This window comes from Triturus cristatus, chromosome 2_2 (assembly GCF_964204655.1).
Source record: "Triturus cristatus chromosome 2_2, aTriCri1.1, whole genome shotgun sequence".
NCBI classification, from domain to species: Eukaryota; Metazoa; Chordata; class Amphibia; order Caudata; family Salamandridae; genus Triturus; species Triturus cristatus.
The window spans coordinates 1,188,221,094-1,188,365,272 of NC_140582.1; positions in this window are offsets into that span (position 1 = coordinate 1,188,221,094).

A 144,179-nucleotide genomic window follows, 5' to 3' on the forward strand; every position below is an offset into this window, starting at 1 on the left:
GTGTCCAATCCGGGCACCTACACTGCAGCACTCGACATCCTTCGTGGGACAGCTTGAATACAGCTCCTGGTCATTCTCGACACCTCCTGGTCCTCGTGGCTGAAGAGTCAAGCTTCACCTTCTTCACCTGAAATCACACGACATCGGTGGGCATTCTTCTATTGTGCCCCTGGTCACTGGCTAGTGACCTAGACTCTGTCCCCTCTGCTTTCAGGTTCTTCTCATCTTCGATCCAGGCTTGGATCTCTTCGGACACTTCGCAACTTCCCGGCAGTAGCACTTCTTCGCCAGCTTCCATAGAAAACGACGACACGACCCGCCACCATTTGACACCTATGCACCCGGCTTCCCTGGGTGAGGTAACTCGAGTACTCCGGTGCTCCCGTGGGTGTTGACCCTAGAACTTCCTAAGTCCAAAAGGGTTTGGTCCTAGTCCATTCCTAAGTGTTCCTAATCTTTAAAAATCTAGCCGCGACTTCGCCCATAGAAGCTGTTCTCACACTGCACACGGCCCCCGTGGGTCCCCTGTGTCACTACCTTGGGTGGTTCCTTGGGGTCCCAGCGATTCTACAGGCTCTAGGCCTTGTGTCTAGTTCAGTCATGGTTCTTATACCACTATTTAATATATGAGTTGGCTCGCCCCTAGGGCCTTATGTGTATTTGTGCTATTTTACTGTAATATTTGAAGTGTAACTTATGTGTTTTTGACCTCTAACATCATAAAGAGACTAGTAGGGTGTGTTTAGTAATAAATACATATATTTTATATATATACCTGGTGTGGTTGCCTTTCATTTAGCCATTCAAGAGATTATAGACTGGTAAAACAAGCTGCTTTGCATTCCTTCAAGACTTAGCCGGAAGGCTGCTCTCCATAGCTACCACTAGGATAGCTTTCAATAAAGGTTGTCTTTAACCTATCATCAATAAGGGGTTGTTTGGACTGGTGCAAGGTGCCCACTATAACTAGTGGACAGCATATACCAGGCCAACTTCTCACAGTTGGCCCTAACAAAACCACAGAAATATCAGCTGAGTTATTTCCCTTTTGGAAAATCTCTAGTGAACTTATTATCGAAGGAGATCTACTTTTCAGAAAAGGGAAATGCATTCGACCTCTGTCCCTTCGTGATCATATTTTATCTGTAGCTCACGAGAGTCATTTGGGAATGTCGTCCATAAAGAGATTAATCAGGTCTGTGTTCTGGTGGCCTGGTTTAGACAGATTTGTTGATAGGATTGTGAGGGAGAATGCCCTGAGTGTGTGAACAATGAGAAAATGCTTAGTGTGATCCTGCTCCCCTCATTCTTGTTGAATGGCCGGAATTCCCATGGGGAAAGTTGGTTTTGACATTGCTGTTCCTTTTCATTTCTTGCCTCAAGACTGTAGATTTGCCATGGTGATGGTCGATTATCACTCCAAATGGCCCGAGGTCAAGCTTGTACCACATGACAATTACAAGAGTGTCATTATGTTCTTTGAGGAAGTATTTGCCCGCGAAGGTTACCCAGAAGTCCTTATGGATAACGGTGTACAAATGAAGTCTCATGAGATGGCCTACTTCCTCCAGTTGTTTAATGTTTGCCATGTCACCACAGCCTTGTACGAACCTCAAAGAAATGGCAAAGTAGAGAGATACAACAGAGTTCTTAAACAAGATATTCTGTGGGCACGTAATTTTGGGACTCAGTGGAAAGACAGGTTGAGGGAAAAGTTATGGTTATACCGTATAACTCCCCATTCCACTACCTAGGTCTCTCCTTTTCAATTACTAAAAGGGAGGGAAACCATCTCCAAATTGTGCCCTTGGTGGTTTACAAAAGATGTAAATACCCATAGTTCAGTGGTCAACAAAGAAGATGTGGCCCTTAAAGTCAAAGAAAAGCAACAACAATGTAAACGTTATTATGATCTTCGCATGAAAGTGAAACAGCTGCAGTTTGTGGTAGGTTGTTGTGTCAGGATACGCAAACCAGGTATTTTACTTAAAGGTGAAATGAAATTTGGTAGACCCATCAAAACTATCAAGGTCAATCGCAACAGTGTTGTTACCCAAGATGGTAAAGTATGGAATGTAAAAAGGGTGGCTAAATGTGTAAATCTTCCTTCTTGATTTTCCTAAGGGGGGAAATGTGTTACATTACATGTATTTTCCTTATCTCTTTTTGTGTCTTCCCCTCTAATTGCCTGGTATACTTTTGACTCTGGCACCTGCCATGCAGTAAGTTGTGATTCCACTTAAAATTAGAATCCACTTCATTCTGCTCTTGCCTTTACACTGAGCAGTACTGTGCCTTGTGGATTAAACATCTTGAAACTTCATCTGGATTTCCTGCCTCTTTCTTTTTGGTATTGGATTTGTCTTTGTTTTTGTAATTTGGATTTGTCACATGATACCAAACTTATGAGTGAAACAAAAAAAATTATTTGTGTGGAAACTCGACATAACTATAACAACACAGTGATGACTGCCACTATGTAATGGATATAGATAGATAGGTGTAGGCAGATGGATATTGTTTTTGTTATACCTTTGTTTTTATGGTTGGGATGTTAAAAGTGTGCATTATGTCTACAGAGTTGGAATAGTAATTCTGACTCAACACAGTCTAAGAGTTTCTCCAATGTAGCTAAGTTTAAGAGTAGAAGTAGCAAATATGACTCCCCAGATTCTAATATTTCCCCCCATTTGGAGTGATAATAATAAATCAGAACCTTTAGAGTCCACTATTTTTCCCAGTGTGGGTAAGTTCAGAGTGGCAATACTAATTTGTTCCGATGTGAAGTTAAACACTTTCCCCAGTGTAGCAAAGATTGCAGTGGTAATAGTAAATGTGTCCACCTCCCCCCACCTTGAGTCCAACACTTTCACAATGTGTCTAAGCTTAGAGTAACAATAGTAACTCTAACCCCTCTTCCAACTCCCCCCGCCGCCCAAGAATTCAGTACTTTCCCCAATGTGAATACGTTTGGAGTGGGAATAGTACATTTGACCCACCCAGAGTCCAACACATTCTCCAATGTGGCTTTGATTGAAGTGGAAATAGTTAGCCTGATCTCCATGATTCCAACACTTTCCTCAATGTAGCTAAGTATGGAATAGGAAATGATCCTTTCAGAGTTTAATAGTTTTACATACTTGTTTAACTTTTTCTTTTGAGTATTTAGTCATTTTTATATTGCAGTATTTTATATAATAAACAACATTTTACTTTGTATTTGTTAAATACATTTTGAAATACATTTTAAACAGTTTGAATTTGTACATATTTATATGTTATATTTAAAAATACAGTTTTAACCTTTTTATATTTTAAAATTATATTTTATTATCTAAACACTTTGTATCTTTTATGTAAATGTAAAAATCATTTTCTTTATTTTGTGTTCTTGATTTTATTATTTTGTTTCCTTTTCTGAATGTTTGTTTTGGAATTTTTCAGTCTTGGAATCGCATTTTGGAGATATAAATGTGAAAATTATGCCTGGGGTATTTAATACATTTTAGTATAATTTAAAAAAGTTTGGTTATTTTTATGTGCTAATGTTTGGTATATACTTACTTTCGAGATGTTGATGTCTTTTCTCTTTTGTTTGTTGCAGTCCTTTTCTATCAATGTGTTCCTAATATAAAATGGAACCAAAGCACTCAAACAGTATGAAAATAAGTATATGGTCCAAACGATAAGGACTTGTTTATACAAGAATCGTACAGTTTATTATTTTGTATGAGACATTTGTATAATCCTCTGTGCAATCAAAAGGTTTCAGTTTCTTTCTTCAGAAAACAGCCAACATGTGTTTCAGCACACAGTGCCTTTTTCAAGGCTGTGAATGTTTCACTAAACAAAAATAGAGTGATGTTATAATATATTGTTACTTAGAAAAAGTAAATAGAATAGATACAAATTGGGAATTGAAAACTAAAAGTGAAGAAAAAAGGAGAAAAGAAGAAGAAAAAGGGACCAGCAAGAATGGTCAAAATAATTCCGTCACCAATTTCAGAGTGTCCAAAGGTCTCTTATTGTTGTATAAACAAGTCCTTAACGTTTGGACCGCATACTTATTCTCATACTGCTTAAGTGCTTTGATTCCATTTTATAATATTTACATTCATTCTTGCTCCTAGGATCCAGTTTGTAATATCACACCTTTGGTAGTAAGGGGTATTTAACCTACTAGCACTATTCTGTCTCACAAGTAATTGTGGTAACCACACGATACCCACTATAAATGCGGGTATCATGACGAAGTGCAAATTAGTTTGTTTTGTTTAGAATGTGTTCCTGTTTGCTGTTATTGTATTGAATTTAATATGTGAAATGTTTCATTAAGTTTGTGTTTTTGTATGTATATTTTATCCATATTTATAAATATTTGTCATATCTTTGTTCAGATGGTGTTTTGAATGTTTTGTAATGTTGTCACTATTGTTTTATTTTATTTTTTTGCTGTTGATGTGCTAAGTTTCACTATATTTTCTACAGTGATATTTTTGTATTAATACGTAGAAAGTCGATATTAGTGATCTCAATAATTTTGCAACAATATTTTTGTTTCCTGATATTTTGGTGTTCAGTATTTTGTCATAGAAGTTGAGAATGAGAATGAGGTTGTGAATGTTGTTCCATTTCAGAGGGAGGTGGACAGCCACATCTGAGTTGCTGGTTGAGTGGAGAAGAGCATTGGATCTAACATTTCTTGTGTCCAATCATCATCTGGATGTAATAGCCAACCATTCTGTGTGACATCTTTAAAGTCCATTTGTGGCACTTTCTGATGTGAAAAACTGTTAAGTTAATGTAGGAGAAGATGTTCTAGTGAAGTAGCACAGCTCAGGCTGGCCCATGATTTGTCCGAGAGGCAATGAGAAATGCAAACTACTTGGACAAAAGAAGAGCATATGGGCAGACCTGCAGAGGTGTTGTGGTCACCCATTACAGTCAAGACACAAAAACAAGTTTGTACACAATTCACTGTTGGCGTATCATCATGGATGTTGTTGAAATAGTAAATGTTCCCTTGCTCAAAGAAAAGGCAATGATCTTCGACTGCCCCCGTCACATGAGCACCTGCAGTCCCTGAAATAGCCTCGATCTCGAGAAGGCAAGAGCCATTTCTTGTGCCCCTTTCCTATGATCTTGCAGGTGTCAGTCTTCTTTCTGTCTTCTTTTATTTCACCTTAGACTCTCCCCTATTCGGTAATTACTAGACCACAGAGATGGAACCGGCCACAAAGAGAAATTAGTCACTGGACAGCCATGCTAGAACCTTTCACTTATTTGGACCCACCTTCATCTTTCCTACTGAGTGATGGTCAATCTAGCATGACAGACCACTTGTTCTGCATGTTTCACTTTCTTGTTTTCCCTAATTTCCCATTGAACACAGCTGTTAAATACTCGCTCCTTCATGATTGGGAGACTCAGAGACTGCTTCCATGGCTCACCAATCCCCCATGGCCAAGAGTTACTCTGACTGACAAAGCAGTGATGGCCAACCTGTAAGACCAAAGGTGGCTTCCAAAGTTGTCATGATCAAGGTTGACGGAAAGGTGGAATCACCCATGAAGGGATCCTATTGGGACCTGAGCCTAAATTGTATCACATTTAACTGGGCCTGGTTTTCTTTTGTTTTTTAGACTTTCTGGTGAAGACTACCAGAGATCATTTGAGCTTGTGTCATTTCCTGGAACCTCTGTTCCTGTATCGGAACGTAAAAGAAATTATATATGGATGGGTGGCTTTTATGAACTGTTGGACCAAAGACCTTGTACAGCGTGAAGCAGTCAACTATTATCCAGGCCATTTTTGATTGATTAAATTTCGTTCCACAGAACTAGAGTCTGCAGAGTATCCCTCAGGCTGTCTGTTCTATACCTCATAATGATCCTATAGTAGGACATTTTGGTCGTGAATCTTCCTGCACACTGTCAGACCCCGGACTTGCGGCCTCAATTTTCCGCATTTGGAGTTCATTATTTTCATCCTGAAAAATCCCATTCTACATAGAGACATAGTAGAACTATGTTGGCTTTTTCCTGAAGAAGGCATTCTTATGCCGAAACGCGCGTAGAAAATTACAATTTTCTACTGAAATTACCATCTTTCCCATATAGCTTCATTAGCCAATATATACATTATCTTCTTTTTGCTATCATGGATTTTGACGGAAACATTGTTTTATACCAATAACGTCTATTTTATGTCATAATTATAGTTTTTCACTGAAATTACCATTTATTTCCTTGTGCTCCATAAGCCAATTCATGCATCGCTATTTGTTTGTCACCATACCGTTTGTTATAAACTTTGTTTTGTGCTAGTTTTGTCTACTGCATGTCGTTACTATTTTCATGGCTATTTCATTGTTTATCTGCACATATCATCTGATATTTTATTCAATATAAATAAAATGATCTAAAATTATTTGTACTGTAGTGTGAGTACACTGTTTCATTCAATTAGAATTGTAACATTGTTCCATAATCTTAATAATTGGGTTTACTGCCTAGATATGTTATTTTGTTCTTGGACCAAAGAGTTAAGCCATATGTCTATGACCTTATTGGTTTTTGCCCTCTTTTAAGGAGGTCGTATAAGAGTTCCACCATGGTATGTGGTTCTACGTCACAACATGGTAAATTAAAAATGCAGTATTGAGAATTTCTTCATGACCAATCATTTTTGATGAAATTATGTACAAATAATAATCACTTCCGATGTTTACAATAGTAGTCCTGTAAATATTACAGCAATTTTTCCATACCGTCATTAATAATCACTATATAATAATGTATACAGTTTATGCACAATATATTAATTTACTACTAATGCGTCTTTGACTTCAAAGATGGTTACTTAGAAGGTGCTTAATAATGCTAAAGTAACGTTTAATAAGGAGAAGGTAAAAAATGTTGCATTGTTTCTGATGTAGTCTTAAATTACATCATGAAACTATAATTCTAAATGTAGTGGAAAACAATATAGAACCCACACAATAATGACTGACAATGTAGGTGATGCCGGTGTAGGAGCTTGCAACCAGCAGCATTACTCTGTGTGATGACGGCGGATCTAGATGCAATATTCCATTTCAGCCCTTCAGAACTCTAGACTACTCCTGCCAGGATGCCTGGTTGATGTCTGGCAGGTGATGAGGGCTCTCCGACTCAATCCCAGAATGCACTGCTCGAACAAAGAGGGCATTGCAGGCAGAACTTAATACTGGAGGGAAAGAGGAATGGGTTACAGAGACCAAGAGAATCAAGTAGCCCACCAATGTCTTCTGTGGCCCGACTCTCTCTCGTATCATCATGTCTTTTGTCACAGCAAGAGTATTGACTAATATTCTCTGGTAAGGGATTTTGAAAGGAGAGAGCATGTAAGACTTTAGCAACAGTACTTAACATCCTTAGCATAAGGAACTTGCTATGATGATAGAATGCCGCAGTAACTTGTTGCTGCTTCAAGATGGCAGGCCACAGTGTGTGCTGGAGGAAGCCGCTAAGACAGCTGTCGAGCAGGCCAGGGAACCACTGCAAGTGAAAGAGGACAGAGCAAATGGAGACACTGCAAGACAACAAAGTCAAACCAAAGTCCAAGAGCCAAGTCAGGAAAGCAGGTAAAGGTCACAAATATCGAGGGAACCGAACTGGAGGCAAACAATATAGGCGAGGGACCAGATGGTGAACAAACTCAATGGCAAATGCAAAGTGGATACAACACAGAAAGTGCCATGACCTGCCTAGAAGTACTGCCCCTTCAGCTTTAGTGTTTCTGTCTGACATGACACTCCAGGCTCCAAAGACAAGTCCACCACAGTCTTAAAGGAGAAGGACTCCATGACCCTTCAATGACAGGTCGACATCTCACCATCCCTTATTGAGTCCTAACAGCGCATTCTTGGTGCTGCCTACTCCGAAAGCATTTCATGGAAAGAGTCCACTAACCTGGGAGCATCAACAAACAAAGCTGGCCCCCAAGAACCTTTATTAATATCTTCAGTGGAGACAGAGATCATTCCAGTTGAAGACCTTCATTCTGTTGTAGGCACCAACCTTGGAAAGCAGCCTCGCCCTTCTGTTTCCCCACTCCAAGTGTCCCCCTTAGAATGCTTTTACATGTTACCACTCCAAGATGACATATGATGGTTAGAATGCAGAGAAGAAAACATTTAGCATAAAATGAACAGCGTTTCAAATAAAAAAGAACTGAAATTATGAAAGAACAAACATTATACAGCACAAACTAAAATTGAAAACAGGAAAAAGTTATGTTGTAAGACTTTTCCATGAGAAAGGTGGCAGGTGAGTCCACCAAGCATGTAGGAATGCTCATCTAATTCAATAACTTAGGACTAGTAAAGATTCTCTGCATGAACACTATAACACACCTCTGCACAGTTTAATGGAAAACAGAATACACATTGTAAATGTTAGCCCGTGCCTGCTAATGGTACCACATAATCAAGCGCCACTTGGGTTTTACGTGACCTCTTCCAGTGCGTCGAAGTGTTGAACCAGAAGCCTTACTATCCGAATGATCACCCTGTACCAAACTGCAGCCAGAGATGTTCTCATCAATTTTTGACTCTTCCAATGACTCGAGAGAATGAGATTTCACCAACCGAGATGTGCTCCACACATCCCCATTATTAAGCTTAAGAACATTTTCCATTACCCTTTCAATTAAAAAGAACCCATGTAGCTGGATTCACCTTGAGTCACCTTTTCTCACAAATCCAGTTTTTTTTTACCAGAACTTCCTCCTCAACTTCCCACCACTTAACCGTAGTGCGCTTTTTCTGATTGCAAAGAGGAAAACATAATCGATAAATACCCGGATACAGCAAATGTGTATAGCAGATATAAATAAGCATTAAAGCAGTTGCACATTACATAGTAGATAAGGTAGGGCAGGGTTGTAAGGCCATTTCAGATAGTTTGGATGGCTACAGGACTATTGTCACATGTAACTATTCAGGAGCAAAACTTTGACTTCTTTTTAGAATGCTGAGGTCGAGGGGTTCGTTCTGATTTCTGGTGAGAACGTTTCATATGAACAAGTTACTTATCTTCAGTAACAATATATCTCTAAGAGACATAGATTAGTTATAGATTCCTTACCTTAGAATTACCCCCTGGCGTCAGACTGGATCTGGAAAGTTTATTTGTCAGCAGTACCCCTGCACGCCGAAAGGTCGGCTCCGTGTTAATCGTTGGCGTCGCGGTCGCCGGTATGACGTTGCGGTAGCCACTTAATGCCGCCCTCGCAAGCTGATGTCTGTTCTGGACTCTACTTTCCACACCAGAAGCGCAGACCCATGCAAGACACTGACCACTGGTCCACAAAACTAGGGCCCTGAAAGGAAGTCCTTAACCCTAGAAATCAGTTCGCAGGACGGGGAGGATGGGTGAGGTGGTACGGAATCTATAACTAATCTATGTCTCTTACAGATATATCGTTACTGAAGATAAGTAACTTGTTCATCTGAAAGAGACAATTAGTTATAGATTCCTTACCTTAGGATAGATACACCAGCAATACCAATCCTGGAGGTAGGTCTGCGAACCAAGTTCACACCAGAAAGGCCTGGAGAACAGAATGGCCAAGGAAGCTGTTTCTCTGGATTGGGCTATCCAGGCAGTAGTGTTTTGTGAACGTGTGCAGCGATGCCCACGTAGCTGCCTGACAGATGTCATTAAAGCGGACTCCACGTCCCAAAGCAGCGGTAGCTGCCATCGTACTGGTAGAATGGGTGCGTAACCCCACTGGAGGCTCCTTCTTTGCCAAGGAATAGCAATCTTTGATGCACAAAACGACCCATCTATAAATGGTCCGTTTGTGCACAGCCCAACCTTTTTTGGCACCCACGTAGCCAACAAAGAGCTGGTTATCCACCCGGATTTGCTTTGTGCGGTCTAAATAAAATGAAAGCGCAAGTTTTGTAGCCAGACTGTGGAGCCTTTCTTCCTCTTTGGAAGTATGCGGAGGCAGAAAGAATGTGGGCAAAGTGATGGTCTGTCCAATGTGGAAAGAAGTAACCACTTTAGGAAGGACGAGTTTGAAGGACAACCTTGTCTGGATGAACAGCCAGAAACTGAGGTTTAGAAGAAAGTGCTTGGCGCTCACTCACCCTGCGGGCAGAGGTAATAGCCACCAGAAAGACAGTTTTTAAAGTAAGAAGCCTGAGAGGACAGTTATGTAGCGGTTCAAAGGGAGCGCACATAAGATATGTAAAAACCAAGTTTAAGTCCCACTGAGGCATTACAAAGGGAACGAGAGGAAAAAGGTGAGTAATGCCCTTAAGGAAGCAATTTACAACAGGGGACTTGAAAAGAGAAGACTGATCAGGAAGCCTAAGAAAGGCTGAAATGGCTGAAATATAGCCATTAAGAGTGCCCAGAAAAGAGCCCTGCTGGGCCAAAGAAAGGAGGAACAAGAGAACCTCAGAAAGAGGGGCAGAAAGGAGATCCACAGCCTTTGCTGAGCACCATGCCACAAATTTGTTCCATCTGCAGGCGTATACCATCTTAGTGGAGGGACGCCTGGCTGCCAAGATAACATCACAGACTTTGCGGAGGAAGGTCAAAGGCTGTCAACTCACACAAGGAGGTAGAGGCTGGACATGTTCGGGTGGAGGACCGTCCCATGCTACTGTGACAGAAGATCCTCCCAAAGAGGCAGTCGGATCAGAGGATCGATGGCCATGTGTAACAGCTCGGGATACCAGACCCTTCATGCCCAATCCAGAGCCACCAGGATGACTTGGGCCTGGTCGCGCATGATCTTCTTCAGCACTCTGGGCAAAAGTTGTATAGGCGGAAAAGCGTATAGAAGACTGCAACTCCACTCGCGATGAAAAGCATCGCCTAGCGAGTGCCACCTTGGAAATTCCAATGCGTAGAACTGCTGACATTGCACGTTCTCTTCGGTGGCGAATAGATCTAACCAAGGCTCTCCCCACTGCTGAAAGAGACCTTGCGCCACCTCCGAGTGAAGATGCTATTCATGATCCATTATGCACCTGCAGCTGAGTTCGTACGCCATGGCATTCAGTGAACCTGCCAGGTGTTGAACCACAGGTATATGCCCTGGTGTTCCAGCCATGTCCAGAGGCGGAGGGCTTCTTAACATAGGGTACACGACCCCACCCCGCCCTGTTTATTGCAGTACCACATGGCAGTGGTGTTCTCCGTGAACACCTGCACTACTCTTCCCCAGACAGAGGGAAGAAATGCTTTGAGTGCAAGATGAATCGCCTGGAACTCCAGCAGGTTGATGTGAAGCTCGGACTATGCCGGAGACCAGAGGCCTCTGATCTCTGCCTCTCTCATGTGGCCACCGCACCCTAGAAGTGATGCATCCGTCACCACTGTGTACTCCAGTTGGGGAGGGGAGTGAGATCTGCCGTTGACCCAATCCTGGTTCATTAGCCACCACTGCAAGTGATGTGCAGTGCCCTGTGAGATCTGAACGCAATCAGACAGATTCCCCTGATGTTGTTCCCACTGGAACTTCAGGTCCCACTGCAAAGCCTGCATATGTCACCTGGCATGATCCACCAGCAGAATGCAGGAGCCCATGAGGCCAGCATCCTCAGGGTCATTCTGACCAAAACCCGTGATAGAGGCTGAAAGATCAGAATCATAGCCAGAATATCCCGGACTCGCTGCTCGGGAGGATAAGCCCGAAACTGCGTCATGTCCAGATCCGCTCCGATGAAAAGGAGCGTCTGAGAGGGAATCAGGTGTGACTGCGGCACGTTTATGGTGAACCCCAGGGAATGCAGAAGGTCTGCCGTAGTCTGGAGGTGGGAGACAACTGCCTGGGGCAAGCCCGCCTTCAACAGCCATTCGTCGAGATAGGGGAAGACTGGAACCTCTGATCTGCGCAGATGAGCTGCGACCACCGCCATCATTTTTGTGAACAACCGAGGGGCGCTGGTAAGGCCAAAGGGGATTACAGTAAACTGAAAGTGCTCGTGGCCTACCGTGAACCGCAGGTTATGCCAGTGGGCCGGCAGGGCGGGGATGTGAAAGTAAGCGTCCTGCAAGTCCAACGCTACCATCCAATCTCCAGGGTCGAGGACAGACAGGGCCTAAGCTAGCGTTAACATTTTGAACTTCTTCTGGAGGATGCGGTTGGCGTTCCAGAGATCCAAGATGTGACGCAGACCTTTGTCCTTCTTGGGGAAGAAAGTAGTGGGAATAGTAACCATGACCTACTTCTGGGGCAGGAACTTGCTCGATGGCTCCCTTGGCCAAGAGTGCCGAAACTTCCTGTTGGAGAAGGGCCAGATGATCCTCCGACATGCGATGGTACTGAGGTGGCATGGAGGGAGGGGTAGTCTCGAAGGGGAGAGAGTAGCCCCTTCGGACTATCTGCAAAACCCACCTGTCCGTCATGATGGTGCGCCAGTGGGGGAGGTGATGGCTAATCCTGCCGCCCACTGGCGATTGGTGGCCCTAAAAAGTCGGACTAGGAGGGTTTGGAGGCTGCTGAAGAAGGGGGCTTTGGTGGACTGGCCCGCCCGCTGGCCCCCAGAACCCCAGCGGTGGTTCCCATGTCCCCAGCCACGCAAGGGCTGGACCGCTTGCGCTGACCTGTGGCTCTGGGCGGGACGTGGCAGGGCACCTCTTCGGTAGTCACGAAAGGGGCGAAAAGCAGACTGCGCAGGGCGGGTGGTGGAGAGGCCCAAGGACTTAGCAGTTGCTCGAGAGTCCTTAAAACGCTCTAGCTAATTGTCTGCTTTATTCCTGAACAGGCGATGGCCATCAAAGGGCATGCCCATAAGAGTGGATTGGACATCCCCTGAAAAACCAGTCGACCTCAGCCAGGTGTAGCGTTGAAGGGCTACCGAAGTGGAAATCAGCTTGCCTAGGAAGTCGGCGGTATCCAGTCCACAGCGAATGGTAAACTTTGCTGCGTCTCTCCCCTCAGTAACTGCATGGGAGAGTACAGCCCGAGCCTCTTCTGGGCACTGGGGCAGCACTTGCGCCACTGTATCCCGCACGGAGTGGGTGTAACGGTCCAACAGACATGCAGTGTTTACCGACCATAGTCCCAAGCTGGAGGAAGAAAACAGGTTCTTCCCAAGATGGTCCAGCTTTTTGGATTCCCTATCAGGTGGTGCGTTAGGGAATGCTCCTTTGGATGTGGAGGCTAGGACCACCAAGCTCTCAGGGGTGGGGTGTTGGGAGAGGAAAGTGGGGTCATCCAGGGCCGGGCGATGGCATCTAGCAACCATCCTATCCACAGGAGCCCCTGTGTTGGGCCTGGACCAGGTGCCCAAAAGGATGTCAGTAAGGGCTTCATTAAACGGTAGCAAGGGCTCAGAAGAGCTCGCTGCCAGTTGAAGCACCTCTGTCAGGAGGTTAGTCCTGACAGCCACCATAGGTAGCTCACGGTTGAGAGCCTCGGTCGCCCTAGGCAACACCAGGAGACAATATGCCAAGGTCTGGTGAGGTATCCAGACCACTGGCTTCCCCCAGTTCCTCTCTCCAGTCCGGTTTGTAACCCAGCTGGTCAGTCAAAGGGTCTCAAGACCCCTCCCAGTCCTCCTCACTCTCCTCTGGCTGGCAATCTGGTTTAAAAGAGCCAGGGTAGAACAGGGGCACAAAAGTACCCATTGGCGCCCGATCCGGCGTCGGTCAACGCTGGTCTGGCTCCGTGTCTACGTTGTGGTGGAGGCCGGGGTCGACGCGGGCTGGGGACACAACCTGCGTCGGCTGCAGACGTGGTGCCAGTGAAATTGGCGCCGGGGGAAGTGTAATCAGGTCGACCGGCGCCGATCCGGATCCAGGCCTGGATCCAAGAGGACCCTGTTGTACCAGGCCAGAGCTGCGGGCGTCAAAGACCCAGGGCCCCCAGCCGAGTCTGCGGGGTCCAAAGGCGCTCCAGCGGAGTCGGGCTGCCCAAAGATGGCATGCATCGCTTCTTAAAAGGTGCAAAGCTGGGCAGGGGTCGTGCCGGGTCCCGGGAAGGGAGGGAAACTCGGAGTCGACCCTTGGGGCTCCGCACGCGGAGCTGCGGGAGGGCCACCACCAGCATCCCTCATAGCGTCGGCCAACCGACGGGGAGAAGTTGAAGAGCAACGGTACTTCTTCGACTTCTTCTTGTGCTTCGACTTACCAGAGGAGTGCAAAGACTTTGAAGAAGCCTGGTGGTGATGGCTCAGCAACTGGTCCTTCGACCTCCCATGTGACCGGGACCTCGAACGGCATGGAGCTGACTGCGGGGCGTCGAGAAGCTTTTGGGACTGTTCCGGCAAAGACTTCGGATTCATGGTCCGGCAGTCAGAACACGACTTGCGGTCGTAGTCGCGCTCCAGGCAAAACAGGCACATGCGGTGCTAATCCGTTACCAGGCTGCAGGAGCCGCAAGCCCTGAAACCGAGCATCCCTGACGTGCACCAGGAGTCGAAGACTCAAAAGCTAAGTTGACAAATATCAGCAAAAAGTCAGTATAAAGTGACTGGAGGTACCGCTCTCTCCGGATCTGCGCTGGCTGGCACGGAAAAACAAAGAACTGACGTCAGCGCATGAGGGCGGCATCTAAGTAGTTACCGCGACGTCATCCCGGCGATCACGATGGCAATGACGAATGTGATGCTGACTGACACCACCTTTCGATGCGCATGGGTACTGCTGTCGAAAAAACTTTCCGGATCCAGGGGGTAATTCTAAGGTAAGGAATCTCTATGCTGTTGTAGGTTCTTCTTTGGTTTCAGCACTAGTGTGTTTCAATATCTTAGGGCGCAATTCCCACATGATAGCTTAAGTTTATTTGCCAGGTACCTGTTCTGATGCAGTGCTTTGTACATGATCCTTGCATTGAGGGAAAGCCCGTTGAGTTTAATTAGATCTGCCATGATGTGGTCATGTTTTCTTGAGCCTGTGATGAGTCTGGCAGCAGAATTCAAAGTAGCCTTAATGGCCCCAAATTAGCTTTGGGTAGTCCGGACAGGGTCACAATTCCCTGCTCTAAATATGAGAAACTAGGGATTGAACAGCTAGTTGCAGGTCAGCAGGCGGGAGGAACGGTTTGATTTTGCTTAATGTGCAGAGTTGGCGATTGGCTCCTCTTGTTGTCTCACTGATGTGTTCATGCATAGTCAGGCATTTATCCTGAATTAGGCCTAGTGATCTAGTGGAGCTACCAACATGTGGAGTGCAGATGAGGGCTCTTAGGGGCAGATTTACAAGAAACTGACGCATCTGTACAGACGCGTCAGTTTCCCTGCGCCTGCGTTAAAAACCCTTGCACCACCATAGATGCGCCGTATTTACAATATGGTGCACTATGGCACAAGGATTGAAATTCTGGCGCATCTGTTGGCGGAAAAGCCACGCATTGGCATCTCCAGCAATGCGTGTTGCGACCTATTCCCATTACACTGCGTCACTCCCTACGCCTGCTTCATCAGTGGTGTCCCAAAAGTCACGCAGTGAAATCTTGTAGATTTTACGCCATCATTTTTATAAGGCTTTCCTGCGTGGGAACGCCTACCCTGCATAAATTATACCTGACGCAGGTATAATGTCACGCAGGGCTTTACAACGTGACACATCTCCCTAGATTCATCACATTGTAAATTTGCCGCATTTTTTACGCCGCTGTTGCATCACAAAAGCCAGTCCCGAATGGGGCCATTATGATTCTGGGAGGCAAGCTAGAGGATTTCAGTCTTGAGTGTATTTAGCATAAGGTGCTTGTGGGATTACCACTGTTAAGTTTTCAAAAGAGCAGAGTTAAGAGTAGTTATGTTGTCCGGTGAAGACATTTTCAAGTACAATTGAGTATCATCAGCGTACATGTGATAGTCAGATGTTAGACCGTTTCACAATTTCTGTGAGAGGTTCCAAATTTAGGTTGAAAAGAGTGGGTGAGAGTGCGGATCCTTGTGGAACTCCAATTGAGACCGGCTTACTGTTGGAAAGGTTGTGGTTGACCTTTATTCTTTGCGTTCTATTATAAAGGAACAAGTCAAACCAATTTAAGACTGGACCTGATAAACCCATCCTTTTTTCAAGAAGGTCAATTAATTTGTCATGTTTGACCATGTCAAATGTCGTGGAAAGATGAAGCAGTATAAGTAAGCAAGGTTCGTTCTGGTCAAGTAGATTTAGGGCATCGTCAACAATGTGTGTTAAAGCGGTTTTGGTACTGAGATCTGAAGCCATATTAGTATTGGTCAAAGAGTTGAAACTGTTCAATGTAATTACAGAGTTGTGTATGTGATGCAGCGTGGAATTTTTAATCCTCCCTTCGTCACAGACCAAATATCATACTAGCATATTCACTCAATACATTCATTGGTGGGGCCCATAACACCAACACTCACACTTCATTGATCCGTTCTTACGGGAGAGATACATTTTCCAAACGCTGACATGAAAGGAATACCTTTTCACCTAAAGAACTTAATTTACATGAACATACATTGAATACCTTTATTAAACTCAGAACCTCGAGATATTCCCCTCATTTTGTCGATGGATCAGTTAGTTGAATTTGGATACTTGGTAACTCAATTCTTTTAATCTACATTTAATCTTAATCTAATCTCTTCAAATAAATCACCCAACACATTTGTTTGTTAAAATAATAATTTTGTTTATCTAATTAATTGCAAATTTAATAAATCATAAACCAAACCATGGAACATCATATTTACCTAATTTGGCTATTAGTCGTCCTCTAAGTCAATCAAGTCGTGAAAAGTTTTAATTCATCAAAAGTCAGGCAGCAATTCAGTCTGTCAAAGATTCAGGGAAATAGCTGTCCAGCAGTGTCACCGTCCTCTCCGTCAGCATAACGTCAGGAATCAGGAAAAGATCTGGCTCTTATTCGCTTAGTCTACGAACTTTTATAATGAAATTAACATCAAAATGTAACAAAAATCAGTTTTAGGCAGTCCTGATTGGTGGGTTTGGGGTCGTTCGGAGAAGTTCTCACATAGTCTATTTGGTTAGGTCATCACACTTGCTGGTTCCGGTTTTTAAGACAGTCTTTTGTTTAATAGTCTTGGCAACTCTCCCAGTGTGACCTTGCTGGGTACATCTTGCATGGAGTCAGGACGAGGCCACTTGTTGCTGGCTGTGGCGCAGGCGCACTTCACCCGAAACCTCGTGGAACGGTGACTAGGGCCATCAAGTCAAAGTCAGCCATCTTTACGAAGGCCCAATCGGTCAACTTAAGCAAAACAAACACAAAACGTCATTAAAACATTGAAATAGCTAATACAATGTTAAATCCTTAATAATTCCCTTATGTGTATGTAATTATCTAGCATAATAGCAAAATTCAAAGCGTTTATATTCACCCAACGATGTCATCTGGTGCAACTGACAGTTACATCACAAAAGCAACATATATCATGCAATATTCTAATTTTTCTAACATTAATATGTGTACATATATTAGTATACCAATTAGTTCAGCCTTGCAAATTCAAATCCCACGTGTAATTCTTTCATTAATACAGTTGATTCGATATCACTGCAATCAGATCAATAATTTTACAATTAATAGATTATTTGGATTAATATAAACATGCAGAAATGGGGGGTATACAAAATGTTGTACTACCCGCTCCATCATTTCCCCGTTTGGTGATTATATCACCACACCATCAAAATTTTGTATCTCTTTTACGGAATTTCAAAGTGATTTCTTGCTTTTATTCATAATTCAGTTTCCCCTGCCTCTTCTCCTTTTGCTGATTTGTACATACTCTCCTTAACTTCCTCTAATTCTCTCTCATCAAATTCTCTCTCTTGTTTCATGTCCTTTCTCCTTAAATTTTCTCTTTTTAACTTTTTCTGGTTTTTATTCTTTTTACGACAGATACACCCTAATCTTGTTATTAATACTATGAAAATCACACATGTTAATGGAAATAATATCTTACCTAAAAACGTACTACCTAAATTTACTAAGAAATCTTTAATAGCTGATATTTTCTTTCCAATCTTTTCTCAAACACCTTCAACCTCCAGTGGTGCAATTTCCTCATGCAATTCTGTAAAATTTTTTATATAAATTTTCAAATCTTTACTTTCATCAGGAATGTAAGTACAACAATGTTGAACTTTCAGCATTCCGCAGACTCCACCCTCTTGTGCCAATAATATATCAAGGGCAAGTCGATTTTGCATTACCATGGCACGCATGGCAACCATTTCAGTGTTTACCAATAAAAATCCTCCAGCGGTGCTTGTTGACAAGCAATCCACTACTGTTGAAAGTCTTCTAATTCTGTTTGCATTCAGAGATATTCCCACGGCTGGTATCAGTGCTCCAAAGATGTCACCCACAATTTCTGTCCAAGATTCTCTCTTACTACATGCTAAATGACTACCTAAACTATGTACCCCATCTTCTCCTCTATCCATGTGAAAAATCTTCGGAAAGACCAGGCCTACATAACATGTGCCATACCAATGGTCCGGCAAACGATAATATGCCTTGTTCCCACAAATGAAATATAACCCAGGAAAAACTGGATCTTTTCCACCTTTAAATCCCCATTCACCCATGATTCAGTATGTATCATGGCACTCGCTATTCCCTACAAAATAGTTATCATATGCAGTTTGATTCCTTCTAATATACAATTTTCCTTTCTGAGGCCAATCTAAAGCCATAGTTGGACTAATTTCCCCTTTCAAGTGTTTTTCCATTTCTATATCCCAGACTGTTTTCTCCACCTTTCCTTCAGATGCCTTTCTTTGCATTTTCAGTCTCCTTTCTTCAACGATATCTAAAAATATCTTTTCCTCTTTCTTTAAACTGCAAGTCAAATTGTTTTCAAATATGTATTCTAATGTTAGTTCTTTAGTCTCTAAGAAAAATTCGCCTAATACCTTTGCAGGTTTTACCTTGTTTAGCTTGTTAATTGACGGTACTTGTGAAAATATAGTATCTACATCTGAAAAATAATATTCTAATTTCCCTGTTTGATAAAATAGACTAGCTATTACACTACATGTTATTCCATAAGTTACTGGAAGGTGGTGATAAGTCACTCCCTCCGATACAGTGGCAGGTAACTGCATACAGACATAGCAGTCCCTTACATTTATTGTCTTTACATATTCATACAACAATTTCGAAAACACATTATTAGTAAAATTGGTTATAGAGCTGTCTTTATGTAAATAGTTTTTATCTATTCTAGTCGGAACTACCTTTTGAATCTTTCCTATATTAGTTATGTTTTCACTATGTCCTTCTATTGTATCTATAGTAACTTTAAATGAAATCAGGAGAGCAAGTACACTCCATAGAAGCATTAATAATCCTGTACAACAACAACACATTTTACACCATCTCTTCAAAAATGTACATTTACCTTTTCTACTATCTATATTTGCCATCTTTGCTAAAATGCACTGTGTCTTTTGACTTAGCCTCTTCTACTTCACAACTAGTTTTCTAACCCAAGGCTCTAAGCACCTACTTGGTTCTACCAGTTTTTGTCTTTTTCCGTATTTTATTGTCTTTCCATCAGTAGTTTTCTTATCTCATTCAGTTTGGCATTTCATCATCTTTCACTTTTCCTTCGTGATCTGTATACAGAATATCCTGAACATCCGCTTCTTCTCCAATATCGGACAAGATAACTCTCAGGATTTCCAATTCTTCGTCTTCCTCAACCACTTCTGGTACAATCACCTCTGGATTTCCTTGGCTTTCCGCCTCTTCTTTTACTTCAGGCAGGGCCACATACGTCCATTCTGGTGATTTATACTTCTGGTTAGGTGTTCTTGTTCTTTTGCTCTCCTTAATTACAATGGTTTCTTCATCTTTTGATTTCTCCTGACTCGTCACTTCATTCATCTGTTCAGCCCTTGGTGAATTAACTCGTGTCAGTCGATATCTCAATTTCTTTATTTTATTCGGCCAAACGTCATCCTTTGCTGCTCTTTTCAATTTACTTCCTTTATCATTCTTTTCAGCTCTCCAAGCTCTCTTTCTTAGAACTCGACCTTCAGGTATTTCATCTTCGCTTTCCTCTGATTCTGTTTCAACTTGTCTTTTACTCTCAACAGCTTCTTTTTCCACCATTTCTCTTGTTTTCCCTACTTCTGTCCCTCCTCGAATCTCCGACACGCAATCTTCCTGCTGACTACTTGTCCCTGCTTCTAACTGAATGTTGGAGTTCCCTACACCTCCTCCGGGGTCTTCCGCAATAAGCTTTCCCTCTCTCTCTCTGTATCTGGTACCTGTCCATCTAAATATGTTGTTTCAGGTGGAATTTCTCTCACTCTTTTATCTGGCACTTCCTTTTCATGAATTTCTTTTATTGTCTCTTCACTGTCCTTTTCTTTGGTTTTCCCTTGTTTTTCCCTAAAACACTGCGCTCCTTGTTCAGTCTCTGAGTCTGAACTGGTATCAGAGATCTGCAACCTTCTTCTCAGGGAAATTATTCTCGGAACAAATGTTAGACTTTGTTCTGTATCCCCCCTTTCAGGATTTTCTTTTGTTTTTGGCTCTCCGTCATCCGACTCAGTACTGGATTCTGATTCATCAAAATACTCTTTTTCTGTGCTGTCCACTGGATTTGGAATTCTCAATTTATGGCTTGCATGGACCCAGTTTTTCAATCCAGCACACTTTACAGCTGTTGTTGTGATCAAGATGACTTGTCGTGGTTTTCCCCACCTTGGAACCAAACAGTTTCTTCTTCTGTTTACTTTTATTCTCACCCAGTCCCCTGGGCTTTCATCATGGGCTGGCTTCTTTTCAAGGGTGGTGGCATCCGCTCCAACCTGATAAAACACAGAATGAACTGCGTCAGCCAGGCTTTTACAGTATTCCAACACCATGTCGTCAGTTATAGTCATCAGCTTGTTGACTGGTATAAACACGTGCCGCATGGCTCGTCCCATGATGATTTCATGGGGGCTTAACCCTGTAGTTCTATCTGGATTGATCTAATAGTCATGAGTACCAGAGGCAAGACATCAGGCCATGTCATACCTGTGGCTAAACACACTTTCCCTATCCTGTTTTTGATAGTCCCATTCATCTGTTCCACCACACCAGAAGCCTCTGGTCGGTAGGGACAATGTAGTTTTTGTCGTACATTTAACGGTTCACAAATCAGTTTTATGATCTCATTATGGAAATGTCCTCCTCGGTCTGATTCAATTGTCACTGGGATCCCAAATCTAGGAATAAATTCCCTCAAAAGTAATTTTGCCACTGTCATCCCATCATTTCTTCTTGTTGGAAATGCCTCTACCCATCTGGAAAACAGACAGACCATAACTAAAACATACCTTAGTCTGTCACAGGGAGGCATCTCAATGAAATCTACTTGCATTCTGGTAAAAGGCCCTCCTTCTCGACCTATTGTTCCTAGACTCACTACTGTCTTTCTTCCCGGATTGTATTGCTGACATATTAGGCATCTCTTACAAAGACTTTCTGCTACAAGTCTGAATTTTGCATTGTACCAGGTTTGTTTAAATGACCTGACCATGGCATCTCTCCCTATGTGTCCCTGACCATGATACATCCGTGCCATGGGGGACATCATGCTATCAGGCATGACTGGTCTTCCATCCCGATAGACCCACACATGATCCTTCTCTCTTGGTGCACATCCTGCTTTTACCCACTGCTTCATTTCCTCATCTCCTGCTTCTTCCTGTAATTGTCTCACTTCTTCCCATGTTCCCACAATGTTAGTAAACATCAAGGAGCAAGAAATCACCTCCTTTTCCTTAGCCCGATTAATGGAATTCTGATTTTGTGCACAGTATTGTGCCATGTCATTTGCATATTTATTGCCAGTGGCGATATAATCACCACTTGGACTATGGGAAGCACACTTCACAACAGCCAATTGCCTAGGCAGCTGTATCTCCTCAAGCAGTTTCCAACCACTTCAGCATTCTTAATGGGAGTTCCACTTGATGTAAAAAATCCTCTCTGCAGCCATATCTGACCGAAGTCATGTACGACTCCGAATCCTTACTGGCTGGCGAGAATTATCAGGTCCGTGGAATTTTTGAGCCCAAGACCCGCCGAGGCGGGGAATTGAACCCTGGTCCCGGGCTAGACCTCTGCATCAGGGTCTGCCGCTCTAATCATTGAGCCACACTTCTCCACTCTTCTTCCTCCCTTCGGCACCGTCAATAACCCTCTTCTGAATCACTCTCATCACGTTGTAGCCAATACTGCGAAACAGCGCTAGCGCATGGCAGCTTATTTACCTGTTCTTCGTTGTAGAATCCTGTTTCGCTATTATACTTCTGGGAGTTTTTGCTGTGTGGAAAAGGCGGTTTTGGCACCTAATTCTGTTGGGTAACAACCTGCTGCTGTCGCTGCGGTTGACCACTCACCTCATTCTGCACCAGTGGATTCAATGATGCATTTTCATTGTTAGTACTTGGGGGGAATTTACACTCGGATTTCCAATGCCCTATTCTACCACAATTATGACATGGGAATTTCTTCTTAGCTTCCTCTATATTTCCTTTACCTTTCCCAGGACTGAATTTTTGTCTTGATCCTGTATTATTCGCTTGTTCCGCTAATTGAGCTTCCTGTCTCTCTGCTACCTTTACTTGTGCCCACATAGCCTTTTCTTACAATTTTCGCTGTTTAGCTACAATTTCATCACTGAAATATTTAGCATGTCTCAATACTTCGTCTATTTTCTTATTTTGCCAATCTACAGTATGTTGTTTTATCCTCTCACTAATTTCCGGACGTAGACCAAATGACTTAGATCCTTTTCACTCAGATTTTCATCTCCACTAAACTGTTTAAAGGCCAAGATCAGCCTCTCATAATATGCATGTACTGACTCTTTGCTTTCCTGATGCGTTCTGTCGATTTTCACCCAATCTGTCTCTTTAGGTGGAACCTTATTCTTCAGAAAGGCAATAACCTGTTCATATTTCTTCATTACCTCGGGGTCTGGACCCCCTGTTTTTGGATCCCTTGGGTATTCTTGTGTTGGCCAATTTATCATGAGTTTGCACTCTGTCCATAGATCCGCTTGTACTATTATATCAAATAGGCTATTCAGGTCAATCCATAATACTTTAGACAATTTCAAAAATCTGTCCACCTGCCTATACCACTCGACAGGTTTTTCGCGTAGTAGAGGAAAATCATTTGTAAAGGACAAAATATCCTGTCTTGTCCATGGGACATGCACATATCCTCCTCCTGGAATCTCTCTCATAGGGTATTCTGTTACTACCTTTTCTTTTTCTCTTAAAGGGAATGCTGCAAACGTTTTATCTGGGGCATCATCTCATTTTCGGTACCACCTGCTTCTCCATTTATCCACATCTCCCCATTTTCTTAACAAGATAATTATTTCCTTAATCTGACTTATCCGTCCTGTGGTATTCAAGTTTTCAATATCCTTTTCAGTGAAATCAATTCGATAGGGTTTTTGCAAAGCCTATACCTTTTCAATATCTATACCCATAGCACTTCCCTCTACTCTGTCCTTCTAACAAGCTTAGAGAACACCTGCTACCTTTCCAGTGATAAGCGTTATCAGAGTATCAGAGTTGTTGCCCTGTAGGTACACGTTTTCCCTGTGTACCTACAGGGCAACAACACTTCCGTTTTTCCCGAGAGCAGCACTTACCTCTGCTCTACTATGGAACTGTTACAAACTTCCGACTTCCTACATGCCAGAAGCCGTGCAGACAACATAAAACTCGACACGACTCAACATAGAGTGCTAATACATAAACCAATATCAATCAATAATCAATATCAATAAGCAATGTACAAGCAATAATCACCAAACCAAAACAATAACAACCATCATACTGCTACCAGAAAAACTGATGCAGCGTGGAATTTTAAATCCTCCCTTCGTCACAGACCAAATATCATACTAGCATATTCATTCAATACATTCATTGGTGGGGCCCATAACACCAACACTCACACTTCATTGATCCGTTCTTACGGGAGAGATACATTTTCCAAACGCTGACATGAAAGGAATACCTTTTCACCTAAAGAATTAAATTTACATGAACATACATTGAATACCTTTATTAAACTCAGAACCTCGAGATATTCCCCTCATTTTGTTGATGGATCAGTTAGTTCAGCTCTTCTCCTATAATGCCTCCAAACTCTGGAATTCCCTCCCACTCCAACTTCGCACAAATCCCAATCACATGGCCTTCCGCAAACAACTAAAGACTCTGCTATTTCCTTACTCCGCATCTGCTCTTGATCAAATCTATAGCGCTGGGACACTCCCGGGTAGCCATGCGCTCTACAAATGTCTTTTCATTCATTCAGTTGTATTTGGATATTTGGTAACTCAATTCTTTTAATCTACATTTAACCTTAATCTAATCTCTTCAAATAAATCACCCAACACATTTGTTTGTTAAAATAATAATTTTGTTTATCTAATTAATTACAAATTTAATAAATCATAAACCAAACCACGGAACATCATATTTACCTAATCTGGCTATTAGTCGTCTTCTAAGTCAATCAAGTCGTGAAAAGTTTTAATTCATCAAAAGTCAGGCAGCAATTCAGTCTGTCAAATTCAGGGAAACAGCTGTCCAGCAGTGTCACCGTCCTCTCTGTCAGCATAACGTCAGGAATCAGGAAAAGATCTGGCTCTTATTTGCTTAGTCTACCAACTTTTATAATGAAATTAACGTCAAAATGTAACAAAAAGAAGTTTTAGGCAGTCCTGATTGGTGGGTTTGGGATCGTTCGGTGAAGTTCTCACATAGTCTATTTGGTTAGGTCATCACACTTGCTGGTTCCAGTTTTAAAGACAGTCTTTTGTTTAATAGTCTTGGCAACTCTCCTAGTGTGACCTTGCTGGGTACATCTTGCATGGGGTCAGGACGAGGCCACTTGTTGCTGGCTGTGGCGCAGGTGCACTTCACCCGAAACCTCTTGGAATGGTGACAGGGCCGTCAAGTCAAAGTCAGCCATCTTTACGAAGTCCCAATCGGTCAACTTAAGCAAAACAAACACAAAACGTAATTAAAACATTGAAATAGCTAATAAGATGTTAAACCCTCACTAATTCCCTTATGTGTATGTAATTATCTAGCATAATAGCAACATTCAAAGCGTTTATATTCACCCAACGATGTAATCTGGTGCAACTGACAGTTACATCACAAAAGCAATATATATCATGCAATATTCTAATTTTTCTAACATTAATATGCGTACATATATTAGTATACAAATTAGTTCAGCCATGCAAATGCAAATCCCACGTGTAATTCTTTCATTAATACAGTTGATTAGATATCACTGCAAACAGATTAATAATTTTACAATTAATAGATTATTCGGATTAATATAAACATGCAGAAATGGGGGGGGGTATCCAAATTTTGTACTACCCGCTCCATCATATGTACTTATTTCTCAAGTAGTTTGGATTAAATCATGATATTAGAAATTGGTTGGAAGTTGTTAGGATCAGATAAGTCAGCATTAAGCTTCTTTGGAATGGGAAAGACTTGACCAATCTTGAGACAGTCTGGAATCAAGCCTTGCGTGAGAGATTCCTGTACAATTTTCAACCAGAGAGGGAAAATGAAAGAAGTAAGCTCTCTAAAGAATTTGGTAGGCAGAGGATGTGAGAAGTTGCCAGAAAAAAACAGTCAGTTATGGGGTCTCAGGGAATTTAGAGACCTGCGCGGACAAATCCCCGGATCACTCAGACATGAACAACAAATAGAGTCCACGGGTCTACACAAATCTGTCAAAGAAACAAAAGCAGCAAAACAGCACGTTCAGACATAAAGGAGTCCTCTTAAAGAGGGCCAAGTCCCATCACCCACCGAAGTGGCATGCTTCATCATCTGGGACCTCCCATAGCTACACCTGGTGTGGTTAGAGAGCTACAACTCCTTAGATTACTGTAACAAGGAGGAGCTCAGGGATGTTTTAATTAATGTAGTAGGGAGGATAATTATCTCCGGGTGAAAAAGACTGCCATAAGTGTGGTGAATCTAAATGCAGTGTGTGAACTAGAGAAGTGATTTAAAATTGATTACCATTGGAAAAATATTTTATTCAGTATCCAGTGGCGTCAAACTAAAAACAGCAGGAATTTGGAGGAAACCGTGTCCACATATGTTATAGGAACACGTCCTCATGGGTCAACATGTTTCAGCCAACCTATGTCTACCAAATGACAGTGGCTTTCGTCAGGACCATATGGTAACACTACTGCAATATGTGGATGTGTGATAGGTGAAAAGAGGAACAATACAACCTACCAATGTACCTACTTATCTGAAGATATGCGGCACCGTAGGAATATAAATTGATCACCTGTAAATAGAAACATAAATGTAATACAAGAGAATGAATGATATGTGCTGAATAATGTCAACTGGGTTCTTTGACATAATGCAAATGTGTCATAAGTAAACATTTGTCATGCGTGCAAACTGCATTGTTTTCTTACCCGTAACAAATCGGGGATGCGTCCTACACTCCTGGTTACAACTCAGGGCGTGAGGCAACGCTCTAGAAGACAAAAAGGAACAAACTAACTCCAAAGAAAACAGAGGATTGTTTGTTCATCTACGTAAGAATAAATATGCTTGACCATAAAAGCAATATACAAAATCAGGTGTGTCGAATGACTCCAAGCAGCATTGAATATGCTTCCATTCATCTGGATAACAAATCTTAGAATTCACAGATTGACCAGATCAGAATACGAACATGCAAGTCGAGTAAATGCCAATGTAATGACACATTTGCCTGAGTATCAAGAAACAAGCAACGATATCGACGCGCGTGTAAACTCAGCCATCTGTATCTAATTGCCGGATGTCTAGCATATAGTTAAGCAAAATATCCAATTCGACAGATCGTGTAACACCACCCAGAGAGCAGGCTTACCTGTCCGTCGTTACCCCGGACCTTCTTCCCGGTTGTACCGAGTGATAACCGGAACAGTGTAAGCCTGCCCCTCTTAAAGGCTATCGGTGTGTCTCAAAGGACGTTGGACGGATCCTAAACGTCACTACCGTCACGTGATAGGATGTTACCACGTCATGAGCGTCAAAACAAGCAAAGGATACTGGGGAGTGTAGTGCTAAAGGTCACGTTTCTAATGCTCGGTTAAATCTGCGCGTTTAATAAACGCATCTTCTCAAAGAAGTGTTAATACAGCGAACCCAAACAATATATATTAAAAAACTGTATTGATACGTCGTAGACGTATAAAGACGTGTGTCAAGCAGGGGATGCCGGGTAATGTAGTGTTTTAAGTAGCGTTGTTGGTATTAGATTAAATCTATGCGTATGATAACGCGTCTTCGTAAGGAGGTATTTACACAGCGAGCCCACACAATCGGTTGAACAGCTGTATTAAGCAAAAGAGGGCTATCACACTCTGATAAAATACCATGCCAACACTTTGGGCATACGTCTTGCTACGAACATCCTAATTAGGAGTCGTGTATCGAACAAGACTCAAAGAGTATGCAATGGTATGTCACAGGCTCCCAGGTTAGATCAGCGTACTGATTACGCCATGTGGATATCATGTACAAAAGAATTCTGTACGAGGCAATATGTCGAAAAAACTTCGAAGCTCTGTAATTACTGACTATGTGAAACATGAACCAGATGTTGATGTACAGCTATCGTGGCACGGAAGCGAGTGAGTACACTACCTAATGTGCGGAATAGAGTGCCCTAGAACCCATTCCTCAGATATACAGGAAAAGGATAACCAATTAGTGCAACAATGGCTCGATGAAATGCGAGAATGAGGTTCATAGCAGTATAACAAAGCGCTAGAGTAGGGGACAGGACAAAAGTCATAAGTCAGAAAAAGCCCTCTATCAAATGGAAAAAGAGACACAACGATATCACAACGAGGTCCAAGGAATTGCCTCATTCAGCCCAATTGAGTTTAAAAACCCAGCGTTGTTCCTTTCTGAACAAGAATGTGGGAATGTCAGTGACATAGGACGGAATGAAAGGTTGTTCAAGAATCGTCCACTTGATATCATCAGGTCTGTGTTTCATTTCCAAGAAGTGCCTAGTCAGGCGGGTTGCCTGTCTTTGGCATCTAATGGTACTTTTGTGTTCCATTATCCTCAGTTTGACCTTCCTGGTGGTCATCCCCACATATCTCTTATCGCAGGGGCAAGTAATCAAATAAATTACCCTCTCACTGTTGCAGTTAGCATGTTTCACCTGCCTCCAGGGTTTGTTTGTCCCAATGTCAATTTCTGTAGTATGTTGCGTGTTTGTACATACCACACAATTACCACAGGAATGATGCCCTTGGACAGGTGGCATATTCCATAAGGTATTGGTCGTTGAGACAACCGTGTTTCTTGGGCGCGTATGTACCAATGTATCTCGCAGGTTGGCACTTCTTTTGAACGAAAATAAAGGAGGACTGAGATGTACCTGTCCCAAATTAGAATACGCCAATGTTTGCGTATTATTTTCTGTAGTTGGTTAGAGTGAGTGCTGAACGTTTGAACACAAATCAATCTGTCCAAAGAAGCCTTTGGTACAGGCGGTTCTAATAAGGCTTCTCGGTTGTTGTTGCTAGCCCGCTTGTACGGTTGTCGGATCAGTTTCGAGGGGTACTGTCTCGCCTTCAAATTGTAAGAGAGGACGTCAGCATGCTCTTTGAACTTGTTCACAGTGGAACAGTTCCGCCTCAATCTAAGAAATTGCCCAAATGGTAGGCCTGATCTTAGTGACTTGGGATGGAAACTATCATATGACAAGAGAGAATTCCTTGCCATAGGTTTAGTGTATAACTCACTACCCAGACCATTGTCAGTGGGAAAGATAAGGAGGTCCAAAAATGGCAAGCTGAGCTTGCTCGCTTCCATGGTGAATTTGAGGAAGACATTATGGTCATTAAGCCACAGATGGAAGGTCTCTAGAGTGGCATAGTCACCACGCCATATGACGAAAACATCGTCAATATAACGTTTCCATATGACTATATAGTCACGAAAGGGGTTGTTGGTACATAGAACGCATTGTTGTTCGAACAGGTGTTCATACAGATTGGCCAGGCTTGGGGCAAAAACGCTGCCCATAGATGTACCTGATATTTGAAGATAATATTGGTTTTCAAACTTAAAAAAGTTCTCAGTCATGGCCAGCCTGGCACAATCCATAATGAATCCCACTGGCGAGCTCAACCCAATTGTATTGGCTTCAAGAAGCCCTCTAATGGCTTCGAGGGTCTCTGTCTGGGGAATGCAAGTATACAAAGATTCCACATCGAAACTGACGAGGAAATCCGTGTTCGTGTTGTAATCCAAACCTGGGAGCAACTGTAAGACCTCCTTTGTGTCCTGTAAGTATGTTGGCATGGTTTTTACCAAAGGCCTGAGAAACACATCCACAAATGTGGAGAGTGGTTCAAGTAACGAACCCAACCCAGAAATAATGGGCCTACCAGGGGGAGGACGTTGTGCCTTATGAATTTTTGGCAGCACGTAGAAGTAAGGAGTGACCGGGTGTTCAGTCACCAAAAATTCTGCTTCACGTGCTGAGATCCAACCCTCTAGTTTGGCCTCATTAACGAGCTCCAGAATTTCTTTTTTAATGCGGGATGTAGGATCCATATCAAGGGTTTTGTAAAATCTCTCATCACTTAGTTGTCTTAAACACTCAGTCCTGTAGTCTAGAGCATCAAGAATCACAATGGCCCCACACTTGTCGGCGGGCTTAATGATAATAGTCAAATTTTTGGAGAGAGAGGTCAGGGCCTGCTTCTCTAGATTGGGTAAATTGTGATACTGTCTGGTGGGTTCACTCATGAGTTCAGAGATGTCTTTAGTTACGGTTGTCTCGTAAACAAGAACATGAGCGGGTAAAGACTGAAAAGGTGGGTTGAATGTGGATTTATTTCTAAGACCGCTATCAATCACACCATCTTCCAGTACAGTGTCCTCGTGATTCTTATCTCTAAAGAAGAAATGCAGTCTGATTTTCCGAAAAAACTTGGCTAACTCACACTGAAGAGTGAACGGATCCCCCGTGTTGGTCGGTACAAAGCCCAGACCTCTATTGAGGACCTTCTCTTCCATCTCTGTTAAAGTGTAAGAGCTCAAATTAACCACTATCTGCTGCTGGGTCCTGCCCCTGTTGGACCCTTCGCTGAACTGCGGAGATTCCGCGGTGATGTTGGTGGTGGTGGGCTCCAATGGACCCTCGTTTGGTTTTGGGTTTGTTGGCCTCTTCTTCGTCCCCTTGAACGTACCCGGCCCTGGCCTAAAAAAGGCTGATTGTGAAAAAACTGTGGAGGGGGATTAAAAGGCATCATATTGGGAAGAAAGGGAGGATTAGGATATTGCCATGGTGAAGGCTGCCACCATTGTGGTTGTTGATTACCTCGCCAATTCCGCTATTAGATACAGATGGCTGAGTTTACACGCGCGTCGATATCGTTGCTTGTTTCTTGATACTCAGGCAAATGTGTCATTACATTGGCATTTACTCGACTTGCATGTTCGTATTCTGATCTGGTCAATCTGTGAATTCTAAGATTTGTTATCCAGATGAATGGAAGCATATTCAATGCTGCTTGGAGTCATTCGACACACCTGATTTTGTATATTGCTTTTATGGTCAAGCATATTTATGCTTACGTAGATGAACAAACAATCCTCTGTTTTCTTTGGAGTTAGTTTGTTCCTTTTTGTCTTCTAGAGCGTTGCCTCACGCCCTGAGTTGTAACCAGGAGTGTAGGACGCATCCCCGATTTGTTACGGGTAAGAAGACAATGCAGTTTGCATGCATGACAAATGTTTACTTATGACACATTTGCATTATGTCAAAGAACCCAGTTGACATTATTCAGCACATATCATTCATTCTCTTGTATTACATTTATGTTTCTATTTACAGGTGATCAATTTATATTCCTACGGTGCCGCATATCTTCAGATAAGTAGGTACATTGGTAGGTTGTATTGTTCCTCTTTTCACCTATCACACATCCACATATTGCAGTAGTGTTACCATATGGTCCTGACGAAAGCCACTGTCATTTGGTAGACATAGGTTGGCTGAAACATGTTGACCCATGAGGACGTGTTCCTATAACATATGTGGACACGGTTTCCTCCAAATTCCTGCTGTTTTTAGTTTGACGCCACTGGATACTGAATAAAATATTTTTCCAATGGTAATCAATTTTAAATCACTTCTCTAGTTCACACACTGCATTTAGATTCACCACACTTATGGCAGTCTTTTTCACCCGGAGATAATTATCCTCCCTACTACATTAATTAAAACATCCCTGAGATCCTCCTTGTTACAGTAATCTAAGGAGTTGTAGCTCTCTAACCACACCAGGTGTGGCTATGGGAGGTCCCAGATGATGAAGCATGCCACTTCGGTGGGTGATGGGACTTGGCCCTCTTTAAGAGGACTCCTTTATGTCTGAACGTGCTGTTTTGCTGCTTTTGTTTCTTTGACAGATTTGTGTAGACCCGTGGACTCTATTTGTTGTTCATGTCTGAGTGATCCGGGGATTTGTCTGCGCAGGTCTCTAAATTCCCTGAGACCCCATAACTGACTGTTTTTTTCTGGTATTTTGTGCAGCTACGGCTGCGGGTCTTTTTGTGCTGTCTTTTTGTGGTGTATTTCTTTCTTGTGTTACAGTTTTATTACAAATCAGGTGTGGTTTGTTTGACTCCTTTGTTAATATGGCTGAACTTACAGGACTGGCCTTTGATGATGAAATGGCCCGCCTCATTTTGACCACCACTCCGAGTATTCTAGAGAACACAGACAAACCGGCAGGAGGAACCGGTGATGACTGGGCGAAACTTCTCATTCTGAAGAAATCGCACACCCGCACTGGGATCCACGGTGCTATCGTGACGGAGTACTTGCGCGGTAATTGCTCACCCACTGGTCTAATTGTCACCAACACACCTCGCCTCTTCTTACAAGACAAAATCTTTCTTAAGGATTGGGCCTTGATAGCGTGCCGATGTACTCGTGATTGGCTGATCTTGATTATTAGCACTGCCAAGCGCATCGCCGATGCTATCATGATCGAGATCCAATTACTAGAGGGACAAATTAAGACGACTCTGTCCAATTCCATCTACAAGAAGAACCTCGATGATAATAATAAATCCAACAAAGATTTTAGAGATGGTATTCTCTCCTCAAAAATAGAAAAATTCAAAAAAGATCTAGCCAAATTTTCCTTTGAAAGAGTGTATCCTTACACACAAGAGAACTATGTACCACCTGAGTTCAATAGGAAAGGCAGACGATATGGCTCTAACTATTCCTCTTCTGGATCAGAGGATTGGTCAAGTGATTCTGACTCTACCACTCACGAGCCAACACGGAATAGAGGAAGAGGTAACAACTCTAGGCGGAATTGGCGAGGTAATCAACAACCACAATGGCGGCAGCCTTCACCATGGCAATATCCTAATCCTCCCTTTCTTCCCAATATGATGCCTTTTAATCCCCCCCCACAGTTGTTTCACAATCAGCCTTTTTTAGGCCAGGGCGGGGACGTTCAAGGGGACGAAGAAGAGGCCAACAAACCCAAATCCAAACGAGGGTCCATTGGAGCCCACCACCACCAACATCACTGCGGAATCTCCGCAGTTCAGCGAAGGGTCCAACAGGGGCAGGACCCAGCAGCAGATAGTGGTTAATTTGAGCTCTTACACTTTAACAGAGATGGAAGAGAAGGTCCTCAATAGAGGTCTGGGCTTTGTACCGACCAACACGGGGGATCCGTTCACTCTTCAGTGTGAGTTAGCCAAGTTTTTTCGGAAAATCAGACTGCATTTCTTCTTTAGAGATAAAAATCACGAGGACACTGTACTGGAAGATGGTGTGATTGATAGCGGTCTTAGAAATAAATCCACATTCAACCCACCTGTTCAGTCTTTACCCGCTCATGTTCTTGCTTACGAGACAGCCGTAACTAAAGACATCTCTGAACTCATGAGTGAACCCACCAGACAGTATCACAATTTACCCAATCTAGAGAAGCAGGCCCTGACCTCTCTCTCCAAGAATTCGACTATTATCATTAAGCCCGCCGACAAGGGTGGGGCCATTGTGATTCTTGACGCTCTAGACTACAGGACTGAGTGTTTAAGACAACTAAGTGATGAGAGATTTTACAAAACCCTTGATATGGATCCTACATCCCGCATTAAAAAAGAAATTCTGGAGCTCGTTAATGAGGCCAAACTAGAGGGTTGGATCTCAGCACGTGAAGCAGAATTTTTGGTGACTGAACACCCGGTCACTCCTTACTTCTATGTGCTGCCAAAAATTCATAAGGTACAACGTCCTCCCCCTGGTAGGCCCATTATTTCTGGGTTGGGTTCGTTACTTGAACCACTCTCCACATTTGTGGATGTGTTTCTCAGGCCTTTGGTAAAAACCATGCCAACATACTTACAGGACACAAAGGAGGTCTTACAGTTGCTCCCAGGTTTGGATTACAACACGAACACGGATTTCCTCGTCAGTTTCGATGTGGAATCTTTGTATACTTGCATTCCCCAGACAGAGACCCTCGAAGCCATTAGAGGGCTTCTAGAAGCCAATACAATTGGGTTGAGCTCGCCAGTGGGATTCATTATGGATTGTGCCAGGCTGGCCATGACTGAGAACTTTTTTAAGTTTGAAAACCAATATTATCTTCAAATATCAGGTACATCTATGGGCAGCGTTTTTGCCCCCAGCCTGGCCAATCTGTATGTACACCTGTTCGAACAACAATGCGTTCTATGTACCAACAACCCCTTTCGTGACTGTATAGTCATATGGAAACGTTATATTGACGATGTTTTCGTCATATGGCGTGGTGACTATGCCACTCTAGAGACCTTCCCTTCTGTGGCTTAATGACCAGAATGTCTTCCTCAAATTCACCATGGAAGCGAGCAAGCTCAGCTTGCCATTTTTGGACCTCCTTATCTTTCCCACTGACAATGGTCTGGGTAGTGAGTTATACACTAAACCTATGGCAAGGAATTCTCTCTTGTCATATGATAGTTTCCATCCCAAGTCACTAAGATCAGGCCTACCATTTGGGCAATATCTTAGATTGAGGCGGAACTGTTCCACTGTGAACAAGTTCAAAGAGCATGCTGACGTCCTCTCTTACAATTTGAAGGCGAGACAGTACCCCTCGAAACTGATCCGACAATCGTACAAGCGGGCTAGCAACAACAACCGAGAAGCCTTATTAGAACCGCCTGTACCAAAGGCTTCTTTGGACAGATTGATTTGTGTTCAAACGTTCAGCACTCACTCTAACCAGTTTCAGAAAATAATACGCAAACATTGGCGTATTCTAAATGTGGGACAGGTACATCTCAGTCCTCCTTTATTCTCGTTCAAAAGAAGTGCCAACTTGCGAGATACATTGGTACATACGCGCCCAAGAAACACGGTTGTCTCAACGACCAATACCTTATGGAATATGCCACCTGTCCAAGGGCATCATGCCTGTGGTAATTGTGTGGTATGTACAAACACGCAACATACTACAGAAATTGACATTGGGACAAACAAACCCTGGAGGCAGGTGAAACATACTAACTGCAACAGTGAGAGGGTAATTTATTTGATTACTTGCCCCTGCGATAAGAGATTTGTGGGGATGACCACCAGGAAGGTCAAACTGAGGATAATGGAACACAAAAGTACCATTAGATGCCAAAGACAGGCAACCCGCCTGACTAGGCACTTCTTGGAAATGAAACACAGACCTGATGATATCAAGTGGACGATTCTTGAACAACCTTTCATTCCGTCCCATGTCACTGACATTTCCACATTCTTGTTCAGAAAGGAACAACGCTGGGTTTTTAAACTCAAAAGCGACATAGTTGGGCTGAATGAGGCAATTCCTTGGACCTCGTTGTGATATCGTTGTGTCTCTTTTTCCATTTGATAGAGGGCTTTTTCTGACTTATGACTTTTGTCCTGTCCCCTGCTCTAGCGCTTTGTTATACTGCTATGAACCTCATTCTCGCATTTCATCGAGCCCCTGTTGCACTAATTGGTTATCCTTTTCCTGTATATCTGAGGAATGGGTCTCTAGGGCACTCTATTCGGCACATTAGGTAGTGTACTCACTAGCTTCCGTGCCACGATAGCTGTACATCAACATCTGGTTCATGTTTCCCATAGTCAGTAATTACAGAGCTTCGAAGTTTTTTCGACATATTGCCTCGTACAGAATTCTTTTGTACATGATATCCACATGGCGTAATCAGTACGCTGATCTAACCTGGGAGCCTGTGACATACCATTGCATCCTCTTTGAGTCTTGTTCGATACACGACTCCTAATTAGGATGTTCGTAGCAAGACGTATGCCCAAAGTGTTGGCATGGTATTTTATCAGAGTGTGATAGCCCTCTTTTGCTTAATACAGCTGTTCAACCGATTGTGTGGGCTCGCTGTGTAAATACCTCCTTACGGAGACGCGTTTATCATACGCATAGATTTAATCTAATACCAACAACGCTACTTAAAACACTACATTACCCGGCATCCCCTGCTTGACACACGTCTTTATACGTCTACGACGTATCAAAACAGTTTTTTAATATATATTGTTTGGGTTTGCTGTATTGACACTTCTTTGAGAAGATGCGTTTATTAAACGCGCAGATTTAACCGAGCATTAGAAACGTGACCTTTAGCACTACACTCCCCAGTATCCTTTGCTTGTTTTGACGCTCATGACGTGGTAACATCCTATCACGTGACGGTGGTGACGTTTAGGATCCGTCCAACGTCCTTCGAGACACACCGATAGCCTTTAAGAGGGGCAGGCTTACACTGTTCCGGTTACCACTCGGTACAACCGGGAAGAAGGTCCGGGGTAACGACGGACAGGTAAGCCTGCTCTCTGGGTGGTGTTACACGATCTGTCGAATTGGATATTTTGCTTAACTATATGCTAGACATCCGGCTATTAGATACAGATGGCTGAGTTTACACGCGCGTCGATATCGTTGCTTGTTTCTTGATACTCAGGCAAATGTGTCATTACATTGGCATTTACTCGACTTGCATGTTCGTATTCTGATCTGGTCAATCTGTGAATTCTAAGATTTGTTATCCAGATGAATGGAAGCATATTCAATGCTGCTTGGAGTCATTCGACACACCTGATTTTGTATATTGCTTTTATGGTCAAGCATATTAATGCTTACGTAGATGAACAAACAATCCTCTGTTTTCTTTGGAGTTAGTTTGTTCCTTTTTGTCTTCTAGAGCGTTGCCTCACGCCCTGAGTTGTAACCAGGAGTGCAGGACGCATCCCCGGTTTGTTACGGGTAAGAAGACAATGCAGTTTGCACGCATGACACATGTTTACTTATGACACATTTGCATTATGTCAAAGAGCCCAGTTGACATTATTCAGCACATATCATTCATTCTCTTGTATTACATTTATGTTTCTATTTACAGGTGATCAATTTATATTCCTACGGTGCCGCATATCTTCAGATAAGTAGGTACATTGGTAGGTTGTATTGTTCCTCTTTTCACCTATCACACATCCACATATTGCAGTAGTGTTACCATATGGTCCTGACGAAAGCCACTGTCATTTGGTAGACATAGGTTGGCTGAAACATGTTGACCCATGAGGACGTGTTCCTATAACATATGTGGACACGGTTTCCTCCAAATTCCTGCTGTTTTTAGTTTGACGCCACTGGATACTGAATAAAATATTTTTCCAATGGTAATCAATTTTAAATCACTTCTCTAGTTCACACACTGCATTTAGATTCACCACACTTATGGCAGTCTTTTTCACCCGGAGATAATTATCCTCCCTACTACATTAATTAAAACATCCCTGAGCTCCTCCTTGTTACAGTAATCTAAGGAGTTGTAGCTCTCTAACCACACCAGGTGTGGCTATGGGAGGTCCCAGATGATGAAGCATGCCACTTCGGTGGGTGATGGGACTTGGCCCTCTTTAAGAGGACTCCTTTATGTCTGAACGTGCTGTTTTGCTGCTTTTGTTTCTTTGACAGATTTGTGTAGACCCGTGGACTCTATTTGTTGTTCATGTCGATGTGAGAAGTTGGCCTGATATATGCTGTTCACTAGTTATAGTCGGCATATTGTATCAGTCCAAACAACCCCTTATTGGTTATAGGTTAAAGACAACCTTTATTTAAAGCTATCCTAGTGGTAGCTATGGAGAGCAGCCTTCAGGCTAAGTCTTGAAGGAATGTAAAGCAGCTTGTTTTAAGAGTCTATAATCTCTTGAGTCACTAAATGAAAGATATCCACACCAGGTATATATATAAAATATATGTATTTATTACTAAACACACCCTCCTAGTCTCTTTATGAGATTAGAGGTCAAAACACATAAGTTACACTTCAATAATCATAGTAAAATAGCACAAATACAGGTCAGGCCCTAGGGGCGAGCCAAACCATATACTAAATAGTGGTATAAGAACCACGACAGGCCTAGAGCCTGTAGAATCACTGGGACCCCAAGGAACCACCCAAGGTAGTGACACAGGAGACCCACAGGGGACGTGTGCAGTGTGTGAACACTGCCGCGAGCTCCCGTTAGCTTCCATGGGGAAAGTCGCGGTTAGATTTTTAAAGATTAGGGACACTTAGAAATGAGTCAGGACCAAACCCTTTTGGACTTAGGAAGTTCTAGGTCTAGCAACCACGGGAACACTGGAGTATTCGTGTTACCTCACCCAGGGAAGCAGGGTGCATAGGTGTTTTTTGGTGTCGGGTCACGTCGTCGATTTCAATAGGAACTGGCGAAGAAGTGCTGCTGCAGTGAAGATGCGAAGTGTCCGAAGAGATCCAAGCCTGGATCGAAGATGAGAAGAACCTGAAAGTAGAGGGGACAGAGTCTGGGTCACTAGACAGTGACCAGGAAGGCGATGAGCAGATACCCACCGATGCTAGGTGATTTCAGGTGAAAGAGGTGAAGCTTGACTCTTCAGCCACGAGGACCACTTGGTTGGGAGTCAGGGCACATCTGGAGCAACCAGGGAAGCCCAAGGAAATACAAAGTTACCCCCTCAGGGACCCACCAGTCAACAGACCAGTGATCGTGAAGCGACCTCGAGACAAAACACAAAATGGAGGCCCACGGGTCACTCGGAATGACCAGGCCTACAATCTCCGGTGGATCAGTGCTCGAGGTGGGGGCTACAAGTCAGCCTAAGCACGACTTCAAGAGATGACAAGAAGTCAATGCACTTGCAGAAATGCACGGTGACCAGGAGTTCCGGTTCCACACTACTCATGAGGGCTGCGGGTCTCAGCTTTGCTGGGAACTCGGGTCGTCCTCTGAGATGTCTGGAAATCCTCTTCCTGGGCTGCAAATACTTCAGAGTCGGGCAGGAGCTTCGATAATGCAGACCGGCAAATTGCTTCGTTGGTGCCTGCCAAGCAGGGGAGTCACTCCTTGGCCCCAAGGCAGATTTCTTCAGTCCTCCGGTCTTGAGCAGAGCGTCGAAGGTCCAGGATTCAGCTTCAGAGTTTCGTCCAGGGTAACCTAAAGTCCTAAGGACTGGGGTCCCATACTTATACTAAGGTAGGGGGTTGGACATACTCTGGGGACCCAACTATGGGAGGGTTTGGAAAGAGGGGTGGCTACGCCCATTTCCTTTGTCCAGTTTCGTGCCAGAGCAGGGGCTGGAAGCCCCTGAACCGGTTTGAGCTGGACTATGCACAGGGACACCAAATGTGCCCCCAGTGCAGGACTTCAAAGCACTCAGAGAGTGCTCCCACCCAGCCCCAATACACATCAGCCTGTCTGGGAGGTGATTACACCTCCCTGTGACAGGAAACCTATTGTCCAGGCCTCCCCTGCCGGAGTTTCGGTCAGCAGCAGGAGGCCAGACCCGTGTCTGTGGCTGCAGCATCCATTTTGTGATGCCAGGGCTCTATTAAGTTTCTACCGGGTATACCGGTGCTGTCATGTCTCTCCCTCTAGAAGGGTGGGATCATACTCCCACACCAGCTACTGGTGTGGGGGTATGATTCCAAGGTGTTTGACACCAAACACTACATGTTTCCGTTCAGCAAGTCCAAAGTTAGCATTTACCGTTTGGTTATAATGCACTTAAGAGTATATGGTCAGGCTGCACTACTGATAACCCCGGAGAAGGGATTCCAAAGGCTGCAGAGGGGCCAGCTCATGCCTGGGCACCCCCTCACATATAACCAAGCACCTGGCCTTCAGGATTGATAAGGTCTGCCATAGGGGAGACTGATAGGTTTGTATGTTCAGTATATGGTGAGATATAGTGAACCTATATCTCAGTAAGGGGTGCATGCACCACCTTACCCAGGCTGCAGTAGCAGACCTGTGGTGCCATTTTGGGTGGCTTTCCAGGGGTGGCATAATACATGCTTCAGCCCCTGGTAGGCCTCTGGGGTACCTATTCCCTGGGTACATAGTATACCATATGATAGGGACTTATAAGGGCACCTCAGATACAATCTGAACTGTACCTAAAGTACATGGAATCATTTTAGAGAGGAAGCACCTAGGCTGGGGCTCTGAATAGCAGGGTCCCAGCCAGACTAAAGTCGAAAAACAGTGAAACACCAGCAAAAAGTGGGGGTAAACATGTGAAGCAGATCCTACTCTCCTACAGAGGATCGTTGAAGTGATTTTAAGGTTTTAATAAAGGCAGTATGTTGAGCAGCTCAGCATATTCAGGTTGTCAGAAGGTATTCCATGACAAATCTATTTTTGAGTATAGCCAACCGATCCAAATAGAGGAGGGCTCAACCCGGCTGACTCAACTGCTCTCTGTACTCAAAATTTGACCACCCTATTCATTCGCTCCCCGAGACCATTGACCTGTGGATGATAATGGGAACTGTTAAGGTGTGCAAAGGACAGATCTCCCCAAAATTTCTGCATCTCATTGGAAGTTAGCTGAACACCATTATCAGTTATAATTTCCTGGGGAACTCCTTCACGGAAAAATTCTTCTTTCAAAATGTTGACCACAACCTTAGTGTTAATTGAGCTCACACGCTATGTCTATCCATTTAAACATATCATCTACCATAAGAATCACATAATATTCATTTTGGGGTAGAAGATGAAATGGACCAGCAACATCTAGATCAAATCAGTGGGAATCTCAACCAGTGATAAATGCGCTTTAGATATCACTTTGCTCTTATCACTCCTTGGGCACGAATCACAATCCTTAACCACACTTTCCACTTGATTATCCAATCCCGGCCACCAGTACCACTCCCTCACTCTGGACTTGGTGAGGTTTCTTCCCAAATGTGCTAAATTGACTATCTTTCCCTTACTTCCTTGGGCGGAACTATTCTGGCGCCCCTGTACAAATCACCCCTAGTCCAACTCAGCTCACGTCTCACATTCCAAAATCCTTTCATTCCTTCAGAGAATGTTTTATAATCCGACCAACCCTTGACAATGAGGCCCTCAAGCTCTCTCGCCTTTTCATCTGCCTCTCTCACAGATACCTACTCACAAATCCAACCGATCAAGTGCGTTTGATCAGCCTCTGTTGTTAACATCTCACTTCCTAATTCCTTGTCCACTGGAAGATGGGACATACAATCTGCTACTCCACTTGGAAATTGAAATTGCTCAAACCCTCTATCCACCTCTTGATACGAGGAGTAAGTTTGTCATATTTTTTGGTAGAGAACACATGAACCAATGGTCTGTGATCAGACTGACCAACAAACGGTATTCCACACATTTAAAACTTAAAATGCATGATTGCCCATATGCACGCCAGAGCTTCCCTTTCTATCACTGAGTATCTCTCTTCTGCACCCCTAAGCGCATGTGAGGCAAAAGCCTTCATCCTCTCTTCACAAACTTCTCTCTGTGAAAGCACTGCTACGAAACCTTTGAGGCTAGTGTCAGTGGTCATTATGGTTTTCTTCGATACATCAAAGTGTCCCAATGTTGGTAACACACTGATGGTTTTTTTTATTGACTCAAAGGCCCTTTCACAATTGTTTGACTATTCAAACCTTGATTTGTCTTCAATAATACTCTAATAGGCTGAGATAACTCAGAGAAATTAGGAATGAATTTAGAATACAACTCCGCTAGTCCAAGAAAATACCTTACTTGATCCTTGTCTGCAGGTGCTGGTTTTAATGATTGAACCAACCAACTCTATCTTGGGTTTGATTATCTCTGCAGATATTGAGCGACCCAAATAAGAGACTGCAGTAACTCTGTACTTGCACTTTTCTTTTTTTAGTGTCAATCCAGCTTCAGCCAACCTTCCCAACATTTTAATCAAAGTTTCATCATGCTCTTCCAAACTTTTTCCATTAATCAATATATCATCCTGAAAGAAAAGTGTATTTGTGACACCATCAAGCACCTTTTTCATAACCCTCTGAAAGCATGCCGCCGCAGATGCCAGACCGAAAGGCATGCTCATTTACCAGTAAGCTCCCAGAGGCATTACAAATTATGTCAAATGCCTGGACTCATCATGCAATTTCATCTGATAAGCAGATAAAAAGTCTGCCACACTAAAAATCTTCGCATCACCTAGCATGGTCAGAGCTTCTGAAATATTTGGAAGCGGCTGAAAATCAACTAAATTATGCTTGTTCAAGTCGCATAGGTCAACACACAAGCAGATTTGCTTACCTCCATCCTCAGGCGCTATCATCATCAGGGCAAGCCACTCAGAAGATTCAATCTCCACAATCATCCTTTCCCCAACCAACCTATTCATGTCAAGTCTTAATGGTTCCAGCATCAGATTAGGGACTTTCCTCGCCTTGTGAACACAAGGGAAAACATTCTTCTTCAGCATGATCTTGTGTTTGAATTTTTTAAGAAGATCCAGCTTGTCATTAAACACATTAGGAATCTTCGAGAGGTTGGGAGCCCCTTGGGAAGGCAAGTCGGCGAATATGGGGAAAACAGACGCCAAACAGCCAAAGCTGGTGTTTGAACCGCGCAGCACCCCTCGCGGCCCCCCAGCCGCCTAAGACCCCCATCGAAACTCGGAAACATCAGAAGCACCCCCTTCTGAGGCTGACATACGGGAAGTGTTCAGAGACTTAGAGCAATCACTCACTGCAAGTGATTACAAAATAGACTCAGTCTCGGACCGCTTTGACCGGCTAAAAGAAAAGGTGACAGTTCATGAAGAGCGGCTGGGGCAAGTAGAGCACCGCACCTCCTCGCTCGAGGATGAAGGATCGGAAACCCACGAAAAGCTCCTCAAAATGGAGAAGGTGCTCGACCTCATCTGAAAAAAGAATGAAGTTTTGGAGGCTAGGTCACGCCACAACAATCTAAGAATCACGGGAGTGTCTGAGTCTACAGCCATGGCGAGGGTAGAGGACTATGTCGAGGAGATGCTGCGTGCGACGTTTGGAGAGTCCCTATCCCCCATGTGCATCAAGAGCACGCCCACCCCTCCATTGGCCCGAGACCACTGCCGGGAGCGGCCGCCAGACCCATCATTGCGCGCCTACTCAATTACCGGGACAGGGACATGGTGCTACGCCTGGTCAAGGAAATGTAAAGTGTGTCGTTCCAGGGGAACTCGATTTCCTTCTACCCCGACTTCACCCTGGCGGTCCAGGCAGCCCAAGGAGACTTCCTCCTGATCAAGCGATCCCTTCAACAACTGGATATCAAATACTCACTTCTCTACCCCGCCAAGCTCCGGATCTTCCATGCTGGCAAGACACTCTTTTTCACAGACCCAAAAAAGGCCGCGCGACACGTGAAGGACCTGCGCCTGCCGCAAAGACCAGACTGATGCAATACAGACCCGGAGGAGGGAGACTGGCGCAGCAATGACTCACAAGACGGCGAGCAGCATATACCAGCCGGGGTGCTGTGCTGGTGAACTTTGCTTCAACGTAAACTGCCTGATACACTACAACTAAACTCTACACCCGTATCCTTTCTCAATGTATTGCACTGTCACAATTGGCTGTCACACCTGTCTATACTGTTTAAACGTGACAGTGTAGATATCTGCTCAGAGTACTGCTGTCTGAGCACTATGGGCGGTCGGGTTGTGCTCCTATCTTTACCCCCTAGGGATGACCCCCTACCACGTTGCACTGTTGTTTTTCTATTGGGGGAATGGTTCACTGGGTAACATGCTCAGCCTATTTGGGGGGCTGGAGTGCATGGGGGGTTGGGTTGTTTTGAAGTTTACATGTACGCAATTGACCAAACATTTCCCCCTCCCTGTCTTTCCCTGATCATCCCCCTGCGTTCCCTCCCTTATGGCACGCTACTTAGGGCACCTGCGGTCAACTGGCTCCATGAACCTTCACAACCAGAATCAGATGCATCTCCTGGAACATACAAGGCTTGAGTGAGGCTCGCAAAAATAGGATGGTAGCAGCACAACTTGACAGGCACAAAGTAGACATAGGGTTCCTGCAGGAGCTCCATCTGACAGCACACACAGGGGCACCTGCAAATGGGGTGGATTGGTAAAAAGCATGTGGCACACTGCTCAAATTACGCATGTGGGATCGCCATCATCATCAGGAAGGGGATTCACTGGCACACCCGAGTTTCACTCCTAGACAAACAAGGCAGATACGCCATGCTTGCTGGCACATTAGGGGGACACCTGGTCAGACTAATCTGGACGACCCTGGCGTTTTCGCAGAAGTCTGGAGGGTGGCAGACTCTCTAGGCCCGGGGCTATCATATGGGGCGGGGACTTCAATGTAGTACTAGACGACCCAAAGGACAGGTCTGGAGACTCCCGACACCCCCACCCCAGCTCAGCAGCGCAGCTTCCGATGATTATGCAAGATAGACAGCAGGCAGCTATCTGGCGCCAGAGACACCCTGGCGAGGCGAACGGCACGTGTATGACAGCAGCAGGACCCTCGTGATCGTGCATAGACTATTTGCTGATCTCTCGGGACACAGTGGCCTGGGCAACAGTGGCTCAGCACTTGCCCCATACCCTCTCTGACCACGCCCCAATAATGCTCACACTAGACATTCCGGACTACTCCTCCAGGGCCTTCGCTTGGAAGCTCCCAGCGGGAGCACTGAGAGACCAGGTCTTTCGAGAATCTTTAAGGCAGGCGATAACTGACTACTTCTGCAATAATGAGTGCTCGGTATAGTCCCCGTTCACCCTGTGGGAAGCCTTCAAAACTGTCATAAGGTGGAAGTGCATCGCGAAGCAGGCGGGGTGCTCAAGTCCCTGAGAGGTGACCGGCAGTGATTAGAACAAGAGATTGGAGCCCTAGAGAGAGAGTTCTTCTCTACAAAAATACAAACATTCAAAAAGGCGTTCGACAGGGTCGCCTGGGGGTTTTTATGGGCAGTTCTCCATTGGAAGGGTTTCAGTGCCAAGTTTATCCAGGCTATCCAATCATTATATATTTCTCCAGCAGCAAATTTGCGTATCTCTGGCCTGGTATCAGCATCTTTTAATATTGGTAGGGGCACTAGGCAGGGGTGTCCTTGTTCACCCTTGCTATTTGCTCTGTACATTGACCCCTTTCTTAGTAAGATCGAAGGTGCTTTGGATATCTTGCATATTAGGATCAATAATACAGAGTATAAGACGCTGGCATGCGCGGACGATATTGTAGTTCTAACCAGGGATGTTGCCCTTGCCTTTTTTGCCTTAAAAACCTTAGCAGAGCAGTTTGGTCAGCTATCAGGCTATAAGCTCAATGCTAAAAAAACACAGGTTATTCAAACACATACTATGAGTTCCTCTCAAGCTCCTGTGGTTCCAGATGCAATATATCTAGGGGTCAAAATTACTGCCCAAGTTGATAATATTCCAGACCTAAATATTCTCCCGGTTATTGAATCAGTCAATTTCAAGCTGGAAAGACTGGATAATCTACATCTTTCTTTATATGGCCGATGCAATGTTCTTAAAATGATGGTCCTCCCAAAGTTTCTGTATTTATTTAGGACCATTCCATTGGAGTTCTCGCGGCAAAGCATGGCCAGGGCTGAAAGGATATGTACTAGATTTTTTTGGGGATACCGCCGCCCACGTAGGGCAGCCAAATGGATGTGTCTCTCTAGGGATCGTGGTGGCTGGTCAGTCCAGAATTTCTTATTATACTATTGGTCAGCCATGCTCCAACATCTTGGGCTTCCATTGCTGGGTGATAGTGCGGAGGTTCCGATCTTTTGTAGACCTACCATCTATGAATTGGCCTTGGGTGAGACTGCTAAGGGGGTGCTGACGCGGATTTTGGAGCCGAGTTAATATAAAAAAACAAAGTTTAAGGTTATCGGGGCTATGTTTTCAGTCTGGCGTAAAATCCGTCGCAAATGGTCAATTTCAAATATTAATTTTTATACTCCCTTTACTGCTGCTCGACTGTTGCCAGCTATCTTTCAAGATCAGGACATCTTTAGGTGGCAGTCATTGGGGTTGGCAGTAATCGGTGACCTGGGTATTGATGCTCAAATTGATTCTTTTTCCTCTTTAAAGGAGAGGTTTCATCTTAAAACCCATGACTCCTTTAAATACTTACAGATTAGAAGCTTTATAGATAAAAAGCAGCACCAAACAACAAACTTTTTCGAAAAGGTTACTTTATTCGAACTAATTCAAAGAAGGGCTAGAATTGGGGCTTTGTATCATCATCTGATATCTGATCTTCCTGATGACCTGGCACTACAGAATCTCAAGTGGGAGGGTAAATTACATAAAACTGGAGTGGATATTAGTATGTCATTGGAGCTTGCAAGTTATGCCTTAATATCTGGGAGCCTCCGCACTCAAAGCTATATGGCACTATTCGACCTGTATTATACACCGGCAAAAATCGCAAAAAATGGGGGGGTTGTAAGGGTAATTGTTGTACCAGGTGTGGGCTCCAGGCTGCTAATGATTTACATATGTTCTACTCTTGCCCAAAGCTAGGGGTCTTCTTATCTGATGTTGAGTACTTTATAAATTCTACGCTTAACATTTCCCTTAACATCTCTCCAGAGATGGTGATGCTGGGATCTGAGGGTACTACTTCAGTTGAAAGGACAAAGAATGTCTCAGCTCTTCTGTTTATAACAATGTCCTTAATTCGTCTATGAATCACGTCACAATGGCTTAGTCCAGAAGCCCCTACTTTCTTTAATTGGAGATCCCGGATCCTAGCTCTCTATAATCTGGAGTCTGCAGTCTATTTGAGGCGTGGTAGAAGGAGCTCCGAGCTGGGCCGTAAGATCTGGGCTCCTGTTCAGGAGTGGCTCAAGCAATAGGCCAATGCATTTTTTTACTTTCCTTCTTGAATTTAGATGTATAATTAATTTGTGAATCACTGGTCCCAAGTTTGTTTTATTCAGTTTTTTTTCCATTGTATATGACCTGGAAGGTATAGCTTTCTGTTTTTCTCTAATTCTTGTTTTGTACTACACCTCATGTTAAGTATGTTTGTCACGACTCTCTCTCTTGTTTTTTATCTATGTATTTTTGTGAAGCATTAAATAAAAAAATTTAAAAAAATACAAACATGCTCAACGATATACGCACCAAAATGACTGAGTTCCAGAAAGCCGCTCAGAGAGAGACCTTATTCCGCTCGCCGAACTTGACACGGACTGCGGGATACCTGGGAGCTGGTCTCTGCCCTGCTGCTGCTTATCGACCGGAGGGGAAGCTGCGCTGCCTGTGGAGGGGCCGTTGCGGAGCTCGAGAGGCCGGGACTGCGAGGACCAGGGTGCTCTCTGACCAACTTACTCGGCACACCTGGTGACTCTTCCCGGCCCCGCCCCCTTTCGGACCCCTCCCTGAGTATAAACTTATCACCCACACGCGCCAGCGGAACGCGCCCGGAGCGAAGACCGGGCAAAGAGCGGGCCGTTTGAGGCCGTTCGAGTACGGGCGAGGGAGGGCGTGGGGCACCTCAGACTGTCTGCAATCCTCCATATATCAGGTGCTGTTTGTGACACTATGACTACGAGAGAAACGAGGAGTAAGAGTGCCATGGCGACGGGAAGGCCAACAGGTACATTGGATACGTACTTTGCTAAAGCTGGGTCTCTTCTTGTGGATGAGATCTCCATTCTTGAAAGACGCATCTCCCAAGAAATAGACTGGGTGAGGAGATCTTCCTTGGGACCCATTGCACACGCTACCACTCCCGCAAAGCTACCAAATCCTACATCACTTCCTGCAGGGGGAGCAGTTGGGTTGTCTGTTGTACCAGTCTCATCTGACATTAACTGCTCCATTACCTCCTCTATTGATTGTGACAATTCTGAGCATGCAGAGCTAGGTATACTACCTCTTCCAAATTGCAAGGGCCCCATAGCACAAACTACTGCTGAGGTAGTTGTCACCGATTTAAACATAAGCATTAACAAGGACCTGATCCAGTCCACACAGGGGGAGAAGGAGGGAGCAATCCCGAAAATGGAAAAAAGGGCTCATATAACAAGGGGGGGAAAACTTAAAGCCCCTAAAGCCAATTTTAGGCCCAGGGGAACTAAACAGGATATAGCTAGCAAAGGACTGGTTCCATCCCGTAAACCCGAAGTCCTGCATCAACATACCCCAGTAAAAAACCCACCTAGCCAACAAAATGCTGCTGGGATGCATGACCCTATGTTCATTGGTTTACGCACCATATTGAGGGAATTGCTTACTCCCATAGAAGACCGTTTGGCCAACATAGAAATCTGCTTAATAGATCTGCGTAAGGGATTACTAGGTCTAGTCGCAGACCAAAGAGTAGGTACGCACGCAGTAGCTGGGGATCCCACAGGGACATTTAATTTACCTTTAAATCCTATTACCTCGTCTCCTGCACCTCCTATAGTTACCTCTTTGGAAAATGTTCCTTTAGCTCCCTTGTCAAAATCTGTTCCTGTATTACCCTGTAGCTACCAATCCATCACAGGACTTACCAGTAGGCCGAATTTACTCGGCTCGGCCTCTGGTCTTGATCAGGAAAAATTACCAAATGATGTAAGGAACTTTACAGGAAGGCAAGACAGCCATCAAAACTGGCGCAAAGTAATAAATTTGCCTCCCGAGGCTGCTGCCTATTCTGTTGTTCTGAAGGGAGTACCCTCGCTCGAGGGAAGTGTGGTGGAACCTCACGATTCTTTACACAACAAGGTCACTAGCTGGCTAAACATACATAGGCCATTACCTCCTAACTCTAAGGGAGAAATCCTCATGGTAAGAAGAGTTCCATGGATCGGTTATACCGATAAGAAATGTGTTGGTGACTGCATAATTGTAAATTTTAGGAACCCCAAAATTGTGCCCTATATTTGCAATTGGACTGGGAACACAGGAACTACATCTATCGAAGTGGTCCACCTGTCATATTTTTATCCCAACATCCATAATCCAATCTTGAATAATGACAATGGTTGGACCCGGGTCGGATCTGCTGCTGATGGCCGCAGAGTTAGGCCCACTTGTAATGCTCCCAGTACCAACTTTGGTAACTTTTTACATCCTAATAGATACAGCTGTCTTGATCAGATAGATTGACTTCACAAGGGTCAGGGCCACGATGGATGTGAAATAGATATCGCCACTTAAGAACATGGTGCCCCTTGTGGGGAGAACCTGACATCTATCAACCCCCAAGGTCAAGAAACTGATTTATCCAAGACTATATTATGCTGTACTAATAATAAGTCAAAATTGACAGTCTCCACACATCATAAAGCAGACCCGATGGATCCATCAACTCTGGAAATACCTTTGCCTATGTCTTCTGCTTCACCGACGGAAGCTGTCCCGCTTGAAATTGGTGGAAATGATCCAGAACCGTCTGACGACTCTTTAAAGGTTCTTTCCTGGAATGTCGCTGGCATTGCCAACAAACTTGATACGAGCGACTGGGACTCCTTGATAGGCAATAGTGACATTTGCCTTTTTCAAGAGACATGGGCAATGGAACCATTATGTAGAGTGGGGTATGCTGTGTTTGAAATAAACGCGATCTGGTCAGGTAGAGGGAGGCCTTCCGGAGGACTGGCGATCTGGGTAGCTAGTCACATTGGGTGTAATGCGGAGAGTCTACCGACTCTCTCGCAGGACATTCAGTGTGTTCTACTCAAGTGGCCTAATGCTTTAAGTTTAGCAATTATCAATGTATACTCCCGCCCTACCAAGTTGGCCATGGAATCTCCCACACTTGATGATCTCACTTGTTTTCTGGCTAGCCTCCCTAATGATCTTAAGATAGTTTTGGGAGGCGACCTGAATTGTCACTTTGAGCCCTTGGAAGGTCTTAAGGAAGGAGCCCTCGCAGCGGAAGATGACCTTTGGGGCGTTCCTCCCTGTCAATCTCCATATGTTAAAATCTGGTCCCCCTTAGTAGTACAAATTCTGTCCTGAACGCTAAATTTCTCCTTAAGGGCATGCAATGGTCGCAGTATTTCGGACACCCCCTCTGCATGCACTTTTAATAGGATGAACCACAAATCTAGGTTAGATTATATTTTTGTAGATATTAGTCTCTGGCCTAAGATTCAGGATTTTAGAATAATAGCAAGAACGGACAGTGATCATAATGCACTTGTAATGTACATGGCGCACCCTAAAGGTGCTGCACGATCACTGGCCGTTGAGCCCAGTCAAGATCCTGGGAACTTGCTAATCAGTTCTAATAGACGTAGGATTAAATGGGGGAAACTGGCGAGCTCAGAAGAGTCCCTAAGTAAAATTTATCGGCTAGCACTCCCGAAGCTAATGGAAACGGACATTTTAATCTCGCAGCCAAGAAATCTGGAATTCAACAAGAAACTAGCCCAAATCCATGAAGAACTGGTGGCCCTTTTAGGCGAGGTCTTTTACCCAGTGTTACCTTTAAGGCAAAAAATAACTCGAACCCCAACCTGGTATAATGCATCTTGTAAAAAGATTAAGTCCGAACTACTAAAGTGTGTTAAAAAAGGTTCGGACAAGCGCAAACTTGCTGAGCTTAGACGGATTTATAAGAAAACTATGGCAGTGGCGCGAGCAGACTGGGACTGGAATAAATGGCAGGATTTAACATCAGCATTGGAAGCGAAAGATCTGAGGAAATTTTGGACCCTGGTAAATACTGGCCTGGCAGATCCCAAAGCTGCAATAGAGCCAAATATTGCAGCATCTGTCTGGGAGGCCCATTTTGGCCAACTATACCAGGAACCTCCTCAAAATGTCGGTGGCGGGGACATGGTTTCTACTGTTGCCCCTGCCCCAGCACCAGCCTTGGAATTCACTCTTTCTGAGGTGGTCAGTGTTATTGTAGCCCTGGCGAGGGGGAAGGCCCCTGGTCTCGACAGGTTGCCTGGCGATCTTTTTCGTTTACACCCAGACATATGGGGCCCTTATCTTCTCACCCTTTTTAATGCCATTCTGGGTGGGATGGAGATTCCTTGTACTTGGCTGGGGGCTGAGATAGTGCCCATCTTTAAAAAGGGCTCTCCTCTACTCCCAGCCAACTACAGGCCAATAAGTCTCATAGATGTCCCCCAAAAAATTTACTCTCGCCTACTCTTAAACCACCTCACGGAGTGGATGGAGGAAAATAAAATTCTCAGTCCCCTACAAGCTGGCTTCAGGAAAAACACGTCCACCATGGACCAGATCTTCCGCCTCGTACTCCTATATTGGAAAACTGTGAGTATTGAGAGGGGAAGGCTGTACATGGTGTTCGTGGACCTGAGGTCAGCTTTTGACCTGGTCCCCAGGAAGAAATTATGGGAGACGCTAACGGGGCTGGGAATCCCACTCCATTTATTAAATGCCATTATTAGGCTCCATGAAAACAACTTTGCACAGGTCAGGTATGGAAGGACGGGCGTGCTGACATCTAAATTTCCAGTTCATAGAGGGGTCAGACAGGGTTGTGTCCTTGCCCCAACCCTGTTCTGCCTCTATGTTAACAACGTAATTGCACATCTTGACACTGTTCATGATAATGATGCCCCGTCTCTGGCCGGCAGGAGGGTACCGGCTATTATGTTTGCGGATGATACCCTCCTGCTGTCCAAATCTCCGATGGGGATCCAACGGATTTTAGATGGCTTCGGTCTTTTCTGTAGCCAACACGGCCTGGAAATAAATACAGGGAAGACCAAGTTTATGATATTTAATCCCACAGCTAATACTATATCAAACCCATCCCTGAGTTCAGTAACACTGGAGAGAGTAAAAACCTTTCAGTATCTAGGGGTAATGCTGCATGAGAACCTATCATGGGAACCTCATGTAGCAACCAGTCGCCTAAAGCTCTCCCAACTGTCGGGGGGAATTTTGAAGGTGGTAAATTCTTCCACCTACAAACCAATTAGCCCGGCAGTTGAAATGTACAAGTCTCAAGCCAAAGCAGCTGCATCCTACGGTGGAGAACTCTGGGGATACAAGGCGGGCACAGGAATTATTAATGTAGAAAATAATTTTTTAAGGCGTCTCCTGGCCCTCCCCCGAGGTACACCCCTTCTTCCCCTAAGACTAGATATGGGACTACCCTCTATAAAAGATGACCTGGAACTTATGCCATTAAGGTTCTGGCATAGGCTCTGGTCTACTGCTGAGCTTTTACATTATAGGCAAGAGCTTGTACATGTCATGAATCTGAATCTTTGCGACAAAATCCTCTGGCTAGCCTCCATAAAGAAAGAACTTTATCGGCTGGGACTCCCCGAATTATGGGAGTCGCCTGAGCAAGGCTGTCACGGGGTTTCTCGCAAACGTCTCGTGGGCATATACAGGGAGAAACGTTATGCTTCCCTGGTCTCTGCACCTAACAAAGGGTCCCTGACTGATCAATTCTTGATCTTCAAGGACTCTTACCAGTTTGAGGGTTTTATGGACATTATTTTCCCTATTTTATCTAGAAAACTGTTCATACAATGGAGGCTAGGGACTCTCCCTATTAAAATTTTTACCCACAACTGGACAAAAAAGAATGATAAAATCTGTCCAGGCTGCTGTATCCATGATGAGGAAGAAACTCACATTGTGTTCTTTTGCCCAGCTTATAACAGACCAAGAAGATACTGGTTAGTTCCGCTATGCAGAAACCTGGGCATTAGGAGTCATCTGCAGGTGTACAGAATATTAAAAACGAACACTGCTCCGCACATAGTCTTTGCAGTTGCAAAATTTTTAACGGCTATGTGGCAGATAAGGTCTAAATTAATTAATGATAGTTCTGTTTAATGAACTCCACTGCTTATATGTCCGTAATCCTTTGTATACTGATTTTATTGACTCTATTAATTGTTTTTATTCTAAGTGATTGTTTTAAATGATATTGTATGATTGTATCTTTTATGGCCTAATCGGCCGAAATAAAGAAAATTTGGATTGGATTATTCCTGGGCAGGGAGACAAAGGCATGGGGATATGGCGAGGGATTGCTCAGGAAACCATGGGCTAGTGATTATATCTCCAAACTGCGCTCGGTGGATGATGAGGTCGTGACAGGTAAAAAAGCGGTCCAAGAGGAAATGGTCTCCTTTTATACCTCACTTTACAGGGCACAGTTGCAGTCTGATACATCCGGGGTGGAGGAATATCTCGATACCCTGCAGCTACTGTGGCTCAAGGCTGTACAACGAGCATACCTCGATGAACCTATCATGGTAGAGGAGGTGTCGGCGCCATCCGTGCCCTCCCAGCCCGGAAGACGCCGGGCCTCGATGGCATATCCGCCCCCTTCTACAAGGAGTACGCTGATTTGCTTGCCCCCACTTGAAAGAGTTGGCTCAAGACTCAGTGGAGTGCCAGACGCTTCCCCCATCGCTCCGGGAGGCTCTCATCATTACAATCATAAAGCCCAACAAGGACCCATTACAATGTGATTCGTACCGCCCGCTCTCCATGATAAACGTGACAATAAGATATTGGCGAAATTGATTGTGGCTTCTCCTCCTGCTCCCTTTGCTGCTCCACCCGGACCAATGTGGGTTCGTCCCGGGAAGGTCAACTGCACACAATCTTCGCACCCCGTTTGCCACAATGCAGGAGATAGATCTGCAACTCCAGGCAGCTGCTATCCTCCTGGATGCTACAAAGGTGTTCGACTCTCTCAAATGGCCCTACCTCTTAACCCTACTTAGCCCAAAATTCCTCCAATTAATATCGCTGCTCTACTCTCATCCCACGTCATGCATTAGGGTCAATGGAGTGATCTCCGCTTCCATCCCAATCTCCCGTGGCATGCGTCAAGGGTGTCCCTTGTCGCCCTACTGTTCGTAGTCGCTATGGAGCCGCTGGCAGCCAGGTTGAGGCAGCACCAAGCCAGAAGAGGCCTGGCATTTACCCCTCTCGAGTGGTGCTGGTGTCCCTATATGCGGACGGCGTGACACTCTATGTCAAGATCCCCAATGATAATTTGGACCCTCTGATTTGGAAATTCCTGCGCTTCGGTTGCCTTGCTGGGATAGTAATTAACTGGCCCAAATCAGTGATATTCCCACTTACGGAGGTCACAACGCAGACACAGACGGAGTATCCACTACAGTGGACGTGAGACCCAGTGAAATATCTGGCTATATGGCACAGCCGTGATTCGGACAAACTTTGGCGCTATAACTACGGGAAATTTATAGGCAGGCTGGAACAGCACATAAAGAGGTGGATCACACTCCCTGTTTCTCTGGCCAGGAGTGTGGCCATTGCTAAGATGGTGGTGCTGCCCAAACTTCTGTATCTTTTTACTAACATCCCGTTCCCTCTCACAGCTTCCTTCAGACGGCGACTGCGCTCCAACATGGTCACATTGGCATGGGCGGACAGGCAACCCAGAGTGTCATGGGAGGTGCTCACGCTCCCATTTGAGCAGAGAGGACTCGGGGCTCCGGACCTAGAGCTGTACTATTGGTGCGCTCAGGCCCAATTTGCCTTCCACTGGATCTATCCCACACAGTTCATGGCCCACACAGCGCCAGAATAGGATCAGGTGGATCCGGTCCCCCTTCCGATGACCCTATACCAACCACCGCCCAGACCCAGGAAGACACCGTGGGATGTACGGTCAGGGCCTGGCAGAGCCTGCAAAGAAGGGTGTTGTAAATACATATTAGCTATGATGGTACTTACCCTACTTCTAGTGTGGTTCAAGCCCTTCCTTTGTGTCCTTTCCCAGTTCCGATCTTAGAACGCTTGTGGGATTCTTAGTATTAGCGTGTTACTGCAAGGGGTATTCTAGTGGGGGCAGTTGGTGTCCGGTCAGCGGTTGTGGTGTACGCTTTGTCCATGCTCTGCAATAAAGATCCTGCTTGATACAGAAGAGGCTCCTGCATCATCCTTACGATTTACTTACATCAAAGGGCCCGCATTGACATCTGGTCCCCCTGATAAAACACCTGAGCCTGTCCTTTCTGGCGGAGCGTTGCCCCTGTGCTCGCCTTAGAATGATGAAACTCACAAAAATGGGAGACATGTACCCGGGTGGCACCTTCATAGCCATGTATCAGATCCAGGATGGGCAGGGGCTTACAGTGTTAGAGCAAATAACATACTTCCAGCTATGAGCAGCGCTGCACGCTTACCACCCATCCTTCCCCGAGGCACCGGACACCTTCCAGACTCTGCAGCGGTTTCTAAAAAAACAATCCCCACATAAGCTGATCACTCGCCTCTATACAGACATGCAGAACACGGCCCCGGTATGCGAAATACGAGCCCGCCAGGAATGGGAAACCGCGCTAGGCACAACCATCACGAAGGAACAATGGACGTACTGCTGCGCACAAGCCCGCACCCTCTCCCCGAACTATCTGCTGCTCCCGATACATTTCAATGTCCTGCACCGTACATACAGATCCCTGGCATGGCTTATGCGACTTGGGCTGACAACAAAGGCGCGCTGCCAGAGATGTGGGGCCCCTAACGCAACTTTCCTGCATCTCGCATGGGATTGCCCTCAAATCCACACATATTGGGGGACAGTATTTGACGCTATAGACGAGATGACGGACACACCCATAGACAGATCCCCACTAACGGCGCTATTAGGGTATGTGAAGGACATTACAACAGGGGACAGACGGCTTTGCGCAATGCCACTGCTGCCCGCCAAAAGGCGCATCACCATGACATGGGCAGGAACCAGGCCCCAAGAAAACAATGGGGCTCAGAGACGCAACGTTCTGTCAGGAACAGATAGCAGCATTCTGGGGACCTGATGCTCACTCAATCCAGACCCAGGGACATCTGGGGCCCCCTACAACAATACATAAGTGCACATATGACTGATAAGGCTGCCCCTTCGGTGCCCCAACGACATGTGTGCAGCTCTGATCACCTCCTTCCCAGCCACGCGGAGCCAACGAGAATCCCTTCAAGGCCGCATGGCCTGATTGCGCGACCTAGGACCCTTCTTCCCCATTTGGACTTCCCCTCCCCCTCTCCCTGGTTGTATGGTTAATGTTACGCTCACCGGAGAGGAAAAGACGAGACTAACAAGAAGCCAACAGGACCTTCAAGCAACACTGTGTGCTGAGCGGGAATCCTGAGTGTGATTTGCCACTAATAGACTCCGCCAAAAACGATCCCCTAGCCTAGAACAACGGACGCCGCGCAGCGAACTGTAATTGTTGGATCCTAACACATGTATGCTTGAATGCGACTCCCGCTGTAACTGTATTCACAAATCTTGAATAAAAAGAATGTTAAAAAAAAACACACTAGGAAACTTCAAGACAATGTCTTCATGTCCTTGATCCAGCGACACTGACATAACTGGATGTGCAACATTGGGATTAAGTGTAATCCTCTTGCTGTGCCACCCCAACAAGTTATATCCATGTTTTGCAATATACACCTTTCCAACAGTTTCCTTGTCTTCAAAAGTGATCCTCATGACAGAATATCCAAGGGCATCTATTTCTGACTCCTCATAACCCACAGGATTTACATCAGGGGGAAAGAGGGTTATTTGTTCCCCACCAAATTCACTCTCCCAATTATTGTCACCTACCATCGTATATGGTGAACCTGATCCTACCAAGACAACCACATCTTTATCATCTAATCTGATTTGACACTCCGGCATCTTTAAATATCCTACATCCACTTCACTCGGATAAGGTTTTATAGTTAGTACAATTTTACCTACATCTTCATAAACTGAGTCAACAATTTAAGATTGACTTGCCTCCCCTTGACACACTCGGGCATAATGGCCCTTGTAATTACATTTTGTACATATTAAACTTCTGGAAAAACATTGTGCACTGTTTTCTGAATGACCAGGTTTACCACAGCGGTAACACCTCATTTTAGCAAACCTTCTGTCTTTGTTGCCAATACTTTGCTTCCCCTCAAATTTAGTTTTCTCACTCTCATGTTTGGTTTTTGCTTCAATTTCACCCATAATCTCACTTACCCCAAGGATCTTTCAGATCACTATGCGGTGTAGATGATAGAGCCTGTATCTCCCGCACCCGTGCATTAGTACTCTCTACCCCTTCTATAATTGCAGTGGCTTCTCTTAGGTCTGGATTCTTGGTCAACGCCTTCTCTTGGACCCTCACATTGTTTGTGCATCTTACCAATTGATCTCTAATGATAGAGTCAGTCACGGGATAAAACTCGCAGGTACGTGCCAGTGTTCGTAAACAAGCTATATAATTCCCTACACTTTCACCCTTTCCTTGTGTTCTGGAAAAACATTTGTGGCACTCCAACACTACATTGATTCTCGCTTCAAAGTGCTTTTCTAACACCAGGACTGACTTGTCAAATGAATCTCTTGCGTCACCTTCCGCATTGCCTAGAGGAATGTTTACTAGGCTATTGCAAATGTTGGGGCCTTCGGCAACCAAATTTTGGAGCAACACAGCTTGTTTCCTAGCCACAGAAAATTTCTCCCCTTCAATAACAACCAAGTATGAATCAAAAAGGTTCTTCCCCCTTTTCCATGGTATAACAGGTTCTCTCTTATCTGACAGGAAAACCAGAGGGAAAGGCATATTTGTCTTGGTCATGGAGACAGGTTAAACAACTAGATACCAAGAAACAAAACGGCAGAAGAACATATGCTGCACAGTTTAAGGCACTGCTCCGAGGTGTACCTATCACCGTGTGAAGAACATATGCGGCACAGTTTAAGGCACTGCTCCGAGGTGTGCGTATCACCGTGTGAAGAACATATGCTGCACAGTTTAAGGCACTGCTCCGAGGTGTGCGTATCACCGTGTGAAGAACATATGCTTCACAGTTTAAGGCACTGCTCCGAGGTGTACTTATCACCGTGTGAAGAACATATGCTGCACAGTTTAAGGCACTGTTTCGAGGTGTGCGCATCACCGTGTGAAGAACATATGCTGCACAGTTTAAGGCACTGCTCCGAGGTGTGCGCATCACCGTCTGAAGAACATATGCTGCACAGTTTCAGGCACTGCTCCGAGGTGTGCCTATCACTGTGTGAAGAACATATGCTGCACAGTTTAAGGCACTGCTCCGAGGTGTGCGCATAACCGTGTGAAGAACATATGCTGCACAGTTTAGGGCACTGCTCCGAGGTGTGCCTATCACCGTGTAAAGAACATATGCTGCACAGTTTAAGGCACTGCTCTGAGGTGTGCCTATCACCGTGTGAAGAACATATGCTGCACAGTTTAAGGCACTGCTCCGAGGTGTGCGTATCACCGTGTGAAGAACATATGCTGCACAGTTAAAGGCACTGCTTCGAGGTGTGCCTATCACCGTGTGAAGAACATATGCGGCACAGTTTAAGGCACTGCTCCGAGGTGTGCGTATCACCATGTGAAGAACATATGCGGCACAGTTTAAGGCACTGCTCCGAGGTGTGCGTATCACAGTGTGAAGAACATATGCTGCACAGTTTAAGGCACTGCTCCGAGGTGTGCGTATCACCGTGTGAAGAACATATGCTGCACAGTTTAAGGCACTGCTTCGAGGTGTGCCTATCACCGTGTGAAGAACATATGCGGCACAGTTTAAGGCACTGCTCCGACGTGTGCGCATCACCGAGTGAAGAACATATGCTGCACAGTTTCAGGCACTGCTCCGAGGTGTGCCTATCACTGTGCGAAGAACATATGCTGCACAGTTTAAGGCACTGCTCCGAGGTGTGCGCATCACCGTGTGAAGAACATATGCTGCACAGTTTAAGGCACTGCTCCGAGGTGTGCCTATCACTGTGTGAAGAACATATGCTGCACAGTTTAAGGCACTGCTCCGAGGTGTGCCTATCACCGTGTGAAGAACATATGCTGCACAGTTTAAGGCACTGCTCCGAGGTGTGTGTATCACCGTGTGAAGAACATATGCTGCACAGTTTAAGGCACTGCTCCGAGGTGTGCGTATCATCGTGTGAAGAACATATGCTGCACAGTTAAAGGCACTCCTCCGAGGTGTACCTATCACCGTGTGAAGAACATATGCTGCACAGTATAAGGCACTGCTCCGAGGTGTGCGTATCACCGTGTGAAGAACATATGCTGCACAGTTTAAGGCACTGCTCCGAGGTGTGCCTATCACTGTGTGAAGAACATATGCTGCACAGTTTAAGGCACTGCTCCGAGGTGTGCCTATCACCGTGTGAAGAACATATGCTGCACAGTTTAAGGCACTGCTCCGAGGTGTGCCTATCACCGTGTGAAGGACATATGCTGATCAGTTTAAGGCACTGCTCCGAGGTGTGCGTATCACCGTGTGAAGAACATATGCTGCACAGTTTAAGGCACTGCTCCGAGGTGTGCCTATCACCGTGTGAAGGACATATGCTGATCAGTTTAAGGCACTGCTCCGAGGTGTGCCTATCACCGTGTGAAGAACATATGCCGCACAGTAAAAGGCACTCAGACTCCAAATGTGCCTATCACTGTGTTGCAAACATCCCCTATACAATATCAGACACACGATATGAAGGTGTGCCAATCACTGTGTTAAGAAATAGTAAATGCGTTTTATATAAGGCACCGAGTCCCAAGGTGTGCCTATCACCATGTAACCCGAACATATGAAATTACCATGCAACTTAGGATAATGCAAGCACTTAAAACAGAGGTGTGCCCATCACTGTAACATCTTCCCCTCAGGAACTGCGACTGTCCAGATGCTGCTGCTCTTTGCTGCCACCACTGTTAAACTCGAAGAACTGAAACTCAAGAGCGAAGATTGAATGCTCCATCACAGCATCACCAATAGATCGCATTCCCCATAGCCACAAATGGAAAACTGCCCAATCCTTCAAAATGTCTGCTGATGCATCCTGCTACAATGTTTTTCAGCACTGGTGTCTACAGACGATTGCTGCCGATTCTGCACTCCAGTGCATGCCCCAGATGCCATTTGAGGAAAATCATGGGCTGACCTCGCTGCTTTTGCCCTCAAGCACCACGATAACCGCCACAACCAGCACGAGCCACCCTAACTGTCGGGCAAGTCAACAGATTTAAATTGCGCGCATTACCTCCATTGACTGTGAAAGTTGCCGCAATGCGCCTGAGTGCTTCCAAAAGGGCTCATAATTGATCTAATACAAACACTGGGGTAGATCCTTACAAAGAGTACAATAAAACCCTCTCACCCCGCGTGGCGGGTTCTTGTTTCACAATGGGTTCAGGAGAGGGTTGCGCCCTAAGATGGTTGTCTCCTCTGAGGCGCTCGTCGCCAGTATCAATACCTTAAAGGATGAAACTGATCATTTCAATGTGGGTGAAGACTCCCCACTCCAACTGCCCCCTTTAGAATACTTTATATGTTGTCATTCCAAGATGACAAACAATGGTTGGAATGGACTATTTCTCTATGTTCCAAGTTCATCACATCAACAGTGGCGGCTTGCACAGGTAACGCTGTGTGGGGTTGTGGAGGGGTGGGAGGGCTGTGTGTGGGGTAGTGGAGTGTGACATATGACGGGAAAGTGGAGCATAAGGAAATAAAAGTACTTTGCGGTCGCAGCATCGCCGAACCACCCCCACTGCCCACCGAAACACCCCACAGCGTTACCTGTGCGAGCCGCCACTGCACAACAACATTTTTCAGGCCCATACCACTTCAGAGCCACCAAATATTTCAATTGTCCTCTCACTCTTCTAGATTTTACTATAGCTTCCACTTCAAATTCTGGAGTCCTATCTCTTATAAATGGTGGGGGAAGAACTACTAGTTTTGAAGATGCAGGATTCACCTTAGATGTGCCTACGGTAAGGTGCACTCACTTCCCCTTTAGATGTGCTGAAGCCCAACCAGGGTAGCAATTTTAAATGCGCCTACAATTGATGGTGTGAACTTTGAATGAAATCCAGGTAATGACAGAAAATATGTAGGAAGCCAGACTAAGTGCCTGATTTCGATTTTGGCGGATTTGGTCTTGCCGTCACTTTTCCATAGGTTTCTCCGCCTGCCTACTAGGCTGTGCGCCCGCTCTATTTAGATGTTGGCAGGGAGTACAGCCAATATTTCCATCAGGTCAATCACGATGTGCCTTTCCAGCGACGTAACTGTGGCAGGTAAACCTCCAAACCTGAGTTGGCGGTTTCGAAAGTATGTAAGGTAGAATCTTACCTTTTTCCTGTTTTCCACGTCCTTTTCTGCAATGAACCCGATCGTCCAAGTCCTTCCTTTGTTGCTGCTACTTGACCTTGAAGCAAATCAACCCCGTCGCCACCAGAATCGAAGAGAATGTCTGTGTACATTTGCTCTGGACTTGTGCAATTTTCAAATTTTCCTTACAAGCAATTTATTTTCTAATGTGTAATGCATATGTCTGAAATTTTGTAATTTAAGAAATTTAAAGAAACACACCTGTTTTTTTTTTTTATATTGTTCCAAATTTGGTGCAAGCTTCCTTAATGATAATGGACACTTACACTAAATATGACATTAATCAAAATTCATAATGTATTCATACAGTTGTATTTAATTCTTTTTCGGAAACTATCAAATGATAAACATATGCATTACAAATCTTTTGAATAATTTAAATTTATTATAATTTAGTAATTACACTAGACAGGGTAAAACTTTTGTGAAAAATAAATGTCAAATCAAAGTTATTTCTAAATGTAAATCATGTATTTATTTATTAATGTAACATTTCCCCTTGTCTATTGCATATTCGCGCATTTTATTAAATTTTAATTTCATTTTTTTTATTAAGTTAAAACACACCTGTATCAACACTTAAAAAACATATTTTCTGTCATAAATGTAAGTAAGAATATATATTTCACATTTTCCTCAATTGCATATTCAATAATCAATGAACTGTAAATGTATAATAATGTTTGGACACACTTTATAAAAGTGATTATTTTTATTTCTCAATGAGATACTTCTCTCGTAAAATTTTATTCAAACAAAAATAACGAAGAACAACAAAAGGGTTTCCCACAATAGCAGCCTGTGGCTTTGTTGCCCTTAACTTGCCTTCTAAGCATAGTCCACAAAGTCACCTCCTCAGGAAGGGCCATATTTTTGGCACAGAGCAGGCCCCTCCATGTCTTTTCTTGGGAGGGGTGGATTTAGGTTTGGAAGGGTTCAAGGACAGATAAGATCAACAGTTGGAAGAAGGAGAGAGGGTAGGAGGGGCGGTAGAGAAGTGAGTTTTGGAGGTAGAGGAAGCTGGAGTGGGTGAAGTGGTTGTGTCTGTATGTTTGGCAGTTGCATGTTGGTCTGGTGTTTGGTGTGTATGTTTGGATGTGTGTTTTTTGGCTGGTGTTTGATATTCTGGTGAGTGTGAGTATTTGCTTTTGGTTGGTGTTGTGTGTGTAGGTGTGCTTTTGTGTGAGTGTGTTGATTTTGATGAGTGTGTTGTTCCGGTGGTTGGTGTGATTGTGGTGGTTATGGGTGTGGTGGTAGTTGTGGTGCTTGTGGATGTGGTGGGGGTTGTGGTGCTTGTGGGTGCGCTGGTGGTGGTGGGTGTGGTAGTGGTTGTGATTGTGTTGGTTTTGGGTTATGCACTTGTGGTGTGGTCTCAATAGAGTGTGTATGTTGTTTGTGTGTTTGTATGTGTGTGTCTGTGATTGTGCTGCTTGTGTAGTGGGTTCCTGCGAAGATGTGGGTGTGCTTGGGATTGGGGAGGGAGTTTGGATTGGGATTGAGGAAGTGACCTGATTTGGGGCATTGAAACAAACAAGGCAAAAACAAAAAGAAGAACATGAAGAAAAACACACATATTAAGATTTAATAAAACGAGAGAAACAACAATAATGCTACATATTTCATAAATAGCACAACAAAAATTATTTATATATAGTTTTATATGTTTACAAAAAGGTGCAAAACACATTAGCAACAGCTAAATGAAGAGCAAAAACGAAATGTAGGTTTACTGACATATTCAAAAGTATAATTCCACCAGGGATTCCTGTCAAGCCTTCAGGATGTAGGATCTGCACGAGCTTCTGCACTTTTCGCCGCAAGGCCGTTCCACCTCTTCCTGATTCCCTCATGTGTGCGCCGGTTGCTTGCTCCACCATTCACTCCGTCAACTATTCTGGTCCACATTGGCCTTTTCTGAGCGATAGTTGTATTTTGTACTTGGGCTCCAAACAATTGTGGCTCTACGCTAATAATTTCAACCACCATGACTGACAAGTCTCCCTCAGTAAATCGGGGATTTCTCCTCCCGACAATTATCAATATATAAACTTACATAAATTGTATAGCCCACAACAATATAAATAAAAGAAGAAAAAAAAACAAGAAACAGAGAAAGCAAACTAAACCTGACTTCACTGAAAAAAGTTTTACTTAACAATGTTCTGCTACAGTGGAAGGGCAAAGGATCATGCTCTGAAATGGAGTGTGTTTTATAGTGGGGTATGCAGGTGAATACAATTAGCCAAAACACATCAGGGGTATGATGCTAGAATCCATCCAAAAGCCACTGGAATGGTATAATGTTGAATACGTCCCACAACATAATCCATCCGTCGGCAATCCGCGACTAGGATTACACCAGCACAACTGTGAAATCTAAATAGGGTCTGCGCACTCCCGACATTCAGAAGGCAACGGAGTAATGTTAGCCAGCATAGGAGTCTGACGCGATGGAAAAAAGTCTGTCAACGCAGACGGATGATCAGCCAGCACACATCTAAAAACGGTGGCGGGAATCCATCAGCTTGACGGAGTACCTGTAAATGCTGCTACGGAGGGATGATGGGAGTCCAGCCAAGATCTAAATCAGTCCCCAAATCCCTTTATTTGTTTTTGGGTAAACTTGGAGAATATTGGTCTGAAAAAGTTTATAGTTTGACTTGGCCTTGGTAAATGTAAAATAGTACTAGCCTGTAGTAAAGCAATTGCAGACATTAATGCTGTAACTGAAGAAAGAAGGTTTTTTGGAGAAACGTCCGGAATCAACTGTGGATGGAAACCAAAAAAGCATTATAATGGTAAATGACCGAGATATCAACACAGATAGTTATTATATGCCAGTTCTGCTAAAAAAAACAGATGACCCATTGTTGTTGTTGATTTAGAGTGGAACAGAGCAAATAATGTTTTAATGGTTGTTTGACTCTCCCTGTGTGAAAGTGGTGACTGAGGGGCATATCAACAACAACCGGCGATAATTCTCTCAAAGCGCACTTAGCGCTTGGATAATTATCGCCGGCTAGCGTGAATTTTATCGCTGAGATAGCGTGCTATTAGCAACGCTTATCTCAATAGCGATAAAAATCTACACGCTAACAGGCTAACGTGAGATTATCGCTGGAAACCCAGCGTTAATCACACGTTACCTTGTTGATAGGGACAGGCAAACTTAGCCATGATATCCTCCTTCCATAGGATATCATGGCTAAGTCTGAAAATACCAGACGTAAAAAAGCAGCGTTAACCGCGGTAAGCGCTGCTTTTTTTGTCTCTAACAGGGTTAGCGACATTCTTGATAATAGGAGAAATGTCGCTTAGCGACATTTCTCCTATTATTTTACTCTGGAACGCCCCCTTTGCATCTCATTAGAGATGCAAGGGGAAGCGTAGAGTAAAAGGGTGCTAACATGCAAATTTGCGTGTTAGCACCCTGTTGTTGATGGGGCGCTAGTTTTATCTCTGCTTTTTTGACTTTTAAAGCCAAAAAAGCAGAGATAAAGCCCTTGTTGATATGCCCCTGAGTGCCTTGAAATTGACTGTTCTCAAACTGTTAATTCATTTATTCCAGAATTTCAAAATGAATTGAGAGCCCCTCTCAGTTATGATCCGAGATGATAGCCCATGTAATTGGACAATCTCCTTCATCAAGACCCTGGAGATTTGAGGAGCAGAAGGTATTTTGTTTAAAGGAATGAAATGGGTGTATTGCGTGAAAAAGTCCGCTAGGAAGAAAATTGCCTTGTATTTCTTGGATGAAGCTACGCCATATTTAAAGTAAATAGAAATATTTTTCCATGGGTTGTCTGGGGTGGACAATGGAATCAAAACTCCTGATGATTTCTAATGAGAAGATTTCATTTGAGCATAAATAGAGCACTGTTTCACATATAAATTCACATCTTTTCTTAAAGAAAGGCCACCGAAAATATGATTATACTGGGTCAAGAGTTTTCCTTTCACCAAATGTCCTGCACTAGATGAGTCATGACACCAGTCCAAGGATTTTTTCTTGAAGAGCTTCAGTGACAAGAAACAGCTTTGCCTTGTGAAAAACAGCAGGAATCTTTCTTCCTTGGGTCTCTTCTTAAAGAAATCCTTTGATTTCCATATATTTATCTACGTCTTGACCAAATCTAAGAATCTTTCCCAAACTCTTGTGTTTATTCCTTGAACAACCAAGGTGCCGATTCCGATCCTGGAAAAACCGGGTACGAATCGTCGGACGGAGCATTTTCTCCGTCCGACTCGTACCCGGGAAAAATACCTTACAAACATGCAAGTACGATTCGTACGGAAACACCATTTCCGTACGAATCGCAAAAACCACCGACCGACAACACACATACCCACAATTCCGATCCGGGACACCGCGGACGTGACGTCTGGACGGAGTCAGGCAGCGTTTCACGAACCAGCAAGTACGATCCGTGCCCATGTCACTCCGCACGGATTAAATTTTACGGCAGCCAAAAACTGCCGGGAAATCAGGACGACGCGCAGAAGGAGCACCTGTACGTGCCGTACCCCCAGCCCCCCGTATGTACGCGCCGTACCCCCAGCCCCCTGTATGTATGCGCCGTACCCCCAGCCCCCTGTAGGTATGCGCCGTACCCCCAGCCCCCCGTAGGTCAGAGCGTACCCCCACCCCCCATAGGTACGGAGCGTACCCCCACCCCCCGTAGGTACGGAGCGTACCCCCACCCCCCGTAGGTACGGAGCGTACCCCCAGCCCCCTGTAGGTACGGAGCATTCCCCCACCCCCCGTAGGTACGGAGTGTACCCCCACCCCCCGTAGGTACGGAGCGTACCCCCACCCCGTAGGTACGGAGCGTACCCCCACCCCGTGGGGGTACGCTCCGTACCTACGGGGTGGGGGTACGCTCTGTACCTATGGGGTGGGGGTACCCTCCATACCTACGGGGTGGGGGTACGCTCCGTACCTACGGGGGGGTGGGGGTATGCTCCGTACCTACGGGGTGGGGGTACACTCAGTACCTATGGGGTGGGGGTACGCTCCATACCTACGGGGTGGGGGTACGCTCCGTACCTACGGGGGGTGGGGGTACGCTCCGTACCTACGGGGTTGGGGTACGCTCCGTACCTACGGGGGGTGGGGGTACGCTCCATACCTACGGGGGGTGGGCTGGGGGGGTGTTCGGCGCGTATGCGGGCACATGTTTGGACGTCTCCATGGTTGCTATGGGAGTTCGCTCCGTACGTTTTTTTTTTCTATACGGTTGTGCATTCGGACGGACGGGACGGATCGTATTTGCGCGCTCGGACTTCAGTTTACGAATTCGTACGTAAAACTGTCCGGGGACGTGTCGGACACTTTTTCCGACCCGAGGACGTGTCGGGGAATTTTCCCAATGCAATTCGTATGGATTTTGTACCATACGAATCGTACTTGCCAGTTTGTACGGGACTTGTATGATTCGTACGGAAAAAATCCAGATACGATTCGTACGGGGAATATTTTTGACGGATCGGAATCGGCACCCAAATATGAGGATCCTCTGCTATAATCATTTTGGGTTCTTTTTATCAAGAACAAACATAGGGTTTACAGGTTCTTTTTCCTGGTCTGTATGTAAGTGATTTTGGAATCAGAAAACAAAATCCAGCCAGCATGTAGGGAGTTGGTACATTTAATCGATTTTAAAAACCCCAAATCCTAATGATCGATCCAAATGAATACTGGATGCACCTCTTGCTCTAATTAGGGTTCTCCAAAGTCGGTCATGGAGGGCCTGATCCATGCCTGATTTTTAGCATATCCCTATTTAAATACATATAGTTATCTTAAAATCTGGCATGGATCCAGCCCTCCAGGACCAACTTTGGAGAACCCTGGTCTAAGTGATGGCATTAGTGAGAGATGCCTTCTTTGTTGGCAAATAATTTCTTGTTGTATATGGTGTAATTCTGATCAGCGGATGTTAAAGTTTGAGAAGAGAATCTTATGGGACGGACTATTTCAGTGATGGAAGTAAACGTAGCTTTAAGCTGGTTAAATGCTTTTTGATCTTCTGGGACCCAGTGGAATGCGCTACTTTTCTTGGTTAATTGTAGTAGGTGCCACTACTGTGGAAAAGGCCTGGTGACATGTTTGAAAACATTTGTGAATCCCAAAAATACTTGAACTTCTTTTAAATTTCAAAGATATGGCCAATCTACAGCTGAACCCTTTTGGGGATCCATGCTCAGTACTTGATCTGGTAGAACAAGGCCCAGAAGTGCCATTACCTTAGTATCAAGATGCACTTATTCAGTTTTGAGTGCAAGGGGTACTCTTGCAGTCTGTATTACATGTCTCTCACACAACTTTGGTGATCTGCTAATGATTCTTAAAATATGAGACTATCTTCTAATATATGATGATATAAGTATCCACATTATCACAAAAGGTATCATTGAGCAGCTGTGGAAGTGAGACAGGAGCATCACATACTCCAGTGGCATCTCTAGGTATTAAAAATGCCCAGACCTGATATTAAATGCAGGTTTCCATTCATTCCCTCCTTTCATCCAGACAGCATTATACAGCACTCTCAAATTGAGCTTGGCTAATATTTAGGCTGAGTGAAATTGATCCAAAAGATTAGAAATCAAAGGCAGTGGATGTAGATTTTTTACCTCAGTGGAACTTTATAGTCCACACATGGCTCGAGAACGCCATGGCCTTTCTGGACAAAGAAAGTAGGTGTTCCAGCTGGAGGAGAGCAAAGACTAAGGGAATCTTTTGTCAGTTCCTTATTGATTTAATTTTTCATGAATTCACCTTTTCCCCTCATTGATGATGAAATCCAGCCATGTGGAATTTTTCCATTAGAAATTAGGTATCTAGCACAAGCTTTTTTCTCTATTTAATGGAGTAATGCGTCCACTGCAGGGGTCTGTGTTTGATCTCATGTTCACGGGTTCAAATACTGGTAAGTCCACTCCGCCTTTCATCGTTTTGAGGTCGATAAAATGAGTACCATTGAATTGGGTAACAATAAACATCTGTTATTCGTGGCCTTCGGTGAATGTGAGCTTTACAGATATATATGTTATTTGCCTGCACCTTTTCTCACTGAGCACATCTTGAAAGGCAGCATAAACCTCAGTAATCTTGGAATTGCTCTCCAAAGTCTGTTAAACAGAGCATTCCAGGAAAGGATGCATTGCAACAGGAATGTTGTTAAGAAAACAATTCTTTTTGCAATTTTCTGAGAAGATTTGCACCTCAGATATCTACCAGTCAATCAAGGGATAATAATGGTGTGGCCAGGATGGGCTAATACAATAGGAAAGTTCAGGGGTATTGATAAGATCAAAATAAATAGTTTGACAATGCCCTATGTCTGTGGCCATACCCAAGGGACAGGTTTATAATTTTTCCATGCTGCGCATAAAGGGACCTTGCTGTGTTGTGCTGTGTGAAAGGGCAGGAATGCACTGTATTTACCATTATGTGGCACACTCCTGTCCTTTCCTAGCCCTGGCACACTTTTGGCTGCCTAGTGTGAATGCAGGCACCCTTGCATTGTCGGGACACCTTCCTGCACAAAAACAATCCTGAGAGGCATTTTCCTCTTTCTATGTGTGCTGCACAATGCAGCACAATAGAGCACATGTAGAGCAAAGGAAGAAAACGAGGAGAAATAAAGATATTTTTCCTTGTTATGCCTCACCTAGGGAGGCGTAGCATTGTAACACATTCCCAGGTCTGTCACTAATGAGAAATCACAGAATGCACCAAAATGCGCTGCCTTGCGTTACTCTGGATTTATCAAGCCGTGCAGGGCCATGCCAGGTGTCCTTACGTAGCTTGATAAATATGGCGCTAGAGTGATGCAAAACCTTGAAAAATCTGGCCCTAGTTCTCCAGTTTCCTTGTGCCATCAATTACTTTAATAGGTCTTGGTGTGCCGCTCGACCACTTTGGGATCTGATATTCATCAGCAACGTTGATATCCATAAACAAATACCAGCTCCTGAGTCTAACTAAGACCAACATTCTAATGGGCCCAAAGGTTGTGCTAGAGCGACTTTCAGCAAGAAATTAGCACTACTCTTAATATTGTTTGTTGCAAATATTTTATTGAGTTTTTGCAACACAGTCCAATAAACCAATGTGCATAAAAACATATACATGCTGGCAGGCTTAACTCTGAGACCAAACAGCAGGAGTGTGATACCACATGGAAGATACAGTAAATGGCAATAAAAGCATCAACATGCCCAATGGAAGGAAAACACTCCCTAAAAAAGGGCTAAGGAGCCCACAGGAAAAAAAGTACATCATATAAACAAAGATCAGCAAGACCTCGCCCTCCCACAATGCCCACCATCCCCAGATCCCAGGATCCTCCACTCACAACAGGAGAGGACAAGCAGAACAATGAAGCAGAGAGAAGTTACTGCTGCTAAGGAGAGCCAGATAAGGCTGGACTCAGTGCCCCAGCATCCGAAGCCGGTACGGAGCCACCTGCCAAGGACCCATCCACAAGCACTCAGCCCCCTCGATCGATTTGCGGACATGCCAACAAAATGGAGTCTCATGCAGGCAATATCGGTACTTTCTGAATCCCTCGAGTGTCCTCCCCACGAATCGCCTCACTTTCATAGTCTGCCCACTTCATCATCTCTAACCACCAACAGTAGACATCCGAACCCATGGCCGACTTCCATCTCATCGTCAGCTGTCTGTAGGCAAGGACCTAGGGCAAATCTAAAAACCGAACGATAGCCTTCCTAGCTGCCGACTGTTCACAGAGGCCAATCAAGCATACTTGGGGACTCAGAGGAAAGTCTTTGTCCCAAACCACCTGGATGACCATTGCCCAATAGGACACTAAAACCGGGCAGCACCAAGTCATGTGGAAAAACTCTGCGTCCTCAATGGTGCACCGCAGGCAGTCCAAGGACTGGGCGGGAACATAGTGTGTATACGTCAAATAGGCCAGATGCAAATAAAAAAATTTAATACGTTTGAGGCGGGCATTTCTAGCTACTTTAGAACAAGATTCCTGCATCTTCTTCCCAGAGAAATCAGATAGAGGCGTCTGCACGTCCACCCCCCAACGGGATCAGAGTGTCACGAGAGCTGGTTGTGGCCCCTCCAGCAGAGCTCTATAAAGCAATGTAACCGCTTTTGTCTGACCCTGTAATAAGGAAGAGAAGATTCAGGCAGTTAAGCTCCGGATGTTCTGCGACACCAGCACCCCACCTCTCCCGTATCCAGCACGTCAGGGCTCCATGAAGGATGAAATGTCCCCCGGATAGTATCCTTATTAGGATCCATCTGTACACCCCTCCAACCATATATACATTTTCCAATAATAAACACACAACACAGACTGTTTGATTGGGTACAATTGCTGCAGGTTTATTACATACACCGTTATGTAATAGGTGGGTTATCTTACAGGCGATCCAAGGGCAGGCAACCAACTGGGCCGCCTGCCCGCCTGATGAGCCGGGCAGCACTGGGGCGAACCCCGCCTTTGCTGCCCTACAAGTGATTCTCTTGCAGGATCACGTGACCGTTGGTAACTTCTTACTCACGCCCCTTCCAGGGCGGAGCGTCGAATAGCAAACCCCCGGTTGTTCAGGCCCACAACCGCCCGAAGGACTAGCAGGGCGCCGACACGGCTTCCAGGACCCTCCCATGAGGCTCCTCGGATTTGGCTCTGGCACCCCCTATGGTGCCGCGCAGAGGTACCCTTGGTACCAGCCTGCTTCCAGAACGCCCTGTAACTCCGCCTGCAACGAAAAAGGAAAACATTACAATATTCTCTACCCCCCACCTGCCACCACCACGCCGGGTAAGCGGTAGGGAGGGATGCGGCGTGCGTGGTGATAAAGAGGTCGCCAACATGGTGGGGGAGGGCTATATAGCCTCCCCCAAGATGCCCCGGAAGTGACACCCCTTGCGTCATGACCGGGCAGGAAGTGAGGGGAATCCATCCGGAGTCCCTGCCCCCAAGGGGGGCGGGGAGGGGTATAAGGTGCCCAGATGATACTAGAGCGCTGACCGCTCTAGTGGCCCCCTGTGGGTGTCGCGGTCAGCGGCAATGTCAGAGGACTCCCAGAAATCCGAGAAAGGCCACAATTCTCCCCCCACAAAAAGATCACCCAGGTCATCAATCCCCATCTCTGACGACTCACAGACACCTGACCACTCCCCCCAGAGTGACCCCAATGCCGAATTACCAAAAGAGGAAGCTTGGGAAGTACGGGGTCGCCGTACAAGTCCAACATAAGGCACAAGCCCAAACGTATCATGCAGTCCTAATCAGGATATTCGAGGACCGTGCCCTGAAAGCAGGAGTGGGCTTCAGTAGAAAATCTAATAAGCAATACTGTGAAGGAGCGCCATCCTCAGCAGCCCCCACACCATTTGATAGAAAGGCCCACCAACGCTCTACCCATTGAAGTTACACCACTAAGTAATGTAAATCCAAGTCAGGAGCAGCCAGACCCCCATTGGCCAAGGCAGGCACAGCTTCAAGAGGGCTGCAAGATGATGTGAAGTGCCCCAGTACCACAAGAGAAGCAGCCCATCTAGCTCCCAAATTACTTTGGGGGCAACTTTAACTGCAGTGTTGCAAACAAATAAAGACCGGAAATATAATCATCTAGGAAACAGCCACGCGGCCACCAACCAGGTGGCCGTAGAGAAGGCAATGGAGCGACATAAACCAACCAACACACGCCCAAAGTACTCATCATTCAACAAGTCTGGGGATCAGTAAAAAGTCTCTCCAAGATATCCAACAGTATCACGTTCCCACATTAACGCCGGTACCATGGGGATAGGACCTCACTCATGATTTGTTCCAGTTGGCCACAAGCCCGGAGGGAGCCCCAAAGTCTGACAATGCTGCCACTGCCTCCAGGAGGTCATCTTCCCTCCCCCTAAGATACAGCAACATGTCATCCGCATACAAATAGAGATAAATACAGTGGAGACAATGCGCAGGCCCTGATTTTGCAGTTCCTAGCGAACCGTTCAGGCAAAGGGCTCCATGGCCTATGTAGATAACAAAGTTGAGAAGGGACACCCCTGCCATGTACCCCCCTCCACCGCAAAGGCCTCTGATACCAAAGCACCGGTACGTCTCCTGGCCAGAGGGCCAGTGTAATGGAGCCTCATTTACTTGTTGAAGGGCAGACACAAGCCCATGCTAAGCATAGTAACATATAGGAATTACCAGCAAAGTGAGTCAAACGCCCTCCTAATATCGACTGAGCTAACAAGGGCTTCCAGTAGGAGCTGCCTCAGTTGGTCAAAGGCCAGAAACAATTGCCAGATATTGGGCATAGTGCTACACGTAAGAATGAAGGCTGTTTGGTCCGGATGGACCAAAGAGCACATATGAGAAAGTAATCAATAGCCAAGATTTTACTTAAAATTTTGTAATCTGCATAAAGCATAGATAGGGGGTGGTAAGAACCAAGAAAAGGAAGGTCATTATCTTCCTTAGGGAATGACACAACAGCCGCCTCCTGCAGCGAGGGCGGAACCTGACCGCTCTGCTAGGAATTATTAAAAAGCACCTCAAGCCTAGGAACATGATCCGACATGAAGGGCGCGTAATCTTCTACAGGAAACCCATTGAGACCACGCACCATACCCCTCGCCATCTCCTTAATCACTCCTCGTACCTCCTGCTCGGTAACATCCACACCTAGTTGATTTGCCACAGCCAACTCAAGGGACTCTGGAGAGGCATCCGCAACATAGTTCATCTTTTCCCCCTCATCGCTCGCCACCCCTTAGGATGCAGCTCACAATATTGCTGCAGAAAACACTGCATTGATCTCCTTCTGTGTAAATGCATCACTCCATCGAAGGATCCTATAAATCAATCAATCAAGTGGCTTGTAAAGTGTGACTACTCACCCGTAAGGGTCTCAAGGCGCGGTGTTTGCTGCAGATCTGTCTCAAGGCGCTGTGGTCCACCTGTCCCATTAGATAGGACACTTATGGCTATTGAAAGGTGCAAGTCAGGCTCGCCGCTGGATGCCTGCCCTCCGTCGATTCTTCATAAAATGCTGGAGGTAGTGAATCCCATTGTTAACCATATAGTCAATTCCTCTCTCAGGACGGGTATTGTTCCAGCAGAGTGGAAGCTGGCGCTGGTTAAACCATTGAAAAAAAACCAAAATATTGACTCGGCCGTTCTTTCAAATCTCCGTCCAATTTCGCTTCTCCCTCTGTTGGGCAAAATAACGGAGACTTTTGTCCATAAAGAGCTAACTAAATTTCTGGAAGATCAACAAATCCTTCACCCGCTTCAATCCGGATTTCGGCCTAAACATTCTACGGAAATTTCTGACTCCCTTAAAATGATTGCCGATAGGGGCAGGAAAGCGGTTTTGATTCTTATAGACTTGTCGGCTGCATTCAACACTATTTCTCATGACATCCTTTTGAAACGTCTCGAGTGCAGCGGCATTTCTGGTATGGTACTAAAGTGGATCAAATCTTTTCTTGCCAATCGGAGACAGGCAGTCACTTTAGGTGTGTTCCTGTCCCCAGAACGCTCCATTACGGCAGGAGTCCCACAGGGATCTTCTTTAAGTCCGTTGTTATTTAATGTGTCTATGGCCCCTCTTATCGCTTTGATTAGATCATTTGGGATAGAGGTTATGTCATATGCAGATGACACTCAAATGATTCTCTCCATAGAGAATGATTCCGTGGAGGCTGAAATAAACTTCAAACACTGTTTGACCGTGGTTCTTCAATGGATGATGAACAATCAGCTAAATTGCAACACGGATAAAATGGAGATTCTCTCGATAGGGGCTGACGTCCTTTTCCAGCCATCCAAATGGTGGCCTGATGGAGCAATTCCACCACCGGATTTAGTGAAGGTTGCTAGGAATCTGGGAGTACAATTTGATAATTCGCTCTCCTTCCTACCGCATACTAAAGCGCTTGCGGGCATGTGTTTTAGCTTAATAAAAACTCTAAAAAAAATGTTTACGTTTCTCCCTCTGCCAACAAGAAAATCTGTGGTGGTGGCTTTAATACTCTCACGCATTGATTATTGCAATGGCCTCCTGGCTGGAGTCAACAAGGCTGTTTTAAAGAAGCTACAGGTGGTACAACATGCAGCAGCACGTCTGGTGCTCAAACTCCCTAGAAGATCCTCAGCTTCTGCAGCTCTGAACAGCCTTCATTGGCTCCCGGTTCATAAGAGAATTCTTTTTAAGATTCTCCTGATCACCTTTAGAGCAAAAATGAATACGGGTCCTAAATTCTTGTCGGCACGTTTTGTTCCATACACAACTACTAGACTGCTTAGGTCCTCTTCAGCGAATCTCCTGAAACTGCCCAGTTTCAGATATAAACTAAAAGGTGCCAAAACTTTGGCCTTCCTGGGTGCCAGAGCCTGGAACAAGCTCCCTGCATAGATTAAATCATGTAACACTGAACTTTTATTTAGGAAATCCCTAAAAACATGGATTTACGGCATCACTGATGAATGTTGTTTTGCTCTGATTTAATGTCTTGATCTGGTTACTTTTTTCTCTCCTCATGACGCTAGCGCCAAGATACTCCTCGCGGAGTGATAGCCGCGCTTTATAAATAAAATTTCAAATTCAAAAATTCAAATTCAGAGCCAAGTCTTGAGGTCCTTCCTGAATTGGTGCAGTGACAGTGATTGCCTTAAGGGGGCCGTTCCAGGTCTTTGCTGCAAGGTGGGAGAGGATCTTCCCCCAGCCTTGGTCATGCAAATTCGCGGGATGGTGGCTAGGGCTAGTTGAGCGGAGCGGAGGTCTCTGGTGGGTGCGTGCTATGAGAGGCAATAGTTGAGATATGCAGGTCCCGTGTTGTATAGGGCTTTGCAGGTGTGTGTGAGGAGCTTGAAGGGGATTCTTTTGTCGACTGGGAGCCAGTGGAGGTCTCTCAGGTGGCTGGTGATGTGGCTGCAGCAGGGGATGTTGAGGATGAGTCTGCCAGAGGCGTTCTTGATGCTTTGCAGTTTCTTAAGGAGTTTCTGGGTGATGCCGGCATAGAGTGTGGTGCCGTAGTCAAGTCTGCTGCTGATGAGTACGTGGGTGACCGTCGTTTTGGACTCGGTGGGGATCTGCTTGAAGATCTTTTGGAGCAGGCTCATGGTGGGCGAGGAGTCCAAGATGATGTTGAGATTTCTTGCGTGATCTCTGGGTGTCGGCAGAGTTCCAAGATCTGCAGCCACCAGGAGTTGTCCCAAGTGGAGGGGGTGGTGCCCAAGATGAGGACTTCGGTCTACATAACTGAAGTACTGTGTGACCACCCCAGACATCTTGCAAAAGCCAGGCCAGCCTCTTGCCCAACTTATCCTGCTCTGCATGCACCCTAGCCACATACATTTTATAATCAAAGTGGCAAAGACGCTACACTAGTACAAACAACTTCTCGTACTCTTCCAGCAGGCATCCCCTACCATCCGGGGTCCCCTCCATCCTGCCTGTGAGACCAAGCCAATATTGCTTCTGGCCGTTGAATAACTGAAAGGAGCTGAGTGCGAACCCCCACTCTGCTAGATATACAATACCCCCGAATTACCCCCTTCATAACCTCCCATTCCATCCCCACTGACGAGCCCGTACCAGCGTTCTCAGTCCAGTTCTGAGAGATGCACTCTCCTAACAAAACTTTGAAGGTCTGTCCATCGAGAAGCGCTGGATCAAAGCACCAGGAAGGCACATTAGGCCCATCGGAACGTGCCCAACTCGAGAGCATAATCAGAATACGTTCTTGCCAAATATTCCAGCCCAACCACTCAGCCAGAAGGCACTTTACACGTATACAGCCTGTCAAGTCGAGCCTCAAGATCATGTAGTCCTGAGTGATAAGAAAACGAACCAGCCTCCAGTTGACGAACCCGCCAACAATCTACTAAATCCCACTGTCCAGACCACGAGCGGGCCGCCACTGCTAGCCTACCTGCAGGTGTACCACATTATGGTGGGTGACATGTATCCAGACTTAAATCCTCAACACAATTAAAATTGCCTCACCACTCTCCAGTAAGGGACCATAAGTGACAACATGCGCGCCAAACTGGTAAGAGACGCTGACTGATCTACCTTTGGTGCATAAATATTCTGGAGGGCAACATCCCTACCATTCAGACTTCCCAGCACTAGGACATAATGACCGCTGGATCTATAACCACTCTATGCAAATAGAAAGGGACCCCAAACCTAATCCAAAAGAGAGCACCTGTAAAAAGGCAGAATAAGGAGTAGCATAGAGCTGGACCCGCCAGCGTCCTCAGAGGGTGCGTCCCTCAGACTCCATATCGTGGGTCTCCTGGAGAAACCCCAAATGGACCCCGTCGTTTCAAGTAAGACAACACATTTTCCGCTTGTGGGGGGGAGAGGCCCCGCACATTACATATAAGCAACTTAACCTGTGTAGCCATAAAAACTAAACCAGAAAGAAAAAGAACCGCCCAGAGAACTCACTGGCAAAGGAACCACACAGAACCAGGTAGGCCCCACTGTATCAAACACATACCGCCTCATACGTACCACCGCCGGCAAACATGCAAACACACTACAAAACACACAACAAAATCCCAGCAGTACACCACCCCCCAAGGACTGAGACATGCAACCATCCTGTACAAACAACCCCACACACAGGCCCCAGAGCGGAACCAACTAAAGGCCAGATGGCCAACAAGACCCATAATGGAAGAATATATGTGGGGAGGGAGCCGCCAGCAAGAGGTGGAGAACCTACCCTCAAAAAAGATAACAGAGCAATAGAACACGTCCCGCAAACCCCACCCCCACTAAGACCCCCCCCCAAACCCTGAGGTAGAAGCAAAGAAAATAAACAGCTGCCAATCAACTCCTCATATGAACACTATATAAAAGTAAGGCAGAACACCCATGACAAGCCCATTGTAGCTGTTCAGAGCAACTCTCACAGGCTCAGGAGTGACAGCAGGCAAAATGTCCTCTAGACCAGGAGAGGTGGAGTCCGAATAGGAGGAACAGCACGCCGGAGACGAGGGTCTCACAGGGTCCCCCCAATATCCCAATATTGCAGCAATCTCAACCGCCCTTGACTGTTACAGCGCCACCTGTGTCTTGAAGGGGCGTGTTGCCCCTCGCCACTGAGAACTTTGGCTCTTGGAGCCTGAAGAGTGGGTAGTCCCAGACATTTCAGGCCACACCATGCCCTTGTCATGGAGGTCTATCCAGTCCCAGGCCAAAGAGGGATCTGTAAAAAAATGCACTGTGTCTGCAGCCTGGACTTGCAAATGAGCAGGGAAAAGCAAGGAGTACAGCAGGCCCAAGTCACGCAGTTTCTTCTTTACTGCCATAAAGGATGCCCTCTGCGTCTTAGCCTAGAGAGTACAGTCAGGGTACAAAGACACTTTGGCATTGTACACCACAAATGGGCATTGGACATGGACCTGCTGTAGGAGATGATCCGAGTCTCTGAAATGCAGGAGGCAGGCTACCCCAGGATGCGTAGGAGTCCCAGGATGAGGCTCCCGTGCTGGCACCATAAGTGCACGTTCCAAAGCATAGAATCGGAGAGACCTTCAGGGGCCACAACTTCCTGAAGACCAGTATCAAGGAAAGCCAAAAGGAAATCCCCCTAGCAGGCTCAGGTAGCCCCACAATGCAGACATTTTAGGGCCTAGCCTGACCCTCCTGGTCCACCAAACGGGTAGCCAGGCATGAGTCTGCACCTCACGAGCTGTGATGCGATGATCCACCGACTGAACTTCTGGCACTAGTGGCACCATGGTCTCCAGGGCAGCGACTTACTCCGATACCTTCCGCTATTCCTTACAGATAAGTCCCAACTCAACAGAAAGGGCTATGATTTTCCTCCCAACCGTTTCGCAGAAGCATCAATAGTGGCCAGAAGCATATCAAACTTGTCGTCCATATAAGCTGTACCTCGACCGCCAGTGCCCTGCTTGATCCCCAGCAGAGGGGCGCATGTAGCCGCATCATCCTTAGAGCATTGAGTGCAACCCATAATGGCACCAATACAGGGCGTGAGCCCCGAGAAAACACAAAAAGCAGAGCCAAGGGAAAGGAAACCAACTTCCCCAGTGACAAAAGGGGGACAATCGGCAGAAGGACAAAGTCTGAAATGTAAGGCAGGAGCCACCAATCCAGGGTGAGAGCAAGGCCAGAAGCAATTATATGAGGTGGGCACCCCACAAAGAAACACATCCGTCCCCCACCCGAGGGCAGAGCAACAACGACAGGGAGGGAGGGTCTCCAGACACCCACAAATCACCCCTGAAAGTCACTGGCCCAACAACAAAAGAACATGGAGGACTGCATTGCCACCATGTAGCTCACCTGACTAGTCCAGCGGGGGGCAGCGGTAAAGTACTGTCCAAGGGTCCTGAGGCCTACCAGTCCATGTGCACCCCTATTAGAAATATGTAAGGGATCACCTCTTCCCACAAACACTCACCACCGCAGCCACAGGGTCATCCAGATACAGCCGCAATTGTCTGCATAAGCCCTGGAGCCCAGAACAAAGGACTCCTGTATATCAGCCATCAGAAGCCGCTAAACAGGATTGCAGGGGGGCAATTGGGTCTGCAGGCCCCCACGAAGTTTCCAGAGCAAGAAGGCAAGCCAGATTTTGTGAGGTTTTGCTGGCTTGATTCAACAAGCTCCTAGTCAAACTCTGGAAGTCAGACCTCCAGAGATTTTCAGCAGGACGAACCTGGACGGCTCGCCGGCTCGCGGTTGAGGGTCACCGGCTTGGCTAGCCAGGTCGAGTTGGTCCACTTGTGGAGCTTTTTATCAAAGCTGCTCCAAAGTTTTCCAAACTTCTGTAACTTCTTCCTGACGTGTCCAAAAATTTCTCAAGGGTCTGGCAGCTCCAAGATGGTCCTTGAAAGTTTGGGACTTCAGTTCCCACAATTCACTTGGACAAAACCCTTACAAATCCACTGGCAGTACTCCAGGCTGGGGATTGTTGGTGATAATGGTCCAGGTGAGCTCTGTTTACCTGTAGCTTGCAGGAAGTCCACTCTTTAATCCTTTTTGAAGCACGGTAGGTCCACAGGACGGTAGTTCTACATTGTGCAGCAGGCACAGTCAGTCAGAGTGCAGAGCCTGGTTGGTGCACATCAAACTTCTCAGCATGGACCCTTCTTCTTCCTCTTCTTTTAAGCAGCAGATCTGAGAGGTACTGCCCCTCATAGATATTTATTTAGTGTTCTCTAGGGTCACACAGGAGGTCACTTCTGTCCAATGAGGTGCAGGGCCACTTCCCAGAGCATGACCATTTCCTCCAAAGTGTGGCTCAATGGTCTCCCAGAAAGCACTATTTCTCCAAATGTCAATATGGCTGAAGTTTTAGCAGAGAGGGAGGAGCTGTCTAAACCAACCTTCAGGGTGGCTAATCTCCTTAGACTCCCTTTCCCTGGCATCTGCACATTCCTTCCTTAAGCCTGCCATCTGGCTAGGTTAAAAGAGTAGGGGTGTGAATTAAACTGGCTTCTCCTCCCTCTTTTGAAGATCATTGTTTACGACCCCTCCCCTGGCTCTGGCATTCCTATGCAACAGCACCCTCTCCTCCCGGAACGGCTCCTTAATCCCAGGGGCTACTTATCACCTGATTAAAGCAGCTAGGCTAATCAACTTAACTTTGGCCAATCAGGCCAGAGTACTAGATGGCTGAATTTTCGCTAACAGCCAAGAACGTCTTACAACTTCTTTTTTTTTTTTTTTTTTTTTTTTTTTTTGAAACCGTTTATTGCAGTTTATAGAAGTTACAGGTATGGGCCTACAACCACACGGCCGGCCGCTAGAGCATCAAAAGCATATTACATACATACAGCAAAAAACTTTCTCAGCGGTGCACAGTAGGAAGACAGGAGTGATCAATGGTGCAGGCCTCACAGCTCCATGCCCACAGTACGGTTCCATTTTCTTAAAGCAAAACAACGTAAACAAACCACAACCGCAAGGCAACCCTCGATCCAAAGTGACAACACGTGCTCCATAAGTGGGGGATCCAAACCAGCAGCAAAATTCTGAAGAGGGGGACGGGAGTAGATCAGGGACTGGGGGACCGCGCGCCCGCGGCCAAGGGAGGGGCGCCATCTAGGGAGACGGAGCAGGCGAGGCCGCCGGTAGCAGCGGCGGCTCACAAATACCCCCGCGGTAGGCGTTCCAGGGGCCCCAGAGTTTCATCCACGCCCCAGGCTTACCCCTCGCCACATACACCACCTTTTCACGAAACATACACCAATCCATATGCTCTTTCCAGGCCGACACCGCAGGGGGCCTCTGGGATCCCCACAATTGGGCAATATCACGCTTGGCTATCATGTATCCCAAAGTCACCCACCGCGCCTGCGGGACCGAGTAGTCATTTGGTTCCCAGACATTCAGCAAGCATCTCCTCGCTTCAGGCAGCAGCGCGACACGCGTAACCATTCGTAGAACCTCATGCACACCACGCCAGAATCGCTCCACCTTCGGGCACTCCCACAGTATATGCATGAAAGTCGCCAACGCACCACAGCCACGCTTACACATTCCATCACCGGCAAAACCCATACGTAAAAGCCTTGGCCCCGTCACGTAGACCCGGTGAAGGATCTTGAGCTGGACGAAACGAAGGCGAGCCGGGATGGCCACCTCTTTCGGAGAGGCCACCGCGGAGATCCAATCCTCGTCGTCCAGCTCCAGCCCGTCGGCAACCCAAGCCTCGCGGAGACTAGTCAGCAGACACGATCTATCGTTAATCAATTTTTTGTATATGAGGGAGATCGTGCTGTCCGGGACATGGCCATCTAGCACTCTGTCCTCCAGGGGGGAAGACTCCGGAATGGATGCAACATCCGGGAAGACGGAGCCCAGCGCATGGCGGACCTGTAGGTACCGAAAGTACTCACTGCCCTGCAGCTGAAACTCCGCCTGCAGCGTCTCAAAAGTTTTGAATCCCCCCCTCGTCCAGAGATCTCCCACCGTGCTGATTCCGATCGTGTCCCACTTCTCGAAGCCCTTCGACGTCCACAGGGAGCCCAACCTCTCAGATGCATACAGCGGAGACGCTCGGGTCAAACGGTCCTTCCACCCCATAGCTGCATTAGCCGCGTGCCAGACACGCACCATGACACGCGTCGGTCCCGTCAAACGGGAGTCGGGCGCGCCAGAGTAGAGCGCTCGATTATAATCGCCACCGGGCAGAAGCGTCCTGTCCATCTCAAATGCCGGGTTCAAGGCGGGCCCGTAAAGGCCATGATTAATTGCAGCTAGTTGGGAGGCCCAGTAATACCGTTTGATGTCCGGGAGGGCGACCCCTCCATCGTACCACGGGAGCGTCAATTTAGCCAGAGCAATACGCGGCCTCCCGTCCCAGAACAGGCGCCGCTGGAGGCCCTCCACCTCGCGAAAGTAGCGTGCCGGGACCAGGTCCATGGTATTCTGGAGGGCGTAGAGGAAGCGCGGCAGGGACATCATTTTAAATAAGGCCGCTCGGCCGAGCGGCGAGAGCGGCAGACGCCGCCAGCGCACCACGTCCTCCCTCAGACGCTGGAGGGGGGGCAGCAAGTTCCGCTCATAGCGGGCCTCCGGGTCAAGAGTGATATATATACCCAGGTACCGGAAACCCTGGGAGGCAATCTGGATTGGACAGTCCCGTGGCAAGACCGGGGCCTCCCCGGAGAGCACATAGACACAGGATTTCGCCCAGTTGATGACCAGGCCTGAGTTGCGACCGAAGGAGCGCAAAACATCAACCAGGACGATCAGTGACTTGCGCGGGGAGGCGAGATACAAAAGGATATCGTCAGCATAGAGGGACACGCGGTCCTCATGCTCGGGGGTCCAGCGGAGACCACGGATAGAAGGGTGCCACCGCAACCACTCCGCCAGGGGCTCCATGGCCAGGGCGAACAGGAGAGGCGACAGGGGACAACCCTGTCGCGTGCCCCGCCCCAGCGCGAATGGGGCAGATACTCGCCCATTCACCACCACCTGCGCCAACGGGCCCGAATATAGCAATTTGACCCAGCTGACGAAACCCGGGCCGAACCCAAACTTCGCCAGCATCGCCCAAATATATGGCCATTCGAGCGTATCAAACGCCATGGTGGCGTCCAAGGACGCCAAGATGGCCGGCTCCCGCACAAATGGGACACGCGCGAGCACCCCGTGTAAGCGCCGCAGATTAAGCGCCGTGTTGCGGTGTGGTATAAAGCCCGATTGGTCTTGGTGGACCAAATCGCCCACCACGCCAACCAACCGGTTGGCCAACACCTTGGCGAGGATTTTGGGCTCCGCGTTCAGAAGCGAAATCGGCCTATAGGATGTGACCCGCTCACGGGGCTTCCCCTCCTTATGGATCACCACAATTGTAGCCAGACGCTGGTCCGGCGGGAGGGAGCCCTGCGAGTGGGCCGCAAGGAACATCGCGCGCAGGTGGGGCGCCAACACATCCGGGCGTAGCTTGTATAGCTCAATGGGAATACCATTGGGGCCCATGGCCTTGCCGGATGCAACCGAGCGAATAGCCGAGGCAATTTCGTCCGAGGTGGGCGGGGCATCCAGCGAATCCCTGTCCTCCACCGTAAGGGAGGGCAGTGCGATGTCCCGAAGCAAGGCATGGGAATCTTCCTCCGAGCAGGGAGAAACCGGGGAGTAGACTTCGCGGAAATAATCCGCGAAGCAGGAGACAATGGCTTCCGGCTCAGTGACGCACACACCATCCACGCTCTCAATCAAAGGCACCACGCGGCTCGCTCTTTCCCTCTTGTCCAACCACGCAATCAATTTGCCAGCCTTGTCACCCACATCATACAATCGCCCCTGCTGCTCTCTACTGAGGCCCCTGGCCGCCTCCGTGACGAGGGCCCGATAGGCCGCCTGCTTTAAGTGCAAAACATGCAACTTGGCGTCTGTTACCCCGCTCCCCAGGTCACCCTCCAGTTCTGCAATCTCGGCCTCAACCCGGGTCACCTCCTCCCGCTCGCGCCGCCGGGCATTGGAAATAAAGGAGAGGGCCTCCCCTCTAAGAACCACCTTGAAAGCCTCCCACAGGGAGATGGCAGACGGGACCGACCCCACATTCTCATCGAAATAGCGCTGTAAGGATTTGATCAAGTCGGCACGAATGGTGGGGTCGCGCAAATACCATGCATTGATCGGGGCCACTCTGCCATCCCCCCTCGGGAAGACATCGAAATGCAACAACTATGGGGAGTGGTCTGAGATACCCCGTGCCAAATGGCGCACCTCCCCCACCCTCCCTGCCTGGGCCGCCGGGACAAGGATGTAATCAAGCCGCGAGAGGCTACCATGGGCCCCCGAGTGGAAGGTGTACTGTTGCAATACGGGATGCTTTAAGCGCCAGCAATCCACCAGGCCCAGCGTGTCTAAAAGGCCGGGCAGCCACGCCTGTGCCCGGGGGAGGTCCCTAGGGGGATGGCGATCCATAGACCCAGAGGCAACCGCGTTAAAGTCCCCTCCAACCACCAACAGGCCACCCGGAAGGTCCAGAAGGAGGCGCCCCAGGTCCGTCTTACAACTTCTTATTTGAATATTTTAGGATACAATAGCATGTTATTGGATGTATCAAAACCATTCTACTGAGTCCTTGAATTATATTTTCTGATATTCCTATCGCTAGTTATTAATTAATGTCATGTTCACCTATGTGGCTGGGGATCTGCAATTGGGAAAATGAACTGGGCAATTTCTCCAACACCAGGGCTTACAAAATTATTTTATAAGGACTCTGCCTGTATCTACAGGAACCACCACCCCTCTAACACCTAGGGGAGACTTTAGGGGTTCTGAATATGTCAAAATATTGCAGATCCTCACTCCACAGTGCACTTAGCACAAAGGTCTGTTTTGGGAAGCACTTTATGACAATGTGGGAAGCGAAAGGGGCACTTTTACTAAACCCAAGGCATGTTAAATCTATTTTATAAGGATAAGGGCCCTCCTTATAACTACATGATCCCCCTCCCCCCAACCATCGGACACCTAGGGGAGACCCTGGGGGTACATAACATATCAAAACATTGCAGTTTATTATTTTTTAAGTGCCCCTAACACCAAAGTCAAGTTTGGGCATAATTTGCATTTTAAGAGCAGTCCTTTTAAACTGATCTCAGGCTTCAGCAGTTCACACATGCACATGCAGGAAAGCCAGCTGCAGGCCTCTAAACTGCCATGCCCTATTATATACTAGGGACTTACAGGTGGTTGCAATCCCGCTGCCCTATTATGTACTAGGGCCTTATAGGGAAGGTCATGCCAATCATAGGGGTACCCTAACCCAAAGTGTACCCTAGTGTATGTTGGTGTTTTTACTGTATTGTAAGAGTCTTGTCAGCATAGCACGGGCTCTGGACCAGGTTAAGCAGAGCCCAGGGTCAGTCAGAGTCAGTTACCACCAGTGCCAGTCAGCAAAACGTAGGGGGGGCCCAGGACACAGGATGACTTTGCAACTGACAGGTAAGCCTCCTTACTACAAGCAATTTTAAGATCTTCTTGAAGAGGAAGTTTAAGGCAGAATCTAGAGAGGAAGGGGAATGGAATACGGTGAAAGAGAGAAACAAGAAGCTCATCTCGCATCTGTTGTCACAGCGAGATTTTTAACCTATTTTTTCTTCTAGAGAATTGGCTGTCTATGCAAGGAAAGTGAATATAAGTCTTTAGAAACAGCATTTAACATATAGAATGCCACAATCACTTCTTGGCTGGTATGGTGTACCGAAGCTGAAACTGGAGTAACTGGTAATAAAGCTGGTGAGCAAGCCATGGGACAACTGCAAGTCAAAGGGAAACACATCAATACAACAAAGTCAAATCTAAGGCCAAGAGCCAAGTCAGGAATGCAGGCACCGGTCAGGAATAAGCAATACCGAGGGAACTGAAGGTAAGGAAAGTAATGAAGGTGAGGAACGAGATGGCTCTGTGGCAAGTGGAAAGTCAATGCCAAGGGGATAGTTGAGAGGGAGCATCAATTTGCCTAACTGGACTGACCTGAAGATTTCACCTTTAGTATTTCAGTCAGTCACGGTGCCTCACTATCCAAAGGCTGGTCCACCACAGTCTTAAAGGAGAATGTCTCTACGATCTTATGATAACAGGTCTCAAACTCACCCTCTCATGCTGATTCCTGACAATACTTTACATGACATATACAGTGCAGTGTTAACTAAGCCTCCTCTTCTGATGGTTTTATTAAATTGCCAGCTCTTTTTGAGGTTATTGGATCCGGGAACTGAAAGCTGCCTAACAAAACAGGGGATTCTTGCACAACTGCTTCCTTCACTGTAAGTGTGTGTATGTGTGTTTGTTGTATGTGAGAATACAGGGCCTCCTTTATGAAAAGTGGCGCATCGCTGGGCAAAAACAGCGATGTGTTACTTTTCATTTTGCTATCATTGCGACACCATGGATGCAACGCATTTACACTATGGAGCTCCATGGCGCTTTAACAGATACGTCAGGAATCCTGACGTATCTGGTGGCGCAATAATGACGCATTGCTGGAGTGTGTCGGAAAACTGATGCAACTCCAGCAATGTGTCATTATACATGGTCGCGTCCCATGTGAAAAGGCCTGCGTCACTCCTTCCGCCTTCTTGAAGCAGGCTTAAGGATTATGACGCAGTCAAGTCTTAGGAGTGGTGCAGTAAAATCTCTTAGATTTCAGTGCGTCACTTCTACGAGGCTTTTTTACGGGAAACGCCCGCACTGCATACATTATACCAGATGCAGGTATAATGTAGCGCAGGGCTTTACAAAGTAATACATCGGCATAGATGCGTCACTTTGTAAATAGGGCACAGTGTGGCGCATTGATTACACCGCAGCAGCGTCACTAAAAAGTGACGCAACGGCAGCCCAAGGTTTTCATAAATGAGGCCCAAGAGTACAAAAATATTTTTGTACAGAATTACAGGTAAGTAGAAATGTACTACTCTTTGCTCCACAACTACATACCATAAATATATATGTGTGGTATCATTATGGTATATGTATGTGGGCAAAACAATGGTAAATCTGTACATGCCTGTTTATACTTGCCTTCATGATATTGTGGTGGTCCATATTCTGGTTGTGATATTTCTGACGGATTGTACTTAAACACTTGAAAAAATACAATATTCTTGTAGATTGTGGTGTGGGGTTAGGGGGCGTGTGCACAAAGGGATCTTGCGTTGCTGTACCTATGTTCTTTCTGTGTGACACAACTTTTCACTCCTGAACATGCTCTACCGAGCATGTTTTCTGGGAGAAACAAGCTCCGGTACAGTCTATGTGGCAACTGTGAAGGAAGCTTATGCCGCTGCTGCTGCCACCGACACTGGTCCTGGTCCTGGTGTTAGTGACGTCTGCACTGCTGCTGTCCATGCTGTACCTGCGCTGTGTGCAATAGAGACGTTTGTTAATATCATTTCACTAATAAAGCCAGATCCCCTGGCTTTGTTGGAAAGCTCTGACCTCTACAGGTCTCCTGGATTCCTTGCACGGTGGCCAGACACTGTTTGCATCCATCTCTCTGGTACTACTGAGAGATCTCCTCCTTCTTCTAATTCCTCATCTGAAAGCCATTAGCAGGGAATTAATTATCTCCTTTCTTCGTCATTGGCTTTAAACCAACATTTCTTTGGGTGCGAATTCCTGATTAAAGACAATCCGCATTCCTGTTGTGGGAGACACATTAGTACCGGTGCGTAAATCACACCTCCTAAGTCCTTTTAGATCATGGTAATCAGAGAATTATGAAAAGAGGTAATGCAGAGCAAAAAAATGTATAATGTGCAGAATCTATTCCACTGAGCTACAGAAAGATAAGGTACAATCCTTTCTCCAGGAATGCTAAACTTCACAGGGACACTCAGCAACAAACAGCTCAAAAGCCACAGAACACCCTCACCCCAGGTGGGAAATGACAGTGCAAAGTTTAACCCAGCAGGGGCCAATGACTCTAAGGATGCTCTGCCCCTGTTTGTTCCGCAAAGCAGCTTTAACTAGCTGTGCCAGGTGCAAACAGCGACCGTGCGCCCTATTACTGACCCCAGTGCAGCCGCAAACTTGTAATACGCAGGGAGCAGCGCATTATTGACATACGGAGCTGCAGCTTGAAGCAGCGGGCTTGTCTTTCTCAGCGCAGGAAACACACGCCTGCCCTTTGGAGGAGGGCAGAGATACACTTGCAGGTGGGTACAGTGAGTGACTGCACCCGCCTGCAGGGGCATGATGCGATGGTCCATTGGTCCTCATCCCCTCCCTGCAGACGGGCGCCCTCAGGGGTGTACTGAGTGCCACCTGTTTGTGGTGCACAGTCACTACGCCTCCTGATGGACTCTTCGCTCTGTGCCCACATTCATGGTGCATCAAAAAACAGAGTGAGGGATGGAATGCTTGAATTCATCTCAGCCATTGACGATCGCTCAGGGCTGCATCCCAAGCCATTGTTTTTTGCTCACCGTGCCACCTTCGTTTGGACCCCGCCATAAACAAACCAGTCTTGAGCCTGCTCCTCATGGGACCAGTCCAGCTCGAACTGCCAGGCCAGGTCCACCCTGAACTGCAATACATGCAACCCAGGGTCGGTTTCACCCTCATTATGGGCTCGTCAGCCAGGTATAGCTTGGTTCCAGTGGCACAGTTAGCTCGAGACCACATCTGGCCATACCCATCAGCCATGTTATTTGTTTTGGATTTCAGCAGGCATGTTTCATTGTTTTTGACAGAGCTCAAGTACATGCGTCAGACCTATTGGCTTTGCCAATGAATGATTAAGGTGCATGAGCAACTTTTTAGATAGAAAAATTATATTTTGCATGGATAAGGGTAACATTCGGCACTATTCAGATACATACATACATACCTACATGAAACTCATTTTCCAGGCATAACCAGTGCTTAATTTGAGCCGGTGGTTGTGGGTGGGGTCCACGGCACTCATTTTTTGGGATCAGCACTTATTTTTTCTCTTCAGACTTTCATTGCTAGCAAGAGAGGAAAGTCACACAAAGGGGAACGAAGGAGGAAGAAAAAAGATAGATAAACCGTCCCAAAGGGAGGGAGCAGGAACCCGCAAGAGTGAGATGAAGGGGCAGGGAGTGCCTGGTGGTGGATTAAAAGGGCCTGAGGCGGATTGAAGCCTACACAGCCTTGGTATTTGGCGCGCTGACATTTATCAGCGCCGGCCGCGGACATTTGAGCAGAGCGTTGAGCGCTGGCGCTCATTCTTTTACAAATGAAGCAGTGGAGAGCTTTTTACACGTCCGATATAGGACTTCACGGTTCCACGAGGCACAGACTGACATTTCAAGACTCTACACAGAGATTGATAGTTCCCAATTATCGCTCCACACAGCTCTGCATTGAACGCCTTCTACTGTATTCCCATTTACGCTGCTGGCTGCTGTCTAGCCCTCTTTCGGCTCCTACAATTACTAATCAGGAAACCTTTCTCACTTCCATTGACTTTCGAAACAATAAAACATTCCCTTTAATTCCACCAGAAAAGGGGAAGACAAGCTCTTTGCCCTCCCATCGCTTCACATCTTAAACGATTTATTCTCAGTGCTACACCCACGGGAAATATGTTTGCACCCTACAGATGCGTACTCTGTGGAAGTGCTTTACACCCTACAGATGCGTACTCTGTGGAAGTGTTTTACACCCTACAGATGCGTACTCTGTGGAAGTGTTTTACACCCTTCAGATGCGTACTCTGCGGAAGTGTTTTTCACAATAGTGCATAGAAATGATCACATTTACGGGAAACCCCATGAAATCTGCAGAAGTGGCAATTAAAATGTATATCGGATTTATCAGTTTGGTACCAAATTTCAGACCACAATCCATATTTTAACTGCTGTCACTGTATTTTTCTCAACCCGATCGAAATTAAATTCCATCTTTTCTTTTTAATATGCTTACCTACAATGATGTAGTGGTCCCTTGGATGTAGTGATGGAGCTGTGGAAACTTGTTGATGTGGTGGTGTAGCGTCCGTGTGCTGCTGCCATAGTCTCTGCATCCTTACACACCACTCACAGTCCCTGTTTTGAGTGTTAGTGCCCATAAAAGCTCTTACATGCTGCAGAGAGCTTCCACCGTGTAAGCAGTTTACCTGGACGGGTCTATAACCAGTCACTCTACAGATGACCCCTGCTCACCCACCCAACAACTCCCCTGAGTGCTTGAGTCCTTGCCATTAGGGATACAAACCTAGGCTGAGAGTTGCCAGAAACTGAAAACATGGCTCATCCAGTAGGATATAGAAAGGGCTATACACCTCCTTCTACAACCATGAGATACCCTCCTGGTTGATATGTGCTCCATAGAAATAAGCATATCACACCATACCACACCATACCACACCATACCAAACCACACCATACCATACCATAACATACCACACCACACCACACCACACCACACCATACAACACCACATCATACGACACACCACACATACCATACCACACCACACCACACCATACCACACCACACCATACCATACCACACCATACCACACCATACCACACCATACCACACCATACCATACCATACCAAACCAAACCATACCATACCAGAACATACCACACCATACCATACCAAACCACACCAAACCACACCATACCATACCAGAACATACCACACCACACCATACCACACCACACCATACAACACCACACCAGACCATACATACCACACCATACCATACCACACCACTCAACATCATACGACACCACACATACCATACCACACCACACCATACCATACCATACCATACCACACCACACCACACCATACCATACCACACCACATCATACCACACCACACCACACCACACACCATACCACACCATACCACACTACACCATACCATACCATACCACACCACACCACACCACACCACACCATACCATATACCACACCATACCACACCATACCACACCACACCACATCATACCACACCACACCACACCATACCATACCACACCACACTACACCATACCATACCACACCACACCATATCATACCACACCACACCACACCACACCATACCACACCACACTACACCATACCATACCACACCACACCACACCATATCATACCACACCACACCACACCACACCACACTACATCATGCCATACCACACCACACCACACCATATCATACCACACCATACCATACCACACCATACCATACCACACCACACCACACCACATCATACCACACCACACCATACCACACCACACCACACTACACCATACCATACCACACCACACCATATCATACCACACCACACCACACCACACCATACCCAAAAGAGAACAAACCACTGAAAGCTCCAGCCAGACTCGAGCCTGAGGCCTGGCTCTGGCACAGTTCAAGGTCCTGTTGGAACCTCGAGCCCACAACTGGCTGAGCTTTTATCCGGCTTCTGCCTACCACCCTCCCTCATCCCGGGATGGGGTGGTATGGCCAGAGCTGAAAACTTTGGGACAGGGGAATCATGTTAAAGTCTTGGAGTCGGCTTAACATCTTGTGATTTTGGGCACATCGCTAAGAGCCTCATTGCGAGTTTAGCGGTCCTCCAGCGGTGCAGCCACCACACCGTGCGCTGGAGGACAGCCAAAGCCGTGGTGCACCTGCCCCACGGATTGCTATTGTAATCCAGCTTGGGTGGCCAGTGCTGAGGCCGTGTCATGGCGGTGGGCTGTTCGGTTCATAGGAGAGCCTAACATGCAGCCCGCTGCCGTGACAGCTCCTGCAGCACATTCCTGCACGGTGTGGCATGCATGACACACTGTGCAGGAACGGGGGTGCAATTCCAGGGGGGCCTAACATGTGCCCCCCCTTCTGCCCCCGCATGCCCCCTCAGGCCCAGATTCAGCAAGGAGCCCTGTTAGGGCCCCTTAGTTGCCGCTACACCACCCTTTTCATGGCGGGCTCACCGCCATGAAAAGAGCGGTGAAAAGGCAACTCAGAAAATTCACCACTCTCTGAATACTGCAGAGGGACCCGCAGTGTGGTGGTGGTCGGACGTCTTCCACGTGATTGGTGGTCCTCAGGACCGCCGTACTTGTAATTAGGCCCTCAATCTCCTTGTACCTATAAAAATTAACATGACCGTTTGCAATGTAACCAGTGCTCATGTAAAGGGGTCCAGTAACTTCGAGGTGAGTTTGTGCTATAAGAATAACTTGCAAAAACATTTCCAAACAGGTCAAAACAAAACCTTAACCCCACAGCAAGGACCAGGTAGGAATCAACCAATAGAGATCCCACCTTTGAGGGACAAGAGGTGCTGCGAAGGTGATGGCGATCAGTCTTTAAGCCACACTCCTTCCGATGCATAAGATGATTCATAGAAGCAGAATCTAGACAATGTTTGTAAATACTCCCATTGGTTAAAAAAGAAACACCAAGAAGCCTTGCCTACTGAGAGGTCATTGGGCTCAATGTATATGGGCACCAGTAGGCATCAACCCTAGTTTGTTTGTTTATTTATTATTTATTTATTATTCGCTGGGCTTTGCTTTAAAAAGAATGCACCCTAAGTCTATACAGGTGCACCCCCAAGCAAAATCTTGGTAAAGGAAATTGGCGGGTGGGGGGATTGAATCTCCCTCAAACTAAAGGTTGGGAAGACCAGTTTGGGGATCCCCCATCTTAGGGTTCATACAACAAGGGTGCTCCTGGCAAGCACTGGGTTTTCAGTTTTGGAGCCCCAGAAAACAAAGCGAAAACAAGAACAAGCTTCAGGAACCAAAGAGAACAGTGGGGTGGGCCAGCTGCGGGCTTCTGTCCCTACAGAGAGGCTCTCCTGTGTTTTCCCGCTGTCCTTTCAATGGCCAGTGCTGTCCTGTGCCTGGCTCCTTCCAGCCTGATCCCGTGTGTGCACTCCTTCATTCCTGAATGAGAGCTCTCCAGGCCAGGTGAAGAGACTGGGGCCGTGAGTGTGAGAGTTTAAAACACCAGCAGGTGTGAGGGGCTTGTTTAGCAGTGAACACTGATATATCCAGATGCCAGGCCAGGTCTGCCAGTCTGTGATCAGCACCCTTGCACAGGCCTGGCTCGCTGCACTTCATAAATTAGCATAAGACAAAAGGAGGCTGTATTGTTAAAAGAGCTTCTCCTCTTGCCAGTTTCCATGCCTCAGATGTTACAAGTAGTGTGTGCACGCAGGCCTGTGTCTGCTGAGTGCAACACTGTGCCGGTTTTACCCACACTGTTTTACGCTGGAAGGTAAAAAAAGCACAGGATTAGACGTGATTTACCCCTTTTCAATGCAAAGTCATACATTGTTATTGACTCACATTTTATACAGAATCAGTTCAAGATGTGGGGTTCACCTGTACAGTTTCTAGTGGTGGCATATCTATATATCGGCGCGTGCTTAACAAAGTACCTGCATAATGGCTGCCTAATTTTCTTTTCCTTGCCACATACTTCAACCTACCCTGCCTCATAATTGAATCATCTGTGGCTGCATAAAAGCAGGGTAACGTGCACTGCGACCAATCCAAAGAGCATCACACAGGGAGGAAGCACCTGCATAGTGTGACACTCAAACCTCCCGAGGCCCTGGGGCCGGCACTACCGACCAGGCGGGGTTTACCGCATCTTCGCGAGTGTCGGAACCGGGTTTGCACCTGGTAATAAACCCCTACCGCATAATCATGTTTGTCTTCTACGGTAGTGGGCGCAGCGGCGCGCGCAATATTACATTTACCACGTTCGTGATCCCAGTGGAGTTGGCATCAAAAACCGAATATTAATTTTTCATAAAACTAAATAAGAAGCCTGGCATTACACGCTGGACGGCAACATGTTGTCCTTTTATTCTAGCGAAGGATCCGAAAAACACAAGGCGTCCTGGAATGACACCCGTGTTGATTCATTAAAAGGGAATTAATGGGCTGGTTACACTTTGAGAATGCAGTGACATTTTACCAAGCAAGTAAACAGAGAAATAGACACAAAGGCAGACTCAAGGAGGCCTCTTTGAAATTAATTAGAACTTTGCTCTTAATAATAAAACTTTTCTTCCTCCTTCGATTGGTGTTCGGACGAGGGCGATCACAGGATCTCCCATCCCAGTTCTGAGGGCTGAGCAGGTGCAGAGGGAGGGATGCCCCGCAGGCTCAGGGAGGAATGGATGGAGATGTGGGCGGGGAGGCTGGGTATCTCCAACGTCACTTCACCAAAGGCCAGGGGTGGCGGAAGTGACATCACACGCCCTCTGACCTCCATTTTGACATATACTTACACATACACACAAATTCACACATATACACTCTCTCTCACATAAACACACTCTCACCCGCAAGCACGCACACAACATACATTTAAAAGTATTTTATACTCACCTCAGCTGCCATGGAAGGGTATATTCCAGCCTATTGTACTCCATTTTTATTACACTATTAGTGAATAATATATTTTATTTATTCACTATTACTGTAATAAAAAATGGACAGAAAATCAAGAGAGTTGAGCCCCAACTGCCCCTGTGTTCCTGCCACTGAAGTTGCCACCTCTGAGGCCAGGGGTCGCAAAGGCAGTGCGAGGAGTAACAAAGGGCAAGCCAGGGGTCGCAGCTGTGACCCCTACATGACGTCCATGTCTGGTTGGTGTGTACTCAGATCAGCAGTGTTTTATTGGCAGAAAGAGTCCATGAGAGGCAAACGCCTCGTTCTGCCCTAGGTGAGAACAAGTGCCCCATCTACAGGGCAGTGCCAGTCTGGGAGCCACCTTGGTGATGGTGCACAGTGATACAAACCTGGCTGGATAAGTATGTCTTTCCCTCAGTGGCAATGATTGGCCAACGGGTCTATAGAACAGAGGGACCGAGTCACAAACAAGCGGACACCTACTACCATAGGCGCCATCCTACATTTGCAGGAGATTCCCAATTTTGGGGATTCACAAACTTTTCTAGGTGAACACATAGGAGAGTGCAAGGGACTCTAGTTCCCAGGAGTAAACAAGTTAAACGTTTGCAAATTACTTTTTGTGTCTGCGCCAAGGAGTACCTTGTGGTAGATTTTCAAATATTTTGCTCTGGGTTAGCGTCACAAAAGTGATGCTAACCAGCACAAAATGTTTTATTACCAAGTTACTTTCCAGCACAAAGCTTTGTTGCGTTGGATAGTGCCCTACAAGTAACATAAAGCAGCTTCAAAGCATTGCCTTGCATCAGTTAGTGCCAAGAGGGCGTTACATGGGTGGTACACGGACGTTCTCATGCAGCCATCCCTGCCTTTTGACACAAAGCACTATCTACAATCAATAGCAGGCAGGGTTTAGCGCCAAAAGTTAACGCTATCTGAAAGGAGGCGTTAAGAAAAGCAATGTTTACATTTCTCCTTTCTTACTCTGCTTGCGTGCTGCACTGTGCAGCGCACATACAGAGTGGGAAAAGTGTTTCAACTTGTCTAGGCATGGCATGTTATACAGGAAGGGTACCGTTCCTGTACAAAACCTATGCTAGACTCAGGCACACACCTTAGTACTATGGCGCCACAGTGTGTGCCTGGCAGCTGAAATCAGTGCCAGAGCTAGGGAGAAGGGAGGAGAGAGCCATATTAAATCTGAATAAGGCACTCTCCTGCGCCCTCCCTGTCACGCAACGCAGCGCAGCCTCTTTGGTGGCTGCGCTGCATTCAGTGAGTTCTTTGAAAATTGGCCCTTTAGTGTATTTATAGTTAATGAGCATGTATGCATCGGAAAATGCTTGGCATCAGTACATCTGCACTCTGAACATTGTTTTAGAATTTTCTTCACCAAAGCGAACCAAATTTCTCAGTTGAGTAAGCCCTTGCCCTGCCCTTTCACCAGTTAAAGGTTTGTCCCCTTACATTTCGTTTAGAAACAGTTATTCCACCCTTGACAGGAGTAAATATCCGGTTGGTTGTGGGACTGAAAAGGGCTGTGGAGAGTTTTGTGAAAAGTTTTTGATTACTCACAAACAGACACGTTTGTGGGTGTTCTCAGACATCTCAGAGTATTCTGGCCCTGGAATGAGCAGTCCCTGCCACGAGGGAATGTTTTTCAACACACAAAAAGTTTTTTGTTTTTTAAAATTTTTAATTTTTAATTTGTATTATTTTTTATTTTTCTTCGACAAAGATTAATAAACAACAAGAGATATCAAAAGAGCTACATTGGATATGAAGCGACCCCCCAGCTTGACCGATTAAGCATTTTCCCCGATTTAAGAATAGGACATTTTGCAAACATACACATCATCGGAGCAATTTGAATAATCCGAGCAAATAATAATCTTACCACCCATACTTTAAAAATACTAGAGGGGAGGGGTTGATATTGATCACTATTCAAATTAGTACATTCCGGCAGAAAGACTAGATAATAAAATATACTTCATTGCATAAAAAAAATTCCCGTTTTTTAGTCGACAAGATTTGCAATTGGTGCCTAAATTCGTAGCCCCTTCTCTCTCTTCTTACGTCCTTTTAGTTTATAGATGGATGACTCGTTATTATATGCCGCAAATAAACGTGCCCGCCAGTTGGAGAAGGTCGAGGGATCAACACTAATCCATTGTGATGTTATACACAAGCGGGCAATAGCCATAGCAATGAACACGAACTCTGCCTCTGATCTTACATTATTGCTAATTCCGGAGATGAGAAGAGCAGGATTGATTGAGACTGAGATCCCCAAGGTCGTAGAGAGGAAGGTTCCAATACCGTAAATAATTTATTTTAGTTTTGGGCATGAGTAAAACATGTGAACAGTGTCTGCTGCCTGAAGATTACATCTATTACACTTTCCTCCCCTAGTACCCCCCCATTTAGCAATCTTTGCGGGAGTATGATATAAATCAGATATTGACATAAAATGTTGACTCCTTAAACTTCCAGTAATCAAAATCTGGTTTGCTAAGGACATGGAGTCTTCAATATTCATTTCTTCCTCCCCCAAATTATTGGCCCACTTTTCTGATTGAAAGAGTAAATCATCTGGAAAGGAGTCAAGCAATGTGGAACATAGCTTTCCCAACGGGGCCTTCTTTTGCACCAATTCGACCAGGGATATTTTTTCAAAATTGGAAGCCTCTCGATAGGATCCTTTCCCCAAAAAGCTCTGGATTTGCAGATATTTAAAAAAATCACCCCCACTCAACCCATACTCTCCCTGTAGTATTGCAAAAGATGCCATTTGTCCATTACAATAAAGATCTTCCAATGCATGAATACCCTTATTGCCCCACTCAGATGTAACCTGATCCCGAAAAATTGGTGGTAAGAATGGTGTAGTCACCAATGGGGTATAAGCATTAAGGTTCGGGATCTTTAGTTTTCGTTGAACCTGTCTCCACACCTTGAACACTGCTTTCACAATTTTAAATCTTGTCTTTTTATAATAGCTGGGTTCAAAAATTGACACAAAGCAACACTTAGCTTGATTCCCCAATCCAAATTCATAAATAGATGGGCGGCTCCCCATTGGTATATCAGCCTTGAAGCCAACAAGTAATATGGCCATATGTTGGAGAATTGCAGCCTAGTAATAGAGTAGGAAATTCGGAATGGCCAAGCCCCCATGTTGTTTAGGAAGAATCAGCCATTTGGCTGCTCTTCTAGACCTACGATATCCCCATAGGAACCTAGAGCATACCCTTTCTATCTTCAAAAAAAAAAGAAGAAAACTCAAGAGGTATAGTCCTAAATAAATACAAAAACTTAGGTAAAATCAACATCTTTAAAACGTTACTCCGCCCAATCAGGGATAAGTGTAAATGATCCAACCTCTCCAATTTCTTATTGGTAAAGTCAATTAATGGGCACATGTTCTAATCAGGAATTTTATCTACCCGCGCGGTAATTGTGATACCCAAATAGATAGCCTCTGAAACAGCTGGGAAACCGGGAGGGCATGTCATACCAGAACATAAAATTTGGGTCTTGTCAGCGTTTAATTTGTACCCTGAAAGGACACCAAACTGAGCAGCTAAATCTTTTACGGCTGGGAAGGCGGAAGCAGCATCGCTCGTGAGAACCACAATGTCATCGGCATAGGCCAACGCTCTATATTTTTCCCCCCCAATCTCAATTGCTTTAATGTGAGTATTAATCTCTAATTTCTTTAAAAAGGGGTCAATATATAGAGCAAAAAGAAGGGGTGATTAGGGGCACCCCTGCCTTGTGCCTCTACTAATGATAAATGATATTGATTCCTGTCCTGCGATCCGAATCACCGCTTCAGGGGATGTATACATCACCTTAACCGCCTGTACGAAACCTGTGACGAACCCCTTCCAACATAAAACAGACCAGAGGAACCACCAGGAGACCCTGTCGAATGCTTTTCATTTTAGTATTTGTGAGTGAATTTTAATAATAGTCCAAATCCTCATTTTGTGAACCAAAAACGAGGCTTTACAACTCATTAAAAGCTGCTGGGCCCTCACCAATAGGAATTTTTTTTTTTGTAAAGAAGCAATAAATATTTGATCATCTCATAAATGATACATTATCATAGGAGTCTCTGGCACCGAATGGAACTGCTTTGTGTGGGGATGTGCTCCGTCACTCAGAAGTAAGTTAGCCAATAGTTGAACTGGACAAACTCCTTGCCCCCAAGTTGCGACTCCTCTGCTATGGCGGGGGAGCGTTGCCCTACTGCTGCTATGTAGCTGCAAAAGAAAGGAAATATAGAATGATAATACTGTGATTTTATTGTCATTTTATTCTTCCCTGCTGCAGGCAACATGAGGGCGGGGCTGCTCTGCTATGCAGGGGTGGAGTGGTGGGGACACTGAAGTGCATATGATGTTTTGACTGGTTCTCTCGGGATGGCCAAACAGTCATGTGCACTTTAGCATGTTCTCCATGCAGGCTGCATTACAGCCTGCATGGAGAATATGCCCAGGCCCCCAGTCCTCCACGCGCGCTGAATTGCAGCATTGTGATTGGTGTAGGGGAGCCAATCACGGCGCTGCAATGCAACATTGTGATTGGCTCAGGGGAGCCTGGCTGCTTCCTGTTCAGCAGAGAAAAGACGAAGTGGGACAGAGCGAAGAGGAGGTAAGAGAATTTTGCTTTTTTTTACAATTATGCCTCCTTACCCCCTCCCCCTCCCCCTCACCCTCCGCCTCACCACCCCAGATCCGTGCTGGCCGCCACTGCTTGCCCCATGCTGTACGCTGTATGGCGCAGAAAAAAATGGGAATGACACCACAACAAACTAATCGATGAGGAGGGCTGGCTGAAAGTCGCCATAAGTAGTATTATATATATAATTTTACTAAAATCAAATGGTCTTGGCTAAATCCAGACCTAAAAGGCCTCCCACAGAGTTCTGATGGTAGTGATGACAGACTGCCACTCAATGGCCCAGTACAGAAGATATATGTCTGATGGAGCCAAAGCAGGGCTGCATGATTGTAATTAAAGGCAGGGGCGTAGATTCCTTTGGTGCAGCAGGTGCAGTGGCACCAAGGCTCAGAGTCCTGAAGGGCCCACTGAATGCTGATTATTGCTGTGTTTGATCATGAAAGCAGAAGCATGGGGACCTCTTTCCTTCCTTACACTAGGGCCCATGAAGCACAGCCTCTGCTACTGACTAAGAGGCACCTGTGCAAAAGTCATGCAAGGCAAGGGTAGTTCTGATTCAGGCCAAGAAGGCGTCCTATATAGAGAGCGTCCGGTGACAGTGTGAACGTTTGAATGAGCCACAGAAGATGGAGTCACTGAGATGGGTTAATTTAACATCCCTTTCTATATCTGAATCAGCCACCTCACTCTCTGCTTGTTTACATTAGCCTGACATGCTTACACTCTGTTTGTTGACATAGCACTCTGACATCTCACTTTATGCTCAATCAATCAATCAGTCATTTGTTAAGCGCGACTACTCACCCGTAAGGGTCTCAAGGCGCTGGGGGTGGGGGCGGAGGCGGTTAGCAGGCTCCAGTCCATCAAGGGGGGGTCTGTCTAAGAGCAAGGTTTTGAGGTTTCTTGTGAAGATGGAGAGCGATGTTGTCTGTCTGAGGTGGTGCGGTAGGGCGTTCCAGGCTCGGACCGTGAGGAAGGAGAAGGAGCGGCCTCCCGATCTGGTCTTTCTGGTGCGGGGAACCACGGCATAGGAGAGCTGGGCTGATCGTAGGGTCCTCTGGGGTGTGTGGAATTTGAGTCGGCTGTTCAGGTATGCTGGTCCGGTGTTGTGGATGGCCTTGTGGGTGTGGGTGAGCATCTTGATGGTGACTCTAGCTTTGATGGGGAGCCAGTGGAGTGTGCGCAGGTGCTGGGAGATGTGGCAGTGTCTTGACAGGTCAAGGACCAGTCTTGCGGCGGTGTTCTGGATGTTCTGTAACTTGCGGGTTAGGTTTTTGTTTATTCCGGCGTAGAGTGCGTTGCCGTAGTCGAGTCTGCTGGTGGCCAGGGCGTGAGTGACGGTCTTTCTGTGTTCAAGGGGGATTCATTTGAAGGTCTGACGTAGGAGGCGGAGGGTGTGGAAGCAGGAGGATGAGACAGAGTTGATCTGGCGGTCCGTTTTGAGCTCAGAGTCCAGGATGAGTCCCAGGTTGCGTGTGTGGCCCACGGGGGTGGGCGGGCTTACGAGGGGGGGACCACCACGTGTCGTTCCAGGCGTTGGGGTTTGGGCCCATGATGAATACTTCTGTTTTGTTGGTGTTTAGTTGTAGGCAGCTGTTTTTCATCCATTTGGTGACAGCTTCCATGCCTTCTCGAAAATTGTGTCTGGCAGTATTGGGTTCGTTGGATAGGGACAGGATGAGTTGGGTGACGTCTGCGTATGACACAATGTTGAGTCCATAGTTTCTGACAATAGGGGCGAGTGGAGTCATGTAGACATTGAAGAGTGTAGGGCTGTGGGAGGACCCCTGGAGGACTGCGCAGGTGGTAGGTGTAGGATCCGAGAGGAAAGGGGAGAGTCTGACCCACTGCGTTCTGCAGGAGAGGAAGGAGTGGATCGAGTTGAGGGCCTTGTCTTGGATCCCGCATCATGGAGACTGCGTATTAGGGTGCGGTGGGAGACTGTGTTGAATGCCGCTGAGAGGTCGAGGAGGATGAGGGCTGCTGTTTCTCCTTTGTCCAGTACGGTGCGGATGTCGTGTGTTGCAGTGAGGAGGGCGGTTTCCGTACTGTGGTTTTTTCTGAAGCCGGATTGGAAGGAGTTGAGGATGTTGAGCTCTTCGATGAATGTGGCGAGTTGGCTGTTGATGGCTTTCTCGATGACTTTTGCTGGGAACGGGAGCAGGGAGATGGGTCTGTAGTTTTTGAGGTCGGTGGGGTCCGCCGAGGGTTTTTTCAGGAGGGGGTTGACCTCGGCAGGTTTCCAGTCGTCGGGGAACGTGGCGGTTAACAGGCAGTGGTTGATGGTGTGGTAGAGCATGGGTGCGATGGTGTCGGAGGCTCTGTTGAAAATGTGGTGGGGCAGAGGTCCGTGGGGGCCCCAGAGTGGATTGACTTCATCGTCTTCAGTGTGTCTTCGGTGGTGAGTGCTTTTCAGGTGTCAATCACTGGCTTCAGGGTGTCAGGGGTGGTTGGTGAGGGTTCAGTGTGTTGGTTGTCTTCGTCGAAGTTGTTGTAGATGCTCTTGATTTTGTGGTGAAAAAAGGTGCTGAGTTTGTCGCAGAGGTCTTGTGACGGAGGGATGTTGGTGAACTCGCTGGTGGGTTGGGCGAACTCCTTGATGATGTTGAAGAGCTCTTTGCTGTTGTGTGCGTGACTGGAGATTCTGTCTTCAATCACTTTTTTTCACCGTTTTGCTGATGAGATGGTGGTGAGCGTTGGTGGCGGCTCTGAAGTTGTTGTGGGCTTCTGTGGATTTGGTGTTCCTCCAGGCCTTTTCGAGGTGGTGGCAAGTGCGTCTGGACTCTCGAAGTTCGGTGGTAAACCAACTGGCTTTCTTGGCGTGGGTGTTGTTATTTTTCTTGAGGGGGGCTATGGTGTTGGCACTGTCGGAGATCCATCTGTGCAGGGTTTGGCCTGCGGTGTTGGGGTCGTCGTTTTCTGCGATGGTTGGGGTGGAGTTGCTGAGTGATGAGCTTAGCTGATCGTCAGTGATTCTGGTCCAGTTTCTTCGTGGGAGCAGGTGCAGGTGTCTGTGGATGAGGGGTGTTCTGAAGGTCAAGTGGACGCATCGATGGTCAGTCCATGGGAGTTCGGTGGTGTGGCTGAAGGTGATGGAGTTACCTGTTGTGAAGAGGGGGTCCTGCTGAGTGCGTGGGTTCGGTCACAATCTGGCAGAGTCCAATGTAGTGGAAGTTGTCCAGTTGTGGTGCTGGGGTCCAGTTGGTTGTCGAGGTGGAAGTTGAGGTCTCCCAGTAGGGTGTAGTTGGTGGACGCGATGGCATGCGGGGAGATGATGTCCGTGATGGAGTTAGCGAAACGTCCACGGGGGCCGGGGGGTCGGTAGATGTGGGTTCCTCGGAGGGTGGTGGTAGGGCTGGTCAGTATCTTGAAGTGAAGGTGTTCCATCAGGTCTGTGGGCTCGTCAGGGAGTGTGGTCAGGCGGATGGTGGACTTGTGGACGATGGCGATTCCTCCTACCCGGCGGGAGGGGCGGTCCTTCCTGGAGATCTTGCATCCTTGGGGAATGGCGATGGCGATGTCCGGTCCCGAGGTGGTGTTGGTCCATGTTTCGGTGAAGAACGATATGTCCGGCGTGGTGCTGTCGAGGGGGTCCCAGATTGCGGTGGCGTGTTTGTGGAGGGATAGGACGTTGAGGAGGATGCATTGCAGGGTCTTCGGTTGGGTTGTGGTCTTGCGGGCGGGTTGCACCGGGTCCATGGTCTTGGCGGTGTTGTATGTGTGCTGGCAGCGGTGACAGCTGAAGGGTCTGTGGGTGTCGGCTGGTGATGCTAACTTGCAGTTGTTGTTGCGTCCTGGGTTGAGAGCGTGGGCTGTAGCATTGGCATTGCGGAGGTCCAGGGTTCCTGGCGTTGGTCGCAGTCGGGTCACAGACGGGCGCAGATGGGCTTGCCATTAAGTAGGGGTCAGGGATGGCTGGACAGTTGGGGGGCGGGAGCGGGGAGGGGGGCTGGATTGGGCCGGTCATGTTGGTCGTGCTGGGGGGAGGGGCTGCGGGGGCAGCAGCAGCAGGGAAAAATGGACAGAAAAAAGCAAAAAGAGAGGAAAGAGTGGAAATGAGGCAGTGAAAGGTGCAAGAAAAGTGGGGGAAAGACACAGAAGGAGAGAGAGAGGGGGAGATTAAATCAGTGAAAATGGAGGAAAGACACAGAGGAGGAGTGAAAGGGGGAGATTGAAATCAGTAAAAAACGAGTGAAAACAGAGGCAAGACAGAGTGAAAGGGGGAGATTGAAATCAGTATACATGTTTACTTGTTTACGTTAGCGTGACATGATCACTCTCTGCTTGTTGACGTAGCCCTCTGACATCTCACTCTCTGCTTTTTTACGTTAGCCTGACATGATCACACTCTGCTAGTTGACGTAGCCCTCTGACATCTCACTCTCTGCTTGTTTACGTTAGCCTGACATGATCACACTCTGCTAGTTGACGTAGCCCTCTGACATCTCACTCTCTGATTGTTTTCATAAACCTCTGACACCACTGCGCTCTGTTTGTTGAGTTAACTGAAGTGACTGTCGGGCTTCTTGGTGAATACAGTTTGACTTTATTGTAGAGACAGTTCAACCGGATGCTGTGCCGGGGCCGCCATGTCTTCTTCTGCCCCCAGGCTGCGAGGCCATCAGCGATGGCGTGTGGTCACATCCCACAGTACTGTTTAGCCTCCATGTGTGTGTGGGGGAAATGACTGCATAGTTTCTTTCCCTGGAAGTCGGAGAGCAAGCCGGGAGAGCCCCAGCTCTCTCACCCCCACTCTGGAATCGTGCCCACTGCCCACCCCCCTGTCACTCGCGTCTCATGCATGTGTTCCTTTTCAAGTCACAGGGAGTGGGCACACTGGACTTCGAGATTGTCTTTTTTCACATTTTCCAATGCATTCTGTCCCACACTTGATCATAGAAAGGTCTTCCCTTTCCATAATTACATTCACAAAGGCTCTGCTTTTACAACAACATAATGTAAAGTTTGTAGACTGTGTTCAACCAGGCCCATAAAGGTCTGCACTTTGTCATGTGGAGCAGGCTCCCCTCTGTTTGCTATCACTAATCCTGCCTTTGAATGGCCCAACAATTTTGCCCGCCAAAAAGTTGCACGCTTCCTTTCTTGAGGTTACCCCAATTGCCCCAGTTTGTCCAGAACTTATTTCAATGCCAAAGTATCTTCTTCCACTGTTTTGCCGGATATGAGTCTGTCGTACTGGAAAAGCAGGATGTGGGTCTGATATTTGAGACTTTAGCTCATCATCCCCTGGAGCACGCTGGCTGCAGGGCAGAGCCTGAAAGGCATGGGAGTGACCTGGAAATCTCATAAGGAGTAATTAAGGCATTTAAGGGCCTACTTTCTGTATGCAAAATACAACCTTATCTGGTGATAGGCACTTCTTAAAGCCAACTTTGAAAAATGCCAACCTCCATTTAACATCAGCCCAATTTCACTGATATTTCGCAACAGAACGCAGTCAATGACCAAGTTTTGGTTCAGACTAATTAGATAGATTCAGAATCTCAACTTTCCCTCCGCCTTCTTCGTGATCCCTTGCTTGGCAGCCCCAACTATCTCATCCACATGAAATGGTCTTGAACCCTCGGGTCTTATTGGTGAATCCACCCAGAATAAGCAGTCTGGACTTTGCTAAGTGCACCTTCTCCTTTATCCCACCATGCATAAGGCCATGCCCCACCACAAAGAGGGCATTACAGTCTTTCTGCACCCCCGGGCCAAGCTGCACCCAACTGATGAGCCCCTTGAGGGCAAAACCAGTCTTGAGCTGCTTGTGTTCTGGTTCTGGTCCTGTTCCTATTGGAGCAGGATCAAGACTGATTTGCATATGCCTGGTTCTAATTTGCAGTAGCATGATGGGCGAAAGAATGATGGGTTTGAATGCTACCCCGAATGATTTCCAGTATTTAGACAAATTGCAAGCATTCCTTCCATCACTTTTTGTGTTTTTAATGTGACACCTTAAGTAGCCCGACATAAGTTGCTTGCTCCCTGTGCCACTGGAACCAGGCCACACCGGACTGATGACCCCCAACGAGGGTGAAACCTTCTTGGTTTGCTAGTGTTCAGGTTCAGAGAGGGCATGAAAAGGCAGTTCAGGCTGAACCGTTCCTATCCGAGCAGGATCAAGACAGAAGGGTTGGAATGCTACCCACAGCGATTGCCAGTGGTTAGACAAATTGCAAGCATTCCTCCCATCACTTTTGAGTGTTTGATCCTTCTAGATAATATTCACCTACCTGTAGGAAAAGAAGGCACCAATATTAAAGCATGCCCAAGAGAAATGTGGGTGAGGTGTCCTCTTCCAATATCTTTGGATACTTTTGACTTCTTAGGAGATTAGAAACTTAGGGCATGTTTTAAATGTTGCCGGGGAGGGAACTTAGTCAGTGTTGCAACAGAGCTCCCTCCATGTCAATATTATGGTCCTCCCACCCAATTTAGAATCTATTGGATCATATGTATGATGGCAGCGGAGACTACTCCGTCTATGCATCAGTCGAACGCCTCGGTGTTTGGCTGTATGTACACCCACTTACTTTAAATGAGTGAACATGCAGCTGATATTCAATATTCGTCACCGCCTGCAAATACCTGACGGTAAGGGGCATTGAAAAGTTCTCAATGCCCCCTCGCCATGGGAGGAAACTCCAATGTTGAGGGGGGTCATTGTTTTTTTTATTTTCAAAAAGAAAATCTTGCATTGGGATTTTATTTTCGAAAACAAAAACATTTTACGTTTGCCTTACGACTTCCTCATCTTAGTCTGTCAAACTTACAATGTATTGACAGGATCCACTGTGTTGGCGGTTCCTGCCAATGCTAGAAATGTCCACTGGGCCAGCAGACACTTTTTAATTTAGCGGGTGGCACCTCCGGCAGGGTGACAGAATAATTTACTCTGTCTCCCTGGCAGAGAAAATGGCTGCCACCAAGAATTCAATCGGGCTCTAAGTCCCCTAAAAACTTTCACACTCATTTTGTATTTTTAAATTGAGAAGGAAATGTGGAGTTCTTTATCTTCTGTCTCTTCTTTGTGTGAAACTGAGTTATATAGATCCCTGCAGATTACAGATGTTTCCATCACAGAAATGCAAAAACTAATCATTATTTTTGGCAAAGCTTGATGTATGCAGGGCATTGTGGGTGAGAAAATGTTGTGGGATCCACACAAGGTACCCCACTATGGACTCCCTAGGTGTCTAGTTTTCAGAAATGTCTGGGTTTGATAGGTTTCACTCTGTGGCCGCCAAGTCTGGGTCAAAATATCGCAGCTACCACCATTGTCAAATCAGGTTCTTTTTTCACAGTAAATATTGATAGTGTCACATTGCATTTTGAAGCCTTTTCTGTTGCGGCACTAGATCTACCCCTACAAGTGAGGTATCATTTTTATTGGGATGGATACGGAAATGCTGGGTGGTAGGAAATTGCAGATACCAGCGGATTCTGGATCTGTTCCTCATAAAAATGTGAAGAAAACGTGTTTTATACAACGTTCTGAGGTTTACAAAGACTTTTGGGTAAAAAAACTTTGTGAGATCTACAGAAATTACACCATTCTAGATTCCCTTGGGCATTTTGTTTTCATAAAATGCCTGGGTTTGGTAGGTTTCTCTGGGTGGCAACCAAACCTGTGCCCAAAACCCTAGGCTACCCACAAAAATAGGTCAGTTTTCAGTGGAACAAATTCATCTGTTCATATAGCGTTTTGGGACCTTTTTTGTCGCCAGACAAACTTCTGTCATTTGAGAGTCCAGTAAAATATCAAATTGGTTCTTTACAACCACTCCTTTCTCTTGAAGTACTTTCTACCACTTAAAGTTACAATAACCCTCTGACCTTATCGCGCTCGGCTTGTTTTCATAGCTCTTTGACATCATCACAAGTGCTTATTTACATTCCTCTCTAACATCGACAGGGTCTTTTTATCACCAGCTCTACTTCTCTACGTAATTATCTGGCATCACCACGCTGTGTTTGTTTACATACCTCGCTGATATCATCATGCTCTTTTTGTTTATCATTCGCCCCGCTCTGTACGTAATTCTTTGACATCATCATGCTGTGCTTGTTTACATATCTCTTTTTGTCCTTCAGCCATCAGTGTATTGTGCTAGTGAAACATCAACTCTTTCTGCCTGCAGTTTTGCTATCTGTGATAGAATGATTTGACCTGATATCATACTGTTAAAGCCTATTAGGGAGGTCAGGACACGTTAATATTATATCAATATCACTGCAAATTAAGTAAGCAAGCAAAACAAAGTTGCCTGGAAGAGCCCACAGTGGTTGCTCTGGGTTACAGGTCTTCATGAGACACACGTGAAGTGTAGCTGACTACGGAGAGCATTCTTTTATAAAGTATGCATTTAACTAAAGCACTGAGAACACATAGAACATGGACTCCTTCTTCCTGGCCTATTGGAAGGTTCTAAGTACCAATTACAGTGTAACCCATTTGGTTACATAGTAAAGCTCAGAGTCGATTGATGGGATTAAGTATGAATTAAAAATTCAAAGCCAAGCTGATATAAATCAGTCACTGAAGCATAGTATAAGAGTACAGAATCACTAGAGGATATCCGGAAAGACATACAAAGTTTATCCTCAATAGTAGAAAGCAAATAAGGTATTCTGTAGCTGCTAACAAAGGATGAGAGACAAAGTCTGATGAGTAGATTGAAAGTTTCGATCCTCTTGCTTATACATGTGGTTGTTTAAGAAGATCTACTAAACCCTATTCTAAACAAAAAAAGTCAGGGAACCCTAGTAAACTAGGGAAGCACAGAAAGGTGGCAGCATAGCAGAACTTCTGTAGAAGTTCTTTAAAGGTAAAGAGGATTGCATAGCATGAAGTCACACAACAGAGATGTCACAAAGAGGAATGTACCTCTCAAAGTCTTAAGGGAATCTGACTAACCTGAAGTGTGCTGTCCAATTACACCCACGGAAAGACCCTTTGAGAACCCCATGTCACATGTCCAATTATTTTTCCATTTTGAAACACTAAAACTTGGCAACTGCACTCGAGATTTATTTCCTTTGGTTCTACACAGTAAAGCATCCTTGGATTCCTCCTGTCTCCTTATTCCCGCAGACTTCTCCCGTCTCCTTATTCCCTCGGACTCCTCCCGTCTCCTTATTCCGTCGGACAGGAGTCCTCCCTTCCTTCATTAAATCTTCTTATCCTTGCCAAAAGATTCTCCTTTTGAGTCTCACTATCTCTTTCACACAATGTGCCTTTCTTTAACCATGAGCTACTGCAATTGCACCTGCAGAGGAGAGAAAAACATTGCATCGAAAGCAACATTCACGTTTAAGGGTAAAACATTAAGAAATCCGCATGCTTAAAGCCTTTGGTCAACTTAGTGCATCAAGCATCTCAATATACATTTAAATACGGATTACAGATTTATATACGGTTATTATATAGATGTAAAGCACTATTCAAATGGATACATTTTCCGTTATCAAATATGGAGATATATGGAGGGTATAATTTAAATGTATACATGAATATATAAGAATGACAATATTATTCAAGCCACACAAATGCAGATATGTGTGAGAACTGCAACCAGGGGCGGTTCCTCTTGATGAGTGGAGGAGCGTCGCCCGCCTGCTGCGAGCCCAGCAGGTAAACACAGATAAATATTTAAAATGGTCATTTACCATGTTATTAATCTGTCTGTGTGTAATGGTGGGGGCGGGGCATATTCCTGTGGATTGCAGGATACATCTGCAGGTGCTCAGTGCGCATGTTAGATTGGCCGGCTGTCTACAGCTGGCCAATCTGCCATACGCACTTAGGAGCCAGCAATTATAGTGCTGTGAAACAGCTGGGGGTGTACTGGCACAGGCCCCCAGCCTCAAAATGAGTGCTGTGTGAGCCTGCTCTGACCAATCCTGGAGCTTCTCTCAACACCATGAGAGCAGCTCCAGTATTGGTTGGATTCGGCACTCGGCAGGAAGTTAACCACGTCCCTTTCCTGCTCCTCAGTGCTGCTTCTATCCCTGTTTGTAACGCCCTGAACGTCTCAGGATCGTTTAACAGACACGATAATGAGAACGCAACCACTTGTGAAGGTTTAGTTATTTTAATGAAGGCAAAAATAATACAAGGAATAAACAAAGGTTATAGTCACTGGAATCCTCCAGGCTAAGTACGTTACCAGCCCACAGCACGGATGGTCCTAGCCGTCCTCTGCATATACGCCGATCCCGGCGTATGCCAACAGAGGGCAGAAATGAAATGGCCGACAATGCCAATCGGTAGGCTGTGAGGGGCACGAAGAGTGTTGGGGAGAATCGAGGAGTCAGGGAAACACCCAGCCGGGGTCTCTACCTGAAGGGAGCAGCCGCTCAACCTCTTCCTCAGACTGCACCGGGACGCGGAGTCACCTCTTGGTGATGCGTCACCGATACCCCAATCACAAGCAAAGAAGACTGAACGGAGAGCAGCCGCTCGATCGATCCTGTGGACTTCCGAGTCTGTAACGCGGCAAACACCTCCTGGTGTGCGTTACAGCTGGCAGTCCCTGTATCTCTGGTCGGGCTGGGAGTTACGACTCCAACCAGCAAAAGCGCCACTGCGCTTTGACTCAGCCGAGTCAAAAAGCGAAGCTCAATGGTTATCCGGTAGAGCTTCCGGGTCTTTCACAGGTGACGATGGGGCAAGACACGGCCCAGGGAGTAACGACTCGACCTACCTCCGTTCTTGCCTTAATGGAGCACCACTCCGGAACACTGCTCTTCACTAAGCAGGTACGTCGGTGTAAACACAATATCCGACAGCGTTGTACCTCCCGGTTCCTCCCTTTATAGGGCGTGTTTTCCTTGAGTTATGTAACAGCTCTCCTGTTTACATAAGGGCGTGTTTTCCTTGAGTTATGTAACAGCTCTCCTGTTTACATAACCTCTCAACCGCTAAGCATCCTGGGAGATGTAGTCCGTTTTCGCTGGTTACCGTTTTCCTCCCCTCGCATGACAGGAATTCTTGACACTGTTTCAACCCGCCTGCTTCTTGCTGGGAGAGAAGAGACACAGACGACCAGCACAGCAGCATCTCATTACATTTTTTTGCCATCATGCCCCCCACTTTATAATGTTTTTAGCCGCCCCTGACTGCAACTCATTGTTATTGTATATATATATATAAAGCTACGGAGCTTTACCAAAAGGGGGAAACGCACAGGAAGCACTACGAGCACATAGCACAGCTATGTGCGAAGCAATAAGTAAGCGACTAGGTGTTGCCAAAGAACTATTCAATGAGGAGGAGGATGTTCAAGGATCGAGTGTAGCCACGGGTACTACCGGCACACATAAAGAGAATGCTTGCCTTAGGCAGACACTGGGGGCCTATGAAAAACTATGCAAAAAAGGAGATCAATCGCAGTTTGGAGGTGATCTCCCTAGACAACTATATAGAAGTAGGGCGAGTGCCACGAGGACTCCGTATCCTGATCACATCCACATACCAGGACCCACACCCCAAGCTGTTGGAAGAGTGGTCAGCACTGATGGCCTCAACATGTAAACAGATGCTGGGCCTGCTCTCTAAATATGCAGTCATAGAGCTGGAACAGGTGATTGTGGATTTAAAAAACATGCAGGATCTTCTTGACAAACACTCGCAACAAGAAGAGATACAGTCCTATTACAAAGAAATGGAGGGCAGACTGGCCAAATATGAGGATGAGATTGAAAAAAAAAAGAAATGGAAATTTACTAGAGACAAGAATGATTATGCCTAAGGTCGTATTTTGACTTTCGGAAGGAAATGTGATGGTGCGAGAAAAAGTTCAGACGCACATATGCCCTGAAACAACAGGAAGCAGCTGCCTCAGAATCAAGTTTGGATATGTCAGACCTGGATGAAACGCAATCATCATTTGGCAGTGGCATCGCTCCTTTCACAACACTGGAGGAATACAGTTTTTTACGGCAAAACCAGGGACCAAGGCGGAAACCACCTAACAAAAAAGAAAAAGGGGAAAGCAACGCCAAAGGAAAATCCGGAGGGGTGGAGGAGGTAAAAGAAATCGAGAAACCACGTGGGAAGGGAGTCTGGTTCAGCAAGAGGAAAAAGTAATGGGTGAGACAACTTTCCCCTTTCCTCCCATACCCTTACTCCTGAAGAGCAGTCCCTCTTGCAATTAGGCCTCTCTTTTTGTCCCACAAACAACTTTGACTACCCCCACACCCGCATAGATATTTTCTTGTTTGCCAGAAAACATAAACTCCTCAAAATCCACACTCTCAAAAGCGGCGCAAGATGGAACAGTGACGGGTAGTGGCCCTGCCACTCTGGAAACACCCTCCAATCTCCTCAATTGAGGACATAGGAGGCCTGGCCTCTCTAAGAGAATTGGAACTGAGGGATAGGGATAGGGCATCTGAGCGAGAACTTTTGCATGTCCTGGAGCTGGAAACTGGCAGAAGAAGCCATAGCAATTTCAAACCCAAGTCCAGGTTTAATCCAAATACCCCCCATGACAACATTGACTCCTTCCATGAGGCAGTGGTACGGGACATGCTTAGACTTAAAACCGGAAGTAACAATGGGGCCATGAACAACTTAACCTGCGGCCAGCAAGCAGCACTGAAATCCCTGAAGCAAGTCCCCACCTTTGTCATTAAGCCTTCTGACAAGGCGGGGAATGTGGTGCTTTGGGATGTAGAGAAATACATGGCTGAAGCCAAGAGACAGCTAGATTTCTCTGGCAGCTACACTAAAGCCACTTTTGGCCAATATATCTCCACTATTTATTCTTTTCACAATATGCTTTCCAAATGGCACACCCTTGGGCTTTTGAATAACAACAATTTATTGTTTTTAACTGTAAAATAAACATGCTTTTATTTGTTGCCAAAGGTCCACAAACACAGCACGAACCCACTACGTAAGCCTATCATCTCGGCCAATGACAGCCTCCTTGAGAACACTTCTATTTTTTAGATCATTTTTTGTTCCCCTATGTGTACAACCTACCCTCGTATTGACGTGACAGCATGGACTTCACATCCAAGGTCACAGACATAAGATGGCAATCTAGTTACATCATGGCTACAGTGGATGTGGTATCATTGTTCACTTGTATCCACCATGACCTCGGCATTACTGCATGCAGGCATTTCTTTATGGATAAACCTATAGCCGCCTAAGACCACACCAACATGTTGCTCGAGATGCTCCAGTTTTGTCTGGAGAACAACTATTCCTCACATGGCAAGCAGTGGTACAGGCAACTATCCGGGACTATATATAAACCACACTAACCCAGTGGATAACCGGGGGAGGGAACCAGAGGCACAGGGCGCCAGGAGCTAGCCAGCCTCCAACATATAATGTTAAACACAAGTGGGGCTGCTTCCAGAAAAGTGACCTAAAGTGCTCGAAACTAAATTGAGAGTGTTGACATCTCACAAAAAGTGAAGGACTGGCCTCACACACCACCTGGTGTCATGCTTCCTCATCGGCCTTCCTCGCCCTCTAAAAACTTGGTTTGATAGAGGGCGGGCATACACCTGACGACAGGGATGCACTTCTAAACTAAGTGGGGGCCCGTGAATAGTGAGTGTGATTTAAAAACCATTACAGTTGTCAAATCAATTTTAAGTAAGTGGGCAACTGTATGGTATTAAAAAAGTGTACAGTGACCTAGGGAAATTATTGTCCCATCACCGTGATATATGGGGTCAACATGATTCTGTCTGGTGTCCCATAGGGGTATGTGGCATTTTTCAGGACCTGTTCTAAAGTGGGCTCCGTCCTTACCAACCTGGTGATAAGGAAAAACCACTTGCTGGGGTGACCTTTGTCACTCCACTTGTTGAGATGGCTCCAAGTTAGCCTATGGGAGAAATAAAAAAAAGCACAACAAGAAATTGAAAGTATTCCTTGGTCACTTACACAAACTCATCCAAAACCACACTGCTTAGCGCGCGTGGTTAAAAGTGCATGACATGTGTCAATAATATGTGCGCACGCAATTAAAAAGGTTGAGAGAAGTTCTCTCTAATATCTTACCCAAGTATCTTAAACTACGTTCTCCATGGGAGGAGTGGGGGGATGGCCCCTATAGTCACACTTTGAGGGGTAAAGACAAAACCAAAAAGAGCTTGTCAGGTTGAAAGTCACATGGAGTTTAGCAAAAGGTCTCATTATGTATGTTTAGCACATCTACCTTCACACCCCACACCCCATTCACACTCTTACTGTATCAAGGTGTGCCTTCTGCTGTGGCACCTAGCTGTGTCTGTCTCTTGGAGTTCGCGGGGTTTATATAGTGTTCCAAAGTGCATAAGTGGTAATTATGCTGCCATAATTGTTTTCCCACTAGCGGGATCCGGTGTCCCTCAAAGCGCCATTATATAGACGTGCCTGGTCGCCTGACTTAATTAGGAAGAAGGAAAAACCAATTCCCAATCCCCCCTGCATCAGGTGTTCCCTTGACTGGCCGTCTGCAGAACAGGCATTTCCCTGTTTCAAGGCGTGGTTGGAGGCGGGACTGCGGCCAAGGGCCGGACATGGAAGTCCCGTCACGTGCATAGGCCCGCCTACATTGGTCATGCGTTGCCTGGTCCTTTTCAACCATCAGGACTCAAAGGGTTCATGTCAGTTACAGTGTCCTAAATGGGAAAGGACTTTGCTAGCGCCATGTGCTTAATATTTCTAACGGAAGGTGTAACACAATTCGAAAAGAACGATCTGGCTTTGCGGAAAGGCGTAATCCGCTTTGGTCTATTTAAAGTCATACTTGACAATTATGTTTATAAGCAAAAGCGCATCACTATCTCAATCTCATGATGCCCTAAAGTTATTACTAGGGCAATATCAACATATATTGGAGTCGCTATGAAAGCCAATTCCTGATCTATTTAATATACAGTTAACCAACATGCTTTATACATTGTGCGGGGATAGGTCTTTGATCTCAGATTTAGCAATGGTGTCTATGAAGGGTTTTCACACATTGTTGGAATCACAGTGATCCTTCTGGGCATCGCCGAAGTAGTCCCTCAGTAGACTGTGCTAGTTCTGCATTTAGGATGAAGGGGTCATTGTTAGGAGTAGGGACAAACCCAAGTCCTTTGGGGATGACAGATTCCTCATCCTTATTGATTGTGTAGTCGCTGAGATTCACAATATTTGTTAGTCTTTGCTCGTTGATGGGCCGTTGCCCCTCCCCTTGCTCCGTTTCACCGCTCCTCCTGTGTTGGGTGTTTCGTCCTCCCATTGCACTCTGGTGTTTTGTCTTTGTTTTTGTCTGCCTCTTCCTCTGCTCCTGCCTCTGTATAAAAAAGGCCGCGGGTCTTGTTGGAATCGAATCCAGGCTGGTAGTATTGTTGTGGCCAAAAACCAAAAGGGTGCATTGGTGGTGCAAACATTGGTTGTTGGGGGTTCTGGTGTCTTCTTGTATATTGTCCTCCTGTACTTTCATCGCTGCTGCTGTCGCTTCTCTCATCACCTGAACTAAAGGTCCAGTTTTGTGGGGTGGGCCTGAAGCGTTGTTGTTTCCTAGCCGTTTGAGGTTGTTGTGGTCTCTCATAGTATTCGTCAGTAGTATATGGGTATACTGTCTCGCGGCTGAACTTCGGCTGATGTACGGGCCAGTGCGCACTCTCACCGTTGGGCCTTTATACAGAAGTGCCGCTAGTTGGAGAAAGCCAAGCCCCAGTCCAAATCTCGACAGCGTGGTCACCAAGTACCCCCACTCCAGACAATCGAAGGCCTTCTCCAGGTCTAAGATTAGACAGCCCGCCCGAGGCCAGAGTCGGGTGCTCTCCGCCATCACTCGGAAGAACCGCCTCAAGTTGAGGGAAGTGCTGCGCTTGGGCACAAAGCCGTTTTGATCACTGTGCACCAGCGTGGGCACCACCGGTGCCAACCTCTCCGCCAGTATCTTCGCCAGGATTTTATAGTCCATGTTGAGCAGGGCGAGCGGGCGATAAGATCCCAACTGGGCGGCTTCGCGTCCCGGCTTAAGTAGGGAAATCAGGTAGGCCTCTTTCATCGACTCCGGTAGTGTGCCGTTCTCTAGTGCAGTTAAGTAAAGGCTGTGGAGTTTAGGTATCAGAGACTCTCGATACGATTTGTAGTATTCCGCCGGTAGCCCGTCTGGCCCCGGCGCCTTCCCTGTCGCCAACGAGGAGATAGCATCCCCTATCTCTTCTACTGTGGGGGGGCATTCCAGGGAGGCATGATGCTCCTCCGGGACCACGGGCAGTTCTAGAGCCTCCAGGAACTCATCTAAGTCACATTCTCGTCTCCTCCCATTCGACTTGTACAGCGTGGTATAGTGCGCCGTGAATGCCTGGTGAATTTCCCATTGGGTGTGGACCAGCGTGCCATCAGGGCCAGTAATGGCACCTATTGGGGCACGAGCGGTCTCCTGCCTGATCAGCCAGGCCAGGAGTCGCCCAGCCCTGTCTGACGTGGCATGTACCCGAGCGGAGTGAGCCGCATAGTTAAGGCAGCGTAGCCGGTCTAGAAGTGCGGTATGGCGTGCCCGGAGCTCCAATAGGCAGCCCGAGTCCACGCCACCACCCTCCCCAAGTGATTCACAGGAGAGGAGGCGGGACTCCAGGGCGGCAAGATCCCGCGACAGCTGCCTACGAATGTTCCATGTCGCACCCAAGCAGTGCCCTCTAATATACACTTTATGGGCTTCCCATTCCAGCAGCTCACTATCCGTGGAGCCCTCATTAAGGTCAAAGTATTGTTCAATCGCTGTACCCAGGGAGGCACGAAACTCCGAATCTTCCAAGGCCACCGTCTGAAGGCGCCAGGTCGGAACAGGCGGTCTATCCGGCCGCCACCGGAGTCCCAGGATGAGGGGATTGTGGTCCGAGTGCGTCCGGCCCATATATTCCGCTCGAGTCACCCACGGAAGCACCGAACGGGTGCCCACCACCCTGTCTAACCGAACATGGAGGCCGTGAACCGCCGAGTAGAATGAATACACGCGGTCATCCGGGTGGACGCTCTGCCACAGGTCAATCAAGGTCCAATGCGACAACCAGGTGGCCAGGGCCCTGGCGTTCGACCCCACCTGAGTGCCCCGCAGGGGCGGGAAGGACCGGTCCAAATATACATCAAGCACGGAATTAAAATCTCCCCCCAGGAGCCAGGGAAGGCCAGCGTATGGTGCCAGCACCGCCGATAGACTGGCCAGATAGAAGGACTGATCTACATTTGGCACGTAAAGGGACCCCAGTAGCACCTGTTGCCCATCAACCCTCCCATGCACCAGGGTGTACCTCCCCTCCTCCCCTCCGGGTCCACCAACACCTCCAAGCAGCCAAACGGGGTACCCGCCCGTACCCATATCAGCGTGCCTCTAGCGTGTGCCGAGCATGTAGTGCCATACACCTGTCCCCTCCACCGCATGCGCAGCCTTCCCAGTTCCTTCAACGTCATGTGCGTTTTCTGCAGGAGAGCTATAGCCACCGTGTGTCTCTGCATGTATGCATAGACTGAGTACCTACGCGACGGCGTATGCATACCGCGGACATTCCACGTGACTACATTTGTAACAGCCATGAGTAAAGCCGAATCGCGAGCCCGTGGCGGGGGCCAGGGACGCCGCCCCAGGACAGGAGGCAGAGGGCCTTCACTGGACTATGTAGTGAGCTGCATTGATAACCCAACAAAACAACAACGCAGAAACATACTATCGTGCATGTAAACAGACCAAACAGGCCAAAGTAACTATCAGGGCAAACCCCTCTAAGGGTATTCGTCCAAACCATGAGGCAATGCTCACAATACTTAACTTAGCCTAATTGTGGCTAATGGGGCGGGCGAGTGGTGGCCGCTGCGTACGTGTGCTCCCCTACGAGGTGCCTGTGTACATGTGGTGCAAGGGGCTCCCATTCCCGTGGCGCAGCATAAGTCCAAGGAGTGTGTGACCCCCACAACATAAACCCCCAGGTGTGCACGTCTATCACCTCAGGTGTTCCCCCTGCTACAGAGGAACACCAGCCCAGCCGCCTCCCCATCCCAGCCCCCCCGCCAACCCTCCAGAGATCCAAAAACAAGTCCCTTCCTGTCCATATCTCACCACTCCGTCGGCCACGCAGGCTCGGGCCAAGCGGCGTCAGTCTGCAAGAGTCAGGGCCCGTTTCTGGGGAGTACCCGTGGCGATGACTTCGACCCCCTCCCCGGCACTGTTCTACATCACATGGTCCGATGTCTGTGGGGTGACCAGTGGCATCAGCTGGTCATCCGATATCTCGGTGGACGGGGAAGAGGAGCCGCTAGTCATCAGTCCGCCATGTTCCTGGGCAGCCTCTCCACTCTTGCTGTCCGGGGACCCGAGAGTAGCCACCGCCGCCAACGCTTCTCGCCGTTCCATTCTGCTCTTCTCCGGGCTGGGGGCCACCCCCAGGCTCCGCCCCTCCTCTCGCCGGTGTCCTCTCCCCCTGCGCTGCCGAGACCTCCTGCCACGCCGCGGAGCCACTTTCACGCCCTGCGGCCGCCGGCCACCACTGCGCCCAGTGTCCTCCAGCCAGTCCCAGACCTCGGATGGGGTATCAAAGAAGCGGGTGCCATCAGTGGTGACCACCCGTAGACGTGAAGGGAACAGAAGGGCGTACGAGATCTCCAACTCACGCAGGCGGCGCTTCACCGCCAGATAATTACTGCGGCGTTTCTGTACCAAGGCGGTGTAGTCTGGGAAAAATTGTACCTGTCCACTGCCAACGGTGATGTCACCAATCCTCCGGGTCTCACGGAGCACTACGTCTCTGTCCCTGTAATTAAGGAGCTTAAACAGGAAGGGCCGAGGCCGAGATCCGGGGCTGGGCCTCTGCGTTGGAACCCTGTGGGCCCGTTCCACTATGAAGTGCGACGAGAGCTTCGCGGGTCCGATCAAAGTGCGCAGCCATTCCTCCATGTAATGTTCCGGCTGCCGCCCCTCCACCCCCTCCGGCAGGCCCACCACGCGCACATTGCTGCACCGTGAACGTCCTTCGGCATCGTCCACGCGATCTTCCAAGACGTGGACGCGGTCAATTAGGTCTTGGAGGGCGGCCGTATGGGTGGCCACAACCGGTTGTACGTCCTGTAGAGTCTGCCCCTGTAGCGCCACCTTGTCCGCTAACTTGCGGTGATCCGCGTGGAGCAACGTGAAGTCGACCGTGACCTTATCGATACGGGCCTCCAAGGATGATCTTGCTTGCTCGAGTGAGGAACCGATCCGCTCCACTGCGGCCAATACAGAATCCAGCTTAGCCGCCAGCAGTTCAGTGTGTGGGGGCGCATCAGGGTCCCCAGGCATCGTGACCCGGCCTGGGCCGGCCGTCGGTGTCTGGCCATCCCTCGGGGCATTGCGCAGCTAACCCATGACCAGCTGCTGTGCAGTGGGCATCCGTCCGCAGTCTGGGCGACCAGCGACCAAGTTCAGTTCAGTCTGAGCAGGCCTTTTTCCCCCTCAACGTCTCCGTCTCCGCCGGCTCACTGCCACATCAGCGAGCCGACAGCCCCAGCAAGATGGGGGCGGGGGGAAGATGTCTCGATCCATCTCGTTCCACCAGGCGGCCACTGGCTGGGTGACGCAGGCCACGACTCCCCGGAGGCGCAGGCCTGCCGCGGCTCCTGAAGGCCACTCACCACACTCCCACGTGGTCTTCCACAATCTCACTCCGCACGTGGGAACCGTCACGTCCAGGGGTCCGGATTCAGCCGGCGCTGTACCCCGCAACGAGGCACAACCGGCGCAAGGACACCACCAGCAATGATCCTGCACCAATCGTCGCGCTCCCAGTGCCTGTAGCGTGGAGAACAGTGAGGCATCCGCTAAATGCGGGCACCGGGCAGCGTCTCGCACTCCGGCCCCCCGTCACCTCCACAGCCGTCCTCCGCAAGGGCCGAGCGTCCAGGGGCACAGTTACTGCCGGGCCAGGGCCGCCCCCCGCGCCTGCCTCCGTCTCCGTGGGGCAGGCAGCCGGGCGCCGCAACAAGAAGCACAGTACCGCCCACTCCACGATGGGGCTATCACGCTCCGGCGGGCTCGGGACCACAGGATGTCTCCCGCCTAAGCGTCAGGCGTGTCTCACTTCCACCATGTCCGGCCAGAATATCCTCGGCCCAAAGGTCGGCTGCGTCCTTCTCCCCCAGCGTAAGTCACCTCCCGCTCCAGCGAGCTCTCTGATGTCGGCCTGCACCGCGCGTGCACTGGGCTGGAACCCCCTGCGGACCTGCAGCACCGTCCCAGGGGCCCGATCTTCAGCGTGCCGTTCTGTCACCACTTCCGGCGCGGCCCAGGTAGCTCCCGCGGCGTGTAGTCAGGCGCGCGGCCGAGCGCCGAGCACCAGCCCCACCACTCTGTCACCAGCCGTAGCCCGCAGACGGCCCCAGCCGTCCACACAGAGTCCCCGCGTGCCGGTCGCCATGCCGATGTGTCGGGGTGTGGAAGGGCCGCCTCCGCCTTAGCTCACTGCACCCGGGAGGGGCCCCCGGCAGGAGAATTCTCAGGATGTAGGCACCAACACTGCGGAGCTCTACAGTTTGGCGGCCATCATGGTCGCGCGTCAAGCCCGTGATGCGCTTTTGCTTATAAACATAACTGTCAAGTATGACTTCAAATAGACCAAAGCGGATTACGCCTCTCCGCAAAGCCAGATCGTTCTTTTCGAATTGTGCTACACCTTCCGTTAGAAATATTAAGCACATGGCGCTAGCAAAGTCCTTTCCCATGTAGGATACTGTAACTGACATGAACCCTTCGAGTCCCGATGGTTGAAAAGGACCAGGCAACGCCTGACCACTGTAGGCGGGCCTACGCACGTGACGTGACTTCCACGTCCGGCCTGTGGCTACGGTCCCGCCTTCAACCACGCCTTGAAACACGCAAATAACTGTTCTGCAGACGGCCAATCAAGGGAACACCTGTTGCAGGCGGGATAGGGAATTGGTTTTTCCTTTTTCCTAATTAAGTCAGGCTTCCAGGAACATCTATATAATGGCGCTTTCAGAGACACCGGTTCCCGCTAGTGGGGAAACAATTACAGCAGCATAATTACCACTTATCCACTTTGGAACACTATATAAACCCCGCAAACTCAAAGATCATTCATCAACGGGGAGGAAAGACGGACACAGCTAGGTGCCACAGCGGAAGGCACACCTTGATACAGTAAGAGTGTGAATGGGGTGTGTGGTGTGAAGGTGGATGCGCTAAACATACATAATGAGACCTTTTGCTAAAGTCCATGTGACTTTCAACCTGACAAGCTCTTTTTGGTTTTGACTTTAACCCTCAGAGTGTGACTATAGAGGCCTTTCCCCAACTCCTCCCTTGGAGAAAGTAGTTTAGGATTCTTGGGTAAGATATGAGAGAGAACTTCACTCAACCTTTTTAATTGCGTGCGCACATATGATTGACAAGTGTCATGCACTTATAACCATGCGCACTAAGCAGTGTGGTTTTGGATGAGTTTGTGTAAGTGACCAAGGAATACTTTAAATTTCTTGTTGTGCTTTCTTTTATTTCTCTCACAGGCTAACTTGGAGCCCTCTCAACAAGTGGAGTGACAAAGGTCACCCCACCAAGTGGTTTTTCCTTATCACCAGGTTGGTAAGGACGGAGCCCACTTTAGAACAGGTCCTGAAAAATGCCACATACCCCTATGGGACACCAGACAGAATCATGTTGACCCCATATATCACGGTGATGGGACAATAATTTCCCCAGGTCACCGTACACTTTTTTAATACCATACAGTTGCCCACTTAAAATTGATTTCACAACTGTAATGGTTGTCACACTCACTATTCACGGGCCCCCACTTAGTTTAGAAGTGCCTCCCTTTTGTCAGGTGTATGCCCGCCCTCTATCAAACCAAGGTTTTAGAGGGCGAGGACGGCCGATGATGAAGCATGACACCAGGTGGTGTGTGAGGCCAGTCGTTCACTTTGTGTGAGATGTCAACACTCACAATTTAGTTTCGAGCACTGTAGGTTACTTTTCTGGGAGCAGCCCCACTTGTGCTTAACAGCTATCCGGGACTGCCATGGGCAGTTGCTTTGCGCCAAGCTACGCTTGTATTTTCATGGGTTGGTGGGAATCTGAGTATGTCTGGGCTTAGAACTTTGAAGAATACACCAAACCAGATATATTGATGACATCTTCTTAATATGGGATGGCCCGCAGTCTGTTGTGAATGATTTTTTGTTAGCTGTCTCTGACAATACACTCAGCAAGGACAGGGTGGATTTTCTTGATGTCACATTGGAAGCACTCAATGATACAGTACATACAAGATTGCACAGGAAGGAGACAGCGGGCAATAGTATCCTCCATGCCTCAAGCCACCATCCCCCCAAACTGAAGAACAGTATTCCCTACGGGGAACTTCTGAGAGCCAGGAGAAACTGCAGTACACCCAAAGCTTACACACGAGAGGAGGATATTATGGTACGAAGATTCCAACAAAGAGGGTACACGTGTAAAGTAGTAGAAGAAGCCAGACAGAAAGTGAGTGGGGTGAGAAGGGAAAACTTGCTTAAACCTAGGTAAAGAAAGGACATCAAACCAGAGATCAGACTCATTACCATATACAATTCAGATTGTACTAAGGTTCAGGCTATCATAAAAAAAATGTGGCATTTGGTCAAACTGGACCCCATAATTGGCAAACTAGTCACACCCAGTGCCAAGATCACATACCTCAGGAGCAACTCACAGAGGGACATGTTGGTCCATAGCCTTATGGAACCCACCCAGACACAGAGCAGCACTTGCTTGGTTGAGGGAACGCCCAGGATTCCACAAGTGTGGGAAATGCAAGGCGTGTACCCATAGCACCAATGTCAGGACAGTCCCCTTACCCAATGGCAAACAACACAAAATCAGGCCGTTCATTAATTGCAACACTGACTTTGTTGTCTATGTGAACCAGGACGAGGAACTCCACGTTTACTTAGGAAAACATCATCGGTCCCCCGGCCACCATCATTTTTCACCTGTCTGCATTTCACTTACATCTCAACTTGCCACCTAGCCTTTGAAACCCTATTTCCAAGTCCTCTGACTTTTGAACCACTGTGGACTTGGCACACAGATAACACACACACACATATAGACAATGTATGTGGACTTGTATATTCTCAAACATGAGCTTGTTTGAACTGCAACATCTTTCCCTCCTTGTGTTCCCTGTGTTCCCTGTGTCCTTTTCTTTCCCCTCCCTGAGTCCTTTTGGGTAATTGCCTCTTTTTGTCATATAATGGTCACTGGACCATTATTCTGCAGCATGATTGCACAATGTGGGACATAAATGTATAACATAATGTTATTTCTCTCTCTGGGCAACGGAAGAGAGTATGTAGTAGATGCCTCTTCTCGTACTTGCGCTTGTCTTCCTATATCAAACTCTGACTTTTTTATCTTCTATATATTAATTATGATTTTTCTCTTCTTACAGGTGAGACACCCTTTATTTTATTTTATTCATGGGATAAAAACATATTTTTTCTTTTTTCATGTTGACTAGTTTTAGTCTTTTTTCCTTTGACTGATGAGGTTGCATTTTTTTAATGCCTAAAGTCTTTCTCCTATGTTAATTAAATTTGTCACTGTGTCTCACTGTATGCTATAAATACACTGCCACAATATTTGCTACCCAACTTTGACAAAGACCTCCTGGTCAAAACTTGTCAGCTACAAAAATAAAACCATAATTGGACTTACCTGGAGTGCGGGCATTTCTTGCGGCGCAGCGCAGCTGCATCAGCAGGGATCATTAAGCATAAATATATATAAAATATATATATATATACATATGCATATATATATTCACTGAAAAAACCATAGGTTTCAGGTACGTTATAGTTATTTAAGATGTCATCAGTGATGTCATCAGTGATGTCATCAGTGATGTCACTGACCATGTCATCAATGATGTAATATGTGACGTCATGAGCAGTGCATTGCGGGTGCGCGGGTTACAGTTAGCTGAACTAACTATAACGGAGGAATTTCTATGGTTTTGTAAGAGTGAAATGTCCAGCTAACTATAACGCCCCTGAAACCTATGGTTTTCTCAGTGAACTTCTAAGGTTTTTTAAAGGCTAGTTTCTAACTATAACGCACCTGAAACCTATGGTTTTTTAAGTGGATTTCAATGTTTTTTTAAATGCTAATTTCTAACTATGACATCCCTATTAAGTCCCCTTGAACCCTGAAGGTCCCTGGTGGCCAAGTAGCCCACCAGGTACATCCAGTAAGCGCCACAGACCTGCGTTTCAGAGAGGTGTTCTGAGGCCATGCCCCTTTTTACGCCACACTGCAAACGCGGCTTCTGGCGCACTGCTGCTCAGAGGATGAAGTTCACGTGTGTCTTGAGGTCCTCAGGACACAAGAGGACCTCATCGCCCCACCAGCAGTGCACCAGAAGCTGCGTTTGCAGAGTGGTGTAAAAAGGAACATGGCCTCGGAGCACCTCTCTGCAACGCAGCCCTGTGGCGTTTACAAGAGGTATCTGGTGGACTAGTTGGCACCCAGGGACCCTCAGGATTGAAGGGGAATTAATCCCCCAACTTAAAACTCATCACAGGGCGCGTTTGCACTGTGGTACAGGGAGGGGGCGGGGCCTGATGTGACAAGTGTGCAAACGCGCCCTGTGGCGTGTTTTAAGTTGGGTGATTAAGTCTTCTTGAATCCTGACGGTCCCTGAGGGGCAACTAGCCCACCAGCTACCTCCAGTAAGTGCCACAGAGCTGCTTTGCAGAGTGGTGTAAAAAGGGGGCATGGCCTTGGACCACCACTCTGCAACGCAGCTCCCTGGTGCTTACTGGAGGTACCTGGTGGGCTAGTTGGCCCCCAAGGACCCTTAGGATTGAAGGGGACTTAATCCTCCAAGTTAAAACGCGTCACAGGGCACGTTTGCACACTTGTCAAATCAGGCCATGCCCCCTCTCTGCACCACTGTGCAAACGCAGCCCCTGGTGAGTTGTAAATTGGGGGATTAAATCCCCTTGAGTCCTGAGGGCCCCTGGGGTCCAACTACCCCACCAGGTACCTCCAGTAAGTGCCACAGAGCTGCGTTGCAGAGAGGTGTAAAAAGGGGGGTGGCCTCAGACCACCTCTCTGCAAGGGAGCCCTGTGGCGCATACTGGAGGTACCTGGAGGGCTAGTTGGCCCCCAGGGACACCCAGTATTGAAGGGGAATTAATTCCCCAACTTAAAACGCGCCACAGGGTGCGTTTGCAGAGTGTTGGTGGGAGGGGGCAGGGGCTCCGGCACGATGCCGGTCTTATTACAAAAAACAAATTTTAGAAGGGGGGCTATGTGGCCCCCCTTCTTTTCCCCTTTTTTGGGCCTGACCCCTTTTTCAAAAAAATTATAATAATCTAAACGGGAAGGGGGCCGCTTGGGCCCCCCTCCCGTGGCCAATTCTGGCCCAGGGACCCCATCCGCCGGGCATGGCCACATATGTCATTTTTTTTTGGGGGGGTTTTCAGGGTGCGCACACTGTGCGCGCACCCCCGCGATTTAAAAAAAAAATCCTGCGCACCCTGCGCGCGTATAGATATATATATGCTTTTAAATGCTATTTTCTCCGGAAATACTGAACAGATTTACACCAGACCTGCAAAAGGCACTTCCTTGACCTTATGGCTACCTCTCTGCCAAATTTCAAGTAATTCTGTTCAGCCGTTCGGGCTGTAGCTGCGACTAAAGGTCCTATGGAAAAATGCATGGGGAAAACGCGTTTTGGGACCCCCCTTTTTTCTCGGCCCCCGCTTGACGAATCACCCCGAGACTTTCAGGGTAGGAGCTGAACGGAACGCCCCATTAGTTTTGAAAATTTCGCGAGGATTCGTCAACCGGCGCCAAAGTTATTCAAAATAGAATTTTGAGATTTCCTATGGAAACACGGTCCTAACTATAACTATCTACTGGCGACCGCCAGTAGATAATATATATATATATATATACGATTACACAGCAGATGAACTTTCTGTAACTGTTCAAGTGCACTACCATACATTAATGATCTTACATCTCATGAGTATATAAAGCCATACATTCACATATATGTGGCCTAATTATCGGCCTGTCTTGGTTGAGAAGGCAGCACCAACCCGGGATTCAAATGGACTGTTGAAGCCGGATTCCCGACTTTGTATAACAGGATGGCAGGCTGAGGATTTTACTGGCGAGGCGACCGGAGGCTCTATGGAGAGTCATGAACTAAAGCGCTGTTAGGCGGAACCCATACAGGGTAATATTTTAACGTGAGGACTTCAAGTCCCAGAAACCTGATGACATCACGTGCCCATTAGGGGGCGATACAATGGAAATGAGGGACTCTCTCCCACGTATCTGCCAGCAGCAACCGACCCGTGAGCAAGGAGCAGGTGCTCCGAAACGCGTAGGGTCTGAATGAAATGTTTGGGAGCAGAGCTGGTATTTAAATAAATGTTAACCCTGCTGCACAAGCTGAGTTGCCTGCCATTGGGTGCGCCTTCGAATGTGGGACAGTTTTGGAAGAAATATATATATGTACCGGCCGAAACGCGTCCTGGCAGGCAGTAGAGAGAAATAAAAATATTCCTTTTTGCCACTAAGAGGAGTTGGCTCGTTCCTTTTCACTGCATCAGGAGGTTCAGGAATGTTTGTGATTTACACACATATATATATATATATATATATATATATATATATATATATATATATATATATATATATATATATATATATATATATATATATATATATATATATATATATATAATATATATATATATATATATATTATCTACTGGCGGTCGCCAGTAGATAGTTATAGTTAGGACCGTGTTTCCATAGGAAATCCGCAACATTCTATTTGGAATAACTTTGGTGCCGGTTGACGAATCCTCGCGAAATTTTCAAAATAGGTGGGGCGCTCCGCTCCGCTCCGCTCCTACCCTGAAAGTCTCGGCGGGATTCGTCAAGCGGGGGCTGAGAAAAAAGGGGGGTCCCAAAACGCATTTTCCCCATGCAATTTTCCATAGGGACCTTTAGTCCAAGGTACAGCCCGAACGGCTGAACAGAATTACTTGAAATTTGGAAGAGAGGTAGTCCTCAGCTCAGGGATGTGCCTTTTGCATATATGGAGTCAAACTGTTCAGTAGTTCCTGAGAAAATTGCAGTTAAAAGCACATACATATCTATAGCCGCGCACCGGCGCGCACCGTGCGAACACCCTAACGTGCGCGAGCGTAATTCTGATTGGTGGTTACATGTTAGTCAACGTTCGAATCGGTCGAAATCAGGAAGTGTCGGCCGCCATTTTGTTTATTTTCAGTGCGAGAGTGAAAAAGGAAGGTGGCAAACATGAAAAGGGGGCAGGGTAGAGAGTTCCTGACCCCCTAGCCTTTGTCAGGGGGTATCTGAAGGACCCCGAAAGCAGAAAAAAACATTTAATTTTTTTTTTTTTTAAATCGCGGGGGTGCGCGCACCGTGCGCGCTCGGTGAAAAACCGTACAAATTCACTGAAAAAACCATAGGTTTCACACACGTTATAGTTAGGAATTAGCATTTAAAAAACCTTGCAAATTCACTTAAAAAACCATAGGTTTCACACATGTTGTAGTTAGGTGGATATTTCACTTGTAAAAAACTAATGAAATTCCCCCGTTATAGTTAGTTCAGATAACTATAACTCGCGCGGCCGCCACTCTATCACAAGGATGATGTCATCAGTGATGTCATGAGTGATGCCACTGACCATGTCATGAGTGATGTAATAGGTGACGTCATCAGCAGTGGATTGCGGTCATGCGAGTTATAGTTATGTGAACTAACTATAACGGGGGAATTTCATTGGTTTTTTACGAGTGAAATATCCACCTAACTATAACATGTGTAAGACCTATGGTTTTTTAAGTGAATATATATATATATATATATATATATATATATATATATATATATATATATATATATATATATATATATATATATATGTATATATATATAATATATATATATATACATATATATATATATGCAAAAAAGAAGCAGAGAACTCTGGGTAGTTCTCAAGTTTAGGTGGAAAGCAGCTCCTGTATGGAGCACTCTCAACACCAGCGACACTCTAGATCTGCTCACCTCAAATGTCTGTTTTTCTATCAAAATCTTTAAGCATAGGATTAGCACAGTACCATCCACGCCGAGATAGAAAAGGACAAAGTCTTTTGCCATTTGTACAGCAAAGTCTTTAAGCATAGGACTAGCACAGTGCTGTCCTTGCCGAGCTGTAAAATAACAAAAGCCAATTACCACTCCAGGCACAGTATTACAGCTTTGAATTGGTAAAATACCAATCAAGCCAACCTGAAATGAGTAAAAGCAACCCCTGACACAGTGTTTCGCTCTAATTAGAGCTCTTCAGAGAGGTATAGCTTTGTCCAGACACAAGGGAGCACCCAGTATAAGTCAAAGAAATACCCTTTCAGGCATAGAGTGACGAATAAATTATGCAAAAAAGAAGCAGAGAACTCTGGGTAGTTCTCAAGTTTAGGTGGAAAGCAGCTCCTGTATGGAGCACTCTCAACACCAGCGACACTCTAGATCTGCTCACCTCAAATGTCTGTTTTTCTATCAAAATCTTTAAGCATAGGATTAGCACAGTACCATCCACGGCGAGATAGAAAAGGACAAAGTCTTTTGCCATTTGTACAGCAAAGTCTTTAAGCATAGGACTAGCACAGTGCTGTCCTTGCCGAGCTGTAAAATAATGAAAGCCAATTACCACTCCAGGCACAGTATTACAGCTTTAAATTGGTAAAATACCAATCAAGCCAACCTGAAATGAGTAAAAGCAACCCCTGACACAGTGTTTCACTCTAATTAGAGCTCTTCAGAGAGGTATAGCTTTGTCCAGACACAAGGGAGCACCCAGTATAAGTCAAAGAAATACCCTTTCAGGCATAGAGTGACGAATAAATTATGCAAAAAAGAAGCAGAAAACTCTGGGTAGTTCTCAAGTTTAGGTGGAAAGCAGCTCCTGCATGGAGCACTCTCAACACCAGCGACACTCTAGATCTGCTCACCTCAAATGTCTGTTTTTCTATCTAAATCTTTAAGCATAGGATTAACACAGTGCCATCCACGCCGAGATAGAAAAGGACAACGTCTTTTGCCATTTGTACAGCAGTCTTTAAGCATAGGACTAGCACAGTGCTGTCCTTGCCGAGCTGTAAAATGACAAAAGCCAATTACCACTCCAGGCACAGGATTACAGCTTTGCATTGGTAAAATACCAATCAAGCCAACCTGAAATGAGTAAAAGCAACCCCTGACACAGTGTTTCGCTCTAATTAGAGCTCTTCAGAGAGGTATAGCTTTGTCCAGACACAAGGGAGCACCCAGTATAAGTCAAAGAAATACCTTTTCAGGCATAGAGTGACGAATAAATTATGCAAAAAAGAAGCAGAGAACTCTGGGTAGTTCTCAAGTTTAGGTGGAAAGCAGCTCCTGTATGGAGCACTCTCAACACCAGCGACACTCTAGATCTGCTCACCTCAAATGTCTGTTTTTCTATCAAAATCTTTAAGCATAGGATTAGCACAGTACCATCCACGCCGAGATAGAAAAGGACAAAGTCTTTTGCCATTTGTACAGCAAAGTCTTTAAGCATAGGACTAGCACAGTGCTGTCCTTGACGAACTGTAAAATAATAAAAGCCAATTACCACTCCAGGCACAGTATTACAGCTTTGAATTGGTAAAATACCAATCAAGCCAACCTGAAATGAGTAAAAGCAACCCCTGACACAGTGTTTCGCTCTAATTAGAGCTCTTCAGAGAGGTATAGCTTTGTCCAGACACAAGGGAGCACCCAGTATAAGTCAAAGAAATACCCTTTCAGGCATAGAGTGACGAATAAATTATGCAAAAAAGAAGCAGAGAACTCTGGGTAGTTCTCAAGTTTAGGTGGAAAGCAGGTCCTGTATGGAGCACTCTCAACACCAGCGACACTCTAGATCTGCTCACCTCAAATGTCTGTTTTTCTATCAAAATCTTTAAGCATAGGATTAGCACAGTACCATCCACGCCGAGATAGAAAAGGACAAAGTCTTTTGCCATTTGTACAGCAAAGTCTTTAAGCATAGGACTAGCACAGTGCTGTCCTTGCCGAGCTGTAACATAATAAAAGCCAATTACCACTCCAGGCACAGTATTACAGCTTTGAATTGGTAAAATACCAATCAAGCCAACCTGAAATGAGTAAAAGCAACCCCTGACACAGTGTTTCGCTCTAATTAGAGCTCTTCAGAGAGGTATAGCTTTGTCCAGACACAAGGGAGCACCCAGTATAAGTCAAAGAAATACCCTTTCAGGCATAGAGTGACAAATAAATTATGCAAAAAAGAAGCAGAGAACTCTGGGTAGTTCTCAAGTTTAGGTGGAAAGCAGCTCCTGTATGGAGCACTCTCAACACCAGCGACACTCTAGATCTGCTCACCTCAAATGTCTGTTTTTCTATCAAAATCTTTAAGCATAGGATTAGCACAGTACCATCCACGCCGAGATAGAAAAGGACAAAGTCTTTTGCCATTTGTACAGCAAAGTCTTTAGGCATAGGACTAGCACAGTGCTGTCCTTGCCGAGCTGTAAAATAACAAAAGCCAATTACCACTCCAGGCACAGTATTACAGCTTTGAATTGGTAAAATACCAATCAAGCCAACCTGAAATGAGTAAAAGCAACCCCTGACACAGTGATTCGCTCAAATTAGAGCTCTTCAGAGAGGTATAGCTTTGTCCAGACACAAGGGAGCACCCAGTATAAGTCAAAGAAATACCCTTTCAGGCATAGAGTGACGAATAAATTATGCAAAAAAGAAGCAGAGAACTCTGGGTAGTTCTCAAGTTTAGGTGGATATATATGTATATATGTGAATACACAGCAGACGAACTTTCTGTAACTGTTCAAGTGCACTACCATACATTAATAATCTTACATCTCAAGAGTATGTAAAGCCATACATTCACATATATGTGGCCTAATTAAACATGAATGGGTGGAGCCAAAATTAAGCCGCTCCAGTAGAAAAGGAGTTTTCATTTTATATCTATGTTCAGCTGCTCTGCATTGAAGAGTGTTTGTCTTTCTAAAACTGCATTAGGGAGAGAATGAGTAAAACCTCGGTCGCTGGCCTTGCCTCTATGGCTTGTCCTACAACTTACAGGCAGTTTATCGTGTATTTTATTAAAAGCGTGTTTTATCACAGGGCTCTTACTGCCACAGAGCCAGCTATGTAAACAGCCCCCCCCCCATACTAGAACCAGTTCTTAAATAGAAATTGTAGTGTGCTCGGAGCTGTCGTTACATGCTCATTTCATGATATTAAAATAGATTGCCTACATTTCCTGGGCCAGCTGGGAATGTTTGATTAGGCGGCCTCATGAATATGTATATGTTTGCATGCATAAATTGTACTGTGCAGAATGAACAGGTTCTGCAAGTTGCATCAACAGATGGCCTTGCTGTCAGAGTGACCCAGCTGAGCAATGGGACAGAATAAAAAGTTAATTTTTCCAAAAACAATACAACAAAATTTTAAATAAAGCGATAACAACGTTGTAGAGGGAAAAGGAAAATAGCCACTATCACCCTTCAGAAAAACAAGGCAAATAGGATGTGCCTGTTCCTAGTCATCTTTCTTGGCTTAGTGTGTCGATATTAATAACAACTTGTCTGTTGTATAGCACCGTACATCACGCTTCTAAACACTGTAAAGTGTTACCCAAATTAATGTACACAATTTACCGACCTCAGAAGAGTGAAAGGCTCAGTTGACCAAACCACGGTTTAACCTTGTGACCTTGCTTTTTCAGGAGTCCCATGCAATCGGGTTCCTTGGCTCATAATGTAACACTGATAGCCTTTCACCACTGGTGCCCTTGGGTTTAGTACACTCCTTTAGCATCTGACACTCAGGTAGCGAAGTCTAGCAGTGCACGTATCACTCAAGGACGGGGCGTGGAGCAGAAACTCAGAACGCAATGAGACATATTCTATCATGGACAGATTCATCATTATCTCATGCGGCGCAGCAAGCCACCTTGCTGAGCTGTGTGAAACGGCAGGAATGCACCATATTCAACATGATATCACGCATGCCTGTCCTTTTCTTGCGCTGGCACACAAGGTGCTACCTAGAGCCAACGTAGGTACCCTTGTGCAGTGTTCGAAGGGTGGCTGCGTTGCAGACAGGACTGTTTTTGTGCAGGAAGGGCACCTTCCTGCACTAAAAACTCCTCTTAGGCATTGCCACTACAATCTATTGCCGCCCCCAGCGTCAGTCTTCCACAGCCCTGTGAGCTGATTGATGATGTAGTGTCTTGTGAGTTAGAGATGACGAGACCTTTTTGGTTCCTGACGGACTCCGTAGAACAGTGATGTAGGTGTGTGGGTGATTGAATTCATGATGTAGAATGTTCAGTTAACGGTTACGTGCTAAGGAATAAAGACGCGTAATACCAAGCTCCATGTGTGGCGTGATCATTTACATGTACCTGGGCTGGCTAGGACGCTACAACTTGCGACGAGAAACCCTGCAACCCAAAAAACCAACACTGTTCTCTCAGAGAGTTTGTCATGGTTAAGCAAACTGCTCATGCATGCTTGTCACATAATACAGCCAGTCACAAATGCTTTCAATTACAGCTCTTAAACAAGTGTGCCGGTCTCACTTTAAATGCGGCAAAGTGTAACTTTCCTAAAACTAAATTCAAGTTCCTTGGTCATATGTTTTCTGCTGGGGTAATGACACTGGAGCCAAATAAAGTACAACCCTTGACATCCACTTCTCCCCCACAAGATGTAACTATGCTGTGATCCTTTCTTGGTATGGCCCGTTACTGTTCAAGACATACACGTAACTTTGCCACTGTAAGTGCCCCATTGAGTGACTTACCAAAATGAAATGTTCCATTTCCATTTCGATGGTCGCGTGAATGTGACCAAAGTTTCAAGAAAATCGAGCATGCGCTTGAGATCGCCACTGAAATTGCACACTTTGATCCGAAATTGCACACAGAGGTTGTTGTTGATGCAAGCCCAGTGGGATTGGGTGCCATCTTTGCTCAACACACTGGACATCCCAATGCCCCAAGACACATTGTGGCTTATGCTAGCCAATGTTTGTCATCAACAGAATGTGCCTCTTCACAATCTGAACAAGAAAGATTAGCTGTTGTGTGCGCTTGTAAGCACACCTCTCTGGCCACAGGCGAATGGTGTTGTCGAGAGATTTATGAGCACCCACAAGAAGGCCAGAAAAGCTTGATCTCAAATCAGTTCTTCAGTCTACGCTTCGTGCATACAGGTCAACTCCCCATTCCACCACAGGTGAGAGCCCTGCCACCTTAATGTCTGGGAGAGCCACAGGAAACAAATTGCCACAATGGACCACTGAGAGATCCATTGATAAATTGTGTACTACTGATTCGTCTCCCAAACGCAGAATGAAGACGTATGGGGATAGACGCCGCTGTGCTAGGAGCACTGTGTTCAAAAGAGGAGATCAAGTCATTGTCAGGCAGAAACGGAAATGCAAGTCTGACACTCCTTTGATGCTGACCCACTGAGGGTTGTGACTAGTAAAGAACACATGGTGGTTCTCACCATTTTGGAAAGTCTATTACACGAGATTCTTTGCGTTTCAAGCACCTGCCTCGACATTCGCCAACTCCAGATGTCAGAAGTGAGACTTATGCACCTAGGAATCCAGAGAGCCCAACAACTGTACTAGTATCTCTGTTTACCAGTCATGGACACTTCTGCGGCATGTCTGCTGCCTTACATGACCAGGTCTGGGCCATTGATTTGAGCACCAAAATGACTTATTGAAGAGTTGTAATGTTAATATTATATATTATTTGTATTTTTATTTAACAAAGGGGGAGATGTATCAAGTCATTTTGCTGTGCTGCATTATAAGGAAAAGGCAGGAATGTGTTGTAATTAACATTATACAGCACATTCCTCTCATTTCCTTGCTCTGGCGCACAATGTGCTGCCAAGCGTCAACGCAGGCCCCCTTGAATCCTGGTGAAAGGGTTCCTGTGTTGCAGGCAGGATTGTTTTTGTGCAGGAATGGGTACCTTCCTGTACCCTTCCTGCACAAAAGCGATCCTCTGAGGCATTTCCTCTTTCTATATGTGCTGCAGTGCAAAATGCAGCACACATAGAAAGAGGAAAAACGAGGAGAAATAAAAATATGTCTCCTTGTTACGCCTCACCTGGGAAAGTGTAGCATTTTGACGCCTTCCCAAGATTGCCAGTGTTGGTGAATCTTGGAATGTGCCAAAATCCATCGGTGGATGCATGGGAACACCCACGTTCCACCCATGGAACGCCTCCTTGTGGCAGAAGAAGGCAACGCAGTGATTTTGCGCTGCATTGAATTAATGTAGATTTATCAAGCACAAGGTTTGATAAATCTTACTTGGTAGTTGCTCAGTGCAAGTATGATGCAAATACATGATAAATATGCCCCTAAAGGTATAGTCCACTAGGCCATCCTAAACAAAGAGAGACCTCACTCTCATTGGTTTCACAAGAACAAACATTCACTTTACCCAGAAAATTGAATTGATCTACTTTATTGTACCTTAGCCTGAAGTTCTCAGATAGATTCTACGGCAGATCACCCAGTGGCCACAGCTAATGCACAGAGGTTAGATAACGTCCCTGCACTTAAGCCCAAGGATGTAGAGTTCCTACTAAATACAGTAAAATCAGGCTCCCCGCTGGACATTATTCCAGCTAACACCACCTCACTGCTCTCCAAACAACTTGCTGCCCCTATTTGTTCAATTCTTAATTGTTCTATGAAAGAGGGTCTTCTCCCCTGGAAAGCAGCGCAAATAATCTCCATCCGTAAAAACCTCAAAGCCCGTATGGAGGATCTATCTAATTTCATTGCTACCTCTCCTGAGCAAGATACTAGAAAAACATATCAATAAACATCTTTCTGTTTTTCTTGAAGCTTCGAGCTGTCTTGATCCATCTCAGTCGGGCTTTCGACCCAGACACAGCACAGAGTTTGCTTTGATTGCGGTCAGTGACAACATTAGAATGTCCCTGGACAACGGACAAGTGGTGTTTCATGTGTTGCTTGATCTATCAGCAGCCTTCAACATGATTTCCCTCCAGACTCTGCTCAGGAGACTTAGGGAAATTGGCCTCCAAGAGAGCGCCTTACAATGGATGTCGAGATTTTTGTCTGATAGAACTCAGACTATCAACCGTGGCCCTTTCCGCTCGAAGACTACAAAACTGACTAAGGGAGTACCTCAGGGCTCCTGTCTGAGCTCCACCCTATTTAACATTTATGTTGCTCCCTTAGCGGGATTACTAAGGAATTTAGGATTTGTTCCAATATCTTACGCTGATGATACGCAGCTCCTACTTTCCTTCGATAAGAACATTCCCAATACCCAGTCTATCTTTGCAGACGGCATGATGACTATCACTGGCTGGATGAGGGATAACTTCCTCCAACTTAATGCGGGGAAAACTGAGATCATGTTGTTTGGAGATGCATCGCTGAAGTGGTGGTAAATAATCAGGGTGTCCGCCTGGATCAGAAATTGATAATGAAGGAGCACGCCACAACCACTGCTGGTGCATGCTTCCATGTGCTAGGTCTTCTCCATAGGGTATTTCCCTTTCTTCCTTTAACCACACGAAAAACTCTTATCCAGGCACTGGTTTTAAGCTTCCTGTACTATTGCAATATTCTGCTGATTTCAGCAAATGAAGCCTTCTTCAACAGATTGCAAGTAGTCCAGAACACCGCAGCTCGCTTGGTCTCCAAAGCTCCCCCTCGAACAGCCTCCTTCTCTCTTTTGCAACAGCTGCATTGGCTTCCGATGTGGAAGCAGGTCAGATTTAAGATCAGCTGCATTGTGCTCAAATCTCTGAGTGGCAAAGGTCCCAGTTATTTAGCAGATAAACTTACCAAATACCTACCGGCTAGGTCCCTTTGATCAGGGTCCAAATCTCTACTTCTTATTCCTCGCTATAAAAAATCTCGTTTAGGTAGTAAAGCTTTCTCCCACCTAGCCCCCTTCTTTTGGAACAAACTCCCTATCCACTTGCAACAATGACCAGCTCATTTACAGTTCAGAAGGCTCCTTGAACCCTCACTGTTCTGATCTGTCCCTTTTCTGTGGCTGCCTGTAGCAATTCTATAGTGTGGAGATACCCCTTGGGGGATGATTCAGGAGCTTTATAAATAAATAAAAACAAATCAGATCAAACATTAAAAAGGTATAAAAATGGCATAATTTAGTGGAGGAATGTGCAGGAAAGTGCCCTAATATAATCAGTGAATAGGGAGCACTAGACCCTCCAAATGGTATATACTGTCACAACACAATCACAACCTCCTCGCCAATCATTTTGTTTAATTACAAACAAGGGTAAGACCCAAATAAGCCACTGGAACCTGGGTAATAAACAGTACAGTAGAAAAGGGGGTCCCAGTGGATCAACTCTGGAGAACACATAATTGAATACCAACAGGCATTGATTTACTCATACTCAGTCATTTATAGTTTAATATTATTAAATCATATTGAACATCGTGGGATGTTCACAAACCAAAAAATCATCTGGAAATCCTGTACGGTAAAAGTGCCCCACACAAAAAGGGGAAAAGGGGAAGAAGGTTGTGTGCATCAAGTGAGGGTTGAAGGAGTGGAAGGAAAGGTAGTGACAATATATCCATCAAACCATTATTCACAGTAAAAACGTCTTATTCAGCCTAACAGTTGAATAGTGACAAATACATAGCCATCGTGTGTTACTCTGGCACAGTGAAAAAGCACTGAATGCCAAACTGGCATTACAAGGTGACAAAGTCGACGTTTCGACCCCAATGCAGAGTAGGCTGCTTGGATCCTTACACAGGGGTCTTCCCCAGGACTGGGTATGAGGCATCGTTTGCCACCCTCAACTGGGTAGTGGAAATACTGTGGGAGGGCCCGTAGGCTCCAAAATCAGAGAGCGGGACTATGGCACTATATCGGTGACTGAGGATTCTCCCTTCAAGATATATTTTCTTTCAATCAGGGATTCGAATACAATACTTGGGCCACGATGAGCTTCAAGGTTCCAAGGTTACTGATAGGGAGAAACGCAGTCACATTATTAGGCCCCAAGGGTGCTGGTAATCTTGCGTGTCAACAGTGCGTTCGCCTCTGCCGATGTTATGTTATTGATATTTCTACAGCGCATCTGTTACCCGAGGGGGTCTTGGCGCTAGAATGAATTCCTACAGAGGCCTAACATGGGAGGAGTAATGATACCTGATTAAATGGTAAAAAGCCATGTTTTCAAAGACTTTGAGGAATCGAGTAGATTAGTCATGCCTCTAAGATGCAACGGGAGTTCGTTCCATGCCTTGTTTGCACCGAACACAAAGCTCTGCCACCCCAGTTGGCTTTCTTAGCAAATGGCACCAATACCAATTTTGTTTCTGAGGAGCGCAGTGATCTTCTGGGTGAATACCAGTGGAAATGCCGTTTTAGAAATTGGGGCCCATTTCCGTGAAGAGCTTTGTGAACCAAGCACAAAGCTTTAAACTGAATACGCTTTTTGACGGGCTACCAATGGAGCTTTCTAATCTCAGCCGAGATTGAAGCATATTTTGGAATGCTGGTCAGTAATCTGGTGGCTGCATTCTGCAAAAGTTGAAGTTTTTTCATAAGGCCTTCCTGAATGTTAAAATAGAGACCATTGCAGTAGTTCAGTTTGATCATTTAATGCCGTAATGACTGTTTGTTGACTGTCTTTGGGCAAGAATGGCATAATTGTTTTGCAGAATCTCAGAGTGTACGATGTGGATGATACCACCGCATTCACTTTGTCCCTAAACTAAGTTTATTTACTATGTAAACACCCACATTTTTTACCTTCCTAACAGGAGTAGGGAGAGGACCCAGTGTATCTGGCCACCAAGCCGGGGTCCAGAAGTTAGGATCTTTGAGGAACAATACCACCTCCGTTTTGCTGGAGTTAAGTTTCAGGCAGCTTTGTGCTATCCAGTTACCCACAGCTGTCAAGTAGTCATGGAATCGGGACGCTGTTCCTTGAACTCCTCCTGGCAGCAGTGACACTACAATCTGTGTGTCATCTGCATATGATGTTAAATTAAAGCCAAAGGATTCAATCAGGGGGGCTAGCTGTGACACATAAACGTTAAAAAGAGATGGACTCATGGATGATCCCTGAGGAACTCCACATGGCAAAGAGAAAGGTTTGGCATGGAATCCGCCAAGGGACACAGTTTGTACTCTATTGGAAAGAAAGGATTTGAGTAATTTCCAGGCGGTGCCTTGGACTCCAATCTCTTGCAGCCGGTCCATCAATAGAGCATGGTGGACCGTATCAAAGGCAGCTGAGAGGTCCAGCATGATCAAGGCAGCCTTTCCTCCCCGGTCGAGAGTAGTCCTGATTTCTTCAGTGGATTTAAGATGAGTGGACTCCGTGCTCGATTTTTTGAGCAGAGGCAGTATGGATGCACTTTTCCATGTTTTAGGGAAATACCCTTCCGGAAATATGGCATTTATGATGGAGGTCAGTGTTCGTGTAACTGGCTCGGGTGCTAGTTTTAGTACTGAAAGTGGACATGGATCAAATGGTGAGCCCGATTTTGATAAGAAGCTTATCAACATCTATGGCGGTGACTGGGGTGAAATTGTCAAACAATGGTACAGAGCTTTGTACTGACATAGATTCTGGTGATTTGGTCGAAGTAGTTTTGATTGTTGAGCCAGTAAATGTTGAAAATATAGCCGCAACTTTGTCGAAGAAAAATGTTGCCATTTCATCACATAATTCTTGGCAGGCTGGAATAGGAGGGGGGGCTAGGTGTGCTAGGGTAGTTACTGTTTTGAATAGTTCTTTCGTTGAGTTTTTTGCCGAGTCAATTTTATTAGCAAAAAAATCTTGTTTTGTTTTTTGAAGCAGCTGCTTATATTGAGCTAAGCTTAGTTTGTATACGTTTTTATCTATATAATTGTACTACCTCCTCCAGATTCTTTCCAGATGTTTGCTGGCCAGTTTTTGATCTCTAAGCTCTTGGGTGTACCAAGTAGAGGAAAGTCGTGCTCTATTGGAGCGGAGGAGTTTCTTGGGTGCTAGCTTGTTTCTTGCCACTACCAGCCAGTAAGTATAAAAGGATACAGCCTCAGTGGGTAAAACAAACAAGGTAGATGTTAGTAGTTCCTGTAATTCTTCAGATTCTACTTTATTCCATGCTCTGCTAACCAATTGTTTGTTTGCTAGTTTCCTAGTGAAACGGTCTGCCAGAGTTAGCTCAAATAACACTGTCTTGTGGTCTGACCAGACTACAGGGAGAAGGGCAGTGACTACCAGTTGGTAGTTATTAGAGAATATGCCATCCAATGTATGTCCCGCCTTGTGTGTGGCGCCAGAGACAAGTTGCTTTAGATCGGCATTACTCATGTCTAGCAGGCTTAGCGTATCTGGACCAGAAAAAACCTCCAGATGGTAGTTAAAGTCTCCTAATATCGTGTATGAGCTAGCACTTAGATCATTTTCCAACATAATACCTGCTTGTGTTATGAACCGGCTTCTAGGGCCAGGTGACCTATAAATGAGTGTACCTCTAAAAGTGCAATGGTGCGAGAGATAGAAGCAGAAATCTAAGGCTTCGTATTCAGCGGTAGAAGAGCATTTGAATGATGCATTTATTGACTTTTGATATATTATTGCTAAGCCACCTCCTTTCTTAAGAGGCCTGTTTAAAGTATGGCAGAGGTAGTCCGGAGGTGTAGCTTTGATCAAATCTGGACCGGAGGCATCGTCCGTCCACGACTCTGTGATAAATGCATTGCTGATTTCCTCTTCCTCAATAAGAGAGACGCAGTAGTGCTATGTTTAACCAAGGAACGTACATTAATGAGGACACACTTCCAGTCTTTTAATCCCAGGTGTCTTTTCCTCTCCCTGTGTGTTTTGTAAAGCTTTGACCTGCCGGAACATAAGGTCCGGTAGTTTGGTGCTACAACCAGGGAAGATCATTTGAACGTGAGTAGATTCGGTACTGAGTTGAATAAAAATGCACTTCGAGTTAGAATTTGTGTCATTTAGGCTACGTAGCGTGTTGCTAGAATAGTAGACAGAACTTGGATTATCTGCATTGTAACCGGCAAGCGGCGCGTCCGATGCGTGCTCGTGCCAGCCTCTGCTTAAATAATCAGGTGGGGAAAAGACTAGCCCGCTACCCTAACTTTTCCCAAAATGGCGGTCCCGCGCTACCAATGCGAACCCCGGGAGTAAGGCAATCAATGAGTTGTGCAAATATCGCAATCTAAAAAGTTGTGCAAATATTGCAGTTTTTAACTCGTTCAGTGCTTAGCTGAGTCACAGTGGAGCTGTGCTCATGTCGAGCTGAGGTCGTTATAACTGCTGCGGCCCGCCCATGCACGATTGATTCCCCGCCTGTGCGGGCGAATTAATGAATGGGCGGGGTCGTGACGAACCCAGCTCGTCATGAGCACAGCTCCACTGTGTGTCATGACGAGCTGAGCTCGTCACAAGTACAGCGGAGCCGCGGCCTCCCCCCGCACCGCAGGGGAATTACCCCCGCAGGGAAGGGGTTAAATCAGAGTTGAGCAGGTTGTAGTGTATAGTGAATTAAAAATTACAACAACAGATAAAATACTGCTTTGTTGGTCGCTCCCGGCTCAAGCCTCAGGAGGACATCTGTGTGTATCATCTGTACAGGATTTCCAGATGATTTGCTGGTTTCTGAACATCCGACGATGTTCAATATAATTTAATAATATTGAACTATAAATTACTGAGTATAAGTAAATCAATGCCTGTTGGTATTTAAGTGTGTGTTCTCCAGAGTTGATCTACTGGGACCCCCTTTTCTACTGTACTAATCATTTTGTTTAAGCACTAAAACATAGGAACATAAATGCGACAGGCACTGGTGGGACATTTTAAAAAGCCAGTAAAGAGAGATGCCAGAAGCAGGGGAGGGGGAACTCCAGTAAAAAAACACTGAAACTGAAAATACCCAGAAAGAAACTGGGGCATGGTGGTGGAACACACTCAGTGGGAAAAAGTGGTGGCTCGGGGTTACTGTTGACAATTTTGCAGCAATTTGTTTGGTAACCTCCCCCCATCACCTCTTGCTCGGATTCTTCATTACCAAACAGCAAACGTGCTCGTCATATCTCCATTTGACCCTCTCTCACATATATTTCATTTGTTTTAAAGTGCTGGTAAAGGCTGGCTAGACTAATCCACTCAGCTAGCCACATAAAATACAGATCTGTTCTTTGCAGCAGGCATATTAACCCTCTGAGCAACTTTATGGCGAGACTTACTGCCACTAGCCAAACCTACCTCTCTCTCTCTAGCAGTAACATTAATCACGAGAGTTATCATTACATTTTTATTGCCGCCTGAAAGCGTCGACCACCACTAGCTTCAGGCAATCTACGGAGCACTTTTTTGGCTTCAGTGTGACGCCCTAAGTGTGATGGGTATGCAGAGAGCTTAGAATCGTGAATGTTGCGCTGCTAGTTCACGAAGCAGATGAACCTCTTATGGAGCAGGTACAAAGAGATCTCAAGGGTGCACGCACACTTTGGTAAATGACCTGTGCGGAATCTAGCATACTAGTTCAAAAGTGGGTTGAGCTGGGGCTGCATCAAGCGGGCTTTTCAAAGTGCTGGGTTTTAATATTTAACCTGAATTTCAGCAACAGCAGCAAGCCTGCTTTCCTCCATGTGTTTTTTAATGGGGCCAATGTATGCTTTTTATGCACAACTTTCCTTTTTGCAACATCTTCCTTTGCTAAACCTCTTGTCTAATACATTTGCACTCATGGTAGGTCCATCAAGTGAGTATGCACCTAAAAATCAATATTGCTGTGCATCGACCCCGTGTGCACATGCAACTCGGGGGCAGTGGTGGGTACGTTTGTACACCTCTAGTGATCGGGCCTCAGTGGAACAGTTTAACTGGCTGCATAGTAATTAAACAATTCTAGATATTGCTGATTTTGAGGCAAACTGTGTAATTGGTGACAGTTTTGCCATCAGTGGAGTAATGAAAAATGATGGGGGGGGTCCGCACAATGTGAAGAGAGGCCCCTTAGTCTAACATATCTCACAGACATTCATTAGTCTTAGGGCTAAATGCCCTCCTCCTCCCCCAGGGTGGAGGACCTCCGATGGGCTGGGGGTCCATCTGCACCACAAGGGCTGCAGGGGCCTGAGTTATGCCCCTGGCTGCCAACTATTTGATAACGGTAGTGACGTGGTGTAGAGTCCCCTCCCTCCAAGTCTAGGCGGCCCGAGGATTGGTCATGTCATGCTTTGCATTCGTTGCTTCCTGCATGGATGGAGCAGTCACCCTGTGACCCCACCACAGCAGCAGTACGTTTCTCATTGTCCCAGTCAATGCACCTTCCATGCCTGAGTGGCCAGGAATCGGGTCAGGGCCCGGCTCATTCACACAGAGCCGGTAGGCACGTGGCCCATAGTTATGCAATGTGGGCCAGCGAGAAACACTTGTTGGCTCCTGGCAATGAGCATTCAACTGTGTTGTAAATTGAGTTGTTTATTTTTTCAGCCCCTCTTATAGACCTACTCTTTTTTTTTTTGTAAAGTGCAAATTATCACCCTCAAGGGTATTGATGGAGCAAGGTTGCGTAAAGAAGAAACTTGCTCGGATGCAATCCTCTCAAATAACGTATAACACCATAAACAACCTGTTTGTGAATACTAATAATTGCATTTCACACATTATACAGTATCTAGGGGACGCTTGCCTATGTGTATTACTAACTAGTAACCCAAGTGTCATTAAAATGGCCGACAAAATGCAGGAATTTCACTGCGCATGCGTCTACTGCATCTACGCAGTATGACGTTTTCTATGCTTGGAGGGAAACTTTTGCAGCTGCGCAATATCTTCTAAAATGGCCACTTGTAACTCACATGTTAATGAGCATGCTTTTGCTTAAACTAAACCTTGCAAGTTCTACTAAATTGCTAATGCAAAAGTTTTATATAAGTAAATGAGGATAGAGTAGAGATAAGTGGTATATAGTGAATTCATTTATTTTCGTATTCTAACATGTCTTTCTCTGACTTTATTATTAGTTCGCATTTGGGCCTCGGAGGGCGACTGAAATCCCTACTCCACCTGATCTGTGTGCACGCGCACTAAACCCTGCCCAAAACTATGATGACACCATTGAAAGCCAGCCACGGTCAAGCTGGCAAGAAGCACAGGAGAACTTAACCCATTGACCCGGACTGAGGAACAAGAATTACAAAGTGTTGCATACAATGTATTAAGCATAATGTGAAATGCGAGGGGAATAAAGCTTTGGGAAAGTAAATTAAGGGGCGGGAACATTGAACAATGAACCTAAAGTATAATATTACATTTAGCATGGTGTGATGAACTCACCTCCTTGTCCTGTCCAATCAGAAATAGGGTACTCACGATATTGAAACATTTGGGGGTGGTACACGAACACAGAATAGTATAATGGAGGTAAGTTAGTTAGAGATCGGTTCAGACCCGTCGGTCAGACCCGTCTTTCCGACCCGTCACAGACCCGACACAGATGCTGCCACAGACTCTGTCAGAGACGCTGTCTCAGACGCTGCAGATGCCAGTGACCCTGCTCGAGAGACCGAAATACTGATCGATAATCCAATCGTCTAGAAGAGGAGTCGCAGGAGAAATATCGAGGAGAGTAGTGCCAGAGAGGGGTGCGACACTGGCGTTGCACTTAGAAGAGGTCACCTTCTCGGTTCTGAACCTGTCCTGATCATCTGTCTTCCACCTGTCCCGGTGGACTACATCTGGCCCATCTCCAAGGAGTTGGGTTCATCTATCACCCTAGGTAAATATAATTCTATGAAACCTGTCTTTGTACCTGCTCTCTTTTCCTCTCTTTACAGGTACTGTCATCACAATATTTATTGAGACTTATTATTGAACTAAACTTGATTTCTTTCCTGAATGAAACCCGATGTTAACATGTATTTGATCTTTGACTCACAAAATATTGATTAGATAAAACTTTTTAAACTCTTTGAGTCTGTGATTATTGGAGAAAACTTTAAATGTTATTTCTATCTATTCTACTAGCTACTAGATTCATTGACCAGAGGAAATTTATCCTCAACGAGGTTGGATTGGTAAGATTTGGGTAAAAGATAACAAAATCCTGCAGGTAAACAAAATTGACTCCGGCGGTACTACTAGCTATTGTATGAATGTTTATGGGCCCAGGTGAGTTTATGGTGTGTGAGTAACCCGAGCTGGTAATCCGCTGGATCAGTTTTTCTTGGTAGCAGAGCTATGGTTAGGGTTCTAGTTAGTTAGGTAGAGAATATCGTGGATTGAATTATTGATTTATGTATTAACACACGTTATTCGTTTGTATTCTGGTCTATGTTGTCTGGAAATTCCCGGGAATATTTAATAGCTGTTGGCGAATGGAAGCCACACTGCAGTGAGGTTACTTGTCTGGATCAAGAAGGTGCTGAAAGTTATGCAGGACTAGAAGCACTGATTTAGGGATTATTTTATTTCGTATAAAAGTGAGAGTAATTGGTAGCAAAAGAGTTCGCAGGTGAAACTTTGGTCTTATTTTACCTAGAAAGTGTAATACTGAAGGAATAGAAGGTTCTCTGATGCTTGAGTGAAGAGTAAGCGGAAAGGTTTTAGTCATAGTGTGTGAAGAGTAAGCGGAAAGGTTTTACTCGCAGCAAAAGAAATAGACTATTCTTTGGATTTAGATGATCAGACAAAGTAGCGAATGTTTTCTATGTTGTTAATTAATGAAAATACGTTTTTGCATTACCTTGTAAAAGAGGGGTCAGTTGCGAGTGCTGCACTGATGTCACAGAGGGCTGCGCTGGGATTGGTTGGAACAGCGGGCGTGTGACTAACGCGAAGAACTGTAAAGGAGGGGTCAGTAGTAAGGAGTAATACTGACGTCACAGAGAGCTGCGCTAGTATTGGCTAAAGACGTAGCAGAACAGAATCCGATTGGTGAGAAGAATATTGGTCAATTGTTAAAGTAAAAGTGAACATTTGATTAGTTAAAAAATAGAAGCCATAATAATAATTGATAGTGGGTCTTGCATGTGGAGAGATCCTACTTTGATAGGGAATCGTCCAGATAGAAGGTATTTAGGATTTGCCCACGAACAGTACATAAAAGGAAGATTTCGAAAAATGTACGGAGAGAAACGGAAAATGTCATTTATGCAGAAAATTAAAAATTATTTTTAAAAGGATAAACCCATTAAAACAAGACAAGGAATTCTTATCCCTCCCCCAAAAACGCCCGCCTCCTGCATGGTGATAGAGAGAGGCTATCATACCTGTGTATGGTTATAGTGGATAGAATATACAAAAGATTATGGAATACTAGCTTTTCCAGCATTTGGAACCTTTAATGGAAGAATCCTACTTAACTTACGCACTAGAATGAACAAATTAGAACCCAGAACCAGATTAACACAGTATGAGACATTAGAAGAATGGGAGACTGAAGCATTTGAGTGCAATAGATCAAGAAGTGACAGAAACTTGAGCAGATTTTATCCCAAATTTCCACGCGAAACCCGAGATAGGCAGAAGAAACAGTGGAGGCAGGCCATGGTAACAGAAGGATTATATCCTGTATTGATGGCTGAGGAACTGACAGGAGGAATATGCACAGAGAAAACAAAGCACTTAACAATGGCAGGTAGTGGAGACTCAGAAGATGATTATTTAGAAAATAGTTAATGAAAAATCCACCGCCTTATCAAGAAAGATCTAATAGAACTATCCCGAGTGCCCCAATTCTAGATATACCTTTAGTTTCACAGGTAGTACATGAAAAAACAATGAAGAGGGTACTTCAAGAAAGAGAAATGGAAGGGGTAAATAAGAATAGAAGTGAATTAATTCAGAAAATTACCCAGTTAAACACGCATCCTGAAGCTTTGACTATACCAGTGACCACAGGTCCTGTTGTCCCATTGTATGGGGATAAATCAATTTGTCCTAAAACACCCGTCATATCTACTCCCATAATTGAACCGAGAAAAGAAAAAATAATAATTGATGACCAAGCTAGTGAATGTGAGTCCGTGATTTCATTAATGGACTTACCGATAAGAGGGCAAATGAATGACACACCCAGAAGAGTTACACCAGGTTGCTCCAAAGTAGTACGAATAGAAACATCCACAGGGACAAAGAGTGCCACAATAGTAACCCCAGAAGAAATAGAAAGATGGACACAAGAAATAGACAAACCAAACCAACCACCGAAAATATTAGACATTTTCAAATTAAGAGTTGAATTAGAGGAAATGATAGCTGGGAATGTAGGACTGGATAGGTTAAACACCTATAGTGAGGAAGAATTGCTGTTCATTTGCAGAAGCATATTTCATGAAAAATTGACAAATATGGTCTCTGAAATGGGAATAGAGATAGGGAGATCTAAGGTGTTGCAGAAACCCTATAGA